The sequence below is a fragment of the Entelurus aequoreus genome, linkage group LG08 (assembly GCF_033978785.1).
Source record: "Entelurus aequoreus isolate RoL-2023_Sb linkage group LG08, RoL_Eaeq_v1.1, whole genome shotgun sequence".
Taxonomy (NCBI): domain Eukaryota; kingdom Metazoa; phylum Chordata; class Actinopteri; order Syngnathiformes; family Syngnathidae; genus Entelurus; species Entelurus aequoreus.
Window position 1 is genome coordinate 73,467,324 of NC_084738.1, and position 144,179 is coordinate 73,611,502.

Consider the following 144,179-nt stretch of genomic DNA (forward strand, 5'->3'; position numbering starts at 1 on the left):
TATATATATATATAAATAATAATATGTATATATAAATAATAGTATGTATGTATGTATGTGTGTATATATATATATATATATATATATATATATATATATATATATATATATATATATATATTTATATATATCAAAATAATGTCAAAAATAATGTGTTAACTCATGTAATTAATCACAAAAAAATTATTGCATTAATCATGGATAAATTTATTCTGACCCCACAAAACATTGTGGCCGTTAGCGAACAAAAATCCATAAAATAGCCTCACCATTTTATAAGACGCAGGGTTCAAAGCGTAGGAAAAAAGTATATATATATATATATATATATATATATATATATATATATATATATATATATATATATATATATATATATATATATATATATATATATATATATAATAATAATATGTATATATATATATTATTAAGACAGCCCTTAATATATATATATATATATATATATATATATATATATATATATATATATATATATATATATATATATATATATATATATATATATATATATATATATATATATATATATATATATATACAGTATATAAAAATGTGTCACTTATGTGTCACTAGCTGAATGCGGCTCAAGGCTAGCTATGGTATTTTGTCTAATTACGAAGTAGCTTTGTCCAGGAAGCTAAATGTGTTATGTTGCGCCCTACAAGGTCTTTATACTCTAAGTACTTTGCACTTTTTACACACCAGCTGTTTGACTGCAATGTTTTTCTTATTTTGTAGTTTTCACGACCAAATTTGGCGGCGTTGCCTATAAAAGTACCAAATTGGCTTTTCAAAGGTTCAAAGGATAGACACTTAGTCCCGCCTCTTATTTCCCAGGAGCCTCGCTGTCGCTGACGGACAAGGAAGGCCTGACGTCGCTCAGCTGGGCCTGCCTCAAAGGCCACATGCCCGTCGTCCGCTGCCTGGTGGAGAGCGGCGCCGCCACCGACCACGCCGACAAGAACGGCCGCACGCCGCTGGACTTGGCCGCGTTCTACGGCGACTCGGACGTGGTCGGTATTACCCTTTTTTTAAGGAAGACGCCACGTTTCACCCCCCGGGTGGCAAACGCTCACACCCCCTCTCCTCCTACAGGTGCAGTTCTTGGTGGACCACGGCGCCATGATCGAGCACGTGGACTACAGCGGCATGCGACCTCTGGACCGGGCGGTGGGCTGCAGGAACACGTCGGTGGTGGTGGCCCTGCTGAAGAAAGGCGCCAAGATAGGTGAGGGATGACGCAACGTGGCGGAGCATGGCGTGCATGAGAAACCACTCATCTGCTCGTCTCAAGCCGCCGTCATTGGCCTTTTTTTGGGGGAACTGCACTTTTGATCACTCACAATCCTTACTAGGGCAAGAACACACCTTTTTTTTATGCATTCTAAAGCATAAATAAACTTTAGCAAAAGTCAGCTAAGCATAGAGCCAATGAGATTCTCTCTATTCCGCCTAAAAAAAATCCAAAAACCTCCATTAATGCTTTATATACATGCTGTAAATATTCATACATTCATTTAAAAAATATCCCAGATTACCCAGAATTCCAGGAATTTCATTTTCATTTTCAAAATGAATCCGCCAGTTTTCAAACATGCACAATTCCCACATTTCTCAACACACTCCACTCACCTTGGACAATCAAACTGCCATTTTCCAAATCTATTAAAATTCCAGAAATTTCCCAAATTCCTGGTTTTCAAATCCCTATTTTCACCTCCTCCTGGAAAGTTGTCACAGTCCACATTTTTCAAACGTTTCCGACCATTGCACCTTTAAAACATTACTCTTAGTTGGTACAACTAATGCTTATATTTTTTCCGTACAAATTTCCGGTTTTCCCGAAGTTCCAGGAATTCCAAAATACCAATTCGGATTCAACATTTTTCAACCATTTCGAAAGATTCCAACACCAACCCGTTCATATCATCCAGGACAATCGTGCTAGTATCAATATTTTTCTAAATTCTCAGTTTGTCTAAAATTCCCAAATTTCCAGGAAATTCCTCTTCAAATGAATGGACATATTCATAGTTCTACAATGCCCAAAATTCTCACATTTTTGCGCCTTTCAACCGCACACACTATTCTTCCGAAATATCGAACGCAAAACAGGTTTCCATTTCCCCAAATTCCCGAAATTTCCAGGAATGTTTCCCCCATTGACACTTAATGGGCATTATACAATCCGCTGCATATCCCACATTTCTTCTCCGATTTGAACCGTTCCACCATCCACACACTCCACTCACCTTGGACAATCCAACTACCATTTTCCAAATCTAAAACAATTCCAGGAATTCCTAGTATTCCTGGTTTTCACCTCTTCCTGGAAAGTTTTCACAGTCCACATTTTTCAACCGTTTCCCACCATTGCACCTTCAAAACATTACTCTTAGTTGGGACAACTAATGCTTCTATTTTTTTTTTTTCATACAAATTTCCCAAAATTCCAGGAATTCCGAAATACCAATTCGAATTCATACTGTTACTACGTCAACATTTTTCAACTGTTTCAAAAAATTCCAACACCAACTCGTTTATATTATCCAGGACAATTGTGCTTGTATCAATATTTTCAAAAATTCCCAGTTTTACAAAAATTCCCACATTTCCAGGAAATTGCCCTTCCAATGAATGGACGTATACATCAATTTTTTTGCGGATTCCAACCTTTCAACCATCCACACACACACTACTCTTCCGAAATATCGACATGTTTCGCTTTTCCCAAATTCCTGGTTTTCCGGAATTTCCAGGAATTTTTTCACCATGCATATCCCATATTTCTTATACGATTTGAACCGTTCCAACATACACACACTCCACTCACCTTGGACCATCAAACTACCATTTTCCAAGTCCAAACAATTCCAGAAATTCCCAAAATTCCTGTTTTTCCAAAGCCATATTTTCAACTTTTCCTGGAAAGTTTTCACAGTTCACCATTTCTTAACTGTTTCCGACCATTCCACCCTCAAAACATTACTCTTAGTTAAGACAACTAATGCTTCTATATTTTTTTTCCGGACAAATTTCTGGTTTTCCCGAAATTCCAGGAATTCCGAAATACCAATTCGAATTCAAACTGTTACCACGTCAACATTTTTTATCCATTTTGAAAATTCCAACACCAACCCGTTCATATCATCTCTGACAATTGTGCTAGTATCAATATTTTCAAAAATTCACAGTTTTTCCAGAAATTCCCAAATTTCCAGGAAATTCCCATTCAAATGAATGGACGTAGTCATAGTTCTAAAATAGCCCAAAATTCTCAAACTTTTGCACCATTTTTTAGCTAGTGAGATGGAAAGTGAAAGTAAGGATGGGTGAAAGGCATCATCAGGGGTGGAGTCAAGATGGAAAGTGAAAGTAAGGATGGGTGAAAGGCATCATCAGGGGTGGAGTCAAGATGGAAAGTGAAAGTAAGAATGGGTGAAAGGCATCATCAGGGGTGGAGTCCAGATGGAAAGTGAAAGTAAGAATGGGTGAAAGGCATCATCCGGGGTGGAGTCCAGATGGAAAGTGAAAGTAAGGATGGGTCAAGATGGAAAGTGAAAGTAAAGATGGGTGAAAGGTGTCATCAGGGGTGGAGTCAAGATGGAAAGTGAAAGTAAGGATGAGTCAAGATGGAAAGTGAAAGTAAAGATGGGTGAAAGGCATCATCAGGGGTGGAGTCCAGACGGAAAGTGAAAGTAAGGATGGGTGAAAGGCATCATCCGGGGTGGAGTCCAGATGGAAAGTGAAAGTAAGGATGGGTCAAGATGGAAAGTGAAAGTAAAGATGGGTGAAAGGCGTCATCAGGGGTGGAGTCAAGATGGAAAGTGAAAGTAAGGATGAGTCAAGATGGAAAGTGAAAGTAAAGATGGGTGAAAGGCATCATCAGGGGTGGAGTCAAGATGGAAAGTGAAAGTAAGGATGGGTCAAGATGGAAAGTGAAAGTAAAGATGGGTGAAAGGCATCATCAGGGGTGGAGTCCAGATGGAAAGTGAAAGTAAGGATGGGTCAAGATGGAAAGTGAAAGTAAGGATGGGTGAAAGGCATCATCAGGGGTGGAGTCCAGATGGAAAGTGAAAGTAAGGATGGGTCAAGATGGAAAGTGAAAGTAAGGATGGGTGAAAGGCATCATCAGGGGTGGAGTCCAGATGGAAAGTGAAAGTAAGAATGGGTGAAAGGCATCATCAGGGGTGGAGTCCAGATGGAAAGTGAAAGTAAGGATGGGTGTGGCGCTCACAGCCAAAGTGAAAGTGAAAGTTGTAAGGTTGATATATTTACACATCCTTCAAGGTCACCTCCCTGCCATCGCTATTTTTGTCACTCGCCCTTTTCCTGCATGTTCTCTCTCTCTCTCTCTCTCTCTCTTGGTTGCCCGCAGACAAGTTGTTGTTATTTTGTCTTTTTCCTTCTTTTTGCCAAAGTTATGTTCGCTTCTCACTGCTGCTTTTGTTCTTTCCTCTCTCACTTCTTCACCTCCATCGCCTCTCTCTCTCTCTCTCCCTCTATCCATTTCAATCTCTCACTATCTCTCCTTTTCTCTCTCTCTCTCTTTGTGTCACTCTATCTCTATCTTTGTCCTTCGCTCTCTCCATCTTTCTTTCTATATCTTTCTCTCTTGGTGTCTCTCTATCTCTACGTCTCTATCTTTATCTCTCTCACTCTCTCACTATCTCTCCTTTTCTCTCTCTCTCTCTCTTTGTGTCACTCTATCTCTATCTCTGTCCTTCGCTCTCTCCATCTTTCTTTCTATATCTTTCTCTCTTGGTGTCTCTCTATCTCTACGTCTCTATCTTTATCTCTATCACTCTCTCACTGTCTACCTCTCTCTCTCTCTCATCTTTTGTCTCTATCTCCCTTTATCGCTCTCTCACTCTCTCTCTCTCTCTCTATTTATATATCTCTCTTTTTGTCTCTCTTACCCTCTCTCTCTCTCTCTCTCTCTCTTTCTCTCACTCTCTCGCTCTGTCTCTCTATCTCTATCTCCCCCTATTTATCTCTCTCTCTCTCTCGCTCTCTCTCTGTCTCTGTCTCTCTTTCTCTCTATTTCTCTCTCTCTTTCTCGCTGTCTCTATCTCGCCCTCTTTATCTCTCTCTCGCTCTCTCTGTCTCTGTCTCTATTTCTCTCTCTCACCCTCTTTATCTATCTCTCTCTCTCTCGCTCTCTCTCTGTCTCTGTCTCTCTTTCTCGCTGTCTCTATCTCGCCCTCTTTATCCCTCTCTCGCTCTCTCTGTCTCTGTCTCTATTTCTCTCTCTCTCACCCTCTTTATCTCTCTCTCTCTCTCTCGCTCTCTCTCTGTCTCTGTCTCTCTTTCTCGCTGTCTCTATCTCGCCCTCTTTATCTCTCTCTCGCTCTCTCTGTCTCTGTCTCTATTTCTCTCTCTCTCACCCTCTTTATCTCTCTCTCTCTCGCTCTCTCTCTGTCTCTCTTTCTCTCTATCTCGCCCTCTTTATCTCTCTCTCTCGCTCTCTCTATCTCTGTCTCTATTTCTCTCTCTCTCACCCTCTTTATCTCTCTCTCTCTCGCTCTCTCTCTGTCTCTGTCTCTCTTTCTCTCTATTTCTCTCTCTTTCTCTCTGTCTTTATCTTGCCCTCTTTATCTCTCTCGCTCTCTCTCTGTCTCTGTCTCTCTTTCTCTCTATTTCTCTCTCTCTTTCTCGCTGTCTCTATCTCGCCCTCTTTCTCTCTGTCTCTGTCTCTATTTCTCTCGCTCTCACTTGCTCTCTCGCTCTATGTCTTTATATTTCTCTCTCTTTCTCTCTATTTCTCTCTATGTCTCTCTCTCTTTATCTCTGTCTCTATCTCTCCTTCTTTATCTATTTTCTCTATTTCTCTCTTTCTTTGTGTCTCTCTCTATCTCTCTCTCTGTTTCTATCTCTGTCTATCTCTCTTTCACCCTTTCTCTTTCTTGATCTCTCTCTCTTTGTGTATGTCTCTCTCTCTCTCTATCTCCATCTCTCTCTCACGCTCTGTCTCTTGCTCTATATCCCTATATTTCTCCATCTCTCTCTCTCTCTCTCTCTCGCTCTCTCCTCCCGCACTCCCACACACTCCACCCCCCGCCCCTCCCCTCACCTTTAACCCCTCCAAACCCCGCCTCTCTCTGCGGTCCCAGGATGTCAGACGCTGCCCAGTCGGCCCCGAGGTAAAGCCAAGGCTGTCGACCTCCCACCCCAGCAGGCATTTTGACAGCTCTATCTCCTCTCTGTGTGTGTGTGTGTTGTCCGTGTGCTCCTCCCAACCCTCTTAGCTCCCAAACACAAACTGACTCGTAGGCGTTAGCCTGGAGGTAGAAGTCCCTGGCAGCAGCATGTCCTCCAGCCGTGCATGGCAGCACCACTTTGCGTCTCTTAGGCAGGGAATGAATGCACACACACACACACACACACACACACACACACACACACACACACACACACACACACACACACACGTTCTTGTATTTGTTACCTTCTTGAGACCTCCGAAAAATGCCTACATCTAGTATTATAATAAAAGTCGTCATTTTACATATATATATATATATATATATGTAATAGTGTATATAATATTCAACGCAAGTCAACATTTTAAAAGAAAAACTGAACATTTGTGCAACATTATGATAAAAGTTGGAATTGTACTCAATAAAAGGCGCAATTTTACAAGAAAAAGCTCAACATTTTGGCAATTTTACGAAAATAGTCGTAATTTCGACAAAAGTCACAATTTTATAAGAAAACTTTTAACATTTTGGCAATATTAGAATAATAATTTGAATTGTATTTGTCACCATTTTACAAGAACAGTCAAACAATTGGCGATATTGCGATAAAAGTCTGAATTTTATACGACAAACGTCACCATTTTGCATTAAAAAGGTAAGCATTTTACGATAGAATATTGCAGTATTACAGAAACAGAAAGAATATGCGAAATTGTTCCCAATTTTATAAGAAAAAAGATGACACATTGTGAGAAAAAGACGGCTTTTAGTGAATTATTTTTATTTTTGAATTTCTTGTTTGTTATTGGTTTTTAATCTTCATTATTTACTTCAAGTTATTACAGTTTGTCTCTATATACATGTTTTTTTAAATTGTTTTATTAGTTTTGGGGGCGCATTTCAATTTCTTACACACACTTGTTATTTCATATGTTGACCCGAGGGGGAGCAAAATACAAGAACACACACACACACACATTCTTGTATTTGTTACCTTCTTGAGAGCTGAGAAAAATGCCTCCCTCTTTAGGACCAGCCTTTCTAGATATATAAAGATGTGTATTTACAACATTAATAATATATACATACTATGCAAATATAAAAAAGCTTCTTGTGAAAAATGAGTTGGAATTTCACATGAAAAAGGTCACAATTTCACAAGAAAAACGTGGAATTTTGGCAGTATTATAATAAAAGTCGTCATTTTACTCGACGCAAGTCAAAATATTACAAGAAAAACTGAACATGTGTGCAATATTATGATAAAAGTTGGAATTTTACTCAATAGCAGTCGCAATTTTATGAGAAAAGCTTCACATTTGGGCAATTTTATGAAACGAGTCGTCATTTTACTCGACAAAAGTCACAATTTTGTAAGGAAACGTAAAAATGTTGGCAATATTACAATAATAATCTGAATTTTACTTGGAAAAAATGATGACAAAAGTCATAGTTTTACTTAAAAAATGTCACTATTTTACAAGAAAACAACCAAAAAATTGGCAGAATTTTATCGGACAAATGTCACCATTTTGCATTAAAAAGTCATAATTTTACATCAAAAAAGTACAAACTTTACGAGAAAATATTGCAATATTTACAGAAACAGAAAAAATATGAGAAATTGCTCCCAATTTTTTATAAAAAAAAACAAAAAGTCGACACATTGTGAGAAAAATAATGCTTTTTTTGTGTGTAATTGGTTTTTAATCTTCATTACTTACTCCAAGTTATTATAGTACCGTATTTCCTTGAATAGCAGCAGGGGCGCTAATTAATTTAAAACCTCTTCTCACTCCTGCGCTTACCAAAAGCATGCGGGATGGGCAAGCATGCGCTAATTATTTTAAAACCTCTTCTCACTCCGGCGCTTACCTTATCATGAAAAGCACATTTAATTAAAAAAAACGTTATTATGATCTTACCTTTACTTATAAATGGTGTCCATGTGCAGCTGCTTCTGATCAAAGGCAGTCTTCCTTATCTTTCTTCAGTTTTAAAAGTCTCTGGAGATCTTCTTTTAATTATTGAAAGTCTAGTTTAGAAAACTGTTTTATTGTAGATATGTAATCCTCCATGGTAAAAGTGCAAGCAAACGATCGCTGCTCATGTTTGCTGCTTGTTGTCTTCTTCTGCAGTACCGGTCTTCTGCAGTACTGGTAGTCGCGAGAAGGATCACTAGCGCCCTCTACCACCAGGAGGCGGAAGTCATTTAATGACTCATATTTGACCCGGCGGAAGTGCCAAGCATGCGCTAATTATTTTGCGAAACGAGTTTGACCCGGCTGTAATTCTAGGCAGGCGAATACTATATTCCCGGCGGCAATTCAAGGAAATACGGTATGTCCCTATATACATGTTTTTTTTTATTTTAATACATTTTTGCCAAAGGGGGCGCATTTCCATGTCTTACACACACTTGTTATTTCACATGTGGACAAGAGGGGGAGCACTTCAAATTTTGACACACACTTGTTATTTCATATGTTGGCCAGAGGGGGAGCACTTTTAAAAGGGGTGCAAATGAGACATTGTCTATTAGATCAGTGGTCCCCAACCACCGGGCCGCGGACCGGATTGGTACCGGGCCGCGCAAGAAATTAAAAAAAATAAAAAATAAAAAAAATAATTAAAATATATATGTATATTTTTTTTATTTATTTATTTATTTTTAAATTAAATCAACATAAAAAACGCAATATATAAATATTGTGTGTGTGTATGTCAATATAGATCAATACAGTGTGCAGGTATACAGTCCGTAAGCACACATGATTGTATTTCTTAATGGAAAAAAAAAAAAAAATATATATATATATATATATATATATTTTTTTTTTAAATTTATTTATTTATTTTTAAATTAAATCAACATAAAAAACGCAATATATACATATTGTGTGTGTGTATGTCAATATAAATCAATACAGTCTGCAGGTATACAGTCCGTAAGCACACATGATTGTATTTCTTAATGGAAAAAAAAAAAGGAAAAAAAAAATATATAATAATAATAAAAATAACCACCCCCTCCCCCCCGGTCCTAGGGACAAATTTTCAAGCGTTGACCGGTCCCCAGCTACAAAAAGGTTGGGGACCACTGTATTAGATGCAATGTTATTGATTTATGTCATCACTTGTTCACACCTCCTCATATGGAAGACACTTTTCCTTCTTCATGTCTCAAGAAGGCTAGAAACACAAGAACACACACACACACACACACACACACACACAGCAGGACGTCCTCCCACCTGCCCTGTGACAAGTGCCGTCATGTGCGGTTTTGTGCTGCATTTTGCTGGCTGGGTCAGAACCGAGTGGGCACTTCCCAGCAGGACCACACCCAAAGTTTCATGTCCAGTAGCCAAACCTTTTTTTCCCTCCACAGTGCCTCGTCGTCGTCCTCTTCATCTGTTGTGATGTTGTCGTGTTGTTGTGGCCCCCGCAGACATTTTCTTTTCAAACATTTTACAGCTCAAAACCGATATTATTATGTATAATATTTAGCGCTGTCAAAAGATTCACTGCATTTGGATTAATCGTGATTAATCACGATTAATCGTGATTAATCGGTTATTGTGTAGTTGAAATGAACTTTTTTTTAAAAAGAGACACGGATGCAGTTTTTTGTCATGGAGGAACATTTTTGACTTTTTTTCCCTGCCCAAAAATGGCTGTTTTTATTTCAAGTCCAGTCAAGGTTGTTTTTTTTTTTTTTTGGAGTGAAATTTGCCATTTTTGCACTACAGAGAAAATTCAAGGTCAAGTGGGGTCAAAATAAATTGAGTGATTAGTCTTTGTTTTTACTTGATTAATGTGATCTTTTTTTTTTTTTTTAGATTAATCACATGAGTTAACTCATGATTTTTGACAGTCCTAATAATATTATATATATTAATATATATAATAATTAAATATATAACATAATATGTATATTTATATACAACATATATAATAATATTAGTACTATATATGTATGTATGTATGTATATATGAATGCATATGTATGTATATATGTTTATATATGTATGTATATATACATATTTAATATATGTATACATACATACATATATTCATACATATATATGTATACACACATACATATATATGCATACATATATGTATGTATGTATACATATATATATGATATATGTACGTATGTATATATACATACATATATGTACTGTATACATACATACATATATATGTTTATATGCATATATATCTATGTATATGAGTATGCATACATACATACATATATATATATATATATATTAGGAATGTCCGATAATGGCTTTTTGCCGATATCCGATATTGTCCAACTCTTTAATTACCGATACCGATATCAACCGATATATGCAGTCGTGGAATTAACACATTATTATGCCTAATTTGGACAACCAGGTATGGTGAAGATAAGGTACTTCTTTTTTTTTTAAATTAGTAAAATAAGATAAATAAATTAAAAACATTTTCTTGAATAAAAAAAGAAAGTAAAACAATATAAAAACAGTTACATAGTCAAAGTCAAGTCAAAGTCAGCTTTATTGTCAAACAACTGTTTGTACAGGACATACAGGTGGACGAAATTACGTTCCTCTCACATCCACGGTGTCTATAAATATAAAGTGTAAAAGAAGAATAAAAAAGACAACAATTTAAACAGTCGCATGAGGGGGGGGAAAAATATACAGGGGAAGAAGATATTACCAGAATATCTATAATATCTATCTATTGTATATACAGTATTGCAACGTAAGTATTCAAGTATTCAGATGGGAGTGCAAAGTGCAATGTAAACAGTGTAAACAGTTAAAACAGTTAGCAGCATTTTGAGTCCGGAGTAAAGTGGCTAAGTGATAGATGGTGTGTGTGTGTGTGTGTGTGTGTGTGTGTGTGTGTGTGTGTGTGTGTGTGTGTGTGTGTGTGTGTGTGTGTGTGTGTGTGTGTGTGTGTGTGTGTGTGTGTGTGTGTGTGGGTGAGTGGGGGGGGGGGGTGTAGTGTCTCAGTTCACAGTTCAGATCAGATTGCAGGGCAGAGTGAGAAGGGGGGGGGGCCGGGAGAGAGTTCAGCTTCCTGACAGCCTGATGGATGAAGCTGTCTCTCAGCCTACAGCTTCGAGCTCGGAGGCTTCTCAGTCGTCTGCCGGATGGCAGCAGTCTGAAGAAGCCGTGTGAGGGGTGTGTGATGTCGCCTGCCACGCGGAGTGCTTTGCGTGACAGGCGTGTGTTGTAAATGTCCTGGAGGGAGGGGAGGGGGGCACCGACGATCTTCTCAGCTGCATAACTGTGTGCTGCAGCGTCCTGCGGCAGGACGCCGTGCAGCCTCCGTACCACACAGTTATGCAGCTGGTCAGGATGCTCTCAATGACGCCCCGGTAGAAGGAGTGCATGATGGAGGCTGAGGCTTTTGCTCTTCGCAGTTTGCGGAGGAAGTAGAGGCGCTGTTGAGCCCTCTTGGCCAGTGATGCAGTGTTGGTTTTCCAGGAGAGGTCATCTGTGATGTGCACACCCAGGTATTTGGTGCTGCTCACTCTCTCCACCACCGCACCGTTGATGGTCAGAGGAGGGTGCTGGGTGTGCGCTCTCCTGAAGTCCACAACAATCTCCCTTGTTTTCTCTACATTGAGAGAGAGATTGTTGTCACCGCACCATGTGGCCAGTTGGCTCACCTCGTCTCTGTAGCCGGTCTCATCGTTATTGTGGATGAGACCTACCACAGTTGTGTCGTCCGCAAACTTGACGAAGAGGTTGGTGCTGTGCTTCGGCGTGCAGTCGTGGGTCAGCAGGGTGAAGAGAAGGGGGCTCAGCACACATCCTTGAGGGGCCCCTGTGTTCATGATGATGGTGCTGGATGTGTACCTGCCGACCCGGACTGCCTGTGGTCTCCCAGTCAGGAAGTCCAGCAGCCAGTTGCACAGCGACGTGTTCAGCCCCAGCCGGTCCAGTTTGTGAATCAGCTGCTGTGGGATGATGGTGTTAAATGCTGAACTGAAGTCTATGAACAGCATCCTGGCGTAGGAGTCTTTAGTGTCCAGGTGGGTGAGAGCTGAGTGGAGGGCTGTTGAGATTGCATCATCGGTCGATCTGTTGGCCCAATATGCAAACTGGTAGGGGTCCAGGGTGGGGGGGAGGATGGACTTGATGTGCTGCAAGACTAGCCGTTCGAAGCACTTTGTGATGATGGGCGTCAGTGCAACGGGACGGTAATCGTTGTAGCTGGATGGGGAAGCCTTCTTGGGAACCGGGATGATGGTGGTGGCTTTGAGGCACGTGGGAACAGCAGCTTGGCTCAGGGAGGTGTTGAAGATGTCCGTGAAGACATCTGTGAGCTCCGCTGCACTAGAAACTAGTAATGAATGAAAATGAGTAAAATTAACTGTTAAAGGTTAGTACTATTAGTGGAGCAGCAGCACGCACAATCATGTGTGCTTACGGACTGTATCCCTTGCAGACTGTATTGATATATATTGATATATAATGTAGGAAGCAGAATATTAATAACAGAAAGAAACAACCCTTTTGTGTGAATGAGTGTAAATGATTTCATAAAAAAAATTAAAAAACGATACCGATAATAAAAAAAACGATACCGATAATTTCCAAAATTACATTTTAACGCATATATCGGCCGATAATATCGGCAGGCCGATATTATCGGACATCTCTAATATATTTATATTTATATTTATATATATATATATATACATATATATATATATATATATATATATATATATATATATATATATATATATATATATATATATATATATATATATATACTGTATATGGTACTAATATTATATATGTTGTATAAAAATATGCTTATTATTTTTATATGCTCTCTTCCTCTTGGAAAATCCGCAAGATGTCCGGTGGCATACATTACGGTCATCTTCGAGTCCTGCTAGGGGTGTCCCGATCCGATATCGATGTCAGATATCCGTCCGCTAGCATCAAAAAGTCAAAGTTGATATCGTCTTGCGCCTAAAATGTCCGATACGTGCGGTCTTTTCTTGATTGGCCATTCCTTCTAATTGAGTCGAGTCATTAACAAAGGGTAAACAAACATGCTAGGCTGTGGGCCGCTCGGCGCTAGCAGCTACACAACAGCTACGCACACGATAGCAAACAAGCTAGACACACGTAATAGTCAGTGAACGATAAAACAGCCCATTTGTCGACATAATCAAGTGTTATTTACACGTACAAAGTCTCCAAAGCATATTAGAAAGTATCCAGTAACACACGTGTCCGCATCGTTCAATCTGACTTCATGAACTATTGTATTACACAGTCTATTCCACGTACGATATTGTATGGGATTAGTATCGGTATCAGAAGTTGTATCGGGACACCCTTATCTACGACATGCATTATTGTTCATGTTGTGTGTTAGTGTGTGTCCTTCCTTTCCTTCCTGGTCTCCATGCTCGCAGTCGTGCGTCATTGTGGTTTTCTCCCCCCTCCCCCCCCCCCCTCCCCCCCCCCCCCCCTCCCCCTGACCCCCGTCCTCCTTTGTGACGCAGGTCCGGCCACATGGGCCATGGCCACCTCCAAGCCCGACATCATGATCATCCTGCTCAGCAAGCTCATCGAGGAGGGCGACGGCTTCTACAAGGTTTGCCCCGCCCACCGGCGAAGTCGCCACGGCAACGCTTAATGTGGCTTTTTTTTTCTGCCTCCCGCCGCCAGCAGAAGGGGAAGGTGAAGGAGGCGGCACAGCGCTATCAGTACGCCCTCAAAAAGTTCCCGCGGGAAGGCTTCAGCGAGGACCTCAAGACTTTCAGGGAGCTCAAAGTTTCCATCTTCCTCAACCTGTCCCGGTGTCGGAGGAAAATGAACGTGAGTCCGCAGAAAACCCGGGAGAAAGCGGTCAAACGTCTGCTGAACGTGGTGTTGTTTTGCGTGCAGGACTTCGGGATGGCTGAGGAGTTCGCCACCAAGGCTCTGGAGCTGAAACCCAAATCCTACGAGGCCTACTACGCCAGGGCCCGGGCCAAGCGTAGCAGCAGGTAGGGTCTCGGTTTTCCCGCGCCGTGACTCGGCCCTCGCTCACGTTGTGATCCCCACCGATTTGCAGGCAGTTCCCCGAAGCCTTGGAGGACCTGAGTGAAGCCATGAGGCAGTGCCCCAACAACCGCGAGATCCAGCGGCTGCTCCAGCGCGTGGAGGAGGAGTGTCTCCTGCTGAGCCAGGGCGAGGAGCACCAGCAGACGGACCTGGTGCTGGAGCCGCCCCCCTCCCCTCCGCCCACGCCTCCCCCGGAAGAGGAGGACTCCCTGTCCCTCTCCATGCCTCTCCCCCCGCCCCCCGAGCCCCGTCTGGAGGACATGGAGCCCGTACAGGACCTCTTTGAGGACGAGGACTACCTGGAGCAGGAGCTGGAGGCCATGTCAATGGGCCTGCCCCCACCTGAGTCCCTCGCCAACCCCTCCCTCCTCCCAATCATTCAGAGCCCCCCGCTGTCCCCCACACTCCCAGATCAGATCTACCTAGCTGGAGGTTCTCCCATGGGCCAACCCTACGAGTACCACCCCACCTCATCCTCCATGTCCTCCCCGACCCGCGGCTCCTACCAGACCACTCCGCCCTCCCTCTCCCCGACGCATCACAACTCCCACTATCGACACAGTCCCCCCAACACCTCCCCGGGGCACCAGCCGTCTTACCGGTTTAGCCCGCCCCCCATGGGCGGCCAGGGGATGGACCGTCAGAGCCCGCCACCCTCCCCTTTGCGTCGGGCTGCCCAGTACAGAGCCAGCCCACCCGTGGAGAGTGTTTGTCTTTACAGGTCCCAGTCTGGCTCGCCGGTGCGCTACCAGACGGAGCAACACCCCGGCCGCCCCAAATCCCCCTTGTCCAAGATGAGCAGCCAGCGGTCCTTCCAGCTCAGTTCGCAGCCCTCCCTGTCGTCCCAGCACCACCAAGCCCAAGGCCTTCGTCTTCAACCCTCCATCGCCCAGATTGTGCGCACAAACCAGCCCAGCAGCTACGGGGGCCAGATGGGCCACTCCATGGGGGGGCGCTACCCGGGCGGCTCGATGGACGTGGACAGCCGACTGGTGTACCAGCCTTCCCTGGACGGGCGCTCCATGTCCCAGGTGCAGGCTGGCCTCAGCTCTGTCGCCCTCTGTCAGCACGGCGGCCGAGGAGGGGTCATGGAGTCGGGCTTGTTGAAGGACGAGCTCCCCCAGCGCCCCTCCTCTGCCTACCGCGCCAGCAGCGGGGCTCCGGCCGGCATGCGTTACAGCCAGACGCCTCAGATAAGTCGCAGCCAGTCCGCCGCCTACTACCCGGTCTCTGAGCACGTCCTGGAGCGCGCCAACGCATTACCCCCCTGTCAACTAGGCTCCCCCGAGGTCCCGCACATGGTGAGACGTCCCGTCAGTGCCAATACCAGCGAAATGAAGCCGCACATAGCCCCGCCCAGGCCCCTCATCCACTCCCAGAGCGTTGGCCTGCGCTTCTCCCCCTCCAGCAACAACATCTCCACGGGGTCCACCTCCAACTTAGCGCCAAGCTTCAGGCCGTCCGAGATCCCCTTGCAGGCTGCCTACGAGCGCCCCTGCGAGGACATCTCCCCCATATCTCCCCCGCAGGGCGGCGGAGGGCTGTATCAGGGCGAGCCGCAGCGTTCTCGTAACACCCCCTTCATGGGCGTCATAGACAAGACGGCGCGGACTCAGCAGTACCTGCATCAGCCCTCTCGGCCCCGGGCGATGACGTCCATGGACTTGGCCATCAGCCCCACCTCGCCCGGCCAGCTGGTGCAGCAGGGCTCCACCTACAGCCCCCCCACCTCTCTGGGCAACATCGCCTACTACAACAAGACCAACAACGCACAGAACGGACACCTTCTAGAGGAGGACTACTACTCCCAGACTCCGCCGCCCTCGCTGGGCAAGCTGGCCAACGGCTCGCGCGGCTCGGGGGACATCCTGGAGCGGGTGAGCCAGGTGCCCACCTACCCCGACGTGAAGGTGGCCAGGACTCTGCCCGTGGCGCAGGCCTACCAGGACAACATGTACCGCCAACTCTCCCGGGACTCCCGCAGCCAAGGGCCCAGCTCCCCCATCAAACCAAAGAGACCGTTTGTGGAATCCAACGTGTGATCGGAACCCCGGGAACTTTTAGGCCGGCGGGAAGATGGACTTTAAACATAAAGGACTACACTTTGACTTCATCTAGTAAAACTTTCCAGGTTCCGACTGACGACCGTGCTCTTCTTCCAAAACAAACGGGGGACTCTTCATCTGGTGTTCTTTCAAAGTGTGCTCTTAACCACGGTTGCTCGTAGGCTCTGCTCGATGTTCTACAATACTCGGTGTTCTATAGTCTCAGCAACTCAGTACTTCCACAAGTATTTATATTTAAGTTATATATTGTACATAGAGATCAAAGGAAGCATAGTTGCCTTCGCGCCGCCCCCCTGCTGCTGCTCGAACGCGGACGCGAGGACCCAGGGACCAACCTGGAGTCGGTGGTTTATGCTCTGCACAAGGCAGGACGTGCATGAATGTACCTTTTAGCGCGTCGGGAGGGGGGTACTGTCATGTCCTGTCCCCGGTTTGTTTCTTTTTTCTCGTCCGATGTGGCGAAAGCGGACGCAGGCGGGCGGGCGGCCATGTCTCATCAGCGGCGACAACAAAGAGGTTGTAATGAAGATGTATAGACTTTCTAGCACAAGTTGTACATTGAATCTACGAGTTATGGATGGATATTAAAAGTACAAGTTTGCTCCTCTAATGAATATCTTGACGGGAGTTCCACCTGGTACCGGAGATGTCCCACTTATCTTTTCCGAGATGAAGGCGCAACGTGTATCATACCTAATTTGGTCTTCTCCTATGAAGCTTTTCGAGAGTGTGTGTGTGTGTGTGTGTTAGCTGTAAATACTCTGATGCATGTTCTATTCTCCTCAAGCAGAAACATGTACAGTATAATCAGGGGTGCCCGTTAGGTCGATCACGGAGGGTGTGTCGGTCCATCCATCCATTTTCTTCCGCTTATCCGAGGTCGGGTCGCGAGGAAGCCCAGAATTCCCTCTCCCCAGCCACTTGGTCCAGCTCCTCCCGGGGGATCCCGAGGCGTTCCCAGGCCAGCCGGGAGACATAGTCTTCCCAATGTGTCCTGGGTCTTCCGGACGTGCCCTAAACACCTCCCTAGGGAGGCGTTCGGGTGGCATCCTGACCAGATGCCCGAACCACCTCATCTGGCTCCTCTCCATGTGGAGGAGCAGCAGTTTTACTCGGAGTTCCCCCCGGATGGGAGAGCTTCTCACCCTATCTCTAAGGGAGAGCCCCGCCACCCGGCAGAGGAAACTCATTTGGGCCGCTTGTACCCGTGATCTTGTCCTTTCGGTCATAACCCAAAGCTCATGACCATAGGTGAGGATGGGAACGTAGATCGACCGGTAAATTGAGAGCTCCTTCTTCACCACAACGGATCGATACAGCGTCCACATTACCGAAGACGCCGCACCGATCCGTCTGTCGATCTCACAATCCACTCTCCCCCCACTCGTGAGCAAGACTCCGAGGTACTTGAACTCCTCCACTTGGGGCAAGATCTCCTCCCCAACCCGGAGATGGCACTCCGCCCTTTCCCGGGCGAGAACCATGGACTCGGACTTGGGGAAGGTGCTGATTCTCATCCCGGTCGCTTCGCACTCGTCTGCGAACCGATCCGGTGTGTCAGTCCGATGCAATGTTATTTACAAAACCCCGTGGAAATCATGCAAAAAAAAATCATACGTGGGCGAAAACAGGGAGGACATTCGACACAAGGACGAAATAATGCGAAAAAGAGACAACCGGAAGGTTTACAAGAAGCCTAAAAACCCTAAAATCAGAAATTGACCGGGACAACGGCAAAATCATCGGCACAGAAAGTAACAAATTCAAACGCTGGATTAAGGAGGCGATTGGACTAAGGAGGCGGCTCCATCGATCGGGATGAGGGAGCATACCTGGGAGTCCCTCCTCCATTAACCATCGAGGGGGGCAGGGGGGGGGGCAACCAGGTAGACTTGACGGGTCTGCCTGGTTGGCCACGCCTATAAGATCAGCTGATAGCAACAGGTCCCGGTGGTCAGGTGACCCTTCTGAAGAAGACCGCAGATGACAGTCCAAACATGTCAGGTAAAAAACAATTCCATCTAAATTACCCCAAATATGGTCTGATGACGAGAACTTTTGAAGAAGTTTATGAACAGGAAGACATAATCAACATTTTTCAGCAATCGCCAGCCAGACATTCCAAAAAAATTAGACCTAAAAATGAGCAATCGTCAATCTTCACTTTGGTCGCTTGATTGACGTCCACGGCACCCGGGGGTCCTGTGAGGTGACCAGATCGTTGTTAAGAAAAAACGACCGACAGGAAGGCGAGAAACACTTATTTCAACAGCTGTCGTGCGGAATTCGGTATCCCTGAAATATTCTGTACATCCCCCCCCCTACCGTGGGAGCGAGCTTTGGGGGCGGAGCTCTGTGCCTTGTTCAGACGGCGGCAGCACTTCTGCGTTATTAGCGATGTCAAGGATTATAAATATGATGCATCCCTTATTAACTTTTTATGTGATTCATAACATGAGTCCAAATGCACTGTTGATGATGCGAAGTATCTACGGGATAAAACTCAATTGAGGAAAATAGAGGGGGGGACACATTTAATGGCAGCACAGAAATATGCAGAAATATGATGTATCCACTACTAACTTTTTTTGTAATTAATCAAATGAGTCCAAATTGACACGTTTTGTTGTTGTTGATGATGCTAAGTATCTACAGAATACAACACATCAATTGAGGAAAATAGAGGGGGGGGACACATTTAATGGCAGCACAGAAATATGCTGAAATATAATATATCCCCTAATAACTTTTTATATGATTAATAACATGAGTCCAAACTCACAAGTTTTGTTGTTGTTGATGATGCTAAGTATCTACAGAATAAAACACATCAATTGAGGAAAATAGATGAGGGGGACACATTTAATGGCAGCACAGAAATATGATGTATCCACTACTAGCTTTTTTTGTAATTAATAACATGAGTCCAAATTGACAAGTTTTGTTGTTGTTGATGATGCTAAGTTTCTACAGAATAAAATGTTAGTACATCGATTGAGGAAAATAGAGGGGGGGGGACACATTTAATGGCAGCACAGAAATATGATGTATCTCCTACTAACTTTTTTGTAATTAATCAAATGAGTCCAAATTGACAAGTTTTGTTGTGGATGATGCTAAGTATCTACAGAATAAAACACATCAATTGAGGAAAATAGACGGGGGGACACATTTAATGGCAGCACAGAAATATGATGTATCCACTACTAACTTTTTTGTAATTAATTAAATGAGTCCAAATTGACAAGTTTTGTTGATGATGATGCTAAGTATCTACAGGATAAAACACATCAATTGAGGAAAATAGAGGAGGGGGACACATTTAATGGCAGCACAGAAATATGATGTATCCACTACTAACTTTTTTGTAATTAATTAAATGAGTCCAAATTGACAAGTTTTGTTGATGATGATGCTAAGTATCTACAGGATAAAACACATCAATTGAGGAAAATAGAGGAGGGGGACACATTTAATGGCAGCACAGAAATATGATGTATCCACTACTAACTTTTTTGTAATTAATTAAATGAGTCCAAATTCACAAGTTTTGTTGTGGATGATGCTAAGTATCTACACAATAAAATGTTAGTACATCAATTGAGGAAAATAGAGGGGGGGACACATTTAATGGCAGCACAGAAATATGCTGAAATATGATGTATCCACTACTAACTTTGTTTGTAATTAATTAAATGAGTCCAAATTGACAAGTTTTGTTGTTGTTGATGCTAAGTATCTACAGAATAAAACACATCAATAGAGGAAAATAGAGGGGGGGACACATTTAATGGCAGCACAGGAATATGATGTATCCCCTACTAACTTTTTTTGTAATTAATCAAATGAGTCCAAATTCACAAATTTTGTTGTTGATGATGCTAAGTATCAACAGAATAAAACACATCAATTGAGGAAAATAGAGGGGGGGACACATTTAATGGCAGCACAGAAATATGCTGAAATATGATGTATCCCTACTAATTTTTTTGTAAGTAATTAAATGAGTCCAAATTCACAAGTTTTGTTGTTGATGATGCTAAGTATCTACAGAATAAAACACATCAATTGAGGAAAATAGAGGAGGGGGACACATTTAATGGCAGCACAGAAATATGATGTATCCACTACTAGCTTTTTTTTGTAATTAATCAAATGAGTCCAAATTCACAAATTTTGTTGTTGATGATGCTAAGTATTGTTGCGTCGACCAGCTCTTCCTCCCAGGGAATCTAAGTTACTGGTCAATCCCAAGTACTTTCGATGACATATATGCTGAGCAAGAAGGACCATCAAGACAGAATTGGAATATTTTCAAGTTTTACTAAAGCTTCAGGAGATCAGCTTAACCAATACATTCAAGTCGGCTGCTGTAGTTGAGCTGACGTTCAAACGGAAAAGCCAACTCCTTGCACACAAAGAAAGCCCCCCGGCTCTCCCCCTCGCAACACTGATAAGGAAAAGAGTGGGTGTTGTATTTCACATTCCAAGGGTTAAGACACTAAACAGGCAAAAAAGAAACTGGTAGAATATACAAAGGAAAAGTACTAGCTGCTCAAACATGGCTATGGATAGAGAAAGGACTCTTAAACATATCTGCATTCTCCACAGAATAAAATATTAGTACATCAGAGGAAAATCGAGGGGGGGGCACATTTAATGGGGGGACACCAACAACATTTATGACGATCAAAGCCTGATCGTAATAATCCTCATTTTGTATCACGGACATCGCCAATAACGCCGAAGTGCCGCCGCTGTCAAAACTCTCAAGACCGACCGCACAGTTCCGGTCTTCACAATAAAAGCGCCGCTCCGTCCTGCCCGCGCTAACCAAAATAAGAGTCTCAGAAAGCTAACAAGCTACGGAGTTTGTATTTCTTGTCAAGTGCATAAAAAAGGAGCATGGAAGCCGGACAAACTGTCACGTGGTATTGGACAGAAAAGTGGAGGTTATCATCACTACTGTTCGATTCCAACAATCACACCAACTTATATTCTTGTCTTCATGAAAGGAAGGAATCTATATGTGTTAATAAACATGATTTTATTTTTCATGAAACACCTTTAACATGTTAAACAACACATCTTTCATAAATAAATACATATAAATTAGAAATAAATATATATACATGTATATATATATATAGATATACATGTATATATATTATATATAAATGTGTTTATATATATATATCCAGTCTGTGGAACGCTCTCCCTGACCACCTGAGGGTACCACAGACTGTGGAAGCTTTTAAAAAAGGCTTAGAAACCCTTTTTTTTTTTTTTTTTTTTTTTTATAAACAACCCTTTTTTTAGATATATGCATACTAGTTTTAGCTGTTTGGCTGTTCTAGTTTAAATTTTTTTTAAATTTTTTATTATCTTTTTATTTTTATTTTTTTGTATTTATTTTTTTAATACACTGTAGCACTTTGAGGTTGTCTACTCAATGTAAAGTGCTTTTTTTTTTTTACAAATAAAATCTATTATTATTATTATTAATATATATATATATATATATATATATATATATATATATATATATATATATATATATATATATATATATATATATATATATATATATATATATATATATATATATATATATATATATATATATATATATTAGGGCTGGAACAACTAATCGATTAAATCGATTAAAATCGATTATAAAAATAGTTGCCGATTAATTTAGTCATCGATTCGTTGGATCTATGCTATGCGCATGCGCAGAGGCTTTAAATTTTTTTTTTTTTTTTTTTTTTTTTTTTTTAAATAAACCTTTATTTATAAACTGCAACATGTACAAACAGCTGAGAAACAATAATCAAAATAAGTATGGTGCCAGTATGCTGTTTTTTTTCAATAAAATACTGGAAAGGATAGAAATGTAGTTTGTCTCTTATCGATTAGTAATCGATTAATCGAAGTAATAATCGACAGATTAATCGATTTATCAAATTAATCGTTAGTTGCAGCCCTAATATATATATATATATATATATATATATATATATATATATATATATATATATATATATATATATACACACACACACACACACACACACGTTTTTATTTTTTTATTATTATCTTTTTATTTTTATTTTTTTTAGTTTATTTTTTTTAATACACTGTAGCACTTTGAGGTTGTCTACTCAATGTAAAGTGCTTTTTTTTTTTACAAATAAAATATATTATTATTATTATTAATATATATATATATATATATTAGGGCTGCAACAACTAATCGATTAAATCGATTAAAATCGATTATAAAAATAGTTTTTTTTTAAAAAATAAACCTTTATTTATAAACTGCAACATGTACAAACAGCTGAGAAACAATAATCAAAATAAGTATGGTGCCAGTATGCTGGGTTTTTTTCCAATAAAATACTGGAAAGGATAGAAATGTAGTTTGTCTCTTTTATCGATTATTAATCGATTAATCGAAGTAATAATAGACAGATTAATCGATTATCAAATTAATCGTTAGCTGCAGCCCTAATATATATATATATATATATATATATATATATATATATATATATGTATATATATATATATATATATATATACACACACACACACACACACGTTAGGCTATATCATCCCTACAAGCCTGAAACAGGCTTGTAGGGATGATGTTGCCTCTGTGTTTTTTCCTGACCTAAAATGTATTCCGCTCTATATATTTATGAGGTAGATCACCTGGACTCGGTCATTAAAAAAGTAGCTGGCCTGCTAAAAAAGTGTGGGCACCCCTGGTGTAAATCATCCAATGATCATTTCCTTCCGGTGTTTTCTTGCTCAGCAGAGTTCTCTTGTCTGTACACGTGAGCTTTCAAATCGCTGTGAGGAGAAAAAAAAAAGAAAAAAATAAATAAAAATGAAATAACTATTAAAAAAAAGACAAAAGTTGAAGAGAATGTGTTTTTATCTCATGCTAACTGATTGTAAGATGTACAGTACAAATGTATCTAGGGGGGGATATTATTTATAAATGGTTACCAACTGAAACTGGACATGTTTGTTTTTTTCTGGGTTTTTTTAAAAAACGTTTCACTTCAAGACATCCATCCATCCATCCATCCATCCATTTTCCTCCGCTTACCCGAGGTCGTGTCGCGGGGGCAGCAGCCTAAGCAGAGAAGCCCAGACATTCCCAAGGCATTTTGAGCAATGAAATATGAATACATTGAAATGTTTTCCCTTCTTCACCACACAGGATGTAGAATTGGAAATGACAGGAAATGGAGTTCAAATGGCAATTGGACAAATAAATGACTGACAGTAACAAGAAGAAGTTGACACGGCACGTTGAGCAAAGGTTTTTGACGGAAGACTCAAAAGACCTAACACTAAAATGTAACCCCCTAAATAAATGCATTAATTAAGCTGAGTAATTAAACAATATATGTATAAAATAAATAATATTAATAAATACTTAAATAATTAATTATTACATTTCTCATTTGAAAACAGCGGCTATTTTTTTGTGCTTGAAGTCAGGAATTTGTAACCTTTTTGAACTAACACTAAAAAGGAACCTACTAAATACATTAATTAATTAAGCTGATTAATACACAATATATGTATAATATAAATAATAATATTAATAAATATTATAGTAAACTTCTAATTTGAATACAGCGGCTATTTTTTTTATGCTTTAAGTCAGGGATTTTTAACCTTTTTGACCTAACACTAAAATGTAACCCCATAAATAAATGCATTAATTTTATACATACAATATATGTATAAAATAAATAATAATTTTAATAATTATTATAATTAATTATTAAACTTCTAATTTGAATACAGTGGCTATTTTTTATGCTTTTAAGTCAGGAATTTTTTACCTTTCTGACCTAACACTAAAATGTAACCTACTAAATACATGAATTAATTAAGCTGATTAATACACAATATATGTATAATATAAATAATAATATTAATAAATATTATAATAAACTTCTCATTTGAATAAAGCGGGTATTTTTTCATGCTTTAAGTCAGGGTTTTTTACCTTTCTGACCTAACACTAAAATTTAACCTACTAAATACATGAATTAATTAAGCTGATTAATACACAATATATGTATAATATAAATAATAATATTAATAAATATTATAATAAACTTCTAATTTGAATACAGCAGCTATTTTTGTATGCGTTAAGTCAGGGATTTTTAACCTTTTTGACATAACACTAAAATGTAACCCCCTAAATAATTGCATTAATTAAGCTGATTAATTAAACAATATATGTATAAAATAAATAATATTAATAAATACTTAAATAATTAATTATTACATTTCTCATTTGAATACAGAGGCTATTTTTTTGTGCTTGAAGTCAGGAATTTGTAACCTTTTTGAACTAACACTAAAATGGAACCTACTAAATACATTAATTAATTAAGCTGATTAATACACAATATATGTATAATATAAATAATAATATTAATAAATATTATAATAAACTTCTAATTTGAATACAGCAGCTATTTTTGTATGCTTTAAGTCAGGGATTTATAACCTTTTTGACCTAACACTAAAATGTAACCCCCTAAATAAATGCATTAATTAAGCTGATTAATTAAACAATATATGTATAAAATAAATAATATTAATAAATACTTAAATAATGAATTATTAAATTTATAATTTGAATACAGCGGCTATTTTTTTTATGCTTTAAGTCAGGAATTTTTACCTTTCTGACCTAACACTAAAATGGAACCTACTAAATACATGAATTAATTAAGCTGATTAATACACAATATATGTATAATATAAATAATAATATAAATAAATATTATAATAAACTTCTAATTTGACTACAGCAGCTATTTTTGTATGCTTTAAATCAGGGATTTTTAACCTTTTTGACATAACACTAAAAATGTAACCCCCTAAATAAATGCATTAATTAAGCTGATTAATTAAACAATATATGTATAAAATAAATAATATTAATAAATACTTAAATAATGAATTATTAAATTTATAATTTGAATACAGCGGCTATTTTTTTTATGCTTTAAGTCAGGAATTTTTACCTTTCTGACCTAACACTAAAATTTAACCTACTAAATACATTAATTAATTAAGCTGATTAATACACAATATATGTATAATATAAATAATAATATTAATAAATATTATAGTAAACTTCTAATTTGAATACAGCGGCTATTTTTTTTATGCTTTAAGTCAGGGATTTTTACCTTTCTGACCTAAAACTAAAATTTAAACCTACTAAATACAATAATTAATTAAGCTGATTAATACACAATATATGTATAATATTAATAAATATTATAATAAACTTCTAATTTGAATACAGCGGCTATTTTTTTATGCTTTAAGTCAGGGATTTTTAACCTTTTTGACCTAACACTTTATAAAATGTAACCCCATAAATAAATGCATTAATTTTATACATACAATATATGTATAAAATAAATAATAATTTTAATAAATATTATAATTAATTATTAAACTTCTAATTTGAATACAGTGGCTATTTTTTTATGCTTTTAAGTCAGGAATTTTGTACCTTTTTGAACTAACACTAAAATGGAACCTACTAAATACATTAATTAATTAAGCTGATTAATACACAATATATGTATAATATAAATAATAATATTAATAAATATTATAATAAACTTCTAATTTGAATACAGCAGCTATTTTTTTATGCTTTAAGTCAGGGATTTTTACCTTTTTGACCTAACACTAAAATTTAACCTACTAAATACATGAATTAATTAAGCTGATTAATACACAATATATGTATAATATAAATAATAATATAAATAAATATTATAATAAACTTCTAATTTGAATACAGCAGCTATTTTTTTATGCTTTAAATCAAGGATTTTTAACCTTTTTGACATAACACTAAAATGTAACCCCCTAAATAAATGCATTAATTAAGCTGATTAATTAAACAATATATGTATAAAATAAATAATATTAATAAATACTTAAATAATGAATTATTAAATTTATAATTTTAATACAGCGGCTATTTTTTTTATGCTTTAAGTCAGGAATTTTTACCTTTCTGACCTAACACTAAAATGGAACCTACTAAATACATTAATTAATTAAGCTGATTAATACACAATATATGTATAATATAAATAATAATATTAATAAATATTATAATAAACTTCTAATTTGAATACAGCGGCTATTTTTTCATGCTTTAAGTCAGGGATTTTTACCTTTTTGACCTAACACTAAAATTGAACCTACTAAATGCATGAATTAATTAAGCTGATTAATACACAATATATGTATAATATAAATAATAATATTAATAAATATTATAATAAACTTCTAATTTGAATACAGCAGCTATTTTTTTATGCTTTAAGTCAGGGATTTTTAACCTTTTTGACCTAACACTAAAATGTAACCCCCTAAATAAATGCATTAATTAAGCTGATTAATTAAACAATATATGTATAAAATAAATAATATTAATAAATACTTAAATAATTAATTATTAAATTTCTAATTTGAATACAGCGGCTATTTTTTTGTGCTTTAAGTCAGGAATTTGTAACCTTTTTGACCTAACACTAAAATGGAACCTACTAAATACATTAATTAATTAAGCTGATTAATACACAATATATGTATAATATAAATAATAATATTAATAAATATTATAATAAACTTCTAATTTGAATACAGCAGCTATTTTTTTATGCTTTAAGTCAGGGATTTTTAACCTTTTTGACCTAACACTAAAATGTAACCCCCTAAATAAATGCATTAATTAAGCTGATTAATTAAACAATATATGTATAAAATAAATAATATTAATAAATACTTAAATAATGAATTATTAAATTTATAATTTGAATACAGCGGCTATTTTTTTTATGCTTTAAGTCAGGAATTTTTACCTTTCTGACCTAACACTAAAATTTAACCTACTAAATACATTAATTAATTAAGCTGATTAATACACAATATATGTATAATATAAATAATAATATTAATAAATATTATAGTAAACTTCTAATTTGAATACAGCGGCTATTTTTGTTATGCTTTGAGTCAGGGATTTTTAACCTTTTTGACCTAACACTAAAATGTAACCCCCTAAATAAATGCATTAATTAAGCTGATTAATTAGCAATATATGTATAAAATAAATAATATTAATAAATACTTAAATAATGAATAATTAAATTTATAATTTGAATACAGCGGCTATTTTTTTTAATGCTTTAAGTCAGGAATTTTTACCTTTCTGACCTAACACTAAAATGGAACCTACTAAATACATTAATTAATTAAGCTGATTAATACACAATATATGTATAATATAAATAAATATTATAATAAACTTCTAATTTGAATACAGCAGCTATTTTTTTATGCTTTTAAGTCAGGAATTTTTTACCTTTTTGACCTAACTAAAATTTAACCTACTAAATACATTAATTAATTAAGCTGATTAATACACAATATATGTATTATATAAATAATAATATTAATAAATATTATAGTAAACTTCTAATTTGAATACAGCAGCTATTTTTTTTATGCTTTAAGTCAGGGATTTTTACCTTTTTGACCTAACACTAAAATGTAACCCCATAAATAAATGCATTAATTTTATACATACAATATATGTATAAAATAAATAATAATTTTCATAAATATTATAATTAATTATTAAACTTCTAATTTGAATACAGTGGCTATTTTTTATGCTTTTAAGTCAGGAATTTTTTACCTTTTTGACCTAACACTAAAATTTAACCTACTAAATACATTAATTAATTAAGCTGATTAATACACAATATATGTATTATATAAATAATAATATTAATAAATATTATAGTAAACTTCTAATTTGAATACAGCGGCTATTTTTTTATGCTTTAAGTCAGGGATTTTTAACCTTTTTGACCTAACACTAAAATGTAACCCCCTAAATAAATGCATTAATTAAGCTCATTAATTAAACAATGTATGTACAAAATAAATAATATTAATAAATATTATAATAATTCATTATTAAACTTCTAATTTGAATACAGCGGCTATTTTTTTATGCTTTAAGTCATGAATTGTTAACCTTTTTGACCTAACTAAAATTTAACCTACTAAATACATTAATGAATTAAGCTGATTAATATACAATATATGTATAATATAAATAATAATATTAATAAATATTATAATATACTTCTAATTTATGGAAGTAGAAGTGTCTCACATCAACTTATGTATATCAATATGATAGTAATACATGTGCACATTATAATAAATATACAAATACAAATGTGATGTACAAATAAATAAATAATTTGTATAAATAAACGCGTACTTGTAAATATTTTTTTGAGATATGAAAATATATAGAAATAACATTTATAAATATAAAAATGGGACATATAAATAAATGAAGAATTTGTAGAAATAAACGTGTAATTGTAAATATATTTTTGAGATTTGAATATAAATATGCTTGATTTTGTAGTTGTATTTGTATTGAATTTGCATATGTGGATCGCTTTTTTGCTTTTGTGTCGATGAGACATTCCTCCCACAAACCAGATGCACAAATAAATGTGACCTACACACTCCGCTGAACAACCAGCAGAGGGCACTGCATTCTACTTCCATACTAATTTGAATACAGCGGCTATTTTTTTACTCTAAAGTCAGGGATTTTTAACCTTTTTGACCTAACACTAAAATTTAACCCATTATATCAATTATTTTATAATTATAAATTATAAAAAATTAAGCTGATTAATTCAACAATATATGTACAATATAAATAATAATTTAATAATTAATAATCAAACTTCTATTTTGAATACGGCGGCTATTTTTTATGCTTTAAGTCCAGGGATTTTTAACCTTTTTGAGACTAAAATTGAATAAATAATTTAGTTAAGCAGATAATTAAATTTTATATATATATATATATATATATATATATATATATATATATATATATATATATATATATATATATATATATATATATATATATATATATATATATATATATATATATATATATATATATATATATATATATATATAAATGTTCAACTAAACTAATAATAAATGGGCTTATTATGTTTTTTAAATAAATGTTGATAAAATAAAATTATGATATTTATTTAAAAAAAATCGTGAATTAAAATATAACTTCACCACTTTATTCATAATTTTTGTGCGAAAGAAACGTTTTCATTACTATGTTTTAAATCGTGAATTGAAATACAGCTTCACCATTTATTCATAATTTTTGTGATAAAGAAACTTTTTTTAAAAAAATAAAAATCGTGAATTGAAATACAGCTTCACCACTTTATTCATAATTTTTGTGCTAAAGAAACTTTTATTATTATTTTTTTTAAATCGTAAATTGAAATACAGCCTTACCACTTTATTCATAATTTTTGTGCTGAAGAAACTTTTATTATTTTATTTTTTTAAATCGTAAATTGAAATACAACTTCACCACTTTATTCATCATTTTTGTGCTAAAAAATACATATACATATATATTTTTAAAAATCGTGAATTGAAATACAGCTTCACCACTTTATTCATAATTTTTGTGCTAAAGAAACTTTCTTTTTTTTTTTTTTTAAATCGGGAATTGAAATCAGCTTCACAACTTCATTCATAATTTTTGTGCTTGTTTGTATGTTCATATGTATGTATGAACACACTTATATACATATGTACATTTATACATATGTACATACATATGTATGTTCATACATACATATGTATGTTCATACATGCATATGTATGTTAATAAATACATATGTATGTTCATACATATGTATTTACATATGTATGTATAAACATACATATGCATGTTCATACATACATATGTATGTTCATACATGTGCATGTTCATACATACATATGTATGTTCATACATACATATGCATGTTCATACATACGTATGTATGTTCATACCTACGTATGTATGTTCATACCTACGTATGTATGTTCCTGCATACGTATGTATGTTCCTACATACGTATATGTTCATACATACATATGTATGTTCATACATACATATGTGTGTATTAACATACATATGTATGTATGTTCATACATACATATGTATGTTCATACATACATATGTATGTTCATACATACATATGTATGTTCATACTTACATACATATGTATGTTCATACATACATATGTATGTTCATACATACATACATACATACGTATGTTCATACATACATACATATGTATGTTCATACACACATATGTATGTTCATACATACATACATATGTATGTTCATACATACATACATATGTTCATACATATATACATATGTATGTTCATACATACATATGTATGTATGTTCATACATACATACATATGTATGTTCATACATACATATGTATGTTCATACATACATATGTATGTTCATACATACATATGTATGTTCATACATACATACATATGTATGTTCATACATACATACATATGTATGTTCATACATACATATGTATGTTCATATATACATATGTATGTATGAACATACATATGTATGTATGAACATACATACATACATATGTATGTTCATACATACATACATATGTATGTTCATACATACATACATATGTATGTTCATACATACATACATACATATGTACGTTCATACATATGTTTGTATGTATGTATGAACATACATATGTATAAACATACATATGTATGAACATACATATGTATGTACATACATATGTATGTTCATACATATGTATGTTTATACATATGTATGTCCATACATACATACATATGTATGTATGTATGTATGTATGTATGTATGTATGTATGTATGTATGAACATACATATGTATGTATGTATGAACATACATATGTATGTATGTATGTTTATACATATGTATGTTCATACATACATACATATGTATGTATGTATGTATGTATGTATGTATGTATGAACATACATATGTATGTATGTATGAACATACATATGTATGTATGTATTAACATACATATGTATGTTCATACATACATATGTATGTTCATACATACATATGTATATATGAACATACATATGTATATATGAACATACATATGTATGTATGAACAACTCTTCCTGGCTGAAATATACACCCCCGCTACCACCAAACCCCGCCCCCACACATCAACCCCCCCCCCCCTCTCCGTGCGTCGGTTGAGGTGGGCGTGGTTTGGTGGTAGCGGGGGTGTATAATGTAGTACTCTGTGTGTGTGCGCTGCCCAACATGCTCCTCTGCTCCTAAAACCTGCAATGGCCCGGGAACCGGTACTTTTCAAACAGAGTATAGTACCGTTTTAGATTCATTAGTACCGCGATACCATACTACCATAGAACGCTAGTACCTGAATAGAATGATGCATTCTGGGAAACAAGGTATGTTTTTCAGCATTTTCCGTAACTTATAGTTGAGTTGTACAAGATGCTTTTATTCTGAAAACATTCTCCGACATTTCAACGACCCTCTGGAGTTCGACTATCTGTTTCAAGTAGAAGCCCCGGCCGGACCCGGCGGACTAGTCTCTCTTCCGGCGCATCACAAGGTGCACCAGACCCGGCACCAGCGTCACAAGGTGCACCAGACCCGGCACCAGCGCCATCACTATCTGAGGAACCAGGGCGAACTTGACGAAGACCAGCGAGTAGAAGAGCGCCGGCGGTCGCACGGGTGTGGGCAGGCGGTGGACCAGGTACAAGCCGGCGGAGGACAGGGCCAGGGACAAGGCCCGCCAGGTCCGGGGCAGAGACCAGCCGCCGGGCTTCCAGTACTCGGCCAGGCCCAGGCCCAGGAGGGTCCCGCAGTCCCGGGTCAGAGACGTGAAGGAGGACATGTCGGGGCGGACCCAGTCGGCACGCTGGCACCACTTGTGAGCCAAACTTAAAGACCTGTGAGGGGGTGGGGGGGAGTTGTCTTGATTGGCAAACACCACCAGAGGGTGCTGTTTCTCCCTCCAAGACACTAAGTAGCACTTCCCTTACCAACTTATGTTGGTGCAGCCGGAAATCTACGTATTTCTAGGATGGCACCAAGTTTCTAAGATGGCGCTAAGTAACGAAATACAATTTTATTAAGGTAAAAAGTATGAAATTAGCGAAAATATTAGCATAAAATATTAGCAGAGTAAAGTTAGCATTTTAATGTTACCATGTAAACAGCGATCATATTTCTAGGATGGCACAAAGTAACGAAATCCATGATTATTAGGTTAAAAAGTATGAAATTAGCTCAAATATTAGCATAAAATATTAGCAGAGTAAAGTTAGCATAATAATAATGTTACCATGTAAACTAGTAAACAGCGATCATATTTCTAGGATGGCACCAAGTTTCTAAGATGGCGCTAAGTAACGAAATCCGTTATTATTAAGGTAAAAAGTGTGAAATTAGCGAAAATATTAGCATAAAATATTAGCAGAGTAATGTTAGCATGTTAATGTTACCATGTAAACAAGTAAACAGCTAGCATGTTTCTAAGATGGCACAAAGTAACAAAATACATGATTATTAGGTTAAAAAGTATGAAATTAGCGAAAATATTAGCATAGAATATTAGCAGAGTAAAGTTAGCATTTTAATGTTACCATGTAAACAGCGATCATATTTCTAGGATGGCAGAAAGTAACGAAATACAATTTTATTAAGGTAAAAAGTATGAAATTAGCGAAAATATTAGCATAAAATATTAGCAGAGTAAAGTTAGCATTTTAATGTTACCATGTAAACAGCGATCATATTTCTAGGATGGCACAAAGTAACGAAATCCATGATTATTAGGTTAAAAAGTATGAAATTAGCTCAAATATTAGCATAAAATATTAGCAGAGTAAAGTTAGCATAATAATAATGTTACCATGTAAACTAGTAAACAGCTAGCATGTTTCCAAGATAGCGCTAAGTAACAAAACCCGTTAATATTAAGTAAAAAAAATACAAAATTAGCGAAAATATTAGCATTAAAATGTTAGCAGAATAATGTTAGCATGTAAACTAGTAAACAGCTAGCATGTTTCCAAGATGGCGCTAAGTAACAAAACCCGTTAATATTAAGTAAAAAAAATACAAAATTAGCGAAAATATTAGCATTAAAATGTTAGCAGAATAATGTTAGCATGTAAACTAGTAAACAGCTAGCATGTTTCCAAGATGGCGCTAAGTAACAAAACCCGTTAATATTAAGTAAAAAAAAATACAAAATTAGCGAAAATATTAGCATTAAAATGTTAGCAGAATAATGTTAGCATGTAAACTAGTAAACAGCTAGCATGTTTCCAAGATGGCGCTAAGTAACAAAACCCGTTAATATTAAGTAAAAAAAATACAAAATTAGCGAAAATATTAGCATTAAAATGTTAGCAGAATAATGTTAGCATGTAAACTAGTAAACAGCTAGCATGTTTCCAAGATGGCGCTAAGTAACGAAACCCGTTAATATTAAGTAAAAAAAATACAAAATTAGCGAAAATATTAGCATTAAAATGTTAGCAGAATAATGTTAGCATGTAAACTAGTAAACAGCTAGCATGTTTCCAAGATGGCGCTAAGTAATGAAACCCGTTGATATTAAGTAAAAAAAATACAAAATTAGCGAAAATATTAGCATTAAAATGTTAGCAGAATAATGTTAGCATGTAAACAAGTCAACAGCGAGCATATTTCTAGGATGGCGCTAAGTAACGAAATCCGTTATTATTAAGGTAAAAGGAATGAAATTAGCGAAAATTTTAGCATAGAATATTAGCAGAGTAAAGTTAGCATTTTAATGTTACCATGTAAACAGCGATCATATTTCTAGGACGGCACAAAGTAACAAAATACATGATTATTAGGTTAAAAAGTATGAAATTAGCGAAAATATTAGCATAAAATATTAGCAGAGTAAAGTTAGCATTTTAATGTTACCATGTAAACCGCGATCATATTTCTAGGATGGCACAAAGTAACAAAATACATGATTATTAGGTGAAAAAGTATGAAAATAGCGAAAATATTAGCATAAAATATTAGCAGAGTAAAGTTAGCATGTTAATGTTGCCATGTAAACAAGTAAACAGCTAGCATGTTTCCAAGATGGCGCTAAGTAACGAAACCCGTTAATATTAAGTAAAAAAAATACAAAATTAGCGAAAATATTAGCATTAAAATGTTAGCAGAATAATGTTAGCATGTAAACTAGTAAACAGCTAGCATGTTTCCAAGATGGCGCTAAGTAACAAAATACATGATTATTAGGTTAAAAAGTATGAAATTTGCTAAAATGTTTGCATAAAATATTAGCAGAATATTGTTAGCATGTTAATGTTAGCATGCTAAAAACAAGGGAAAAAAACCAAAGGATTTAAATGGTAGCAAGTAGTAGTTATGTTATATTTTTGTAACACTTTTGGAAATGCTTCCATTATTATTATATGGCAATATATCATTAAATATTGTCAAACAATATGACAATATATCATTAATAATAATAATAATAATAGATTTTATTTGTAAAAAAGCACTTTACATTGAGCAAACAACCTCAAAGTGCTACAGTGTATTAAAAAAAATACATAAAAAGATAACAAAAATAAATAAAAACTAGAACTAGCATGTATCTTTTAAAAAGAATGTTTTTTAAGCCTTTTTTAAAAGCATCCACAGTCTGTGGCGCCCTCAGGTGGTCAGGGAGAGCATTCCACAGACTGGGATATACATTGTATACATATAAGTATATTTATACTAGCTAATTTCCTACTATTTAACCTAATAATCATGTGTTTCGTTACTTTGTGCCATCATAAAAATATGCCTGCTGTTAACTTGTTTACGTGCTAACATTTATTCTGCTAACATTCTATGCTAAAATTTTCGCTAAGTTCATACTTTTTCCACTTAATAAAATTGGATTTCCTTACTTAGCGCCATCTTAGAAACTTGGTGGCATCCTAAAAATATGCCCGCTGTTCACTTGTTTACATGCTAACATTAACATGCTAACATTATTCTGCTAACATTTTATGCAAACATTTTTGCTAATTTTGTATTTTTTTTAACTTAATATTAACGGGTTTCGTTACTTAGCGCCATCTTAGAAACATGCTAGCTGTTTACTTGTTTACATGGCAACATTAACATGCTAACATTACTCTGCTAATATTTCATGCTAATATTTTCGCTAATTTCATACTTTTTACCTTAATAATAACGGATTTCGTTACTTAGCGGCATCTTAGAAACTCGGTGGCATCCTAGAAATATGCTCGCTGCTTACGAGTTTACGTGGTAACGTTATTATTATGCTAACTTTACTCTGCTAATATTCTATGCTAATATTTGAGCTAATTTCCTACTTTTCAACCTAATAATCATGGATTTCGTTACTTTGTGCCATCCTAGAAATATGATCGCTGTTTACATGGTAACATTAAAATGCTAACTTTACTCTGCTAATATTCTATGCTAATATTTGAGCTAATGTCATACTTTTTAACCTAATAATCATGGATTTCGTTACTTTGTGCCATCCTAGAAATATGATCGCTGTTTACATGGTAACATTAAAATGCTAACTTTACGCTGCTAATATTTTATGCTAATATTTGAGCTAATTTCGTACTTTTTAACCTAATAATCATGGATTTTGTTACTTTCTGCAATTTTTGAAATATGCTTGCTGATTACATGTAACATTAGCATGCTAACAATTGCTAATTTCGTACTTTTTAACCTATTATCCTGGATTTCCTTACTTTGTGCGATCCCAGAAAACATTAACATGCTAACATTACTCAGCTAATATTTGAGCTAATTTCATACTTTTTAACCTATTAAGCCTGCATTTCGTTACTTGGCGCCATCCTAAAAATATGCCCGCTGCTCACTTGTTTACATGCTAACATTAACATGCTAACAATATTCTGCAAATATTTTTGCTAATTTTGTATTTTTTTTAACTTAATATTAACGGGTTTCGTTACTTAGCGCCATCTTAGAAACATGCTAGCTGTTTACTTGTTTACATGGTAACATTAACATGCTAACATTACTCTGCTAATATTTCATGCTAATATTTTCGCTAATTTCATACTTTTTACCTTAATAAAATTGGATTTCCTTACTTAGCGCCATCTTAGAAACTTGGTGGCATCCTAGAAATATGCTCGCTGTTTACTAGTTTACGTGGTAACGTTATTATTATGCTAACTTTACTCTGCTTATATTCCATGCTAATATTTGAGCTAATTTCATACTTTTTAACCTAATAATCATGGATTTCGTTACTTTCTGCCATCCTAGAAATATGATCGCTGTTTACATGGTAACATTAAAATGCTAACTTTACGCTGCTAATATTTTATGCTAATATTTGAGCTAAATTCATACTTTTTTAACCTAATAATCATGGATTTCGTTACTTTCTGCCATCCTAGAATTATGATCGCTGTTTACATGGTAACATTAAAATGCTAACTTTACGCTGCTAATATTCTATGCTAATATTTTCGCTAATTTCACACTTTTTACCTTAATAATCATGGATTTCGTTACTTTCTGCCATCCTAGAAATATGATCGCTGTTTACATGGTAACATTAAAATGCTAACTTTACGCTGCTAATATTTTATGCTAATATTTGAGCTAATTTCATACTTTTTAACCTAATAATCATGGATTTCGTTACTTTCTGCCATCCTACAAATATGATCGCTGTTTACATGGTAACATTAAAATGCTAACTTTACGCCGCTAATATTTATGCTAATATTTGAGCTAATTTCATACTTTTTAACCTAATAATCATGTATTTCGTTACTTTCCGCCATCCTAGAAATATGATCGCTGTTTACATGGTAACATTAAAATGCTAACTTTACGTTGCTAGTATTTTATGCTAATATTTGAGCTAATTTCCTACTTTTTAACCTAATAATCATGGATTTCGTTACTTTCTGCCATCCTGGAAATATAATCGCTGTTTACATGGTAACATTAAAATGCTAACTTTACGCTGCTAATATTTTATGCTAACATTTGAGCTAATTTCATACTTTTTAACCTAATAATCATGTATTTCGTCACTTTCTGCCATCCTAGAAATATGATCGCTGTTTACATGGCAACATTAAAATGCTAACTTTACGCCGCTAATATTTTATGCTAATATTTGAGCTAATTTCCTACTTTTTAACCTAATAATCATGTATTTCGTTACTTTCTGCCATCCTAGAAATATGATCGCTGTTTACATGGCAACATTAAAATGCTAACTTTACGCCGCTAATATTTCATGCTAATATTTGAGCTAATTTCATACTTTTTAACCTAATAATCATGGATTTCGTTACTTTCTGCCATCCTAGAAATATGATCGCTGTTTACATGGTAACATTAAAATGCTACCTTTACGCTGCTAATATGTTATGCTAATATTTGAGCTAATTTCATACTTTTTAACCTAATAATCATGGATTTCGTTACTTTCTGCCATCCTAGAAATATGATCGCTGTTTACATGGTAACATTAAAATGCTAACTTTACGCTGCTAATATTTTATGCTAATATTTGAGCTAATTTCATACTTTTTAACCTAATAATCATGGATTTCGTTACTTTGTGCCATCCTAGAATATGATCGCTGTTTACATGGTAACATTAAAATGCTAACTTTACGCTGCTAATATTTTATGCTAATATTTGAGCTAATTTCATACTTTTTTAACCTAATAATCATGGATTTCGTTACTTTCTGCCATCCTAGAAATATGATCGCTGTTTACATGGTAACATTAAAATGCTAACTTTACGCCGCTAATATTTTATGCTAATATTTTATGCTAATATTTGAGCTAATTTCATACTTTTTTAACCTAATAATCATGTATTTCGTTACTTTCTGCCATCCTAGAAATATGATCGCTGTTTACATGGTAACATTAAAATGCTAACTTTACGCTGCTAATATTTTATGCTAATATTTGAGCTAATTTCCTACTTTTTAACCTAATAATCATGGATTTTGTTACTTTCTGCCATCCTAGAAATATGATCGCTGTTTACATGGTAACATTAAAATGCTAACTTTACGCTGCTAATATTCTATGCTAATATTTTCGCTAATTTCACACTTTTTACCTTAATAATCATGGATTTCGTTACTTTCTGCCATCCTAGAAATATGATCGCTGTTTACATGGTAACATTAAAATGCTAACTTTACGCTGCTAATATTTTATGCTAATATTTGAGCTAATTTCATACTTTTTAACCTAATAATCATGGATTTCGTTACTTTCTGCCATCCTACAAATATGATCGCTGTTTACATGGTAACATTAAAATGCTAACTTTACGCCGCTAATATTTATGCTAATATTTGAGCTAATTTCATACTTTTTAACCTAATAATCATGTATTTCGTTACTTTCCGCCATCCTAGAAATATGATCGCTGTTTACATGGTAACATTAAAATGCTAACTTTACGTTGCTAGTATTTTATGCTAATATTTGAGCTAATTTCCTACTTTTTAACCTAATAATCATGGATTTCGTTACTTTCTGCCATCCTGGAAATATAATCGCTGTTTACATGGTAACATTAAAATGCTAACTTTACGCTGCTAATATTTTATGCTAACATTTGAGCTAATTTCATACTTTTTAACCTAATAATCATGTATTTCGTCACTTTCTGCCATCCTAGAAATATGATCGCTGTTTACATGGCAACATTAAAATGCTAACTTTACGCCGCTAATATTTTATGCTAATATTTGAGCTAATTTCCTACTTTTTAACCTAATAATCATGTATTTCGTTACTTTCTGCCATCCTAGAAATATGATCGCTGTTTACATGGCAACATTAAAATGCTAACTTTACGCCGCTAATATTTCATGCTAATATTTGAGCTAATTTCATACTTTTTAACCTAATAATCATGGATTTCGTTACTTTCTGCCATCCTAGAAATATGATCGCTGTTTACATGGTAACATTAAAATGCTACCTTTACGCTGCTAATATGTTATGCTAATATTTGAGCTAATTTCATACTTTTTAACCTAATAATCATGGATTTCGTTACTTTCTGCCATCCTAGAAATATGATCGCTGTTTACATGGTAACATTAAAATGCTACCTTTACGCTGCTAATATGTTATGCTAATATTTGAGCTAATTTCATACTTTTTAACCTAATAATCATGGATTTCGTTACTTTGTGCCATCCTAGAATATGATCGCTGTTTACATGGTAACATTAAAATGCTAACTTTACGCTGCTAATATTTTATGCTAATATTTGAGCTAATTTCATACTTTTTTAACCTAATAATCATGGATTTCGTTACTTTCTGCCATCCTAGAAATATGATCGCTGTTTACATGGTAACATTAAAATGCTAACTTTACGCCGCTAATATTTTATGCTAATATTTTATGCTAATATTTGAGCTAATTTCATACTTTTTTAACCTAATAATCATGTATTTCGTTACTTTCTGCCATCCTAGAAATATGATCGCTGTTTACATGGTAACATTAAAATGCTAACTTTACGCTGCTAATATTTTATGCTAATATTTGAGCTAATTTCCTACTTTTTAACCTAATAATCATTGATTTTGTTACTTTCTGCCATTCTTGAAATATGCTTGCTGATTACATGCTAACATTAGCATGCTAACAATTGCTAATTTCGTACTTTTTCACCTATTAATCCTGGATTTCGATACTTGGCGCCACTTTATCAGGTTCTCAATGGGATTTAAATTTAGGGGGGGCGCGCCGGCTTCTGGCCACGCTGCTACTCACCAGGAGAGGTCGACCCCCATCTGCTGCAGACCGGCGTACAGCATCAGGGCGCCGCCCATCAAAGCGGCGCTGAGGCTGACGAAGAAAAAGAGGCGTCGGCCTTCTGGCACCCTGCGGTTCAGAAGGCTCCCCACCAAAAGACCTCGGGGGGGCGGGGCAAACATTAGACACCGTTAAGCTTTATTTGAACTTGCTTGAGGAAGTGTTTGACTTCCTTCTAGATCAATAGGGAGTTCTAGATCAATAGGGAGTGGTGCAAAGAGCCCCCGGGGGGTGGGCTTTACCTACGAGGGCCCCAGAGAGCACCTGGTGCGGGAAGTGGGCCAGAAGGAAGACTCTGGAAAGGCAGACGGCGAGCAGGAAGGCGGCATAGAGCAGGTAAGGAGCCCGGGTCAGAGGCCAGCTGCAACACAAAGAGGAGACTAGAGCACTCGGACTGGTTAGCTCCAAGGTGTCAGACAGCGCCACCTGCGGGTACGGCGGGACAGGAAGGAGGCCAGCGAGGACGCCACCACCCACCCCACTGCCGCCGTCGCCATGGCGTGCCCCGAGGGACTTCCTGGAATGAAACCACGTCCACATTTAAGAAAGGAGAGGGCGGAGTGGAGTTGGGGAAACTTCTCACCGGCGCCATTTTCACAGGTGGCCGAGAACTGCTGGACTTGGGGCTGCTCGGCCAGGAAGACTCGGGACTCGCCGATCCACCAATACGGCCTTTCTCCGAACATCACCCTGCAAACGGCCATTGTGGTATCCATGACAACGCTGTCGTGCGTCACAGTGTGCACATGCTGTATGTACAGGAGGAGAGGAGACACCAAAGTGCTCTAAAGGCCCGCCTCCCTTTTTCAGAAAACTATTCAAAAAGAAACATGACAAAGTGCAATAAAAGAGCAAATGGGTAAAATGTAACAAGAACACTCTAATAACACAAAACTAATTATGTGACCAAGTAAGTTACTGTGATTAATCATGATTAATCCAAATTCAAGTGTGATTAATCTGATTTTTTTTTTTTTTTATCTTAAATGTTTTTCTATAACATTCTGGTAATAATTTAGAATTTATTTTAAAAATTTGGGTCTTTTTCTTAGGTTAAATACAAATTATGTAAGCAAGTAATTTACTGTGATTAATCATGATTAATCCAAATTCAAGTGTGATTAATCTGATTTTTTTATTTTTTTAATCTTAAATGTTTTTCTATAACATTCTGGTAATAATTTAGCATTTATTTTAAAAATGTGGGTCTTTTTCTTAGGTTAAATAAAAATCATGTAAGAAAGTAATTTACTGTGATTAATCATGATTAATCCAAATTCAAGTGTGATTAATCTGATTTTTTTTTTTAAATCTTAACAAATGTATTTCTATAACATTCTGGTAATAACTTAGCATTTATTTTAAAAATTGGGGTCTTTTTCTTAGGTTGAATAAAAATTATGCAAGCAAGTAATTTACTGTGATTAATCATGATTAATCCAACTTCAAGTGTGATTAATCAGATTTTTTTTTTTAACTTAAAAATGTGCGTTTGTTTTTAATATTAGGGTCTTTTTTAGGTTAAATAAAATGATGTAAGCAAGTAATTTACTGTGATTAATCATGATTAATCTAAATTCAAGTGTGATTAATCTGATTTTTTTTTAACTTAAAAATGTGCATTTGTTTTTAATATTAGGGTCTTTTTGTAGGTTAAATAGAATTATGTAAGCAAGTAATTTACTGTGATTAATCATGATTAATCCAAATTCAAGTGTGATTAATCTGATTGGTTTTTTTTTAATCTTAACAAATGTTTTTCTATAACATTCTGGTAATAATTTAGAATTTATTTTAAATATTGGGGTCTTATTCTTAGGTTAAATAAAAATAATGTAAGCAAGTAATTTACTGTGATTAATCATGATTAATCCAAATTCAAGTGTGATTAATCAGATTTTTTTTTTAATTTAAAAATGTGCATTTGTTTTCAATATTAGGGTCTTTTTTTAGGTTAAATAAAATTATGTAAGCAAGAAATTTACTGTGATTAATCATGATTAATCCAAATTCAAGTGTGATTAATCAGATTTTTTTTTAAACTTAAAAATGTGCATTTGTTTTTAATATTAGGGTCTTTTTTTAGGTTAAATAAAAATTATGTAAGCAAGTAATTTACTGTGATTAATCATGATTAATCCAACTTCAAGTGTGATTAATCAGTTGTTTTTTTTTAACTTAAAAATGTGCGTTTGTTTTTAATATTAGGGTCTTTTTTTAGGTTAAATAAAATTATGTAAGCAAGTAATTTACTGTGATTAATCATGATTAATCCAACTTCAAGTGTGATTAATCAGTTGTTTTTTTTTAACTTAAAAATGTGCGTTTGTTTTTAATATTAGGGTCTTTTTTTAGGTTAAATAAAATTATGTAAGCAAGTAATTTACTGTGATTAATCATGATTAATCTAAATTCAAGTGTGATTAATCAGGTGTTTTTTTTAAACTTGAAAATGTGCATTTGTTTTTAATATTAGGGTCTTTTTTTAGGTTAAATAAAATTATGTAAGCAAGAAATTTAATGTGATTAATCATGATTAATCCAAATTCAAGTGTGATTAATCTGATTTTTTTTTTATTTCAATCAATCAATCAATCAATCAATGTTTATTTATATAGCCCTAAATCACAAGTGTCTCAAAGGGCTGTACAAGCCACAACGACATCCTCGGTACAGAGCCCACATACGGGCAAGGAAAAACTCACCCCAGTGGGACGTCGGTGAATGACTATGAGAAACCTTGGAGAGGACCGCATATGTGGGTAACCCCCCCCCTCTAGGGGAGACCGAAAGCAACGGATGTCGAGTGGGTCTGACATAACATTGTGAAAGTCCAGTCCACAGTGGATCCAACACATCAGCGGGAGTCCAGTCCACAGCGGGGCCAACAGGAAACCATCCCGAGCGGAGACGGGTCAGCAGCGCAGAGATGTCCCCAACCGATGCACAGGCTAGTGGTCCACCCGGGGTCCCGACTCTGGACAGCCAGCACTTCATCCATGGCCACCGGACCTATGCAACTCCCCCTCGCAAGGGACAGGGGAGAAGAGGAGAGAAGAAAAGAAACGGCAGATCAACTGGTCTAAAAAAGGGGGGGTCTATTTAAAGGCTAGATTATACAAATGAGTTTTAAGATGGGACTTAAATGCTTCTACTGAGGTAGCATCTCTAACTGTTACCGGGAGGGCATTCCAGAGTACTGGAGCCCGAATAGAAAACGCTCTATAGCCCGCAGACTTTTTTTTGGCTCTGGGAATCACTAATAAGCCGGAGTTCTTTGAACGCAGATTTCTTGTCGGGACATATGGTACAATACAATCGGCGAGATAGGCTGGAGCTAAACCGTGTAATATTTTATACGTAAGTAGTAAAACCTTAAAGTCGCATCTTAAGTGCACAGTAATCTTAACAAATGTTTTTCTATAACATTCTGGTAATAATTTAGAATTTATTTTAAATATTGGGGTCTTATTCTTAGGTTAAATAAAAATAATGTAAGCAAGTAATTTACTGTGATTAATCATGATTAATCCAAATTCAAGTGTGATTAATCAGATTTTTTTTTTTAATTTAAAAATGTGCATTTGTTTTTAATATTAGGGTCTTTTTTTAGGTTAAATAAAATTATGTAAGCAAGAAATTTACTGTGATTAATCATGATTAATCCAAATTCAAGTGTGATTAATCAGATTTTTTTTAAACTTAAAAATGTGCATTTGTTTTTAATATTAGGGTCTTTTTTTAGGTTAAATAAAAATTATGTAAGCAAGTAATTTACTGTGATTAATCATGATTAATCCAAATTCAAGTGTGATTAATCAGATTTTTTTTTAACATAAAAATGTGCATTTGTTTTTAATATTAGGGTCTTTTTTTAGGTTAAATAAAATTATGTAAGCAAGTAATTTACTGTGATTAATCATGATTAGTCAAAATTCAAGTGTGATTAATCAGATTTTTTTTTTAATTTAAAAATGTGCATTTGTTTTTAATATTAGGGTCTTTTTTTAGGTTAAATAAAATTATGTAAGCAAGAAATTTACTGTGATTAATCATGATTAATCCAAATTCAAGTGTGATTAATCAGATTTTTTTTTTAACTTAAAAATGTGCATTTGTTTTTAATATTAGGGTCTTTTTTTAGGTTAAATAAAAATTATGTAAGCAAGTAATTTACTGTGATTAATCATGATTAATCCAAATTCAAGTGTGATTAATCATATTTTTTTTAACATAAAAATGTGCATTTGTTTTTAATATTAGGGTCTTTTTTTAGGTTAAATAAAAATATGTAAGCAAGTAATTTACTGTGATTAATCATGATTAATCCAAATTCAAGTGTGATTAATCTGATTATTTTTTTTTTTAATCTTAACAAATGTTTTTCTATAACATTCTGGTAATAACTTTGTATTTATTTTAAATATTGGGGTCTTTTTCTTAGGTTAAATAAAAATTATGTAAGCAAGTAATTTACTGTGATTAATCATGATTAATCTAAATTCAAGTGTGATTAATCAGATTTTTTTTTAACTTAAATATGTGCATTTGTTTTTAATATTAGGGTATTTTTTAGGTTAAATAAAATTATGTAAGCAAGTAATTTACTGTGATTAATCATGATTAATCCAAATTCAAGTGTGATTAATCAGATTTTTTTTTTACTTAAAAATTTGCATTTGTTTTTAATATTAGGGTCTTTTTTTAGGTTAAATAAAATTATGTAAGCAAGTAATTTACTGTGATTAATCATGATTAATCCAAATTCAAGTGTGATTAATCAGATTTTTTTTTTAACTTAAAAATGTGCATTTGTTTTTAATATTAGGGTCTTTTTTTAGGTTAAATAAAATTATGTAAGCAAGTAATTTACTGTGATTAATCATGATTAATCCAAATTCAAGTGTGATTAATCAGATTTTTTTTTATTTAAATCTTAACAAATGTTTTTCTATAACATTCTGGTAATAACTTAGCATTTATTTTAAATATAGGGGTCTTTTTCTTAGGTTAAATAAAAATTATGTAAGCAAGTAATTTACTGTGATTAATCATGATTAATACAAATTCAAGTGTGATTAATCAGATTTTTTTTTTAAACTTAAAAATGTGCATTTGTTTTTAATATTAGGGTCTTTTTTTAGGTTAAATAAAATTATGCAAGCAAGTAATTTACTGTGATTAATCATGATTAATCCAAATTCAAGTGTGATTAATCAGATTTTTTTTAAACTTAAAAATGTGCATTTGTTTTTAACATTCTGGTAATAACTTAGCATTTATTTTAAATATTAGGGTCTTTTTCTTAGGTTAAATAAAAATTATGTAAGCAAGTAATTTACTGTGATTAATCATGATTAATGCAAATTCAAGTGTGATTAATCAGATTATTTTTTTTAACTTAAAAATGTGCATTTGTTTTTAATATTAGGGTCTTTTTTTAGGTTAAATAAAATTATGCAAGCAAGTAATTTACTGTGATTAATCATGATTATTGTTTTTAATATTAGGGTCTTTTTTTTAGGTTAAATAAAATTATGTAAGCAAGTAATTTACTGTGATTAATCATGATTAATCCAAATTCAAGTGTGATTAATCAGATTTTTTTTTTTTTTAAATCTTAACAAATGTTTTTCTATAACATTCTGGTAATAACTTAGCATTTATTTTAAATATTGGGGTCTTTTTCTTAGGTTAAATAAAAATTATGTAAGCAAGTAATTTACTGTGATTAATCATGATTAATGCAAATTCAAGTGTGATTAATCAGATTATTTTTTTTTAACTTAAAAATGTGCATTTGTTTTTAATATTAGGGTCTTTTTTTAGGTTAAATAAAATTATGCAAGCAAGTAATTTACTGTGATTAATCATGATTAATCCAAATTCAAGTGTGATTAATCAGATTTTTTTTTAACTTAAAAATGTGCATTTGTTTTTAACATTCTGGTAATAACTTAGCATTTATTTTAAATATTAGGGTCTTTTTCTTAGGTTAAATAAAAATTATGTAAGCAAGTAACTTACTGTGATTAATCATGATTAATGCAAATTCAAGTGTGATCAATCAGATTTTTTTTTTTAACTTAAAAATGTGCATTTGTTTTTAATATTAGGGTCTTTTTTTAGGTTAAATAAAATTATGCTAGCAAGTAATTTACTGTGATTAATCATGATTAGTCCAAATTCAAGTGTGATTAATCAGGTTTTTTTTTTTTAATCTTAACAAATGTTTTTTTATAACATTCTGGTAATAATTTAGAATTTATTTTAAATATTGGGGTCTTTTTCTTAGGTTAAATAAAAATTATGTAAGCAGGTAATTTACTGTGATTAATCATGATTAATCCAAATTCAAGTCTGATTAATCTGATTATTTTTTTTTTAAATCTTAACAAATGTTTTTCTTAGGGATGTCTGATAATGGCTTTTTGCCGGTATCCGATATGCCGATATTGTCCAACTCTTTAATTACCGATACCGATATCAACCGATACCGATATCAACCGATATATACAGTCGTGGAATTAACACATTATTATGCCTAATTTGGACAACCAGGTATGGTGAAGATAAGGTACTTTTTAAAAAAATCTATCAAATAAAATAAGATAAATAAATTAAAAACATTTTCTTGAATAAAAAAGAAAGTACAACAATATAAAAACAGTTACATAGAAACTAGTAATTAATGAAAATTTGTCAAATTAACTGTTAAAGGTTCGTATTATTAGTGGACCAGCAGCACGCACAATCATGTGTGCTTACGGACTGTATCCCTTGCAGACTGTATTGATATATATTGATATATAATGTAGGAACCAGAATATTGATAACAGAAAGAAATGGGGGGAGGGAGGTTTTTTGGGTTGGTGCACTAATTGTAAGTGTATCTTGTGTTTTTTATGTTGATTTAATAAAAAAAATTAAAAAAATAAAAAAACGATACAGATAATAAAAAAACCGATACTGATAATTTCCGATATTACATTTTAACGCATTTATCGGCCGATAATATCGGCAGGCCGAATATTATCGGACATCCCTAGTGAATATTTTTTGTTATGGAGGGCTCAAATTTGGGCCTCAGTTTACGCGCTTATGTTTTAATTTTGTTGAATTTGTTACTCTGCACTAAAAAAATGTATTACTGAACAATTTATTTTCCGTGAATTCCTGTTAGGAAAAAATTAAATACAATTAAAATAGTTTCGCATGAATAAAAAAGTGGGAACTTTTTTTTTTTTTTTTTTTTTTTTTCATGTTTAAATACATATATCAACTCGGAGTAACAAATACCTGAATGACATGTGCGTGTTGCACATCAAACATTCAAAAACAGGCTCGGGCTGTTTTCTTGTTGTCTTTGGCTCGGGCTGGTACAATACACGAACACACACCCAAACTTTAAAGGCCTACTGAAATTTGAATTTTATTTATTTAAACGGGAATAGCAGATCCATTCTATGTGTCATACTTGATCATTTCGTGATATTGCCATATTTTTGCTGAAAGGATTTAGTAGAGAAAATCGACGATAAAGTTCGCAACTTTTGCTCGCTGATAAAAAAAAAGCCTTGCCTGTAGCGGAAGTAGCGTGACGTCACAGGAGCTAGTATTCCTCACAATTCCCCGTTGTTTACAATGGAGCGAGAGAGATTCGGACCGAGAAAGCGACGATTACCCCATTAATTTGAGCGAGGATGAAAGATTCGTGGATGAGGAACGTTACAGTGAAGGACTAGAGAGGCAGTGATGGACGTATCTTTTTTCGCTCTGACCGTAACTTAGGTACAAGCTGGCTCATTGGATTCCACACTCTCCTTTTTTTATGGTAGATCACAGATTTGTATTTTAAACCACCTCGGATACTATATCCTCTTGAAAATGAGAGTCGAGCACGCGAAATAGACATTTAAAGTGACTTTTATCTCCACGACAATACATCGGCGACACACTTAGCTACTGAGCTAACGTGCTAGCATCGTTCTCAAATGAAGATAGAAACAAAATAAATAAACCCCTGACTGGAAGGATAGACAGAAGACCAACAATACTATTAAACCATGTACATGTAACTACACGGTTAAAAATTCTCAGCCTGGTAAGGCTTAACAATGCTGTTGCTAACGACGCTAAGGCTAATTTAGCAACTTAGCAACGGGAACTCACAGAACTATGTACTCTCTCCTTTTTCTATTGTGGATCACGGATTTGTATTTTAAACCACTTCGGATACTATATCCTCTTGAAAATGAGAGTCGAGCACGCGAAATGGACATTTAAAGTGACTTTTATCTCCACGACAATACATCGGTGACACACTTAGCTACTGAGCTAACGTGCTAGCATCGTTCTCAAATGAAGATATAAACAAAATAAATAAACCCCTGACTGGAAGGATAGACAGAAGATCAACAATACTATTAAACCATGTACATGTAACTACACGGTTAAAAATTCTCAGCCTGGTAAGGCTTAACAATGCTGTTGCTAACGACGCTAAGGCTAATTTAGCAACTTAGCAACGGGAACTCACAGAACTATGTACTCTCTCCTTTTTCTATTGTGGATCACGGATTTGTATTTTAAACCACTTCGGATACTATATCCTCTTGAAAATGAGAGTCGAGCACGCGAAATGGACATTTAAAGTGACTTTTATCTCCACGACAATACATCGGTGACACACTTAGCTACTGAGCTAACGTGCTAGCATCGTTCTCAAATGAAGATATAAACAAAATAAATAAACCCCTGACTGGAAGGATAGACAGAAGATCAACAATACTATTAAACCATGTACATGTAACTACACGGTTAAAAATTCTCAGCCTGGTAAGGCTTAACAATGCTGTTGCTAACGACGCTAAGGCTAATTTAGCAACTTAGCAACCGGACCTCACAGAACTATGTACTCTCTCCTTTTTCTATTGTGAATCACGGATTTGTATTTTAAACCACCTCGGATACTATATCCTCTTGAAAATGAGAGTCGAGCACGCGAAATGGACATTTAAAGTGACTTTTATCTCCAAGACAATACATCGGCGAAGCTCTTTAGCTACTGAGCTAACGTGCTAGCATCGTTCTCAAATGAAGATAGAAACAAAAGAAATAAACCCCTGACTGGAAGGATAGACAGAAGAGCAACAATACTATTAAACCATGTACATGTAACTACACGGTTAAAAATTGTCAGCCTGGCAAGGCTTAACAATGCTGTTGCTAACGACGCTAAGGCTAATTTAGCAACTTAGCAACCGGAACTCGTATTGTAGATCACAGATTTGTATTTTAAACCACCTGGGATACTATATCCTCTTGAAAATGAGAGTCGAGCACGCGAAATGGACATTTAAAGTGATTTTTATCTCCAAGACAATACATCGGTGACACACTTAGCTACTGAGCTAACGTGCTAGCATCGTTCTCAAATGCAGACAGAAACAAAATAAATAAACCCCAGACTGGAAGGATAGACAGAAGAGCAACAATACTATTAAACCATGTACATGTAACTACACGGTTAAAAATTCTCAGCCTGGTAAGGCTTAACTATGCTGTTGCTAACGACGCTAAGGCTAATTTAGCAACTTAGCAACTGGACCTCACAGAACTATGATAAAAACATTAGCGCTCCACCTACGCCAGCCAGCCCTCATCTTCCCATCAACACCCGTGCTCACCTGCGTTCCAGCGATCGACGGCGTGACGAAGGACTTCATCCGTGGGTTTGGCGGCAAGCATCAGCTAGGCGTCTTCTATCAGGGTAAGTAGTCCTTGTTGTGTTGCTGTAAGTATTGTACTTAGCCGCTAAGACACCGATCGATCCCACCTACAACGTTCTTCTTTGCAGCCTCCATTGTTCATTAAACACATTGCAAAAGATTCACCAACACAGATGTCCAGAATACTGTGGAATTTTGAGATGAAAACAGAGCTTTTTTGTATTGGATTCAATGGTGTCCGAATACTTCCGTTTAACTATTGACGTCACGCGCATAAATCATATCCAAAGGATACTTTCAACCGGAAGTGTGGCGGGAAATTTAAAATGTCACTTTATAAGTTAACCCGGCCGTATTGGCATGTGTTGCAATGTTAAGATTTCATCATTGATATATAAACTATCAGACTGCGTGGTCGCTAGTAGTGGCTTTCAGTAGGCCTTTAACACCCGTGACGTTTGATTGATTGATTGAGACTTTTATTAGTAGGTTGCACAGTGAAGTACATATTCCGTACAATTGACCACTAAATGGTAACACCCCAATAAGTTTTTCAACTTGTTTAAGTCGGGGTCCACTTAAATTGATTCATGATACAGATATATACTATCATCATCACACAAGTTAATCATCAGAGTATATACATTGAATTAGTTACATTATTTACAATCCGGGGGGTGGGATGAGGAGGGTTTGGTTGATATCAGCACTTCAGTCATCAACAATTGCATCATCATAGAAATGGACTGACTTGGTAGGGTATGTACAGAAAATAGTGGACATAGAGAGAGAAATCAGAAAGCATAAGAACAAGAATAAGTATCTACATTTGATTATTTACAGTTGATCCGGGGAGGTGGGATGTGGAAGGGGGAGGGTGTTAGTTTAGGGTTGAAGTTGCCTGGAGGTGTTGTTTTAGTGCGGTTTTGAATCTGGCGCCCTAGGCAAGATTTTAGGTGGCGCCCCCCCACATCGGCAGTGAAGTGTATATACTCACAAGAAACCGAATAGCTTTGTCTTTGACCTTTTTTTTTTTTACTTAAAGAAAGCAAATTAACAATCAGAATTGTTAACAAGATTAAAAAAAACTATGGATGAATAAATGAATACAAAAAATAAAAAATGAATATATGAAATACAATATTTTTTACATACATAAAAACACAAAATAAAACGTGTCAACAAGTTGCATAAAATAAATTAAAAATACAAACCAGTATGACTTTTACAACTATATTACAAAAAAAGGGGATCCTACAGAGTTCTCTATTTGTGCTTTTTAATATTGCATTAACTAGAATGACTTACAAATGACTGTACACCAGGGAGTACTGTAATTACCTAACGTTACATTATTATTTTCCATAACAATTTAGCCCCCTCCACAATGTTAACCCGACGTTAAAACGGAACTAGCTATTTATTGATTAGGAATTGCCGAATCATGTAACATTAGCTTAATGCTAAAGGTTACTATCACATTCTGTAACAGACAAATAATTTCATGTAGGCTAACGTTACCTACCTGCTACCTCTGTCTTTTTCTCGTTTCTCCTCTTCTTTTCTCTTTTTTCACCTGACAGTTTTGGCCGTTATGACATCTTGTGTTGATTTTTTGATGTGGTGACGTCCAAAAAGAGTCATGATACGGGAAGGGAGGGGGCGTAATGTTGTAACAAATAATATTTCTATTAAATAGGCTTTACTTTGCATTTTAATTAACGTGGGATTATTTTATGTATTTAGAAATAATAGTACCAACTTTTTTAGTTTTTTCCTCCAACATTTGTGGCACTGGCGTGGCGCCCCCTGATGGACGGCGCCCTTGGCATTTGCCTATACGGCCTATGCCACGGGCCAGCCCTGTTGACATGTACTTCGGTATCAGGGAGGTGTAGCGGATTTTATAGACTAGGCTCAGTGCAAGTTGTTTAACTCTGTCCTCCACCCTGAGCCAGCCCACTTTGGAGAAGTGGGTAGGAGTGAGGTGGGATCTGGGGTGGAGGTCTAGAAGTAACCTGACTAGCTTGTTCTGGGATGTTTGGAGTTTATATTTGAGGGTTTTGGAGGTGCTAGGGTACCAGGAGGTGCATGCGTAATCGAAAAAGGGTTGAACGAGAGTTCCCGCTAGAACCCTCATGGTGCTTTTGTCGACCAGACAGGAGATTCTGTAGAGAAATCTCATTCGTTGGTTGACATTTTTGAGCCTCTAGAATGGAACCTAGGTAGGTGACCTCATCTTTCCTGGTGATAACAATGTCACCCACTTTTATAGTGAAGTCACTGACTTTCTTAAAGGCCTACTGAAAGCCACTACTAGCGACCACGCAGTCTGATAGTTTATATATCAATGATGAAATCTTAACATTGCAACACATGCCAATACGGCCGGGTTAACTTATAAAGTGACATTTTAAATTTCCCGCTAAACTTCCGGTTGACAACGTCTTTGTATGATGACGTATGCGCGTGACGTCAATAGTTAAACGGAAGTATTCGGACACCATTGAATACAATACAAAAAAGCTCTGTTTTCATCTCAGAATTCCACAGTACTCTGGACATCTGTGTTGGTGAATCTTTTGCACTTTGTTTAATGAACAATGGAGACAGCAAAGAAGAAAGTTGTAGGTGGGATCGGTGTATTAGCGGCTGGCTGTAGCAACACAACCAGGAGGACTTTGACTTGGATAGCAGACGCGCTAGCCGACGCTAGCTGACGCTAGCTGACGCTAGCCGCCGACCGCACGGATGATCGGGTGAAGTCCTTCGTCCTTCCGTCGATCGCTGGAACGCAGGTGAGCACGGGTGTTGATGAGCAGATGAGGGCTGGCTGGCGTAGGTGGAGCGCTAATGTTTTTAGCATAGCTCTGTGAGGTCCCGTTGCTAAGTTAGCTTCAATGGCGTCGTTAGCAACAGCATTGTTAAGCTTCGCCAGGCTGGAAAGCATTAACCGTGTAGTTACATGTCCATGGTTTAATAGTATTGTTGATTTTCTATCTATCCTTCCAGTCAGGGGTTTATTTCTTTTGTTTCTATCTGCATTTAAGCACGATGCTATCACGTTAGCTCAGTAGCTAAAGTGCTTCACCGATGTATTGTCGTGGAGATAAAAGTCACTGTGAATGTCCATTTCGCGTTCTCGACTCTCATTTTCAAGAGGATATAGTATCCGAAGTGGTTTAAAATACAAATCCGTGATCCACAATAGACAAAGGAGAGAGTGCGGAATCCAATGAGCCAGCTTGTACCTAAGTTACGGTCAGAGCGAAAAAAGATGTGTCCTGCACTGCACGCTAGTCCTTCACTCTAACGTTCCTCATCCACGAATCTTTCATCCTGGCTCAAATTAATGGGGTAATCGTCGCTTTCTCGGTCCGAATCACTCTCGCTGCTGGTGTAAACAATGGGGAAATGTGAGGAGCCCTTCAGCCTGTGACGTCACGCTACTTCCGGTACAGGCTTTTTTTTTATCAGCGACCAAAAGTTGCTACCTTTATCATCGATGTTCTGTACTAAATCCTTACAGAAAAAATATGGCAATATCGCAAAATGATCAAGTATGACACATAGAACTCGTGGGAGACAGCAAGGCATACTTGCTCACAGCCACACAGCTTACACTGACGGTGGTCGTATATAACAACTTTAACACTGTTACGTTACAAATATGCGCCACACTGTGAACCCACACCAAAAAAGAATGACAAATACATTTCTGGAGAACCTCCGCACCGTAACACAACCTAAACACAACACAACAAATACCCAGAATCCCATGCAGCCCTAACTCTCTAACCTCAACCGACGCACGGAGGGAGAGGGGGGGGGGGTGATGTGTGGGGGGGTTTGGTGCTAGCGGGGGCGTATAATGCAGACTGGGAGAGTTAGGGCTGCATGGGATTTTGGGTATTTGTTGTGTTGTGTTTATGTTGTGTTACAGTGTGGATGTTCTCCAGAAATGTATTTGTCATTTTTTTTTTGGTGTGGGTTCACAGTGTGGCGCATATTTGTAACGTAACAGTGTTAAAGTTGTTATTTACGGCCACCGTCAGTGTAAGCTGTGTGGCTGCTGAGCAAGTAAGCTTTGCTGTCACATTCGAGTGCAAGCAGAAGATGCATCCAACATGTGTCCGAACAGGTAAGCTGTTTAAGCAGACTGTAGAGGGCGCTAAAGGCAGTGCCATCACGCCCAAATTTCGGGTGTCTCCCGGGAAAAGTGGGAGGATTGGCAACTATGATACTGTTGAACGCCATTCATGTAAATCTCGCGGGCCGCACCAACTTAAACTGTCATATTAAAGTGCGGGCGCGTGTCTGAGACCCCTGGTTTAAACATAGCACAAAGCAATAAAAAGCTTTGTATACAGTGTTATTTCATTTTACATTTCAAAAGAGTTTTGAGGCTCCCATTGTTTTCTTTCATTTGTGAAAATCGTCAAAATGGCTCTTTGAGTGCTAAAGGTTGCCGACCCTAGACTCTAGGGTTAAATTAAGAAAGGGTTAAACAAAACAAGCTGTGAAGGTGCGCATGCAGAAACATTGGTGAGGGAGGGGCAGAGACACAGAGCGAGAGAGCTAGTGAGTGGAGACAGACATGAAAACAAGAAATGCCGAAAAGTAAATGCAACTTCACGGATGATTTGCGGAAAAAAGTATTTGTGTTTTGGTCCTGGCCGTGACACATGGGAAGCAGAATGCACTGTGTGCAAAGCAGGAACGTGTATATCTGTGGCAAATAAAGATCTACAAGCCCATATCGACACTACAAAGCACAAAACAGCTGTGCAGGGTGAGAGCTCATTTATGACAACCTTTTTCCAAAACACAACATAGAATGTGAGATATAACAGGATAATGCACACATTTGTCATTTGTTTTCAAAATGGGACCCCATTTTGAAAATTCCTAGCGCCAACACTACTGTCAACATAGGAGAAAAAATGCTTTATTTAAATAAATATATTACTTATGAAGCAAGTTCGAGTATCATTGGCAAATTTCCACCTAGTCCCGGCCTTGGCGTGCTGCCCTGCCCGCCTTGGCACGCATATTTGTGTCCTCTTTTTGGCATTTCAGAATATGGTCAGCCTATATACTTTTGACTTATATTTGACATTTTGAACAAAATATGACGTCATACACAAGGTATGGACTAGTAATGAAAGTATAAAAGTGTTCAAACTCACCATTTGAGCGTCAGGTTGAGCCAGTCCGCCAGGGCGCCGACCCACAGCACCGCCACGCCGGCTCGCCGGCTGAAGAAGTCGGCGAGGGGGAAGAGCAGCAGGAAGGCCGCCTTGGGGTTCCCGGCGTGGGTGGCGAACAACCACAGGCCCTCCAAGCTTCCCGTTTCCCGCTGGAGACTCTCCGCCATCCATATTCCCACCGTGTGGATGCGCTCCATCATCCCTGCGTGCGTGTGCGTGTGCGTGTGTGCGTGTAAAAAGACTCACCCCCGCGCCACGTCCACCAGAGGGCGCTCGTCAAATGGCCGACAACAGCAACGTCACGGCCCCGCCATGATGTAACGTAATGTAACGTGTTCATTACAAAGAACTTTGTGGCGGAAATGTAACGGAATGACGGAGCAGAGCGTTTTTTTTTTGTTTTTTTTAAATCGGAGTTGAGAAATCATCACTGGGGAGGACGTCGACGCGCCAACCCCCTTTCCAGTACGTCATCACGTCATCACGTCGCGCTCCGCACTTGACGTAAGGCACGCACTCCGGCTTTGCTGGCGGAGAAGATGGCGGCTCCTGGACCGGGGGAGTATTTCAGCGTCGGGAGCCATGTCTCCTGCCTCACCTGCTTGGGCCAGCGTCTGCAGGGGGAGGTGGTGGCCTTCGACTACCAGTCCAAGATGTTAACCCTGAGTATCCTTTTGTCCAGCCCTGGCCCAGGAGGGACCGGGCGGCGGACGGCTTCCCGGCTCGGCTTCGGCCCGCTTGCCAGGGCCGAGCCGAGGACGTGCCAAATAGTGCGCCCTCGGTCCTCGACACGGATCACTATCTGGCGACGGCAGGCATCATGGCTGTGCGAGGCTAGCTAGCGAGCTAACGCAGGTGTCCCCTTTTCCCCCTTTTTTTCATCTCGCTTTTACTACTATTTACGTTCATTTTGGTGGCTGCTTCTTTATCACACGATAGGCGGGCACACTTCCCGTGCTTCATTGAGCTAGCTCCGCAGCTAGCTGTGTTAGCATGCCATTGCTAGCCTCCATTGCTTCACTAACATATTCCGCCAACAACGTGGCGCCCTTTTCGCCTCATCACTTTTGTCCTGTTTGCGTCGTCCTTACAACTTGTCAAAAGATGGCGGGGTTTATTGTCGCGCCTGGGTTCAGATTGCCCACCAGGGGCCTTGCGTTAGCCGCTAGCTCCACGTCCTGCAAGCCCCCTGAGGGTGTGTTTGTGTGCAGGGCTGCACGCTACTATTGTGCACACAAATGTGCTCAATGACAGCTGACCGCTGCAAATCCTTTGGACTTGTTGCTTTTTTTTTGCATGAAGGGAGAAAAGTCCCAGTGTGTTATAGCATCTTTATGACACACAAACTACAACCAGCATGCATGCAACAATGTGTGTGTCTGCACCTTTTAAAACATTGGGATGCAACTGATATAGGTCTATAATGTATTTATACTTGAGTCACAGGCTCATATAGGTCTATAATGTATTTATACTTTAGTCACAGGCTCATATAGGTCTATAATGTATTGTATTCTTTAGTCACAGGCTCGTTTAGGTGTATAATGTAGTTATACTATTGTTTCAGGCTCATTTAAATGGGTTGTACTTGCATAGCGCTTTTCTACCTTTTTTAAGGAACTCTAAGCGCTTTGACACTATTCACACATTCACACACTGATGGCGGGAGCTGCCATGCACGGCGCTAACCAGGCCCATCAGGAGCAAGGGTGAAGTGTCTTGCTCAAGGACACAACGGACGTGACTAGGATGGTAGAAGGTGGGGATTGAACCAGTAACCCTCAGATTGCTGGCACGGCCACTCTCCCAACTTCGCCACGCCGTCCATTTAGGTCTGTAATGTATTATATACGTTTGTCACAGGCTCATTTAGGTCTATAATGTATTTTATACTTTAGTCACATGCTCATTTAGGTCTATAATGTATTTATACTTTAGTCACAGGCTCATTTAGGTCTATAATGCCTTAGTGTGTGAATGTGAGTGTGAATGTTGTCTTGGCTATCTGTGTTGGCCCTGCGATGAAGTGGCGACTTGTCCAGGGTGTACCCCGCCTTCCGCCCGATTGTAGCTGAGATAGGCTCCAGCGCCCCCCGCGACCCCGAAGAGAATAAGCGGTAGAAAATGGATGGATGGGTGTATTTATACTTTAGTCACAGGCTCATATAGGTCTATAATGTATTTAAACTTTTGTGTCAGGCTCATATAGGTCTACAATGTTTTATATACGTTTGTCACAGGCTCATTTAAGTCTATAATGTATTTTATACGTTTGTTACATGCTTATTAAGGTCTATAATGTATTATATACTTTAGTCACAGGCTCATTTAGGTCTATAATGTATTATGTTTGTCACAGGCTCATTTAGGTCTACAATGTATTTTATACGTTTGTTACATGCTTATTAAGGTCTATAATGTATTATATACTTTAGTCACAGGATCATTTAGGTCTATAATGTATTTTATACTTTAGTCACAGGCTCATTTAGGTCTATTATGTATTTTATACGTTTGTTACATGCTTATTAAGGTCTATAATGTATTATATACTTTAGTCACAGGCTCATTTAGGTCTATAATGTATTGTATACTTTAGTCACAGGCTCATTTAGGTCTATAATGTATTGTATACTTTAGTCACAGGCTCATTTAGGTCTATAAAGTATTGTATACTTTAGTCACAGGCTCATTTAGGTCTATAATGTATTGTATACTTTAGTCACAGGCTCATTTAGGTCTATAATGTATTGTATACTTTAGTCACAGGCTCATTTAGGTCCATAATGTATTGTATACTTTAGTCACAGGCTCATTTAGGTCTATAATGTATTTTATACTTTAGTCACAGGCTCATTTAGGTCTGTAATGTATTGTATACTTTAGTCACAGGCTCATTTAGGTCTATAATGTATTTTGTCACATGCTTAATTAGCGTAGCAATGATTGTCACACACACACACTAGGTGTGGCGAAATTATTCTCTGCATTTGACCCATCACCCTTTGATCACCCCCCGGGAGGTGAGGGGAGCAGTGAGCAGCAGCGGTGGCCGCTCCCGGGAATCATTTTTGGTGATTTAACCCCCAATTCCAACCTTTGATAGGGGCGGTATGGCGTAGTGGGTAGAACGGCCTTGCCCGAAACCTGAGGGTTGCAGGTTCGCTCCCCGCCTCTTGACATCCAAATCGCTGCCGTTGTGTCCTTGGGCAGGACACTTCACCCTTGGCCCCGGTGCCGCTCACACCGGTGAATGAATGATAGGTGGTGGTCGGAGGGGCAAACTGGCAGCCTCACTTCCGTCAGTCTACCCCAGGGCAGCTGTGGCTACAAATGTAGCTTACCACCACCAGGTGTGAATGAATGATGAGTTCCCACTTCTCTGTGAGCGCTTTGAGTATCTAATAATAGAAAAGCGTGATATAAAATCTAATTTATTATTATTATTATTGATGCTGAATGCCAGGCAGGTAATGGCTCCCATTTTTATAGTCTTTGGTATGACTCGGCCGGGGTTTGAACTCACGACCTACTGATCTCAGGGCGGACACTCTAACCACAAGGCCACTGAGTTAGGTCCATAATGTATTTTATACTTTTGTCACAGGCTCATTTAGGTGTATAATGTATTTTATACGTTTGTCACAGGCTCATTTAGGTCTATAATGTATTATAATGTTTGTCACAGGCTCATTTAGGTCTATAATGTATTATATGTTTGTCACAGGCTCATTTAGGTCTATAATGTATTATATATGTTTGTCACAGGCTCATTTAGGTCTATAATGTATTATATATGTTTGTCACAGGCTCATTTAGGTCTATAATGTATTATATGTTTGTCACAGGCTCATTTAGGTCTATAATGTATTATATATGTTTGTCACAGGCTCATTTAGGTCTATAATGTATTATGTTTGTCACAGGCTCATTTAGGTCTATAATGTATTATGTTTGTCACAGGCTCATTTAGGTCTATAATGTATTTTATATGTTTGTCACAGTATCATTTAGGTCTATCATGTATTTTATACGTTTAATACATGCTTATTAAGGTCTATAATGTATTTTATACGTTTGTCAGACTCATTTAGGTCTATAATGTATGTTATGTTTGTCACAGGCTCATTTAGGTCTATAATGTATTTTATACTTGAGTCACAGGTTCATTTAGGTCTATAATGTATTTTATACGTTTGTTACAGACTCATTTAGGTCTATAATGTATTTTTTATGTTTGTCACAGGATCATTTAGGTCTATTATGTATTTTATACTTGAGTCACAGGCTCATTTAGGTCTATAATGTATTTTATACTTGAGTCACAGGCTCATTTAGGTCTATTATGTATTTTATACGTTTGTTACAGACTCATTTAGGTCTATAATGTATTTTATATGTTTGTCACAGACTCATTTAGGTCTATAATGTATTTTATACTTGAGTCACAGGCTCATTTAGGTCTATAATGTATTTTATACTTGAGTCACAGACTCATTTAGGTCTATAATGTATTTTATATGTTTGTCACAGGATCATTTAGGTCGATAATGCATTTAAAAAAAAAAAATCCCCTTCTGCTGTTCCACCACTTTGTGCCCTGGCTCCTTGACTGCGGCCCCCCAGAATGTGCTTCTTCCAGCGGCAAGCCCAACCTCAACGACGTCATCCTGATCAACCTAGGCTATGTTTCAGAAGTGGACATCATCAATGACCGCACTGAGACTCCGCCCCCTCTAGCATCACTGAATGTTAGCAAGGTAAGAGCCTTTGTTTACAGGACGTGTCTCATGGGGGTCCAAACTTTTTCCACTGAAGAATGAAAACATGCGGGGGCCATTTTGATCATGTTCATTTTTAAAACCAACACAATATATAATTATTGTTCTTTTGAACCTCTCCTCACGTTCGGTCCTGAGGACCAAATTTCATTGTTGAAATGACAAATGCTTTGATATTCACATGTTTATTTCTTTTATTTGCATTAGAACTAGGGCTGGGCGATATGGCCTTTTATTAATATCGCGATATTTTTAGGCCATGTCGCGATACACGATATATATCTGGATATTATGCCTTAGCCTTGAATGAACACTTGATGCATATAATCACAGCAGTATGATGATTCTATGTGTCTACATTAAAACATTCTTCTTCATACTTCATTAATATGTGCTCATTTTAAACTTTCATGCAGAGAGGGAAATCACAACTAAAAGTGTATTTATGAAACAGTTATTAAGCAGTGGCACAAACATTCATGTCATTTCAAAACAGAAAGTGCAAGATTGTCAGAGACATTTTAAAACAAGCTGTAAGTAGGGATGATGTTTGATAAGAAATTATCGAGTTCGAGTCTATTATCGAATCCTCTTATCGAACCGATTCCTTATCGATTCTCTTATCGAGTCCATATAGGTTGTTGTATATGGAAAAAAAACGCACAATATTTGGTTTAACAAAAGCTCACTTTTATTATATAAGAAAACAATTTAATCTAATAAATAAATAAATAAATATTGACTGTTACCCCCCTAAAAAAATAAAATAAAATAAATAAATATCGACTGTTGTTACCCAAAGTATATTAAGTGGGATTTTTCAGAAAAACAAATATATACAGTAACACAAAAACAAGCTGTCTCTGTGATCACTATAGGTGTATAAATAATAATATAGTGTTAAATAAAATCAGTCCCTTGGGCACAAAACTGAAAATAATACAGCTCTCCAAAAAGTGCAATTCTGCGGCTATTTGACATAACTGTTTGTTATGATGCTTTGACATTTTTGCACTTTATTTCTTTATTGAAAGAAAATTCTATGAAGAGAAAAGTTGTTTGCAAATGTGGTTACAATGCTAAAAAATGAAAAGTTAAAGCTAAAAAAAGAAATACACTTTATTGAGTTAACATTATTTCTTTATAGGGGGAAAAATGTTATTAGCTAGAGAATATAACAACTACACTACCCAGCATGCAACGAGAGTTACGAGCATGCGCGGTAGCCCCGAAAAGTGTTGCATGTTGCCACGCTGTGAAAGTAAACGTCAAGAACTCAGCCAACACGCCTCGTCTGCATTATTTATAATTAGACAGACAACACATCTACAGTGTGATTTTGTTTTGTTTACAAGGAAAGAAAAACAAAAGTTAAAAAAGTGAGATATGTTGTATATATATGTATGTGCTGCGGTTGTTTCAAGAACGTTGCGACAGCTGCCGTAAAGGAGGTGCGTTGCTAGCCTGGTTGCTATGTTTCCGGTTGCTGGTAAAAGTGTTCGTCATGTGTTTTACCCTGCTCAAATCTCTCAGTAAAGTTATTCGATGGATGATAGCTTTTGTTTTGAACTTTATTACACCTTGGAGCACTTTTTCCCGTCCATTGTTTTCCTGCTTTCGGTATCTGCGTCTAATGATTGAGCTACGTGACGTCAATTCTTGTGATGTCCCACGGAGCATTTCTGGTCGGGACGGGATTCGAATAAAGAATCAACTCTTTTCCTTTACTATAGTGGTCTCGATAACGGGTACCGGTTCTCAAAAAGGGATTAGAGTCCGAGGACTCGGTTCTTTTCTTATCAAACAACCGGGAAAACCGGTTTCGAGTATCATCCCTAGATGAGACTCAAGTGGCAAAGCACATCATCACACTCTTTACAGACAATAAAATGAGGCCTTCAAAGAAAAGAACACCATCCCTACAGTCAAACATGGTGGAGGTTCACTGATGTTTTTGCTGCTTCTGGCACCGGAGGCCTCGACTGTGTGCGTGGCATCATGTAATCTGAGGACTACCAAAGAATTTTGGGGCATAATGTAGGGCCCGGTGTTAGAAAGCTGGGTCTCCATCATAGGTCATGGACAACCACCCAAAGTATACTTACAATTAGTAAAGCAAATAGAACTAGATGTTTCAATCCCTTGGTAAGTAGGAACAATCCTGACGGTAGCAGTCGGTGTGGAGTGGTGAAAGGGAGGGTAAGTATGTCATTGGGGTCTTCGGGTGGGCACCCTGCTTCATCGACGTTTCGTTGATTGAAGCCCACGACGTCTCCAGAGGGCTCAACGGTGTACCTAGCGTCCCAGGTACACCCCCCTCCATGCCACACCCTCCGTTTCCCACTCCTTGCTGTTAGACTTTGGCCTTTTCACCAACGGCTTACGTCCTTGCATGTTTTCCTTTTTGCGTGTACTGGGTATGGTCTTGGACTGGTGGTTCTGCCTGAAGCTTCCCCCTCATCCTGCAGGGTGCTGATGCTCTGCGGACTGTGGGTTTCTTCCTGCCGCTGAGTTTCATCCGACTGAAAAATGGCTTAAGACAAAGTTGGCCATCAATGAATCCAGATTTAAATCCTATAGAACAGGGGTCACCAACCTTTTTGAATCCAAGAGCTACTTCTTGGGTAGTGATTAATGCGAAGGGCTACCAGTTTGATACACACTTCAATAAATTGCCAGAAATAGCCAATTTGCTCAAGTTACCTTTAACTCCATGTTATTATTAATAATTAATGATATTTATCTTTGTGGAAACACTGATCATCTTAATGATTTCTCACAATAAATATATATAGAAACAGATAAATATCAATATGCAACACTTTATTTTTATATTTTCTCTAAGTGCACATTTTTCAAATTGTACATTTTCAAATGATCACTTCTAAGACAGTCTTGTGAAATCACAATATCCCATTTTAACTAGCTAGCCACTAACATTTTTGAACAAATCGTGAATTACTTTGCACCATGTTTGTACAAATAATAGCTCATGTAAAATACAAAAGTCAACTCTCAAATTTTTAAATAAATCATGTCGCACTTTGAACTGGACACCAAATCTGTTATCTGTTTCTTTGTCAGTTAGTGAAGACCTAGGGCCGTACTTATCAAGCTTCTTAGAATTACTCCTAAGAAGTCTGCTAAGAGTTGACTTAAGAGTAAATAAATTCTTCGCTGAAAGCTGCACTTAAAAGGTAGTTATCAAGCGTCTTACTCACACTTTCAGCGAAGTGTAGGACTGAATCTTAAGTGTCACACTCAGAGCTGAATTACGACATTACTATGTGCCGTAAACGGAATTTTAGGTGACGTCATTCCTGTGTCCATAGAAATTATCAATCACGGAAGGGAATCCCTTGTCTAAGAATAAAGAAATATCTTGGAAATATTTAAGTGGACAATGGGAGTGTATATTTTGACAAACTACAAAATAACACGAAACAAACTAGTCCCCGCCGGCACTCACACTACCGCTCCCTCTCTTCTCTCGCCCACACACTCACTGACGTCACTCACCTCACGGCCACACACATACGCTACTGTCATAACATTTTCTTTCCAATTCATTAATTAGGCAACTAATTTGAAACTGGTGTGGGTGGCTCTATATATACTAGCCCACTGCAGCCACATGCAGAAATCAACAAGGAATCGAAAAGTATTAAATCTGTGACAAAAATAATATCCGCTCTGTCTAAACGATACCGTTTGATCAGCTGCTCGTCATCAAAAAAAACCAAAACATTGTTCCGTTCCCTGAACGTTCGCGCACGTCTCTCTCGCCTCAGTGCCATCCCCTGCTGGCAACTCCTAACCACTTAAGACACCTCTGAAGGTCTCTTAAATATCGTGGAGAGTAGGAGTGATTCTTAGACTTAAGAACGTTGATAAAAAGCTTTTATTCTTAAGTTTGAGAGTAGGACTAAATTTCGCAAATTCTCAGGACTTAAGTGTAAAATGGCACTCTAAGAAGCTTGATAAGTACGGCCCCTGGTCCTTACGGGCTACCTGGTGCCCGCGGGCACCGCGTTGGTGACCCCTGCTATAGAACATCCATGGAGAGATCTAAAAACAGCAGTTGGGAGAAGGCGCCCTTCAAATCTGAGAGACCTGAAGCAGTTAGCAAAAGAAGAGTGGTCCGAAATTCCAGTAGCAAAGGTGTAAGAAACTCATTGATGCTTACATTGATTTCACTTATTTTTGTTTTGTTATGTGTGCTACCAAATATTAAGTTGAGGGTGCCAATCATTTTGTCCTGTCCATTTTCGGAGGTCTGTGTAACATAACATCATATTTGCCTTTTTTTGTGTTGTTCTAATATAAACAAAAGAAATAATAATAATTATTATTATTTATTATTATTATTATTATTAGCCTTTATTTAACCAGGTAAAATCCCATTGAGATCAGAGATCTCTTTTCCAAGGGAGACCTGGCCAAGAGGGCAGCAGCAAGGTTACATTAAAAACAGTAAACAAATACATAAAACATCACATTTACGACATTAAAACTTGCTCACATAACACATGTAAAATAAAACAAAAGAAATAAAAATGTGAATATCTAAGCATTTGTCATTGCAACAATTTTCTGGGGGAAGTGCTGCATTATCTGACATAAATGCAGGGGTGACAATATTTTTGGCCCTGACTGTAACTGTTTAGATCAACTTCAGGTCTGTCTGTCAATAAAAAGTTAAAAAATGTTTTATGCACTTTTTTTGTAGCAAAAACACAAAATATGCATAATGAGAATAAGAAAATAATCATTTTAATTCATAATTTTTTTGCGCAAATCCCACTAAAACTCTTGAGGTTTTAATTCCCATTCATAAAAGTATTAAAAATAAGTCGTACTTTTTATTTCTTTAGATCAACTTCAAATCTATCCCTCGATTATAAGTGTTTATTGTTCATGTTTGTTGGTTTCATGCCCTTTTTGGGAAAGAAAACATTGTTTTTTTTATATGGCGAACACACAAAATATGCAATATTTTCCCAAAAAAATATTTCAAAGTGTAATACTTGATGTGAATTGGAGCCTTAAATAGGTCAATAATTCATAACATTGATTTTAATTGGTTATTTTTTGCGCAAGGACAGTTTTAAATCAATAAATAAAAAACAGTATGAATGGTAGCTTTGTGTTATTAGTCAACATTGCAACATTTTCACCTTTTTTGCTATTATTTCACTTTTGTTTTGTATTTTTTTTATAGTATTTTTACAATGTGCTGCGGGTTGCACTTTGGACGCCTGTTTGATGCAACTTGTCACCAAGCATGAAAAAATACTTGTCTGTGCGTCTCTATCAAACACAGTGTTTCCCACACATTCATTTATTTGTGGCGGCCCACCACGAAAGAATTACGTCCGCCACAAAAAAAAATTTTTTTTTTTTTTTTTTTGTCCTGTCCAGCTTCTCAGGCAAATTATATAGTTGATGTAGATGCCCATATAGGCTGTTCAGATTTACTTTACAAAAGAGAAGTGTAGGATACTTCTCTTGTTGCCTTATTTGTATTTGACCACTACTGTTTTCTGTTTTTGTTACTGACTGTGGCAGGACACCTCTGCCTCTGTTTCACTTTATGTTGCTGGTAAATAATATGGTTGTAGTAGTAGGCTAAAGTTCAATTATTTAGTATGCACTAATTAAAAGGGCAGACCTTTAAGAGACATTTTAGCTTTTATATTTTATAAGATATATTTTTTGTAAGAACCACAATAAATAAATATATTTCAGTGAATAACTTATTGTTCAAATCTGTATATAAATATGTACATCAATCAATCAATGTTTATTTATATAGCCCTAAATCACAAGTGTCTACATGAAGTGTTGTAATTATATTGTAAAATGGATGGATGGACGTTTAAAACAAAACTGTTATTATTAATTAGTAAGTATACATTTTTTGAGGTTGTTTTCTCAATATAAAGTGCTTTTTACAAATAAAATCTATTATTATTATAACAGTTCATATGTGAGTGAAGGCAGGTGGCCAAATACTTTTGGCAATATAGTGTATGTCGTCTTACTCTCTGGCAGACCAGGTGCGGATATTGTGCACTTAAATATTTCAGTGCGCTCTAAATGTGTCGTCTTTCGTAGGCTAACCTATGCTAAGCGCTAACCTGCCTCTGTGATGCTAGCTTAGCTTGTTGAAACTCCCACTAAAGAAAAAGATGCTTGCTGGTTTGTAGCCTCGATTGTGTCATACGTGATGTCTAATGTGTGTGTGTGTGTGTGTGTGTGTGTGTGTATGTGTGTCCGCAGCTTGCCAATCGAGCGAGGACAGAAAAGGAGGACAAGCTGTCCCAAGCCTATGCAATCAGTGCTGGGGTGTCTGTGGAGGGCCAGCAGCTATTCCAGACTATTCACAAAACGTAAGCGCGAGAAAACGTCCCGTCTGCTTACTTTTCTTCCCGGCCTTCACGCTGGCTTTGTGTGCGCAGCATCAAAGACTGCAAATGGCAGGAGAAGAACATCATCGTGATGGATGACGTCGTCATCTCGCCGCCTTACCAGGTGGACAACTGCAAAGGCAAAGAGGGAAGCGCTTTAAGTCATGTACGCAAAATAGTGAGTATACCTTTTTATTTAACATCTGGCTGCAGCATCATTTTATATTGACTTTCCAACGTGTTAGCATATTAGCTAGTGCTAACGACGCTAGCGTCGTTGCATTACGATGGCACGTACTACTATTCATTAAATAGTTATGGGACGGTTTAGTAAGTATGACTTGATTTAGTTATATTGTAAAACTTACAAACGTTGCTCGGAGTGATGAGTGAAGAATCCATACGAGTAGAAACGATACGGAGCGGCACTTGTACTTCCGGTTGAAAGCTTTAAAACTGCAGGAAAAACTGTAGCCATTCAGCCAGCGGCGCCTGCAGTGAGTGAACTCGTACAAAAGATGGCGCCATTGTGAAGTGAATTATGTTTATATAGCGCTTTTCTCTCGTGACTCAAAGCGCTTTACATAGTGAAACCCATTATCTAAGTCAGTGTTTTTCAACCACTGTGCCGTGAGATACAGTCTGGTGTGCCATGGGAGATTATGTCATTTCACTTAATTGGATTAAAAATATTTTTTGCAAACCAGTAATTATAATCCGCAAATAATGTGCCGTTGTTGAGTGTCTGTACTGTCTAGAGCTCGGTAGAGTGACCGTGTAATACTCTTCCATATCAGTAGGTGGCAGCAGGTAGCTAATTGCTTTGTAGAACATGGTTTGTCGTGATCACAATATGCAGGCGATAGTGGGAGGCAGTGTGCAGGTAAAAAGGTGTCTAACGCTTAAACCAAAAATAAACAAAAGGCAAGTGCCGCTAAGAAAAGGCATTGAAGCTTAGGGGTGGCTATGCAAAATGAAACTAAAACTGAACTGGCTGCAAAGTAAACAAAAACAGAATGCTGGACGACAGCAAAGACTTACAGCGCGTGGAGCAGACGGCGTCCACAAAGTGCATGCGTACACGACATGACAATCAACAATGTCCCCACAAAGAAGGATAGCGTCCGCACAGCTCAAATAATTTTGATTGCCAAAACAAAGCAGGTGCGGGGGAATAGCGTTCAAGGAAGACATGAAACTGCTACAGGAAAATACCAAAAAAAGAGAAAAAGCCACCAAAATTGGAGCGCAAGACAAGAACTAAAACACGACACTCAAAAAACTCAATAAGTCACAGCGTGTTGTGACAGTACACCTACTTTGAGACAAGAGTTATAGTGAAGCATGGTTGTTATTAGGGATGTCCGATAATGGCTTTTTGCCGATATGCCGATATTGTCCAACTCTTTAATTACCGATACCGATATCAACCGATACCGATATCAACCGATATATACAGTCGTGGAATTAACACATTATTATGCCTAATTTGGACAACCAGGTATGGTGAAGATAAGGCACTTTTTAAAAAAATGAATCAAATAAAATAAGATAAATAAATTAAAAACATTTTCTTGAATAAAAAAGAAAGTAAAACAATATAAAAACAGTTACATAGAAACTAGTAATTAATGAAAATTTGTCAAATTAACTGTTAAAGGTTAGTATTATTAGTGGACCAGCAGCACGCACAATCATGTGTGCTTACGGACTGTATCCCTTGCAGACTGTATTGATATATATTGATATATAATGTAGGAAGCAGAATATTAATAACAGAAAGAAACAACCCTTTTGTGTGAATGAGTGTAAATGGGGGAGGGAGTTTTTTTGGGTTGGTGCACTAATTGTAAGTGTATCTTGTGTTTTTTATGTGGATTTAATAAAAAAAAAAAAAAAAAAAAACCCAGATACTGATAAAAAAAAACAACCAATACCGATAATTTCCGATATTACATTTTAACGCATTTATCGGACGATAATATCGGCAGACCGATATTATCGGACATCTCTAGTTGTTATGGTTTGAATTCATATCCAACAATTACGAAAACGACTTTTTATTGTCAATATCGGCTACTGAGTTACATTTTTCAATGAATTCTGCTGGTTGTGTGTCTTCGGATTTTTTCAATGAAGAAAATGTGCCTTGGCTCAGAAAAGGTTGAAAAACACTGATCTAAGTTCCATTTTTAAACCAGTGTGGGTGGCACTGGGAGCAAGTGGGTGAAGTGTCCTGCCCAAGGACACAACAGCTGTGACTAGGATGGTAGAAGCGGGGATTGAACCTAGAAACCCTCAGGTTGCTGGCGCGACCGCTCTACCAAGCGAGCTACGCTGCCCCATAGCACAAACAATAACACCATTTCGATGTATTTGCATGTGTTTTATGAAAACTGTTTGCAGTATGGCCGTCAACCAAGAAAAATCCATAAATTAGCCACGCCGTTTTATAAGCCGCGGGGCTCAAAGCGTAGGGAAAAAAGTATTGGTTTATAGTCCGCAATTTACGGTAAATACAAATTGAATATAAGTGACGGATCGGTTAGTTCCAGCTGCAATAACACTCCCCCTTTTTCTCCTTATTGTCAACTACTCAGTGGCCTAGTGGGTAGAGTGTCCGTCCTAAAATCGGTAGGTTGTGAGTTCAAACCCCGGCCGAGTCATACCAAAGACTATATAAATGGGAGCCATTACCTCCCTGCTTGGCACTCAGCATCAAGGGTTGGAATTGGGGGTTAAAACACCAAAAAAATGATTGCCGGGCGTGGCCACCGCTGCTGCTCACTGCTCCCCTCACCTCCCAGGGTGTGATCAAGGGTGATTGGTCGAATGCAGAGGATAATGTCGCCACACCTAGTGTGTGTGTGACAATCATTGGTACCGGTACTTTAACTTTAACATCAGCTCGCGACAAAGGAAGCTAACTAGCTAAATGGTCAAAGGGAGTCGCGCTTGCTCGCGCGCTCAACCACGAAGAAGAGCGTTTTGTATTTGCGGTACATTGTCGGAATAAAATGGCCTCAACATTTGAAAAACGGAGCAAACTGTAACGAGAAAAGACGGAAGACTAGCTGAACAGGCTACACTACACACCCTAAACTAGACCTGTTTAACGGAAACGAGGTGGGCGAATTAATGCAAGTATCGACCGTATCGATACCATGTAGTATAGTGTATCAGGATGAGGACCGTATGGAACTAGGGATGTAACGGTAAACGCTATAATGATAAACCCCGCCAAAAATCCCGACGGTTAGTAACATACACATGTTCTAAGCAGTGTTTCCCATAAACTGCCAAGATACCTGTGGCGGTGGGGGCGTGGCTATGGGCGTGTTCACCATGACATCGAGTAATTTGCATAATTTACTACAATGATATTTTCTCTAAAAAGGCTAAAAAAATGTATACTTACTAATTAATAATAACAGTTTTGTTTTAAACGTCCATCCATCCACCCATTTTACGATATAATTACAACACTTTATGTACATATTTATATACAGATTTGAACAGTAAGTTATACACTGAAATATATTTATTAATTGTGGTTCTTACAAAAAATATATCTTATAAAAATATAAAAGCTAAAATGTCTCTTAAAGCTCTGCCCCTTTAATTAGTGCATACTAAATAATTTCACTTTAGCCTACTACTACAACCATATTATTTACCAGCAACATAAAGTGAAACAGAGGCAGAGGTGTCCTGCCACAGTCAGTAACAAATAAACAGAAAACACAAAGCTTCATCAAACATCTGATCCACTGAACAAAGAGCTCCAAAAATCTTGATCCTACACTTCTCTTTTGTAAAGTAAATGTGAACAGCCGATATGGGCATCTACATCAACTATATGATTTGCCTGAGAAGCTGGACAGGACAAAAAAATAAAATAAAAATAATAATGTTTAAAATAATATTTTTTTTTTGTTGCGGCCTTAATTCTTTCGTGGCGGGCCGCCACAAATAAATGAATGTGTGGGAAACACTGCTAAGGGTACGCAGCATGGAGCGCTACTGCCTACTGGCGCTGACGAGACGCGGGGCCGCCATCTTGGAGTGGTGATCCGCTACACTCAGTGCAGTTCATTTGGCAGGAGCAATGAACTGTCAGCGCATTTCATTCATCGTACCTCACTGAATACCACTGATTTTCACCCGCTTTTTTGTCATACGTGTAGCTATGATAAAGGACACATGTTTTATTATTCATAGTTTGCTTAACAGTAATAAAATATTCTTATACAGTATGCTATAAGTGACCAGATCAAAACTGGGAATATAATCCAAGAGAAGGGGGAAAAAAAGGGTCAGCTATTTTTAAGTTGAAGAAACAATGTGATTAGGTTATATATACATGCTACATAAACAATGTATGAATACATTAGATAGCTATATATCTTATAGACTGTATCTCTGTTGCTGCAGCAGCAGAGAGTTTATTCTGTCTTGACACTTTGTATTGATATTTTGAATTACATTCTTCCCTTAAATGATCATGTTTACAGTGATTGTTTTATGTATGTCGCTTTGGATAAAAGCGTCTGCCAGATACTTCAACATAAACATATATAAACACCTGAAAAACAGCTAAAACCACCAATTTGTTTCACTGGATTCAGAATAAAACCAAATCCTGTCTTACCCAACAATGTTAGTATTTGAATATTGTTACTTGAAGACTTATTCCTGGTTACAATTATACTGTTTAGAAAGTATTGTCTTATACTTTGCCTAAAATGAGAATGCATCATAATCAGGGGCGGACTGGTGAATTTTGTTTTAGGTGGGGCTGAAAGTTTGTAAACCAAACCCCTGTAGGGGGCGTCATCCTCCACCAGAAGATTTGTTTGTGATTTTCACATACAAATGAAGCATTCTGGTGCATTCTGACAAAATAATGAAGACAAAATAGAGCATTTCATAGGTTTCTTTTCACAAAATACAACCAATAGTACGTTAATGTTAAATCTTACGTGTGAAAAGTAATCCCCGATTCTTATTCTCAACAGTCCGCTCATTTGAGCAGGAAAACGCTGAACACCATCTTTGTTTTCTACCTGTCAACTGTCAGCTTAGCATCTTTGTTTTCTACCTGTCAACTGTCAGTTTGGGCTGCTCGCCGGCTCCTCATCACCACTTCAAGATGGCGGCCCAATTTCTCGCGTCACAGCAGCCAATGCTCCATCTACTTATAAGATGTCTATGGTTAGTAATACCGTCTAAATCAGGGGTCACCAACGCGGTGCCCGCGGGCACCAGGTAGCCCGTAATTCTAAAAATAGCTCAAATAGCAGCACTTACCAGTGAGCTGCCTCTATTTTTTAAATTGTATTTATTTACTAGCAAGCTGGTCTCGCTTTGCCCGACATTTTTAATTCTAAGAGAGACAAAACTCAAATAGAATTTGAAAATCCAAGAAAATATTTTAAAGACTTGGTCTTCACTTGTTTAAATAAATTCATTATTTTTTTTACTTTGCTTCTTATAACTTTCAGAAAGACAATTTTAGAGAAAAAATACAACCTTAAAAATGATTTTAGGATTTTTAAACACATATACCTTTTTACCTTTTTAAATTCCTTCCTCTTCTTTCCTGACAATTTAAATCAATGTTCAAGTAAATTTATTTTTTTTATTGTAAAGAATAATAAATAAATTTTAATTTAATTCTTCATTTTAGCTTCTGTTTTTTCGACAAAGAATATTTGTGAAATATTTCTTCAAATTTATTATGATTAAAATTCAAAAAAATTATTCTGGCAAATCCAGAAAATCTGTAGAATCAAATTTGAATCTTATTTCAAAGTCTTTTGAATTTCTTTTAAAATTTTTGTTCTGGAAAATCTAGAAGAAATAATGATTTGTCTTTGTTAGAAATATAGCTTGGTCCAATTTGTTATATATTCTAACAAAGTGTAGATTGGATTTTAACCTATTTAAAACATGTCATCAAAATTCTAAAATGAATCTTAATCAGGAAAAATGACTAATGATGTTCCATAAATTCTTTTTTAAATTTTTTCAAAAAGATTCGAATTAGGTAGTTTTTCTCTTCTTTTTTTCGGTTGAATTTTGAGTTTTAAAGAGTCGAAATTGAAGATAAACTATGTTTCAAATTTAATTGTCATTTTTTTCGTGTTTTCTCCTCTTTTAAACCGTTCAATTAAGTGTAAATATCATTAATTGTTAATAATAACATAGAGTTAAAGGTAAATTGAGCAAATTGGCTATTTCTGGCAATTTATTTAAGTGTGTATCAAACTGGTAGCCCTTCGCATTAATCACTACCCAAGAAGTAGCTCTTGGTTTCAAAAAGGTTGGTGACCCCTGGTCTAAATTTTTGACTGACGAAAAACCGTCATTTATTCATTCGTTTTAGGCAACACTGCTTACTTCATGGAAACAACGTCACAGCAGCGCTGGTGCATGCGCACTAGCGTCGTTTATAATAACATGGCGGAAAACAACTATATGGACTTTGCTACGGAGAGCGCTTAGTTTAACTTCATTTTCCCTCGCTTAATTTCCGTGGAGTCTCGGCGTGTGTTCAGGAGCGCACTGATGTTTTTAGATGGAGACATGTGTGGACAATAATGGAGACGGACTCATTTGTCTCCCACTAAACGTACACAGTGAAGGAGAAAACTATTTGATGTTGCTTTTATTTCCTCAATACAGCGTCCTGCTGTGACTGAGAGGTAAAGGAGCCATGTGTAATAATCTGGCCAGAAATGGTACTGCAATCACGGTCAAAATTTTGTAGTCCCCTCCCCCTCTCCCTGACTGAGGTTGCCAGATACGCAGCCGAATCCAGCTGGATGGACTGGTCTACTCCAAGGAACTTCAAACTTCCGCTGCCTCTTACTCGGAGTTGAGGTGCTGTGACCATATTAGCTGAATAGACAAGTTTTGTCAATAACAAATCTCTGACCAACACATTTCACACAGAAATGTGGCTATTTTCAGGAAGAAGTAAGTCATGCCTGCGTACAATATCACAACAATGATATGGTTATTGTCAGTACTATCAGAAAACAAAGACTACAACCAACGCGAGCAAGGGTTATACTGGTGAAAATAAGTAGAGCATGCTTAGCAGCCTAATGTACGCCCAAAACTAAATAGGAGACATTTTACCAAGGTATGCCTATATATAGGCTGCTGTTTTAAACCTTTCAGAGTGCCATATAACTTGGTACGTGTAGTCCACAATATGCAAAAACCAATGAGGAATTATTTGAACATGTGATTTGGCTGTCTCCATACCTTTCACATTGCCATGATGACTAATGTTGGAACCATTTCCTCAGCATATTGAGAAGGAAATAGGCACTGACACTACCCGTATACACATAGCTTTTAATTGGACTAAATGTACTTTGCCCCGGCAGTTGGATGACTCATCCACATACAGGTTAACTGGCAGATACAAAAACCAAAAGCAGTGAAGTTGTCACGTTGTGTAAAGGGTAAATAAAAAGAGAATACAGTGATTTGCAAATCCTTTTCAACTTGTATTCAATTGAATAGACTGCAAAGACGAGATATTTCATGTTCACACTGAGAAACTTTGCAAATAATCCTGGATTTAGAATTTAATGGCAGTAACACATTGCAAAAAAGTTGTCAGAGGGGCATTTTTACCACTGTATTACATGGCCTTTCCTTTTAACAACACTCAGTAAAGGTTTGGGAAGTGAGGAGACACATTTTTGAAGTGGAATTCTTTCCCATTCTTGCTTGATGTACAGCTTAAGTTGTTCAACAGTCTCCCTTCTCATATTTTAGCCTTCACACATGTTCAATGTCTGGACTACAGGCAGGCCAGTCTAGTACCCGCACTCTTTTACTATGAATGATGGCATTGTCTTGCTGAAATAAGCAGGGGCGTCCATGGTAACGTTGCTTGGATGGCAACATATGTTGCTCCAAAAGCCGTATGTACCTTTCAGCATTAATGGTGCCTTCACAGATGTGTAAGTTACCCATGCCTTGGGCACTAATACACCCCCATACCATCACACATGCTGCCTTTTACACTTTGCACCTAGAACAATCCGGATGGTTCTTTTCCTCTTTGTTCCAGAGGACATGACATCCGTAGTTTCCAAAAACAATTTGAAATGTGGACTCGTCAGACCACAAAACACTTCTACACTTTGCATCAGTCCATCTGAGATGAGCTCAGGCCCAGCAAAGCGTTTCTGGGTGTTGTTGATGAATGGATTTTGCTTTGCATAGTAGAGTTTCAACTTGCACTTACAGATGTAGCGACCAACTGTAGTTACCGACAGTGGTTTTCTGAAGTGTTCCTGAGCCCATGTGGTGATATCCTTTACACACTGATGTGGCAATTTGATGCAGTACTGCCTGAGGGATCCAAGGTGCGTAATATCATGGCTTACGTGCAGTGATTTCTCCAGATTCTCTGAACCTTTTGATGATATCACGGAGCGTAGATGGCGAAATCCCTAAATTCCTTGCAATAGCTGGTTGAGAAATGTTGTTCTTAAACAATTTGCTCAGGCATTTGTTGACAAAGTGGTGACCCTCGACCCCGTCCTTGTTTGTGAACGACTGAGCATTTCACGGAAGCGGCTTTTATACCCAATCATGGCACCCACCTGTTCCCAATTAGCCTGTTCACCTGTGGGATCTTCCAAATAAGTCTCTGATGAGCATTCCTCAACTTTCTCACTCTTTTTTGCCACTTGTGCCAGCTTTTTTGAAACATGTTGCAGGCATCCAATTCCATATGAGCTAATATTTGCAAAAAATAACAACGTTTCTCAGTGTGAACATGAAATATCTTGTCTTTGCAGTCTATTCAATTGAATATAAGTTGAAAAGGATTTGTTGTATTCTCTTTATTTACCATTTACACAACGTGACAACTTCACTGCTTTTGGCTTTTGTATTATATATATGTCCACGTGTCATTGACCGGGCTAGCATGCTAACATTGGTTGCAGGAACATACTAGCTTTGTTAGACAACATCATAGACTGTATTGGACAATATACCAAATGTCACTTTCCAAGTAATAAGAAAAGATAAATGCCTGACTTACCTATCAAGGAGGAAATGAGCAAGTTTGGCGTCAGATGACAGAATATTCTCCGCCTTCAATGGTCTTCTCCATCTTTCAACGGCATCAAATCCTGGTTTTGTTCCTGGCTTTGTCATGAATAAGTAGACCATGGTAACTTTCAGATGGACTAAGGTCTGACGTGTTTAGTAACTTTACCCGTGGCAGTAGCCAGACCAAGATGGCGGCGAGTAACTGGCAACCTGGATGTTACACTCGCAGACTTTCTAATTGGTCAAACGGTGGAGGGCGGGCCATCGAAATCAAAACAACAATATTTCGGGGCTGTAAATATAACTTTGAAATGAGCATGAACTACTGTTATCACTTCTAGAGGTATTAGAAAAGAAGATGATTTATTAATGTAATTTGACATCATTTAATGATGACTTGACATGAAATTATTACATATGGCTCCTTTTAATGAGGTGAAGAAACATGCAGCTGGCGATGTCGACAACTTGTTTATATAGTCTTTACTTTGTTTACTGGGATGTTCACTCCTTTATTTGACTCTATCGTGTTCAAATAACATGAATACTAGCTCATCGAACTGAATGCAGGCTGTGAAGATTGTGTATTCGATGTGAGAGGTGTCGCTCTTTCTTTTTGTTGGCCAAACTGTTGTAGGGAACCTCTTGGGAGGCTTTGTTGGAAAAAAACAAAGCTTGTTTATTAGACTTCATCTTCATTCGCCAAACTCCTTTGTGTTTATTTTTATATCAAAAAGTAAACAGTTGTTTTTTTTACATGTTTTTTTCATGGTGTTATTTTTAAACCATTCATGTGACACATCACGTTGTTGTTGTGTTATTGTGTATAGTTAATTCCTATACGACATATTTCTGCTCAAACTTTTAATGGATCTTTCCCGATACATCATCTACATCAGGGGTCACCAACCTTTTTGAAAGCAAGAGCTACTTCTTGGGTAGTGATTAATGCGAAGGGCTACCAGTTTGATACACACTTAAATAAATTGCCAGAAATAGCCAATTTGCTCAATTTACCTTTAACTCTGTTATTATTAACAATTAATGATATTTACACTTAATTGAACGGTTTAAAAGAGGAGAAAACACAGAAAAAAATGACAATTAAATTTTGAACCATAGTTTATCTTCAATTTCGACTCTTTAAAATTCAAAATTCAACCGAAAAAAAGAAGAGAAAAACTAGCTAATTCGAATCTTTTTGAAAAAAAAAAAATAATAATTTATGGAACATCATTAGTAATTTTTCCTGATTAAGATTAATTTTAGAATTTTGATGGCATGTTTTAAATAGGTTAAAATCCAATATGCACTTTGTTAGAATATATAAAAAATTGGTCCAAGCTATATTTCTAACAAAGACAAATCATTATTTGTTCTAGATTTTCCAGAACAAATTTTTAAAAAGAAATTCAAAAGACTTTGAAATAAGATTTAAATTTGATTCTACAGATTTTCTAGATTTGCCAGAATATTTTTTTTTGAATTTTAATCATAATAAGTTTGAAGAAATATTTCACAAATATTCTTCGTCGAAAAAACAGAAGCCAAAATGAAGAATTAAATTAAAATGTATTTATTATTCTTTACAATAAAAAAAATAAATTGACTTGAACATTGATTTAAATTGTCAGGAAAGAAGAGGAAGGAATTTAAAAGCTAAAAAGGTTTTGTTTTTTTTAAATCCTAAAATCATTATTAAGGTTGTATTTTATCTCTAAAATTGTCTTTCTGAAAGTTATGAGAAGCAAAGTAAAAAAATTAATGAATTTCTTTAAACAAGTGAAGACCAAGTCTTTAAAATATTTTCTTGGATTTTCAAATTCTATTTGAATTTTGTCTCTCTTAGAATTAAAAATGTCGGGCAAAGCGAGACCAGCTTGCTAGTAAATAAATAAAATTTAAAAGATCGAGGCAGCTCACTGGTAAGTGCTGCTATTTGAGCTATTTTTAGAACAGGCCAGCGGGCTACTCATCTGGTCCTTACGGGCTACCTGGTGCCCGTGGGCACCACGTTGGTGACCCCTGATCTACATCTACATATACATAAATAAATAATTTAAAAAACTTGACAAGTTGATATTAAATAATAAAAACATAAAGAATTTGTCTTTGGATAAATGGATGTTTATCTATAGTCTTTTTATTAGACATAAAAATGACTCTTCTTTACCTAACGATCACTAATCATCATTTACATTTTGAAAACAATAATCTTAATGATTACTTTGGCCATAATTGGCAGCCTTGATCTCATACATGAACACTATTTGTATCTATATGGACAACAAGTGCAGTTACGTCTTATGGCCACCAGGTGCCATCTTTCAACATTCTTACATTGGTTTTTATTAGGGATGTCCGATAATGGCTTTTTGCCGATATCCGATATTCCGATATTGTCCAACTCTTTAATTACCGATACCGATATCAACCGATATATGCAGTCGTGGAATTAACACATTACTATGCCTAATTTGGACAACCGTGTATGGTGAAGATAAGGTACTTATTAAAAAAAATAATAAAATAAGATAACTAAATTAAAAACATTTTCTTGAATACAAAAGAAAGTAAAACAATATAAAAACAGTTACATAGAAACTAGTAATTAATGAAAATGAGTAAAATTAACTGTTAAAGGTTAGTACTATTAGTGGAGCAGCAGCACGCACAATCATGTGTGCTTACGGACTGTATCCCTTGCAGACTGTATTGATATATATTGATATATAATGTAGGAACCAGAATATTGATAACAGAAATAAATGGGGGAGGGAGGTTTTTTGGGTTGGTGCACAAATTGTAAGTGTATCTTGTGTTTTTTATGTTGATTTAATTAAAAAAAAAAAAAAAAAAGATACAGATAATATAAAAAACGATACCGATAATTTCCGATATTATATTTTAACGCATTTATCGGCCGATATCGGCAGGCCGATATTATCGGACATCCCTAGTTTTTATTTTTGAATCTCTTATGTCCATAAAGTGCTATCTTGCACAATGTTCACATTTATTTGAGTCATTTATTTTATTACTCTGTTTATTATGCTTTTGTTGCTTTCAAATGCACATTTCATTTTTTACCAGAGGTCCATGAAGGTGTTTTTATCTGCAATTAATTATTAATTAATTAATTAATTATTAATTAATATCTTAGTTAAAATATTTAAGTATAAATTTTTTTTTTCAATTTTGAGCACGTTTAAAAATAGGGCGATAATAATAATAATAACCACGATAAGAAATGACATCCCTGTATGGAACAAAAGAAAATAAATAGTAGGAAATAATGTTGTGTTTTTGTCTGATTGCACTTAAAGATCTGAAAAGTTTTTAAGTATCGTCATTGGTATGAAAAATTCTGGCTTGTAGCTACTTGATATCGGATCGGTACACGAATTTGTATCGCCCAGGGACGTTAGAAAAGGGTTCATCAAGTGAAATAAGTCTTGAGAAGAATGGTAAGTATGACAACCACTCACCTATTTATTATTATTATTATTATTAACTGTCTGCAATGGATGTCTTTAAGTTGAAGTAATTCTTTATTTTGGGTGACACCTAATTAATGAAGTAAAGCTCATGACACAGTCAGTTGAATGATGTGGACACGTTACTTACTGGATACTTTGTATGTGTAAGTATTTTGCAACTCTCGATGATTTGATGCGTGTTGATATTGTCAACGATTATTACGTGCAATTGTGTGCTTAACTGTCGCGTAGCCGCCGGCTCCCAGTAGGCATGTTTACCTTTTTGTGTTTGACGACTAAAGTCCCGCCCCCCTCCACCCCCCCCCCCGCTCAGGTGGAGAAACATTTTCGAGACGTGGAAAGCCAGAAGACGGTGCAGCGTTCACAAGCACAGCAAACACAGAAGGACTCCACTTTATCTTCTTGAGGCCGCTCCATCGGGGGAGGGGCGGGCGGGAAGAGGCCACGCCGGCGCTCCCCCTCCCCCCCCGTCGCCGCCGCCGGGTCGGCGATTCCTCTGCGACTGAGTCTGCGAGGGCGGAGCGCCGAGGTTCCTGGTTCATGAAGAGCAAAAACACCATTTAACGAAAAAGACAAAAAAAGCGAAAGAGAGGAAAGATGAAATCTTAAATTAGACTTTATAAAGAATAATTTAAACATGAAACATGAAGCCACCATAGTTTCCTTAACTAACGTGCCCCGCCCCTCCTCCTCGCTTCCTTCCTTCCTTCCTTCATTCCTTCCTTCCTTCCTCTCCGCCTTCAGTTCCATTTCAAAAAGAGAAAAACTAGCGCAGTCAGAAAGGCTTGTTAGCTTTATTTTCTGTCTTTTTTTGTTTTTTGTTTGTTTCTTTCCCTTTTTTTGTTGCCGTGTCCACGTTCTACTGTCTGTATTTTCTGTATTTTAAACACAAATGTGACTTGAAATGCCACACTTTAAAAAAAAAAAGACATTTTCTAAAATAAAAGTAACAAAAATTCTGACTGTAAACTTCAAGCACTTTTTGAAAGGCCCCCCAAAATGGTAAAGAAAAAAAAAAAATGTCACTTTCAAAACAAATCAAACATTTTATTTGATTTTTTATAAAAAAAATGTTTTCGAAGAAAACCGTTTTTATTTTTTTAACACAAAATATGCTATATTTCCTGAAACCATTTCTAAAAATAGATATATGTAAAGTAGTTGGAGACTTAAGTAGGTCAAAAATTAATAATGTTGCTTTTAATTCATTATTTTTTAAACAATGACTGTTTAAAAAAAAAAAAAAAAGATTTAAAAAGCCCCCCAAAATGGTAAAAATATATTTTTTTCACTTTCAAAACAAACCTATTGATCTTCACTTTTTAATTTTTTTTTAATTAAAAAAAAAAAATCCGAAGTAAACCGTTTTTATTTTTTAAAACCAAAAAAGTTATATTTCCTGAAGTAGTTGGAGACTTAAAGTAGGTCAAAAATTAAATAATGTTGCTTTTAATTCATTATTTTTTGAACAATGACTGTTTAAAAAAAAAAAAAAAAAAAGATTTAAAAAGCACCCAAAATGGTAAAAAAAAAAAAATTCACTTTCAAAACAAACCTTTTGATCTTCACTTTTTTATTTGTTTTTAATTAAAGAAATTCCGAAGTAAAACGTTTTTATTTTTTAAAAACAAAAAAGGTATATTTCCTGAAACCATTTCTCAAAATAGATAGATGTAAAGTAGTTGGAGACTTAAGTAGGTCAAAAATTAAATAATGTTGCTTTTAATTCATTATTTTTTGAACAATGACTGTTTAAAAAAAAGAATTCAAAGGCCCCCCAAAATGGTAAAAATATTTTTTTTCCACTTTCAAAAATCTATTGATCAACTTCACTTTTTTTTTTATTTTTTATAAAAAGTTTTCAAAGAAAACCGTTTTTTATTTTTTAAACACAAAATATGCTATATTTCCTGAAACCATTTCTAAAAATAGATAGATGTAAAGTAGTTGGAGACTTAAGTAGGTCAAAAATTAATAATGTTGCTTTTAATTCAATATTTTTTAAACAATGACTGTTTAAAAAAAAAAAAAGATTTAAAAAGCCCCCCAAAATGGTAAAAATATATTTTTTCACTTTCAAAACAAACCTACTGATCATCTTCACTTTTTTTTTTTTTTTAATTAAAAAAATTCCGAAGTAAACCGTTTTTATATTTTAAAAACAAAAAAGTTATATTTCCTGAAACCATTTCTAAAAATAGATAGATGTAAAGTAGTTGGAGACTTAAGTAGGTCAAAAATTTATAATGTTGCTTTTAATTCATTATTTTTTAAACAATAACTGTTTAAAAAAAAAAAAAAAGATTTAAAAAGCCCCCCAAAATGGTAAAAATATATATATTTTTCACTTTCAAAACAAACCTATTGATCATCTTCACTTTTTTTTTTTTTTTAATTAAAAAAAAAAATTCCAAAGTAAACCGTTTTTATTTTTTAAAAACAAAAAAGTTATATTTCCTGAAACCATTTCTCAAAATGGATGTAAAGTAGTTGGAGACTTAAGTAGGTCAAAAATTAATAATGTTGCTTTTAATTCATTATTTTTTTAAAAATGACTGTTTAAAAAAAAAAAAAAAAGATTTCAAAGACCCCCCAAAATGGTAAAAATATTTTTTTTCCACTTTCAAAAATCTATTGATCAACTTCACTTTTTTTTTTTTTTTTTTTTTTTTAAATGTTTTCGAAGAAAACCGTTTTTATTTTTTTAACACAAAATATGCTATATTTCCTGAAACCATTTTTAAAAATAGATAGATGTAAAGTAGTTGGAGACTTAAGTAGGTAAAAAATTAATAATGTTGCTTTTAATTCATTATTTTTTAAATGACTGTTTAAAAAAAATTTAAAAGGCCCCCCAAAAAAGTAAAAATATTTTTTTTTCACTTTCAAAACAAACCTTTGAACAATGACTGTTTAAAAAAAAAAAAAAAGATTTAAAAAGCCCCCCCAAATGGTAAAAATATATTTTTTTCTCTTTCAAAACAAACCTATTGATCATCTTCACTTTACTTCGGATTTTTTTTTTTAATTAAAAAAAAAAATCTGAAGTAAACCGTTTTTATTTTTTAAAAACAAAAAAGTTATATTTCCCGAAACCATTTCTCAAAATAGATAGATGTAAAGTAGTTGGAGACTTAAGTAGGTCAAAAATTAAATAATGTTGCTTTTAATTAATTATTTTTTGAACAATGACTGTTTAAAAAAAAAATTAAAAAAAAGATTTCAAAAGCCCCCCAAAATGGTAAAAATATTTTTTTTCCACTTTCAAAAATCTATTGATCAACTTCACTTTTTTTTTTTTTTTTTTTATAAAAAGTTTTCAAAGAAAACCGTTTTTTAATTTTTAACACAAAATATGCTATATTTCCTGAAACCATTTCTAAAAATAGATAGATGTAAAGTAGTTGGAGACTTAAGTAGGTCAAAAATTAATAATGTTGCTTTTAATTCATTATTTTTTAAACAATGACTGTTTAAAAAAAAAAAAAGATTTAAAAAGTCCCCCAAAATGGTAAAAATATTTTTTTTTCACTTTCAAAACAAACCTATTGATCATCTTCACTTTTTTTTTTTTTTTAATTAAAAAAAAATTCCGAAGTAAACCGTTTTTATTTTTTAAAAACAAAAAAGTTATATTTCCTGAAACCATTTCTCAAAATAGATATATGTAAAGTAGTTGGAGACTTAAGTAGGTCAAAAATTAAATAATGTTGCTTTTAATTCATTCTTTTTTGAACAATGACTGTTTAAAAAAAAAAAAAAGATTTCAAAGGCCCCCCAAAATGGTAAAAAAAAAGTCACTTTCAAAACAAATCTATTGTCCACTTCACATTTTGTTTGATTTTTTTTATAAAAAAAATGTTTTCGAAGAAAACCGTTTTTATTTTTTAAAAACAAAAAAAGTTATATTTCCTGAAACCATTTCTCAAAATAGATAGATGTAAAGTAGTTGGAGACTTAAGTAGGTCAAAAATTAAATAATGTTGCTTTTAATTAAAACAACAACAACAAAAGAGATTTCAAAGGCCCCCCAAAATGGTAAAAATATTTTTTTTCCACTTTCAAAAATCTATTGATCAACTTCACTTTTTTTAATTTATTTTTTTTATAAAAAGTTTTCAAAGAAAACCGTTTTTTATTTTTTAAACACAAAATATGCTATATTTCCTGAAACCATTTCTCAAAATAGATGTAAAGTAGTTGGAGACTTAAGTAGGTCAAAAATGAATGTTGATTTTAATTCAATATTTTTTTAACAATTCCAGTTAAAAAAATAAATCACACTAAAGGTCTCGGGAACCCAAAAGGCCACCACTCATAAAAGTGTTAATTCATATATCAATATGGACACGCTGCCTGAGAGCCAATCAGCAGCCACGATACTAAACAGTGTTCTGATTGTTGTGGTGTCATCTCATGAAAATACTGCAGTAGTATTGATATTTTTGGTTCATTTAGCTATGCTTAAAAATGCTTAATTTAGGCCAAACACTGTAAAAATGATGGATTTATTACCTCAATCAAGCTTATTTAAATGATAGAAAGTACACAAATATTGAATGAGTTCCTTTTAATGACATGAAACTAACACACGTATAAAAAGCGCAGGATATTTACAGCACGGTTCCAGTAATAAAAAGGTCAGCCGTCGGTGGCCAGGATGAGCACGGCGCCAAAGATGCCCACGTTGTGTCCGATGAGCTTCATCTGGTTCCAGAACTCCACCTTGCGGGTGTGGTGCCAGTAGCTCAGGTTGCCGTCGGTGAGCAGGATGAGGAGCGGCAGGACGGTGGCCAGGACCTGCGCCGCCTGCCGCACGTAGCAGCCCGACAGGAAGGCCAGGGCCAGCGCGCCTAGCGTGACCTCCAGCAGGACCAGGGCCAGCTCGCCCCCCCAGATGTGGTCCAGGTAGGCCAGCCTGTCCTCCTTGCTGTGCTGCAGAGAGTACACCTGGTGGACGCCAAAGGTACTGCGGTCAGCTTACACCCTTGCTATTGTCACACTTTACATCAAGAAAAAAGCCACAAAGCGTCTTTCTCATATACTAAATCACAAATCTGGCCCGCCACATCATTTAATGTGGCCCACTGTCAATTTAATGGCTTGCTACCCGCCATGTCATTAATGTGACCTGTCGCGTCCATTAAGTGGCCTGCCACATTGTTTAATGGGGGCCACAATCTCGTTAAATGGGGCCCGTCATCTCATTTAATTTGGCCCACCATATCGTTTACAAAGCCCCACCATCTTGTTTATGGAGGCCCACAATCTCGTTTAATGTGGCTGACCATCTCGTTTAGTGAGGCCCACCATCTTGTTTAGTGTGGCCCACCATCTCATTTAAGGATCCCCACCATATCGTTTACGGAGGCCCACAATCTCGTTTAATTTGGCCCACCATATCGTTTACGGAGACCCACCATCTCGTTTAATTTGGCCCACCATATCGTTTACAATCGTTTACGGAGGCCCACCGTCTCGTTTAATTTGGCCCACAATATCGTTTACAAAGGCCCACCATCTCATTTAAGGTGGCCCACCATATCGTTTATTTTGGCCCACAATATCGTTTACAAAGGCCCACCATCTCGTTTAATGTAGCTGACCATTTCGTTTAAGGAGACCTACCATCTCGTTTAAGGAGGCCTACCATCTCGTTTAAGGAGGCCCACCATCTCGTTTAAGGAGGCCCACCATCTCGTTTAAGGAGGCCCACCATCTCGTTTAATGTAGCTGACCATTTCGTTTAAGGAGACCTACCATCTCATTTAAGGAGGCCCACCATCTCGTTTAATGTAGCTGACCATTTCGTTTAAGGAGACCTACCATCTCGTTTAAGGAGGCCCACCATCTCGTTTAATGAGGCCCACCATATCGTTTAATGTAGCTGACCATTTTGTTTAAGGAGACCTACCATCTCGTTTAAGGAGGCCCACCATCTCGTTTACGGAGGCCCACCATCTCGTTTAATATTGGCCCACCATATCGTTTATTGTGGCCGACCATCTTGTTTACAGAGGCCCACCATCTCATTTAATTTGGCCCACCATCTCGTTTAACGTGGCCGACCATCTTGTTTACGGAGGCCCACCGTCTCGTTTAATGTGGCCGACCATCTTGTTTACGGAGGCCTACCATCTCGTTTAATTTGGCCCACCATCTCGTTTACGGAGGCCCACAATCTAGTTTAATGTGGCCCACCATCTCGGTTAATTTGGCCCACCATCTCGTTTAATGTGGCTGACCATTTCGTTTAATGAGACCAACCAAGGAGGCCCACCAACTCATTTAGCGTATATGTACGTGTATGTATATATATATATATATATATATATATATATATATATATATATATATATATATATATATATATATATATATATATATATATATATATATAATGAGTATGTATATATACAGTATGTATATGTCTCTATATGAAAGGCATTGAAATGAGGACAATGACAATCATACAATATAGTACATACAGTATAGTACATACAATATAGTACAGTAATGCATTGACTTGTGAAACAGCGCCCTCTGCTGGATTTATAGCTGCAGCACTTTTTTAGCACCCATTCATTTAGCTATCAAACTGCTTCTATGTTGTTAAAAAATATCATTTGACATTTTACAGGAGGGGAAATAAACATGTAGGGGAGACAATCCTGAACGGAGACGAGGCGCAGTTCTACATTTGAAGACCTACAAAGTCAACCCATTCAAGACTTGCGTAAGTGTTCAAGGCGTGCCGAGGTCTCACCATGCAGATGAGGTAGACCCCCAGGAAGATCTGTCCTGTGGACTGCAGGGACCTGCTGCGTGCTTTCTGCCTGTGCACCTCGCCCGCCCCGCTGGCCAGGATCAGGAAGCCTCCGATGATGGCGAGCGCTCTGGAATACATGCGCACCTGCGGGGAGAGGCGGGCGCCATGTTTGCATTGTGGTCCTTTTCACTCTTTACCATTATCGTGGAGTCGTATCACCTTGAGCCACTCGGCGTAGTGCACCTGCCCGCCCGCGTAGGACGCGTACGTGCTGACGGCCAGCTGGATGGCGGCGCACATGGCGAACCACCGCCTCTTCACGCCGAACGACATGAAGCTGGCACACAGCACCGCCGCCCCCATGTCTACGTACAGGTAGGGCACAAGGATGTCTGGCTTCCTGCCAACAACAAGATAGTCATTATTTTGGAGACATTTACTTAGTTGATGTGTGGAGAGATTAGCCCGACTATAAATACAGAGCCACAGTAGTACCGTTTTTCAATGGAAATGATCATAAATCTCTGATTGAGGACCACAATTCCATACACTCAGGACTTGGCTTAAATGCTAACATGAAAACAAGAGACATTGACGTCTTTCTCCATTTTAGAAACGGCCAATTCGAACTTAGGTAAAAACATGAATAAAACAAAGATATTCGACTATGCAAAATGAGCACACAAACTGCGCTCTCTTCAAACACAGGGATTAATATGAAAATAAATACTGGTTCCTTTTGACTGTACATGTACTGTAAATGTATAATGTATTTATATTATTCACGTGTGAATAATGCTGTATAATAGACTATATTATTCACATGTGAATAATGCTGTATAATAGACTGTATTTATATTCACATGTGAATAATGCTGTATAATAGACTGTATTTATATTCACATGTGAATAATGCTGTATAATAGACTGTATTTATATTATTCACATGTGAATAATGCTGTATAGTAGACTATTTATATTATTCACATGTGAATAATGCTGTATAATTCTGTATTTATGTTATTCACATGTGAATAATGCTGTATAATAGACTGTATTTATGTTATTCACATGTAAATAATGCTGTATAATAGACTGCATTTATATTATTCACATGTGAATAATGCTGTATAATAGACTGTATTTATGTTATTCACATGTGAATAATGCTGTATAATAGACTATTTATATTATTCACATGTGAATAATGCTGTATAATAGACTGCATTTATGTTATTCACATGTGAATAATGCTGTATAATAGACTGTATTTGTGTTATTCACATGTGAATAATGCTGTATAATAGACTGTATTTATTTTATTCACATGTGAATAATGCTGTATAATAGACTGTATTGATATTATTCACATGTGAATAATGCTGTATAATAGACTGTATTTATATTATTCACATGTGAATAATACTGTATAATAGACTGTATTTATATTATTCACATGTGAATAATGCTGTATAATAGACTGTATTTGTGTTATTCACATGTGAATAATGCTGTATAATAGACTATATTATTCACATGTGAATAATGCTGTATAATAGACTGTATTTATGTTATTCACATGTGAATAATGCTGTATAATAGACTGTATTTATATTCACATGTGAATAATGCTGTATAATAGACTGTATTTATATTATTCACATGTGAATAATGCTGTATAGTAGACTATTTATATTATTCACATGTGAATAATGCTGTATAATTCTGTATTTATGTTATTCACATGTGAATAATGCTGTATAATAGACTGTATTTATGTTATTCACATGTAAATAATGCTGTATAATAGACTGCATTTATATTATTCACATGTGAATAATGCTGTATAATAGACTGTATTTATGTTATTCACATGTGAATAATGCTGTATAATAGACTATTTATATTATTCACATGTGAATAATGCTGTATAATAGACTGCATTTATGTTATTCACATGTGAATAATGCTGTATAATAGACTGTATTTGTGTTATTCACATGTGAATAATGCTGTATAATAGACTGTATTTATTTTATTCACATGTGAATAATGCTGTATAATAGACTGTATTGATATTATTCACATGTGAATAATGCTGTATAATAGACTGTATTTATATTATTCACATGTGAATAATACTGTATAATAGACTGTATTTATATTATTCACATGTGAATAATGCTGTATAATAGACTGTATTTGTGTTATTCACATGTGAATAATGCTGTATAATAGACTGTATTTATTTTATTCACATGTGAATAATGCTGTATAATAGACTGTATTGATATTATTCACATGTGAATAATGCTGTATAATAGACTGTATTTATATTATTCACACGTGAATAATACTGTATAATAGACTGTATTTATATTATTCACATGTGAATAATGCTGTATAATAGACTGTATTTGTGTTATTCACATGTGAATAATGCTGTATAATAGACTATATTATTCACATGTGAATAATGCTGTATAATAGACTGTATTTATGTTATTCACATGTGAATAATGCTGTATAATAGACTGTATTTATATTATTCACATGTGAATAATGCTGTATAATAGACTGTATTGATATTCACATGTGAATAATGCTGTATAATAGACTGTATTTATATCATTCACATATGAATAATGCTGTATAATAGACTGTATTTATATTATTCACCTGTGAATAATGCTGTATAATAGACTGTATTTATGTTATTCACATGTGAATAATGCTGTATAATAGACTGTATATTATTCACATGTGAATAATGCTGTATAATAGACTGTATTTATGTTATTCACATGTGAATAATGCTGTATAATAGACTGTATTTATGTTATGCACATGTGAATAATGCTGTATAATAGACTGTATTTATTGGCACTTCAGCCTTCCAAACTGCAATTTCTCGTTCTTTAAAAAAAATATATTGTACTGTTTTTTGGGTGTTTAAAAAAATTTATTTAAAGAAAAGTTTTGCGAGCATGAATGGGAGAAAATGTTTTTTGTAGTAATTACAGGGCAACTTGTAGGGTGTGTCAATCACACACCCACCATACAAAACCACAAGTTAAAAACAGCAACATAGTACTCTTTAAATAAATACTTAAATTCAATGTATTTAAATGACGTCATTTAATTACGACATGGACGAGAGGTGTTTGCGCACCAAATTAAGCGGTCCGACGATAGCTCACCGGCTAATTTAGCCAAACAGCTCCTTTTAAAGGCGCTGCTGTTTATGTTTTTGGGTTTTTTTTACCTTTTGGACTCGGCTCGTTCCGCGAACAGCATGAGCATACAGAAGCAGTTCCAAAAGCCGAAACGGGTCAAGATAAACGCTCCGAACTGGCACAGGAACCTCAACATCTGCTTCCCACTCGGGACCGCCATGGCTGTGACACTCTCCGTCGACGGCACGACAGGAAGAACTGCACGTGTCAAAGTAAGAGTCCGCATCCGGTCCAATCGCTATAAACTTGCCTAAGAGAGTCATTCGAAGCTCTTAGTTTGAAGGCTGGTTTGTGTGCTGGCAAAAGGCGGTCATCCCATTGGCTGTCGGCGGGAACTGTTGCCGGAAGTGGTGCCCGGGGCTATGCAGGAAAATGTTGCTATTACGCCAATATTGTGTACCAATATTTACATTTTAAAGACGGAGGATCGTCTTTATTTACATCCAGGTTGCTTAGCAACCTAAAAGTAGTGGTTCTCGTTATAATACATGATTCTGTTCGGACAATAGATAATGAGGGTTAAGAAAACGTTCCAAATAAGTGTACAGAGTGGGCATTATGCATACATTTTATTTACACATTATTATTATTATTATTAAAATAGTTTTATTTATTTTTTTATAAATTTTTTTTTTTTTTTTACATTCTGCAATTTGGCGCCCCCTAAAAGGATGGTGGATTTAAAAAAAGGGCCCCCAAACGAACAGCTCACAACTGCGAATCAGTTTTTTTTTGATCGTTGACTTAAAGAAGCTGTTCAAAACTGTCAAATTGTTAGCGAAGGTCACATCTCCGGTCTAAATCCACAGTGACGTCACCGGACTTAAGCTGCGGCAGAAGAGACTAACCCAGATCCTGTAAACTGGCTTACAAGGTGACGACTCCCGTTCGAAAGGTTACATTTGGGATCAATGTTAGTGGACCTACTGTACATGCTTTGTAGGCATTAAACACTTGTTATGAAGGTGTCTGTTACTACATTATATATATACTTGCAGTGTGTATATTGTACATATTACATATTGTTATGAACAGGCCTGGCCCTAACCAATCTGGCGCCCTAGGCAAGATTTTAGGTGGCGCCCCCCCCCCCCCCCCCCCTCCCAACATCGGCAGTGAAGTGTATATACTCACAAGAAACCGAATAGCTTTGTCTTTGACCTTTTGTTTTTACTTAAAGAAAGCAAATGAACATATTATATGAGAATGTTATGTTATGATTATCTTTAACCGAATCACAGCAGTGCTCAAATTAAAAAAACAGCATTCCCTCTCATGTGATATTGCTTAATTAACATTAATGATGTGCACTTTAACAACTAGGCTTACAACTATACCTAATATATAAAGGGGTGGAAAAGTGACTATTACCTGCAGGGCAAACATTAGCTAACCAGAAGGCAATAACAATGTCAACAAAAAACACCTGCTTAAAAGATCTAATACAAATGTCCCTGAGGAATGTAAGGTGGGAGTACTGTAATTACCTAACGTTACATTATTATTTTCCATAACAATTTAGCCCCCTCCACAATATTAACCCGACGTTAAAACAGAACTAGCTATTTATTGATTAGCAATTGCCGAATCATGTAACATTAGCTTAATGCTAAAAAGCCAGGTTACTATCACATTCTGTAACAGACAAATAATTTCATGTAGGCTAACGTTACCTACCTGCTACCTCTGTCTTTTTCTCGTTTGTCCTCTTCTTTTCTCTTTTTTTCTTCCCTGGGCACCTGACAGTTTTGGCCGTTTTGACATCTTGTGTTGATTTTTTGATGTGGTGACGTTCAAAAAGAGTCATGATACGGGTAGGGAGGGGGCGCACCGTGCGGGGGGAGGGGGCGTAATGTTGTAACATAATATTTCTGTTAAATAGGCTTTTCTTTGCATTTTAATTAACGTGGGCTTATTTTTTGTATTTAGAAATAATAGTACCAACTTTTTTATTTATTCTTTTTTTTTCTCTCTAACATTTGTGGCACTGGCGTGGCGCCCTCTGATGGACGGCGCCCTTAGCATTTGCCTATACGGCCTATGCCACGGGCCAACCCTGGTTATGAAGGTGTCTGTTACTACATTATATATATATACTTGCAGTGTGTATATTGTACATATTACATATTGTTATGAAGGTGTCTGTTACTACATTATATATATATACTTGCAGTGTGTATATTGTACATATTACATATTGTTATGAAGGTGTCTGTTACTACATTTATATATATATACTTGCAGTGTGTATATTGTACATATTACATATTGTTATGAAGGTGTCTGTTACTACATTATATATATACTTGCAGTGTGTATATTGTACATATTACATATTGTTATGAAGGTGTCTGTTACTACATTATACATATATATACTTGCAGTGTGTATATTGTACATATTGTTATGAAGGTGTCTGTTACTACATTATATATATACTTGCAGTGTGTATATTGTACATATTACATATTGTTATGAAGGTGTCTGTTACTACATTATATATATATACTTGCAGTGTGTATATTGTACATATTACATATTGTTATGAAGGTGTCTGTTACTACATTATATATATATACTTGCAGTGTGTATATTGTACATATTACATATTGTTATGAAGGTGTCTGTTACTACATTATATATATACTTGCAGTGTGTATATTGTACATATTACATATTGTTATGAAGGTGTCTGTTACTACATTATATATATACTTGCAGTGTGTATATTGTACATATTACATATTGTTATGAAGGTGTCTGTTACTACATTATACATATATATACTTGCAGTGTGTATATTGTACATATTGTTATGAAGGTGTCTGTTACTACATTATATATATACTTGCAGTGTGTATATTGTACATATTACATATTGTTATGAAGGTGTCTGTTACTACATTATATATATATACTTGCAGTGTGTATATTGTACATATTACATATTGTTATGAAGGTGTCTGTTACTACATTATATATATATACTTGCAGTGTGTATATTGTACATATTACATATTGTTATGAAGGTGTCTGTTACTACATTATATATATACTTGCAGTGTGTATATTGTACATATTACATATTGTTATGAAGGTGTCTGTTACTACATTATATATATACTTGCAGTGTGTATATTGTACATATTACATATTGTTATGAAGGTGTCTGTTACTACATTATACATATATATACTTGCAGTGTGTATATTGTACATATTGTTATGAAGGTGTCTGTTACTACATTATATATATACTTGCAGTGTGTATATTGTACATATTACATATTGTTATGAAGGTGTCTGTTACTACATTATATATATATACTTGCAGTGTGTATATTGTACATATTACATATTGTTATGAAGGTGTCTGTTACTACATTATATATATATACTTGCAGTGTGTATATTGTACATATTACATATTGTTATGAAGGTGTCTGTTACTACATTATATATATACTTGCAGTGTGTATAACAAAAGGCAAAAAAAAGTGCAGTTCCCCTTAAGGATTTTTTGTGTGACTTCTGATCGTTTGTAAGAGCGTTGTTGCGTCGACCAGCTCTTCCTCCCAGGGAATCTAAGTTACTGGTCAATCCCAAGTTCTTTCGATGACATATATGCTGAGTAAGAAGGACCATCAAGACAGAATTGGAATATTTTCAAGTTTTACTAAAGCTATAGAAGGTCAACTTAACCCATACATTCATATCGGCTACTCTAGTTGATCTGGCATTCCAACGGAAAAGCCAACTCCTTGCACACAAAGAAAACCCCCATCTCTCCCCCTCGCAACACCCCGGGTCAAGAACCGAATGACATTGGTGAATGGTGCATGCCGGATAAGTCCTCAGCGTACACCTTCTGCGCCCTCTCCACTTCCTGCTCACTAAATGGCGCCTCCTGATTGTTTAATCCAATCACGGGGATTGGCGACAAGCCGATGAAGAGGAGGTCAGTCGGCGTGAGGAGGAGACAAGTCGGGTCGCTCCATGAGATCTTAAGACTACTCTTCTCTGCTCGTTGAGGACCCCCGCCATTCAGCAGGTAAACGCCGCGCCGTACCGCCGTTTTCTTGACCTCAGTTCCCGGAAGTGGTGGTTTGTCTTCTCTCTGCAGCCAGGATGGCTCGGGACATGTCAGATAAAGAAATCCTGAAGATGGAGCTGGACCAGCTGAAGAAGGAAGTGAGCACACCCAGGACTCCGGTGGGTCTCCTGCTAAGTACTCCACTCAGTTTTTATGGACTAAAAGGGCAAAAAAACACATAAAAATAAGAAAAATGTGTAATTGACAGATGGATCTGAACTTGATGTTTTCATTTGAGTGTTAAAAGTTTTTAAAAAAAGAAAACATATGTATGAATTTTTAATGAGAGGCCCTTTTGGAGCCCCCAAAATCTTAGTGGGATTCTTAAATTTTTTTATAAAAATATTTTTATTTTATTTAATTTTTTTAATTTTTTTTTTAAAGTATGACTTTTTAAAGTGTGGATCCCCCAAAATTTTTGTGGGATTTTTTATTTATTTGTTTAAAAAAAAAAAAAAATTAAACAGGAAAAACAATTCTAAAGTATGATTTTTTAATGTGTGGATCCCCCAAAATCTTAGTGGGATTTTTTTATTTATTTCTTAAAAAAAAAAAAAATAAAATAAAAAAAAGTATGACTTTTTAATGTGTGGATCACCCAACATTTTAGTGGGATTTTAATCTTTTTTTTTTTTTTTTTTTTTTTTTTTAAAGTATGACTTTTTAAAGTGTGGATCCCCCAAAATTTTTGTCGGATTTTTTATTTATTTGTTTAAAAAAAAAAAAAAATTAAACAAGAAAAACAATTCTAAAGTATGACTTTTTAATGTGTGGATCCCCCAAAATCTTAGTGGGATTTTTTTATTTATTTCTTAAAAAAAAAAAAAATTTTTTTTAAAAGTATGACTTTTTAATGTGTGGATCCCCCAACATTTTAGTGGGATTTTAATCTTTTTTTTTTTTTTTTTTTTACTGTCTCAGCTGGAAAAATTACATTGAATTAAAATCAATGTTGTTATGAATTATTGATCCGTACAAGGCTTCAATGATTTAAAAAAATATATAGAAAATACTTCAAAGTGGAATATTTTGGGGGAAAATATTGCATATTTTGTTATAAGTTTTCTTCGACAAAAAGGGCGTACAACAGACAAAAAAAACCCACATAAAAATAATACAAATGTAAAATCGACAGATACAACAGAAATTGATCGAGAGATTTAAGAGTTAAAAGTAGAAAAAATAAAATAAAAATAAAGTATGACGTTTTAAGAACTAAAAAAATATAGAAAATATTTCAAAGTGGAATTTTTTTGGGGGGGGGAAATTATTGCATATTTTATGTGTTTGCCACATGAAAAACTAAGTTTTCTTTGACAAAAAGGGCAAACAACAAAAACCACATAAAAATAATAAAAAATGTATAATCGGCAGATAGATCTGAAGTTGATCTTTAAGTGTTAAAAGTAAAATAAATAAAAAAAATATTTTAAAAAAGTATGACTTTTTAATGAGAGGACCTTTTGGATCCCCAAACAATTTAGTGGGATTTATTTATTTTTACTGTCTCAGCTAAAAAAAATAATAATAATGAATTAAAACCAAAGTTGTTATGAATTATTAATCCGTACAAGGCTTCAATTACTTAAAAAAATATAGAAAATATCTCAGTGGAATATTTTTTTGGGGGGAAAATATTGCATATTTGGTGTGTTTGCCACATGAAAAACTAAGTTTTCTTTGACAAAAAGGGCGTACAACAGACAAAAAAAACACATAAAAATAATAAAAATGTACAATCGACAGATACAGCAGAAATTGATCGAGAGATTTAAGAGTTAAAAGTAAAAAAATAAATAAATGAAAAATGTATGACTTTTTAAAGAGAGAGGCCCTTTTAGATCCCCAAACATTTTGGTGGGATTTATATATATATATATATATATATATATATATATATATATATATATATATATATATATATATATATATATATATATATATATATATATATATATATATATATATATATATATATATATATATATATATATATTTATTTTTACTGTCTGAATTAAACGTTGTTATGAATTATTGATCAATTCAAGGCTCCAATTATCTAAAAAAATATAGAAAATATTTCAAAGTGGAAATTTTTGGGGGAAATGAATGCATCATTTGTGTGTTTGCCACATGAAAAACTAAGTTTTCTTTGACAACAGACAACAAAAACCACATAAAAATAATAAAAAATGTATAATCGGCAAATAAATCTGAAGTTGATCTAGAGATTTAAGTGTTAAAAGTAAAAATAAATAAATAAATAAAATATTTATATAAAAAGTATGACCCTTTTGGATCCCCAAACAATTTAATGGGATGTATTTATTTATTTATTTTTACTGTCTCAGCTCAAAAAATAATATTGAATTAAAACCAAATTTTTATGAATTATTGATCCGTACAAGGCTTCAATTACTTAAAAAAATATAGAAAATATTTCAAAGTGGAAGTTTTTTTAGGGAAATTATTGCATAATTTGTGTTTGCCACATGAAAAACTAAGTTTTCTTTGACAAAAAGGGCGTACAACAGACAAAAAAACCACATAAAAATAATAAAAATGTAAAATTGACAGATACAGCAGAAATTGATTGAGAGATTTAAGAGTTAAAATAAAAAAAGAAAGAAAAGTATGACGTTTTAAAGAGAGGCCCTCTTAGATCCCCAAACATTTTGGTGGGATTTTTTAAAAATGTTTTATTTTTTTACTGTCTCAGCTCAAAAAATAATAATGATTTAAAACCAAAGTTGTTATGAATTATTGATCCGTACAAGTCTTCAATTACTCAAAAAAATATAGAAAATATTTCAAAGTGGAATATTTTGGGGGACATTTTGCCACATGAAAAGCTAAGTTTTCTTTGACCAAAAGGGCATACAACAGACAAAAAACCCACATAAAAACAATAAAAAATGTACAATCGGCAGATAGATGTAAAGTTGATCTAGAGATTTAAGTGATAAAAGTTAAAAAAAATAAAATAAAATAAAAAAAAGTATGACTTTTTAATGAGAGGCCCTTTTGGATCCCCCAAAAATGTTAGTGGGATTTTTTTATTTATTTATTTAAATTTTTTTACTGTCTCAGCTGGAAAAATAATATTGAATTAAAATCAATGTTGTCATGAATTATTGATCCGTACAAGGCTCCAATTACTTCAGAAAATATAGAAAATATTTCAAAGTGGAATATTTTGGGGGAAAATATTGCATACTTTGTTATTATAAGTTTTCTTTGACAAAAAGGGCACACAATAGACAAAAAACACACAAAAACAATAAAAATGTAAAATCGACAAATACAGCAGAAATTGATCGAGAGATTTAAGAGTTCAAAGTTAAAACAATTTTAAAAAAGTATGACGTTTTAAAGAGAGAGTTGGGATTTTTTAAATATTTTTATTTTTTTTACTGTCTCAGCTCAAAAAATAATAATGAATTAAACGTTGTTATGAATTATTGATCAATTCAAGGCTCCAAGTACATAAAAAAATAGAAAATATTTCAAAGTGGAATTTTTGGGTGGAAATTATTGCATATTTTGTGTGTTTGCCACATAAAAAACTAAGTTTTCTTTGACAAAAAGGGCAAACACAAAAAAAACACATAAAAATAATAAAAAAAATGCAAAATCGGCAGATAGATCTGAAGTTGATCTAGAGATTTGAGTGTTAAAAGTAAAAAAAATTACTAAAAAAGTATGACTTTTTAATGAGAGGCCCTTTTGGAACCCCCAAAATTTTAGTGGGATTTTTTTATTTATTTATTAAACATTTTTTACTGTCTCAGCTCGAAAAATAATATTGAATTAAAATCAATGTTGTTATGAATTATTGATCCGTACAAGGCTTCAATTACTTAAAAAATATATAGAAAATATTTCAAAGTGGAATATTTTGGAGGGAAATATTGCATATTTTGTTATAAGTTTTCTTTGACAAAAAGGGCATACAACAGACAAAAAAACCCCACTTAAAAATAATAAAAATGTAAAATCCACAGATACAGCAGAAATTGATCGAGATATTTAAGAGTTAAAAGTAAAACAATAAATAAAATAAAAGTATGACGTTTTAAGAATGTCAAACATTTTGGTGGGATTTTTTTATATATAAATTTTTTTACTGTCTCAGCTCAAAAAATATTAAACGTTGTTATGAATTATTGATCCGTACAAGGCTCCAATTACCTTAAAAAATATAGAAAATATTTCAAAGTGGAATATTTTGGGGGAAATTATTGCATCATTTGTGTGTTTGCCACATGAAAAACTAAGTTTTCTTTGACAAAAAAGGCTAACAAAAAAATCCACATAAAAATAATAACAATTTATAATCGGTGATTGATGATCTAGAGATTTAAGTGTTAAAAGTAAAAAAAAAAAAAAAAAAGGATGACTTTTTATTGAGAGGCCCTTTTGATCCCCAATAAATTTAGTGGGATTTATTTATCTATTTATTTATTTTTACTGTCTCAGCTCAAAAAATAACATTGAATTAAAACCAAAGTTGTTATGAATTATTGATCCGTACAAGGCTCCAATTACTTAAAAAAATATAGAAAATATCTCAAAGTGGAATATTTTTTTGGGGAAAATATTGCATATTTTGTGTGTTTTCCACATGAAAAACGAAGTTTCTTTGACAAAAAGGGCAAACACAAAAAAAACACATAAAAATAATAAAAAAATGCAAAATCGGCAGATAGATCTGAAGTTGATCTAGAGATTTGAGTGTTAAAAGTAAAAAAAATAACTAAAAAAGTATGACTTTTTAATGAGAGGCCCTTTTGGAACCCCCAAAATTTTAGTGGGATTTTTTTATTTATTTATTAAACATTTTTTACTGTCTCAGCTCGAAAAATAATATTGAATTAAAATCAATGTTGTTATGAATTATTGATCCGTACAAGGCTTCAATTACTTAAAAAATATATAGAAAATATTTCAAAGTGGAATATTTTGGAGGGAAATATTGCATATTTTGTTATAAGTTTTCTTTGACAAAAAGGGCATACAACAGACAAAAAAACCCCACTTAAAAATAATAAAAATGTAAAATCCACAGATACAGCAGAAATTGATCGAGATATTTAAGAGTTAAAAGTAAAACAATAAATAAAATAAAAGTATGACGTTTTAAGAATGTCAAACATTTTGGTGGGATTTTTTTATATATAAATTTTTTTACTGTCTCAGCTCAAAAAATATTAAACGTTGTTATGAATTATTGATCCGTACAAGGCTCCAATTACCTTAAAAAATATAGAAAATATTTCAAAGTGGAATATTTTGGGGGAAATTATTGCATCATTTGTGTGTTTGCCACATGAAAAACTAAGTTTTCTTTGACAAAAAAGGCTAACAAAAAAATCCACATAAAAATAATAACAATTTATAATCGGTGATTGATGATCTAGAGATTTAAGTGTTAAAAGTAAAAAAAAAAAAAAAAAAGGATGACTTTTTATTGAGAGGCCCTTTTGATCCCCAATAAATTTAGTGGGATTTATTTATCTATTTATTTATTTTTACTGTCTCAGCTCAAAAAATAACATTGAATTAAAACCAAAGTTGTTATGAATTATTGATCCGTACAAGGCTCCAATTACTTAAAAAAATATAGAAAATATCTCAAAGTGGAATATTTTTTTGGGGAAAATATTGCATATTTTGTGTGTTTTCCACATGAAAAACGAAGTTTCTTTGACAAAAAGGGCAAACACAAAAAAAACACATAAAAATAATAAAAAAATGCAAAATCGGCAGATAGATCTGAAGTTGATCTAGAGATTTGAGTGTTAAAAGTAAAAAAAATAACTAAAAAAGTATGACTTTTTAATGAGAGGCCCTTTTGGAACCCCCAAAATTTTAGTGGGATTTTTTTATTTATTTATTAAACATTTTTTACTGTCTCAGCTCGAAAAATAATATTGAATTAAAATCAATGTTGTTATGAATTATTGATCCGTACAAGGCTTCAATTACTTAAAAAATATATAGAAAATATTTCAAAGTGGAATATTTTGGAGGGAAATATTGCATATTTTGTTATAAGTTTTCTTTGACAAAAAGGGCATACAACAGACAAAAAAACCCCACTTAAAAATAATAAAAATGTAAAATCCACAGATACAGCAGAAATTGATCGAGATATTTAAGAGTTAAAAGTAAAACAATAAATAAAATAAAAGTATGACGTTTTAAGAATGTCAAACATTTTGGTGGGATTTTTTTATATATAAATTTTTTTACTGTCTCAGCTCAAAAAATATTAAACGTTGTTATGAATTATTGATCCGTACAAGGCTCCAATTACCTTAAAAAATATAGAAAATATTTCAAAGTGGAATATTTTGGGGGAAATTATTGCATCATTTGTGTGTTTGCCACATGAAAAACTAAGTTTTCTTTGACAAAAAAGGCTAACAAAAAAATCCACATAAAAATAATAACAATTTATAATCGGTGATTGATGATCTAGAGATTTAAGTGTTAAAAGTAAAAAAAAAAAAAAAAAAAGGATGACTTTTTATTGAGAGGCCCTTTTGATCCCCAATAAATTTAGTGGGATTTATTTATCTATTTATTTATTTTTACTGTCTCAGCTCAAAAAATAACATTGAATTAAAACCAAAGTTGTTATGAATTATTGATCCGTACAAGGCTCCAATTACTTAAAAAAATATAGAAAATATCTCAAAGTGGAATATTTTTTTGGGGAAAATATTGCATATTTTGTGTGTTTTCCACATGAAAAACGAAGTTTCTTTGACAAAAAGGGCAAACACAAAAAAAACACATAAAAATAATAAAAAAATGCAAAATCGGCAGATAGATCTGAAGTTGATCTAGAGATTTGAGTGTTAAAAGTAAAAAAAATAACTAAAAAAGTATGACTTTTTAATGAGAGGCCCTTTTGGAACCCCCAAAATTTTAGTGGGATTTTTTTATTTATTTATTAAACATTTTTTACTGTCTCAGCTCGAAAAATAATATTGAATTAAAATCAATGTTGTTATGAATTATTGATCCGTACAAGGCTTCAATTACTTAAAAAATATATAGAAAATATTTCAAAGTGGAATATTTTGGAGGGAAATATTGCATATTTTGTTATAAGTTTTCTTTGACAAAAAGGGCATACAACAGACAAAAAAACCCCACTTAAAAATAATAAAAATGTAAAATCCACAGATACAGCAGAAATTGATCGAGATATTTAAGAGTTAAAAGTAAAACAATAAATAAAATAAAAGTATGACGTTTTAAGAATGTCAAACATTTTGGTGGGATTTTTTTATATATAAATTTTTTTACTGTCTCAGCTCAAAAAATATTAAACGTTGTTATGAATTATTGATCCGTACAAGGCTCCAATTACCTTAAAAAATATAGAAAATATTTCAAAGTGGAATATTTTGGGGGAAATTATTGCATCATTTGTGTGTTTGCCACATGAAAAACTAAGTTTTCTTTGACAAAAAAGGCTAACAAAAAAATCCACATAAAAATAATAACAATTTATAATCGGTGATTGATGATCTAGAGATTTAAGTGTTAAAAGTAAAAAAAAAAAAAAAAAAAGGATGACTTTTTATTGAGAGGCCCTTTTGATCCCCAATAAATTTAGTGGGATTTATTTATCTATTTATTTATTTTTACTGTCTCAGCTCAAAAAATAACATTGAATTAAAACCAAAGTTGTTATGAATTATTGATCCGTACAAGGCTCCAATTACTTAAAAAAATATAGAAAATATCTCAAAGTGGAATATTTTTTTGGGGAAAATATTGCATATTTTGTGTGTTTTCCACATGAAAAACGAAGTTTCTTTGACAAAAAGGGCAAACACAAAAAAAACACATAAAAATAATAAAAAAATGCAAAATCGGCAGATAGATCTGAAGTTGATCTAGAGATTTGAGTGTTAAAAGTAAAAAAAATAACTAAAAAAGTATGACTTTTTAATGAGAGGCCCTTTTGGAACCCCCAAAATTTTAGTGGGATTTTTTTATTTATTTATTAAACATTTTTTACTGTCTCAGCTCGAAAAATAATATTGAATTAAAATCAATGTTGTTATGAATTATTGATCCGTACAAGGCTTCAATTACTTAAAAAATATATAGAAAATATTTCAAAGTGGAATATTTTGGAGGGAAATATTGCATATTTTGTTATAAGTTTTCTTTGACAAAAAGGGCATACAACAGACAAAAAAACCCCACTTAAAAATAATAAAAATGTAAAATCCACAGATACAGCAGAAATTGATCGAGATATTTAAGAGTTAAAAGTAAAACAATAAATAAAATAAAAGTATGACGTTTTAAGAATGTCAAACATTTTGGTGGGATTTTTTTATATATAAATTTTTTTACTGTCTCAGCTCAAAAAATATTAAACGTTGTTATGAATTATTGATCCGTACAAGGCTCCAATTACCTTAAAAAATATAGAAAATATTTCAAAGTGGAATATTTTGGGGGAAATTATTGCATCATTTGTGTGTTTGCCACATGAAAAACTAAGTTTTCTTTGACAAAAAAGGCTAACAAAAAAATCCACATAAAAATAATAACAATTTATAATCGGTGATTGATGATCTAGAGATTTAAGTGTTAAAAGTAAAAAAAAAAAAAAAAAAGGATGACTTTTTATTGAGAGGCCCTTTTGATCCCCAATAAATTTAGTGGGATTTATTTATCTATTTATTTATTTTTACTGTCTCAGCTCAAAAAATAACATTGAATTAAAACCAAAGTTGTTATGAATTATTGATCCGTACAAGGCTCCAATTACTTAAAAAAATATAGAAAATATCTCAAAGTGGAATATTTTTTTGGGGAAAATATTGCATATTTTGTGTGTTTTCCACATGAAAAACGAAGTTTCTTTGACAAAAAGGGCATACAACAGACAAAAAAACCACACAAAAATAATAAAAATGTAAAATCGACAGAGAGCAGAAATTGATCGAGAGATTTAAGAGTTAAAAGTAAAAAAAAAATAAAAAAAAATGACGTTTTAAGAATGTCAAACATTTTGGTGGGATTTTTTATATATATATTTTTTTTACTGTCTCAGCTCAAAAAATATTAAACGTTGTTATGAATTATTGATCAATTCAAGGCTCCAATTATCTAAAAAAAATATAGAAAATATTTCAAAGTGGAATTTTTTGGGGGAAATTATTGCATATTTGGTGTGTTTGCCACATGAAAAACTAAGTTTTCTTTGACAAAAAGGACAAACAACAAAAACTACATAAAAAATAATAAAAAATGTATAATCTGCAAATAGATCTGAATCTGATCTAGAGATTTAAGTGTTAAAAGTAAAACAATAAATAAAAAAAGTATGACTTTTTAATGAGAGGCCCTTTTGGATCCCCAAACTATTTAGTGGGATTTATTTATTTTTACTGTCTCAGCTCAAAAAATAATAATGAATTAAAACCAAACTTGTTATGAATTATTGATCTGTACGAGTCTTCAATTACTTAAAAAAATATAGAAAATATTTCAAAGTGGAATATTTTGGGGGAAAATATTGCATATTTTGTTATTATAACTTTTCTTTGACAAAAGGGCATACAACAGACCAAAAAAAAACACAAAAATAATAAAAATGTAAAATCGACAGATACAGCAGAAATTGATCGAGAGATTTAAGAGTTCAAAGTTAGAATTAAAAAAAAAAAAAGAAAAAAGTATGACGTTTTAAAGAGAGAGACCCTTTTAGATCCCCAAACATTTTGGTGGGATTTTTTAATTTTTTTCTTTTTTTATTTTTTTTCTTTGACAAAAAGGGCGTACAACAGACAAAAAAAACCAACACAAAAATAATAAAAATGTAAAATTGACCGATACAGCAGAAATTGATCGAGAGATATAAAAAAAATAAAAAATAAAAAAGTATGACGTTTGAAGAATGTCAAACATTTTGGTGGGATTTTTTTATATATATCCGTACAAGGCTTCAATTACTTAAAAAATATAGAAAATATTTCAAAGTGGAATATTTTTGGGGAAAATATTGCATATTTGGTGTGTTTGCCACATGAAAAACTAAGTTTTCTTTGACAAAAAGGGCAAACAACAAAAACTACATAAAAATAAAAAATAAAATAAATAAATAAAAATAAATAATAATAATAATAATTTAAAAAAAAGTTTAAAAAAAATAAAATATATATATATATATATATATATATATATATATATATATATATATATATATATATATATATATATATATATATATATATATATATATAAAGTATGACTTTTTAATGAGAGGCCCTTTTGGATCCACAAACAATTTAGTGGGATTTATTTATTTATGTATTAATTTATTAATTTAATACTTTTTTTTTTTTTTTTTACTGTCTCAGCTCAAAAAAAAAAAAATGAATTAAACGTTGTTATGAATTATTGATCAATTCAAGGCTTCAAGTACCTAAAAAATTATAGAAAATATTTCAAAGTGGAATTTTTGGGGGGGAATTATTGCATAATTTGTGTGTTTGCCACATGAAAAACTAAGTTTTCTTTGACAAAAAGGGCAAACAACAAAAACCACATAAAAATAATAAAACATGTATAATCGGCAGATAGATCTGAAGTTGATTGAGAGATTTAAGTGTTAAAAGTTTAGAAAAAATAAATAAATAAATACATATATATATATATATATATATATAAGTATGACTTTTTAATGAGAGGCCCTTTTGGATCCCCAAACAATTTGAATGGGATTAATTTATTAATTTATTAATTTATTAATTTATTAATTTAATTTTAAATTTTAAATTTGTAAATTTTTACTGTCTCAGCTCAAAAAATAATAATGATTAAAACCAAGGTTGTTATGAATTATTGATCCGTACAAGAATATAGAAATATAGAAAATATCTCAAAGTGGAATATTTTTTTGGGGCAAATATTGCATATTTGTTGTGTTTGCCACATGAACAACTAAGTTTTCTTGACAAAAAGTGCGTAGAACAACAGGTAAAAAGCAGATTAAAAAGTGTGTCTCTCCCTCCAGGTGGGCGCCAACTGCACGGAGACCATTTCCTTCGTGGAGGCGCTGCTCCCCAACGACCCGCTCATCAAGGGGGTCCCCGATGACAAGAACCCCTACAAGGGGGACAAGGGGGGCTGCGTGGTCACATAGCAGTTGGCCACCTACTGTACAATGTCTGCACGTCCGTTTGGAATTAAATAGTGTCAACAAACAAATGTGCCCTGACTTCTTCTTCCTTGACGGTTGACCATGTGACGCACAAAGCAGGTTAAACGCTTACTTTGACGTCTAATAGGATTTCTGTGTTGTCACGGCAACACTTCCTGCTGCTCCTCATCCCATTAGAGAGTTTTCGGGTCAGCCGTTACTGGGCTGCTCTGTTTGGCACCACCGCACATTCTAAAGATACTGTCAACAAAAGAAAACTTTGAAAAGTGGAATAAAGTGAATGATATATATATATATATATATATATATATATATATATATATATATATATATATATATATATATATATATATATATATATATATATATATATATATATATATATATATATATATATATATATATATATATATATACATTTTTACATACATACATACATATAGACATATATACATACATACATACATAAATTCATACATACATACATACATATATGCATGCATAAATTCATACTTACATACTTACATACATACATACATACATACATACATACATACATACATACATATATATATACATAAATTCATATATACATACATATATACATACATACATACATAAATTCATACATACATACATACATACAGTGGGGCAAAAAAGTATTTAGTCACCCATTGATTGTCAATGGGTGACTAAATACTTTTTTGCCCCACTGTATGTATGTATGTATGTATGTATGAATTTATGTATGTATGTATGTATGTATGTATGTATGTATGTATATATGAATTTATGTATATATATATGTATGTATGTATGAATTTATGTATGTATGTATGTATATATGTCTATATGTATGTATGTATGTAAAAATGTATATATATATATATATATATATATATATATATATATATATATATATATATATATATATATATATATATATATATATATATATATATGTATGTATGTATGTATGTATGTATGTATGTATGTAAAATGTTGTGTCTTGATGTCCAAGACAAATTTCTCCTCGAAGACAATAAAGCTAATTATTATTATTATTATTATTATTATTATTATTATTATTATTATTATTATAATTAAAGCTGCCATGCAGGCTATTTTTTTTTCTTTAAAACTGTCATTGCTCAAAAAATAATAATGAATCAAATACAAAGTTGTTATGAATTATTGACTTATTTGAGGCTCCAATTACTTTGAAAATATAGAAAATATCACAAAGTGGAATATTTTATGGGAAAATATTGCATATTTGGTGTGTTTGCCACATGAACAACTAAGTTTTCTTGACAAAAAGTGCAATACAACAAACAAAAAAACATACAAATAATACAAATGTATAATTGACAGATAGATCTGAAGGTTGTTTTTTAACAGTATCTCAGTACATAAAGACAGCAGAGAGCTCTTGTCATTTAAAGGATCTTTGACTCGCGTTTTTTTTCTTTCTTTTTTACTGTAGTTAGAATAAAAACAGCAGAGCGCTCTTGTCATATAGAGGATCTTTGACTATTGGATTTTTTACAACATAGGTGCACAAAAACGGCAGAGCACTTTTGTCATATAAAGGATCTTTGACTAAAGTTGTTGTTTTGAACAGTATCAGTACATAAAGACAGCAGAGAGCTCCTGTCATTTAAAGGATCTTTGACTAGCGTTTTTATTTTATTTTTTTACAGTAGGTAGAAAAAAAAACAGCAGAGCGTTCTTGTCGAATTGAGGATCTTTGACTTGTGTGTTTTTTTGTTTTTTTTTTACAGTAGGTGCTTTTATCACCAACTTTTTTTCTCCACTTCTGGTACAATTTGTCCGAGTGATCCTTCTTCCTGGTAGCAAAGATGGCGACCGCGACCTTTACTACCTGCTGCCTGGAAGTAGTTATCATCCCTGCCGTCCTTCAAGGGCCAAAGGTCGTGTTGAAGGGGAGTGTGACCTTTGACCTGCAGCAGGTTCTTCAAAACAACAGTGGTCTCGTCTTATAGAGGATCTTTGACTTACATTTGCTGTCATAGGTCCTTAGAAACAGCAACATGCTCTTAGGATCTTTGACCAGTGTGTTGGCAGTAGGGAGGGGGAAAAAAACAGCCCAGCACTCCTGTTCTACTGTAAAGGATCTTTGACGAGCAATATTGTTTTGCAGTCAGTGCTCCTGTTTTGAAAAATATCTTTGATCATTGCAGTAGGTGCGTAAAAACAGTAGTCGTCCTGTCATGCAGAGAGGATCTTTGACTAGTATTGACTAGCGCTCTTGTCATATAGAGGATCTTTGACTAGCATTTTTTTTAACAGTATAGGTACATAAAAACTGCAGAGCGCTCTTGTCACATAAAGGATCTTTGACAATTTTTTTAATTTTTATTTTTATTTTTTTAATTTTTTTAAACAATATAGGTACATAAAAACAGCAGAGCGCTCTTGTCACATAAATGATCTTTGACAATTTATTATTATTATTATTATTATTATTATTTTTTAACAATATAGGTACATAAAAACTGCAGAGCGCTCTTGTCACATAAAGGATCTTTGACAATTTTTTTAAATTTTTTAAATTTTTTTAAACAATATAGGTACATGAAAACAGCAGAGCGCTCTTGTCACATAAAGGATCTTTGACTAGTGTTTTTTTAACAGTATAGGTACATAAAAACAGCACAGTGCTCTTGTCACATAAAGGATCTTTGACTAAAGTTTTTTTTTGTAAGTATAGGTACATAAAACCCGCAGAGCACTCTTGTCACATAAATGATCTTTGACTAGTGATTTTTTAACAGTATAGGTACATAAAAACAGCAGAGCGCTCTCGTCACATAAAGGATCTTTGACTAGTGATTTTTTAACAGTGTAGGTACATAAAAACAGCAGACTGCTCTTATTACATAAAGGATCTTTGACTAAAGTTTTTTTTTTGTATGTATAGGTACATAAAACCCGCAGAGCACTCATGTCACATAAAGGATCTTTGACTAGGGATGTTTTTTTTTTAACAATATAGGTACATAAAAAACAGCAGAGCGCTCTTGTCACATAAAGGATCTTTGACTAAAGTTATTTTTTTGTAAGGATAGGTACATAAAACCCGCAGAGCACTCTTGTCACATAAATGATCTTTGACTAGTGTTTTTTTTAACAGTATAGGTACATAAAAACAGCAGAGCGCTCTTGTCACATAAAGGATCTTTGACAATTTTTTTTTTTATTTATTTATTTTTTTTTAACAGTATAGGTACATAAAAACAGCAGAGCGCTCTTGTCACATAAAGGATCTTTGACTAGTGTTTTTTTAACAGTATAGGTACATAAAAACAGCACAGTGCTCTTGTCACATAAAGGATCTTTGACTAAAGTTTTTTTTTGTAAGTATAGGTACATAAAACCCGCAGAGCACTCTTGTCACATAAATGATCTTTGACTAGTGATTTTTTAACAGTATAGGTACATAAAAACAGCAGAGCGCTCTCGTCACATAAAGGATCTTTGACTAGTGATTTTTTAACAGTGTAGGTACATAAAAACAGCAGACTGCTCTTATTACATAAAGGATCTTTGACTAAAGTTTTTTTTTTGTATGTATAGGTACATAAAACCCGCAGAGCACTCATGTCACATAAAGGATCTTTGACTAGGGATGTTTTTTTTTTAACAATATAGGTACATAAAAAACAGCAGAGCGCTCTTGTCACATAAAGGATCTTTGACTAAAGTTATTTTTTTGTAAGGATAGGTACATAAAACCCGCAGAGCACTCTTGTCACATAAATGATCTTTGACTAGTGTTTTTTTTAACAGTATAGGTACATAAAAACAGCAGAGCGCTCTTGTCACATAAAGGATCTTTGACAATTTTTTTTTTTATTTATTTTTTTTTTTTTAACAGTATAGGTACATAAAAACAGCAGAGCGCTCTTGTCACATAAAGGATCTTTGACATTTTTTTTTTTTTTTTTTTTTTTTTTTTTAACAGTATAGGTACATAAAAACAGCAGAGCGCTCTCGTCACATAAAGGATCTTTGACAATTTTTTTTTTTTTTTTTAAACAAAATAGGTACATAAAAACAGCAGAGCGCTCTTGTCACTTAAAGGATCTTTGACTAGTGATTTTTTAACAGTATAGGTACATAAAAACAGCAGACTGCTCTTATTACATAAAGGATCTTTGACTAAAGTTTTTTTTTTGTAAGTATAGGTACATAAAACCCGCAGAGCACTCTTGTCACATAAATGATCTTTGACTAGTGTTTTTTTTAACAGTATAGGTATATCAAAACAGCAGAGCGCTCTTGTCACATAAAGGATCTTTGACTAGTGATTTTTTAACAGTATAGGTACATAAAAACATCAGGGCGCTCTTGTCACATAAATGATCTTTGACTAGTGTTTTTTTTTTAACAATATAGGTACATAAAAACATCAGGGCGCTCTTGTCACATAAATGATCTTTGACTAGTGTTTTTTTTAACAGTATAGGTACATAAAAACAGCAGAGCGCTCTTGTCACATAAAGGATCTTTGACTAGTGATTTTTTTTAACAATATAGGTACATAAAAACATCAGGGCGCTCTTGTCACATAAATGATCTTTGACTAGTGTTTTTTTTAACAGTATAGGTACATAAAAACAGCAGAGCGCTCTTGTCACATAAAGGATCTTTGACTAGTGATTTTTTAACAGTATAGGTACATAAAAACATCAGGGCGCTCTTGTCACATAAAGGATCTTTGACTAGGGATGTTTTTTTTAAAACAATATAGGTACATAAAAACAGCAGAGCGCTCTTGTCACATAAAGGATCTTTGACTAGTGATTTTTTAACAGTATAGGTACATAAAAACAGCAGACTGCTCTTATTACATAAAGGATCTTTGACTAAAGTTTTTTTTTTGTAAGTATAGGTACATAAAACCCGCAGAGCACTCTTGTCACATAAATGATCTTTGACTAGTGTTTTTTTTAACAGTATAGGTACATAAAAACAGCAGAGCGCTCTTGCCACATAAAGGATCTTTGACTAGTGATTTTTTTAACAGTATAGGTACATAAAAACAGCAGAGCGCTCTTGTCACATAAAAGATCTTTGACTAGTGATTTTTTAACAGTATAGGTACATAAAAACAGCAGGGCGCTCTTGTCACATAAATGATCTTTGACTAGTGTTTTTTTTTAACAGTATAGGTACATAAAAACAGCAGAGCGCTCTTGTCACATAAAGGATCTTTGACTAGTGATTTTTTAACAGTATAGGTACATAAAAACAGCAGGGCGCTCTTGTCACATAAAGGATCTTTGACTAGGGATGTTTTTTTTTTAAACAATATAGGTACATAAAAACTGCAGCGCGCTCTTGTCACATAAAGGATCTTTGACTAGTGATTTTTTAACAGTATAGGTACATAAAAACAGCAGACTGCTCTTATTACATAAAGGATCTTTGACTAAAGTTTTTTTTTTGTAAGTATAGGTACATAAAACCCGCAGAGCACTCTTGTCACATAAATGATCTTTGACTAGTGTTTTTTTTAACAGTATAGGTACATAAAAACAGCAGAGCGCTCTTGTCACATAAAGGATCTTTGACTAGTGTTTTTTTTAACAGTATAGGTACATAAAAACAGCAGAGCGCTCTTGTCACATAAAGGATCTTTGACTAGTGATTTTTTAACAGTATAGGTACATAAAAACAGCAGAGCGCTCTTGTCACATAAAGGATCTTTGACAATTTTTTATTATTATTATTATTTTTTTAACAGTATAGGTACATAAAAACAGCAGCGCGTTCTCGTCACATAAAGGATCTTTGACAATTTTTTTTAATTATTTTTAACAATATGGGTACATAAAAACAGCAGAGCGCTCTTGTCACATAAAGGATCTTTGACTAGTGATTTTTTAACAGTATAGGTACATAAAAACAGCAGACTGCTCTTATTACATAAAGGATCTTTGACTAAAGTTTTTTTTCGTAAGTATAGGTACATAAAACCCGCAGAGCACTCTTGTCACATAAATGATCTTTGACTAGTGTTTTTTTTTAACAGTATAGGTACATAAAAACAGCAGAGCGCTCTTGTCACATAAAGGATCTTTGACTAGTGATTTTTTAACAGTATAGGTACATAAAAACAGCAGGGCGCTCTTGTCACATAAAGGATCTTTGACTAGGGATGTTTTTTTTAAAACAATATAGGTACATAAAAACTGCAGCGCGCTCTTGTCACATAAAGGATCTTTGACTAGTGATTTTTTAACAGTATAGGTACATAAAAACAGCAGACTGCTCTTATTACATAAAGGATCTTTGACTAAAGTTTTTTTTTTGTAAGTATAGGTACATAAAACCCGCAGAGCACTCTTGTCACATAAATGATCTTTGACTAGTGTTTTTTTAACAGTATAGGTACATAAAAACAGCAGAGCGCTCTTGTCACATAAAGGATCTTTGACTAGTGTTTTTTTTAACAGTATAGGTACATAAAAACAGCAGAGCGCTCTTGTCACATAAAGGATCTTTGACTAGTGATTTTTTAACAGTATAGGTACATAAAAACAGCAGAGCGCTCTTGTCACATAAAGGATCTTTGACAATTTTTTATTATTATTATTATTTTTTTAACAGTATAGGTACATAAAAACAGCAGCGCGTTCTCGTCACATAAAGGATCTTTGACAATTTTTTTAAATTATTTTTAACAATATGGGTACATAAAAACAGCAGAGCGCTCTTGTCACATAAAGGATCTTTGACTAGTGATTTTTTAACAGTATAGGTACATAAAAACAGCAGACTGCTCTTATTACATAAAGGATCTTTGACTAAAGTTTTTTTTCGTAAGTATAGGTACATAAAACCCGCAGAGCACTCTTGTCACATAAATGATCTTTGACTAGTGTTTTTTTTTAACAGTATAGGTACATAAAAACAGCAGAGCGCTCTTGTCACATAAAGGATCTTTGACTAGTGATTTTTTAACAGTATAGGTACATAAAAACAGCAGGGCGCTCTTGTCACATAAAGGATCTTTGACTAGGGATGTTTTTTTTAAAACAATATAGGTACATAAAAACTGCAGCGCGCTCTTGTCACATAAAGGATCTTTGACTAGTGATTTTTTAACAGTATAGGTACATAAAAACAGCAGACTGCTCTTATTACATAAAGGATCTTTGACTAAAGTTTTTTTTTTGTAAGTATAGGTACATAAAACCCGCAGAGCACTCTTGTCACATAAATGATCTTTGACTAGTGTTTTTTTTAACAGTATAGGTACATAAAAACAGCAGAGCGCTCTTGTCACATAAAGGATCTTTGACTAGTGTTTTTTTTAACAGTATAGGTACATAAAAACAGCAGAGCGCTCTTGTCACATAAAGGATCTTTGACTAGTGATTTTTTAACAGTATAGGTACATAAAAACAGCAGAGCGCTCTTGTCACATAAAGGATCTTTGACAATTTTTTATTATTATTATTATTTTTTTAACAGTATAGGTACATAAAAACAGCAGCGCGTTCTCGTCACATAAAGGATCTTTGACAATTTTTTTAAATTATTTTTAACAATATGGGTACATAAAAACAGCAGAGCGCTCTTGTCACATAAAGGATCTTTGACTAGTGATTTTTTAACAGTATAGGTACATAAAAACAGCAGACTGCTCTTATTACATAAAGGATCTTTGACTAAAGTTTTTTTTCGTAAGTATAGGTACATAAAACCCGCAGAGCACTCTTGTCACATAAATGATCTTTGACTAGTGTTTTTTTTTAACAGTATAGGTACATAAAAACAGCAGAGCGCTCTTGTCACATAAAGGATCTTTGACTAGTGATTTTTTAACAGTATAGGTACATAAAAACATCAGGGCGCTCTTGTCACATAAAGGATCTTTGACTAGGGATGTTTTTTTTAAAACAATATAGGTACATAAAAACAGCAGAGCGCTCTTGTCACATAAAGGATCTTTGACTAGTGATTTTTTAACAGTATAGGTACATAAAAACAGCAGACTGCTCTTATTACATAAAGGATCTTTGACTAAAGTTTTTTTTTTGTAAGTATAGGTACATAAAACCCGCAGAGCACTCTTGTCACATAAATGATCTTTGACTAGTGTTTTTTTTTAACAGTATAGGTACATAAAAACAGCAGAGCGCTCTTGTCACATAAAGGATCTTTGACTAGTGATTTTTTAACAGTATAGGTACATAAAAACAGCAGAGCGCTCTTGTCACATAAAGGATCTTTGACAATTTTTTTTTTTTTTTTTTTAACAGTATAGGTACATAAAAACAGCAGAGCGCTCTCGTCACATAAAGGATCTTTGACAATTTTTTTTTTTTTTTTTTAACAATATAGGTACATAAAAACAGCAGAGCGCTCTTGTCACATAAAGGATCTTTGACTAGTGATTTTTTAACAGTATAGGTACATAAAAACAGCAGACTGCTCTTATTACATAAAGGATCTTTGACTAAAGTTTTTTTTTTGTAAGTATAGGTACATAAAACCCGCAGAGCACTCTTGTCACATAAATGATCTTTGACTAGTGTTTTTTTTTAACAGTATAGGTACATAAAAACAGCAGAGCGCTCTTGTCACAAAAAGGATCTTTGACTAGTGATTTTTTAACAGTATAGGTACATAAAAACAGCAGGGCGCTCTTGTCACATAAAGGATCTTTGACTAGGGATGTTTTTTTTAAAACAATATAGGTACATAAAAACTGCAGCGCGCTCTTGTCACATAAAGGATCTTTGATTAGTGATTTTTTAACAGTATAGGTACATAAAAACAGCAGACTGCTCTTATTACATAAAGGATCTTTGACTAAAGTTTTTTTTTTGTAAGTATAGGTACATAAAACCCGCAGAGCACTCTTGTCACATAAAGGATCTTTGACTAGGGATGTTTTTTTTTTAACAATATAGGTACATAAAAAACAGCAGAGCGCTCTTGTCACATAAATGATCTTTGACTAGTGTTTTTTTTTAACAGTATAGGTACATAAAAACAGCAAAGCGCTCTTGTCACATAAAGGATCTTTGACAATTTTTTTTTTTTTTTTTTTTTTAACAGTATAGGTACATAAAAAACAGCAGAGCGCTCTTGTCACATAAAGGATCTTTGACTAGTGTATTTTTTAACAGTATAGGTACATAAAAACAGCAGGGCGCTCTTGTCACATAAAGGATCTTTGACTAGGGATGTTTTTTTTAAAACAATATAGGTACATAAAAACTGCAGCGCGCTCTTGTCACATAAAGGATCTTTGACTAGTGATTTTTTAACAGTATAGGTACATAAAAACAGCAGACTGCTCTTATTACATAAAGGATCTTTGACTAAAGTTTTTTTTTTGTAAGTATAGGTACATAAAACCCGCAGAGCACTCTTGTCACATAAATGATCTTTGACTAGTGTTTTTTTTAACAGTATAGGTACATAAAAACAGCAGAGCGCTCTTGTCACATAAAGGATCTTTGACTAGTGTTTTTTTTAACAGTATAGGTACATAAAAACAGCAGAGCGCTCTTGTCACATAAAGGATCTTTGACTAGTGATTTTTTAACAGTATAGGTACATAAAAACAGCAGAGCGCTCTTGTCACATAAAGGATCTTTGACAATTTTTTATTATTATTATTATTTTTTTAACAGTATAGGTACATAAAAACAGCAGCGCGTTCTCGTCACATAAAGGATCTTTGACAATTTTTTTAAATTATTTTTAACAATATGGGTACATAAAAACAGCAGAGCGCTCTTGTCACATAAAGGATCTTTGACTAGTGATTTTTTAACAGTATAGGTACATAAAAACAGCAGGGCGCTCTTGTCACATAAAGGATCTTTGACTAGGGATGTTTTTTTTAAAACAATATAGGTACATAAAAACTGCAGCGCGCTCTTGTCACATAAAGGATCTTTGACTAGTGATTTTTTAACAGTATAGGTACATAAAAACAGCAGGGCGCTCTTGTCACATAAAGGATCTTTGACTAGGGATGTTTTTTTTAAAACAATATAGGTACATAAAAACTGCAGCGCGCTCTTGTCACATAAAGGATCTTTGACTAGTGATTTTTTAACAGTATAGGTACATAAAAACAGCAGACTGCTCTTATTACATAAAGGATCTTTGACTAAAGTTTTTTTTTTGTAAGTATAGGTACATAAAACCCGCAGAGCACTCTTGTCACATAAATGATCTTTGACTAGTGTTTTTTTAACAGTATAGGTACATAAAAACAGCAGAGCGCTCTTGTCACATAAAGGATCTTTGACTAGTGTTTTTTTTAACAGTATAGGTACATAAAAACAGCAGAGCGCTCTTGTCACATAAAGGATCTTTGACTAGTGATTTTTTAACAGTATAGGTACATAAAAACAGCAGAGCGCTCTTGTCACATAAAGGATCTTTGACAATTTTTTATTATTATTATTATTTTTTTAACAGTATAGGTACATAAAAACAGCAGCGCGTTCTCGTCACATAAAGGATCTTTGACAATTTTTTTAAATTATTTTTAACAATATGGGTACATAAAAACAGCAGAGCGCTCTTGTCACATAAAGGATCTTTGACTAGTGATTTTTTAACAGTATAGGTACATAAAAACAGCAGACTGCTCTTATTACATAAAGGATCTTTGACTAAAGTTTTTTTTCGTAAGTATAGGTACATAAAACCCGCAGAGCACTCTTGTCACATAAATGATCTTTGACTAGTGTTTTTTTTTAACAGTATAGGTACATAAAAACAGCAGAGCGCTCTTGTCACATAAAGGATCTTTGACTAGTGATTTTTTAACAGTATAGGTACATAAAAACAGCAGGGCGCTCTTGTCACATAAAGGATCTTTGACTAGGGATGTTTTTTTTAAAACAATATAGGTACATAAAAACTGCAGCGCGCTCTTGTCACATAAAGGATCTTTGACTAGTGATTTTTTAACAGTATAGGTACATAAAAACAGCAGACTGCTCTTATTACATAAAGGATCTTTGACTAAAGTTTTTTTTTTGTAAGTATAGGTACATAAAACCCGCAGAGCACTCTTGTCACATAAATGATCTTTGACTAGTGTTTTTTTTAACAGTATAGGTACATAAAAACAGCAGAGCGCTCTTGTCACATAAAGGATCTTTGACTAGTGTTTTTTTTAACAGTATAGGTACATAAAAACAGCAGAGCGCTCTTGTCACATAAAGGATCTTTGACTAGTGATTTTTTAACAGTATAGGTACATAAAAACAGCAGAGCGCTCTTGTCACATAAAGGATCTTTGACAATTTTTTATTATTATTATTATTTTTTTAACAGTATAGGTACATAAAAACAGCAGCGCGTTCTCGTCACATAAAGGATCTTTGACAATTTTTTTAAATTATTTTTAACAATATGGGTACATAAAAACAGCAGAGCGCTCTTGTCACATAAAGGATCTTTGACTAGTGATTTTTTAACAGTATAGGTACATAAAAACAGCAGACTGCTCTTATTACATAAAGGATCTTTGACTAAAGTTTTTTTTCGTAAGTATAGGTACATAAAACCCGCAGAGCACTCTTGTCACATAAATGATCTTTGACTAGTGTTTTTTTTTAACAGTATAGGTACATAAAAACAGCAGAGCGCTCTTGTCACATAAAGGATCTTTGACTAGTGATTTTTTAACAGTATAGGTACATAAAAACATCAGGGCGCTCTTGTCACATAAAGGATCTTTGACTAGGGATGTTTTTTTTAAAACAATATAGGTACATAAAAACAGCAGAGCGCTCTTGTCACATAAAGGATCTTTGACTAGTGATTTTTTAACAGTATAGGTACATAAAAACAGCAGACTGCTCTTATTACATAAAGGATCTTTGACTAAAGTTTTTTTTTTGTAAGTATAGGTACATAAAACCCGCAGAGCACTCTTGTCACATAAATGATCTTTGACTAGTGTTTTTTTTTAACAGTATAGGTACATAAAAACAGCAGAGCGCTCTTGTCACATAAAGGATCTTTGACTAGTGATTTTTTAACAGTATAGGTACATAAAAACAGCAGAGCGCTCTTGTCACATAAAGGATCTTTGACAATTTTTTTTTTTTTTTTTTTAACAGTATAGGTACATAAAAACAGCAGAGCGCTCTCGTCACATAAAGGATCTTTGACAATTTTTTTTTTTTTTTTTTAACAATATAGGTACATAAAAACAGCAGAGCGCTCTTGTCACATAAAGGATCTTTGACTAGTGATTTTTTAACAGTATAGGTACATAAAAACAGCAGACTGCTCTTATTACATAAAGGATCTTTGACTAAAGTTTTTTTTTTGTAAGTATAGGTACATAAAACCCGCAGAGCACTCTTGTCACATAAATGATCTTTGACTAGTGTTTTTTTTTAACAGTATAGGTACATAAAAACAGCAGAGCGCTCTTGTCACAAAAAGGATCTTTGACTAGTGATTTTTTAACAGTATAGGTACATAAAAACAGCAGGGCGCTCTTGTCACATAAAGGATCTTTGACTAGGGATGTTTTTTTTAAAACAATATAGGTACATAAAAACTGCAGCGCGCTCTTGTCACATAAAGGATCTTTGATTAGTGATTTTTTAACAGTATAGGTACATAAAAACAGCAGACTGCTCTTATTACATAAAGGATCTTTGACTAAAGTTTTTTTTTTGTAAGTATAGGTACATAAAACCCGCAGAGCACTCTTGTCACATAAAGGATCTTTGACTAGGGATGTTTTTTTTTAACAATATAGGTACATAAAAAACAGCAGAGCGCTCTTGTCACATAAATGATCTTTGACTAGTGTTTTTTTTTAACAGTATAGGTACATAAAAACAGCAAAGCGCTCTTGTCACATAAAGGATCTTTGACAATTTTTTTTTTTTTTTTTTTTTTTAACAGTATAGGTACATAAAAAACAGCAGAGCGCTCTTGTCACATAAAGGATCTTTGACTAGTGTATTTTTTAACAGTATAGGTACATAAAAACAGCAGAGCGCTGTAAAGGATCTTTGACTAAAGTTTTTTTTTTGTCAGTATAGGTACATAGAAACAGCACAGCGCTCTTGTTATATAAAGGATCTTTGACTATTTTTATTTTTTTTAACAGTATAGGTATATCAAAACAGCAGAGCGCTGTAAAGGATCTTTGACTAGTTTTTTTTTTTTTAACAGTATAGGCATATCAAAACTGCAGCGCGCTCTTGTCACATAAAGGATCTTTGACTAGGTTTTTTTTTTAACAATATACAGTAGGTGCATAAAAAACAGCAGAGCGCTCTTGTCACATAAAGGATCTTTGACTAGTGTTTTTTTAACAGTATAGGTACATAAAAACAGCAGAGCGCAGTAAAGGATCTTTGACTAAAGGTTTTTTTTTTTGTCAGTATAGGTACATAGAAACAGCACAGCGCTCTTGTCACATAAAGGATCTTTGACTATTTTTTTTTTTTTAACAGTATAGGTATATCAAAACTGCAGCCCGCTCTTGTCACATAAAGGATCTTTGACTAGGGATTTTTTTTTAAACAATATACAGTAGGTACATAAAAAACAGCAGAGTGCTCTTGTCACATAAAGGATCTTTGACTAGTGTTTTTTTTTTAACAGTATAGGTACATAAAAACAGCAGAGCGCTGTAAAGGATCTTTGACTAAAGTTGTTTTTTTGTCAGTATAGGTACATAGAAACAGCACAGCACTCTTGTTATATAAAGGATCTTTGACTCTTTTTTTTTTTTAACAGTATAGGTATATCAAAACTGCAGCACGCTCTTGTCACATAAAGGATCTTTGACCAGGGTTTTTTTTTTTAACAATATACAGTAGGTGCATAAAAAACAGCAGAGTGCTCTTGTCACATAAAGGATCTTTGACTAGTGTTTTTTTAACAGTATAGGTACATAAAAACAGCAGAGCGCTGTAAAGGATCTTTGACTAAAGTTTTTTGTTGTTGTCAGTATAGGTACATAGAAACAGCACAGCACTCTTGTTATATAAAGGATCTTTGACTTTTTTTTTTTTTTTAACAGTATAGGTATATCAAAACTGCAGCACGCTCTTGTCACATAAAGGATCTTTGACCAGGGTTTTTTTTTTTAACAATATACAGTAGGTGCATAAAAAACAGCAGAGTGCTCTTGTCACATAAAGGATCTTTGACTAGTGTTTTTTTAACAGTATAGGTACATAAAAACAGCAGAGCGCTGTAAAGGATCTTTGACTAAAGTTTTTTGTTGTTGTCAGTATAGGTACATAGAAACAGCACAGCACTCTTGTTATATAAAGGATCTTTGACTATTTTTTTTTTTTTTAACAGTATAGGTATATAAAAATTGCAGCGCACTCTTGTCACATAAAGGATCTTTGACTAGTGTTTTTTAACAGTATAGGTACATAAAAACAGCAGAGCGCTGTAAAGGATCTTTGACTAAAGTTTTTTTTTTTGTCAGTATAGGTACATGGAAACAGCACAGCGCTCTTGTTATATAAAGGATCTGCCCAATTTCCAGACAAACTCTTTTTGAAGTATTTTACTAACTCTTTTTTAACTATTTTATGGAACTCTTTTTGAACTATTTTACGACCACTTCTTTTGAACAGTTGGGTAACCAAAGGCAGCGCTGTTTACGACCCACTTCCCTTTGGAAGCAGCTGTGGTCAGGTGGGGGGAGAAAGTCAAATAAAGAAGGAGGAGTGCAATCTTTTGGCAGAGCGTGCTGAGACACTGTAAGAGGTAACAGGTCGACGGCGACTCTCCTCAATATATTGAGTCCAAATGGAATTCTGTCTCTGTTTGATTCTTTGCCTCTTGTCCTGTTTAATAGATGTCATCAGTGTTTGAACCTGACACTGTTCCTTCAGGATGATAAATGAAGTGATTAAAAATTATCCGCATTTGGCAACAGCGTGTCCTTATCGTGCAGCGACTGGACTCATGAGTGAAAATATGAAATGGATAAAGTCTACGCTGACTCACGGCTTATCTTAATTGCCTTATCAGATAAGCTCCATCGAGAAGATTTGGATTATCTAGCCGGCCAGTTCCTAAAATCACAAAATGTGTTGCAACGTCTAGCAATCATCAAGCCTTTTTAAACGTTCCTTCCCGGCAAAGTGAGGTGGAACAAAAATGACACAAATATTGTGATATTGATGTGTATTTGTGTGTTGTGTGTGTGAAAGTCCCGACAAAACAAACACACATTTTTATCTTTATTGCTTGTTATGACATGTCGAGTGTTACATGTCAAGCCCCGCCCCCTCGCCGCACCTGCGGCGGTGTAATAAAAAGCGAGTCTGGAGTCGTGACGAGCATTCCTTTTTTCAATTGGATACTTTTTTTTTCACGATGTGGCTCTTGGTTTATCTTAATTGCCTTATCAGATAAGCTAAATCGAGAAGATTTAGCTAATCTAGCCAGCCAGTTCCTAAAACCACACGTGAGCAAAACAAAATGTGCTGCAACTTCTAGCAATCATCAAGCCTTTTTAAACGTTTCTTCCCGGCAAAGTGAGGTGGAACAAAAATGACATAAATATTGTGATATCGATGTGTATTTGTGTGCTGTGCGCGTGAAAGTCCCAACAAAACAAATACATATTTTTATCTTTATTGAAACGTTCCTTCCCGGCAAAGTGAGGTGGAACAAAGTATTGTGATATTGATGTGTATTTGTGTTCTGTGCGTGTGAAAGTCCCAACAAAACAAATACATATTTTTATCTTTATTGAAACGTTCCTTCCCGGCCAAGTGAGGTGGAACAAAAATGACATAAATGTTGTGATATTGATGTGTATTTGTGTGCTGTGCGTGTGAAAGTCCCAACAAAACAAATACATATTTTTATCTTTATTGAAACGTTCCTTCCCGGCAAAGTGAGGTGGAACAAAATATTGTGATATTGATGTATATTTGTGTGCTGTGCGCGTGAAAGTCCCAACAAAACAAATACATATTTTTAAATTTATTGAAACGTTCCTTCCCGGCAAAGTGAGGTGGAACAAAATATTGTGATATTGATGTGTATTTGTGTGCTGTGCGTGTGAAAGTCCCAACAAAACAAATACATATTTTTATCTTTATTGAAACGTTCCTTCCCGGCAAAGTGAGGTGGAACAAAGTATTGTGATATTGATGTGTATTTGTGTTCTGTGCGTGTGAAAGTCCCAACAAAACAAATACATATTTTTATCTTTATTGAAACTTTCCTTCCCGGAAAAGTGAGGTGGAACAAAATATTGTGATATTGATGTGTATTTGTGTTCTGTGCGCGTGAAAGTCCCAACAAAACAAATACATATTTTTATCTTTATTGAAACGTTCCTTCCCGGCAAAGTGAGGTGGAACAAAATATTGTGATATTGATGTGTATTTGTGTTCTGTGCGTGTGAAATTCCCAACAAAACAAATACATATTTTTATCTTTTTTGAAACGTTCCTTCCCGGCAAAGTGAGGTGGAACAAAATATTGTGATATTGATGTGTATTTGTGTTCTGTGCGTGTGAAAGTCCCAACAAAATAGATACATATTTTTATCTATATTGAAACGTTCCTTCCCGGCCAAGTGAGGTGGAACAAAAATGACATAAATATTGTGATATTGATGTGTATTTGTGTGCTGTGCGTGTAAAAGTCCCAACAAAACAAATACATATTTTTATCTTTATTGAAACGTTCCTTCCCGGCAAAGTGAGGTGGAACAAAATATTGTGATATTGATGTGTATTTGTGTTCTGTGCGTGTGAAAGTCCCAACAAAACAAATACATATTTTTATCTTTATTGAAACGTTCCTTCCCGGCAAAGTGAGGTGGAACAAAAATGAAATAAATATTGTGATATTGATGTGTATTTGTGTGCTGTGCGTGTGAAAGTCCCAACAAAACAAATACATATTTGTATCTTTATTGAAACGTTCCTTCCCGGCAAAGTGAGGTGGAACAAAATATTGTGATATTGATGTGTATTTGTGTTCTGTGCGTGTGAAAGTCCCAACAAAACAAATACATATTTTTATCTTTATTGAAACGTTCCTTCCCGGCAAAGTGAGGTGGAACAAAAATGAAATAAATATTGTGATATTGATGTGTATTTGTGTTCTGTGCGTGTGAAAGTCCCAACAAAACAAATACATATTTTTATCTTTATTGAAACGTTCCTTCCCGGCAAAGTGAGGTGGAACAAAATATTGTGATATTGATGTGTATTTGTGTGCTGTGCGTGTGAAAGTCCCAACAAAACAAATACATATTTTTATCTTTATTGAAACGTTCCTTCCCGGCAAAGTGAGGTGGAACAAAAATGAAATAAATATTGTGATATTGATGTGTATTTGTGTTCTGTGCGTGTGAAAGTCCCAACAAAACAAATACATATTTTTATCTTTATTGAAACGTTCCTTCCCGGCAAAGTGAGGTGGAACAAAATATTGTGATATTGATGTGTATTTGTGTGCTGTGCGTGTGAAAGTCCCAACAAAACAAATACATATTTTTATCTTTATTGAAACGTTCCTTCCCGGCAAAGTGAGGTGGAACAAAATATTGTGATAATGATGTGTATTTGTGTTCTGTGCGTGTGAAAGTCCCAACAAAACAAATACATATTTTTATCTTTATTGAAACGTTCCTTCCCGGCAAAGTGAGGTGGAAAAAAATATTGTGATATTGATGTGTATTTATGTTCTGTGCGTGTGAAAGTCCCAACAAAACAAATACATATTTTTATCTTTATTGAAACGTTCCTTCCCGGCAAAGTGAGGTGGAACAAAGACGACACAAATATTGTGATATTGATGTGTATTTGTGTGCTTTGCACGTGAAAGTCCCGACAAAACAAACACACATTTTTATCTTTATTGCTTGTTATGACATGTCGAGTGTTACATGTCAAGCCCCGCCCCCTCGCCGCACCTGCGGCGGTGTAATAAAAAGCGAGTCTGGAGTCGTGACGAGCATTCCTTTTTTCAATTTGATACCTTTTTTTTCACGATGTGGCTCTTGGTTTATCTTAATTGCCTTATCAGATAAGCTAAATCGAGAAGATTTAGATAATCTAGCCAGCCAGTTCCTAAAAATCACACGTGAGCAAAACAAAATGTGTTGCAACTTCTAGCAATCATCAAGCCTTTTTAAACGTTTCTTCCTGGCAAAGTGAGGTGGAACAAAAATGACATAAATATTGTGATATTGATGTGTATTTGTGTGCTGTGCGTGTGAAAGTCCCAACAAAACGAATACATATTTTTATCTTTATTGAAACGTTCCTTCCCGGCAAAGTGAGGTGGAACAAAATATTGTGATATTGATGTGTATTTGTGTGCTGTGCGAGTGAAAGTCCCTACAAAACAAATAGACGGTGAGCTGACATGAGAAAAAGTGCCTAGAAAATGAATTTCGCTCCCACGTCTAAGCACAACTTGTTCAATGCATTTTTGCATAGATAATACCCTTCTGGACTTTGGGTTAAAAGTTCAGAACATGATACCTAGCCAAATTTTGTCACAAGCCAGAAATGTATATAGAGGTAAATCACAAAAAACGAAAATCTTGTGCTGCAGTTTTGGCTTGTAAAATATGTCTTATTCATTTTGGCAACACAAAATCTTTCTCAAATATCATAAATACATATACCTAACATCTGAAACAAATATTGGTGCCTTAGTATACTCATATGTGAATTTAGATCATGAAATGTAGCAAATTTCTTAAAAAACGATTCAACTGAAGTGATTTGCCCCAGCACAATGAAGCACACACTTATTAAATTTAGCTAAAAGCTTATGTATCATACATTAAAAAAATGTCACAACCTTCTATGTAATCAAAGGTACAAAAGAAGTAACACACCGTGGCCAAAAGTGGCTTAAAATCTAGCAAAATATTACCATGCACCCCAAAACTGGAATAAGGCAAAAATGGACAAGATTAAAATAGATGCAGTAAAGGCCCAAATTGGTATAAAATATGATAAATATTTATTAAAGTAGCAAATTGTTTCACAGCATGTGTCATTTATACCCCCCCCCCCCCCCCCCACACACACACACACACACAAACACACACAAAAGACCAAAACAAATTTGAAAAAAAAGGTAATACAGACATTATTTAAGCTTTACCGTTAAAATGGCAGTGTGGCATCTCGATAATCAAACATCTTGATAAAGAAACAAAAGTGGCAAATTTTACATGGTGACATGGTGCGTAATTACTCATCAATATCACTTTCATCTGTGTCATCATCCCATGCACCTCTTTCTTCTGTTTCCTTTGAAACATTTCCACAGTTCTGGCAGTGACATAAATCAGTACAAGACATTTTTGCAGACATACATGAACATCTTTCTGTTTCACATTTGCTTGTCTTGCAACCACAGTGGACTACCTGCAGCACACTATCTGGGGCAGGATTTCTAGTCATCCATCTTACTGTTAACTCCCCATCCTCAATGTACCATCCATTGCCAATGGGTGAAGGGGCACACATCATACCAGTCAGGGAATGTCGCATTACTGCTGCTTGGTAGTTTGCCCTTTTGCAGTGTTGGTGGAGGGCATCACTTGTTGGGGGAATGGACAGTTCTGGCAAAGCTGACGATGCCATACAGAATGCTTTGTATCTTGCATCGTTCACGTCTTTGGCAGATGCCTGTCCATACAGGTGGCACACATATTTGCTCAGTGTTTTGAACGTAGACTGGTCAAGGTTAAAACTGCTGCCCAGATTTGAGAACGCAGTCAGGTATTCGTCTTTCTGACAAGCAAGAGAAAATGTCTTCCTTTTGCCCTTGCCATGAAAGGCACTGGTCGAGTCACAACCTGTGAAGGTATGGATGCCAATGAGTGCAGAACAAACACTGTTGCCAAGAGCTGCTGCCACCTTAGCCACGTCTATGATCCTCGTTCTGTTGCCTACTCCCGTGAAAAAATACAAGCTACACTGTAAAGCTCTTTGAAGACTTACAGCAATCACTGCCACATCAGTGTCAGGGCTTTTGATGACAACAGTTTGATGTTCTTGTGCAGCATGCTGTGCATGTAAAAACACCCTAGTGTCACATTCCTCATGGTCACATGTCAGTTCGTGAACAGCACTGACAGTTTGTGAACCCTCTTTCACAGTAACACAGTGACACAGTTCTCCATGTGCTATGTACAAGCTGAAGTCCCTGCCCAAAATGGTGAGATCAGCATCTCGCCATGCAACAAAGAGGAATTCTGCCAGTGCTGCTTTGTTGGTCCCATTAGATAGAAACTTTTTCCACTGTGTGGGTGCCTTCTGATCCCGTCCATAGATCTGCACCTGTTGTGTACCACCCTCAGCTCTCCGTGACCGCTCTAGGTTTTTAATACTGATTTCTGGATACTGGTCAATGACAAAGTCTATCCTTGTACACTTGTGCTGCAGAGCTATCTTGACCACGTACTGGAGTAAGTTGTCAGCCAACTCTCCAAAGGTAGCTGGTTTGGAATGCATGGCTTGAATGACTGCCATGCCATCGAAGAGAATAGCTCCATCTGACGGAACTTGCTGAACTAAGCAGTCTTTGTCTTTGTTCTCCAATATATTCATCAAGGCAGATTTGTCTGTTTTAGCAAGTGACCCATCAGTACTGGCTAAGGGATATGAAACCGTTCCCAAGGAGTAGGACAGAATTTGCCTCAGGTCTACCTTTCTACTTTGACCAATAATGAGTAGCCTGGAGAAAAGTTTCTTGTCTGCACGCAGAATGACATCTTTGGCTGCTGCAGATTTTGTCTTTGTTTTTGCCTGGTCACTAAAGGTCTTCAGTTTTTGAGCCTTGATGGGGGCAAAAATGTCGACTGATTTTGTTAACAGTCTTTGGTCAATAAAGACTTTGACAGCTTCTTCCCCCCTTTCTGGTGCTGCAAGCAAATCCTTCTTGACCCCTTCAGATGCTACTGTCCCTGAGCTAAGACAAACAATGCCATCTTGGTGTAAGTCAAATGGGTTCAGCATGGAATCAATGGTGGAACTTATTCTGGTCACAGCTTCTTCATCGGCATGAATCCGTGAGCGGTCTAGATCTTTTCGCCTTCGTGTTTCTGGGGATTTTCCAGACATTGACTCACATTGTCTAGCTATGGCAGCTCGTTCATGTTGTGACAATATCCAGCGAGACACTGCAGCCCTATTTAGAGTTATTCCTGTCCAGCCACCCTTTGTCTTTGAATCTCTGTTGCATGTTTGCTCAATAGCCTGGTCACAAGCAATGGAGGCAAATCCATGGGCACTTTGACGTTGAACAGTCCACTGACCTTTCACACTGAGGTCTTTGTGACAAGAAGGGTGTGTTATAGGCAAGTTGACCATTTCCATCCAGTATGTAGGCAAATACCTAGCATAGTTTACACGATCATAAGCAAAAAACCATGCCATCATCAAGCGCACTGTTGACAGGTGAAGCTGCCAGTCTGATTCTCGTGTAGCTCTCACAAACAGAAGGAGTATTTGCACCATGTCAATGTAAGAACTCCAGAAAGCAAACGTTGGGTTTTCGGCAGTTCTCTTTTCCACAAAGAGAGCATACTTTGAACACATTTGGTCAAATTTCTGGTTTGCACACAAAACATCCACTGTTCTGTCTGGGAATGTGTCTTTGATTTCACTGATGACAGCCATGCACTCATCTCTCCCCGCTGGTGTCAAAGAGTCTAAGAATGTGCTGAATCTGGCACGTTGCAGGCTCTCATACATAAGTTTCTGTGCCCTCATGCTGCGGTTGTAATGATGACCACTGATCACACCATTGATGGAACCTGGGGCAACAACTTCAGACTCAATGAGTATGTCTTGCAGTCCTGCATCACCAAACCTTTTTCCTATAATCCCTAGGAAAGACATGCAAGTATGAAACTCACCAAGTCTAATCACAAGGCGTTTTGTCAATTCCTGGTCCTTCCAGCGGATTTGCTGAGCTTTGGCATATATAGCCTGGTCAAAAACTACCACTACATGGTCCAGTGCTAGCTGATCAGCAATTTCAACACTTCGCTTCAAAATCGTGTTAACTGTTGACATCTCCGTCGGTGAAGCCTCAATGACTGGAAGATAATACAGTGCTGACTTTGGCAGAGTGGCCCCACTTTGGAGCAGTGTATGGAAACCTGTCCAGCTTGGCACTGTGCATGCTTCAGCATCTGTGTACTTTACTGAAACATATGCCAGTTCAGTTTTGGCAGCAGATACAGTGTTCAACCTGTATGTTTCTGCATCCAATGGAACACTTCCATGGTGACTCAAGTTCTGTGGCCCGTGTCTTTTAGACTGTTGGTAGTGTTCTACGGGGTAGCTAGGAGGTGGTTTGAATGATTTAACTGCCTTCTGTAGTGGCTGTCTCTCTGTTCTCGACACAGTTTCAGTGACAGAACTTTGGAGCATAATGCCATTTGTGTGGTGAGTAGTTCCATGACCTGACAGTGTCTCCTCCCCAAAATCAATGTTGTCCCACACCAGTATTGTGGGTGCCTTCTGTGCGAATCCCTTGGGTATTTTGTTTCTACCCTCTAAAAGTTGTAGCTGAGCAAGGCTAGTGTCAAGACTGACAACTGTGTCCCGTGAAGCACAATGTCCTAACCTATTCAGCAGTGACAGAACATTTGATGAACCTGTTAAATGGCGAACAGTTAGACCAAGACACAATGACTTGGGTGTCTGCTTTCGACCTTTAGATGCCAGATACACAATGTCTTGACAAAGAGAGATAACCTTTAGATTCACATCATCAGGAACATCAACATAACAGGCTAGTGTTGGCTCTTCTGTTGCACCTATAATCCAGGCAATGAAGTTGTACAGTTCAACAGGCACAACAGATTTAGCTTCAGATACATTTAAATCCTCTGCTGTGGGAGGCCACGGGCATTTCATACCGGGAGAGTCACTTAGAAGGCGCTTCAATATCAGCCCTGCACTGTAAAGTGTCCTTGTGTTCTCCGTGGTATTCTGACCAGCTGTTGTACTAGCCGTGTGTTCACTGTCACTTTCAGCTTGGCTTTCAGCTTGGCTCACCTCAGTTGACTCGGTAGTTGATGGTGATGTGCCTGATGGCAGAGGTACCCTGTCTGCTAACGATAATGTCTCAACAAAAACCATTTCAGAGATGTTGCGCTGGGGAGGGCAGTGGAAAACCAGCTGGGGGAAATCACGGACCAACCTTCTTTTCAGTTTATCCCTCCTGAAACATAAAGTTAAAGGGAAATATGAGCACATTACACACAGACACACAGACACAGACACACACACACACACACACACACACACACACACACACACACACACACACACACACACACACACACACACACACACACACACACACACACACATCAATGATAATCAAATTACTTTAAACATACTCTCATAGCCTTTATGGGGAGAGACTAAATCTATAAATAATAAACTTTTCAGTATGAATATTTTATTATTTTTGTTTCAGTTACCTGTAGCCTGAAGCATCAAGATCTTCGTGCTTCTTAACGGTGTCCACGAACAACTTCCTTAGCTTGTCCATTCTCAGCACCTCTTTGTCAATTATAATCCTTTGACGGATCACTTGGTCACAGAAGAGGTTGTAGCTGTCAGCAAAGGGTTGTCTGAAAACACACACACACACACACACTTAACATGTGCAAAGAGTCATGCTTTCAAAGCTGTATCTTAAGCAAAACTAAATATAAGCTGCATGTTGTTGAATTTTTTTTTACTTTTTAAATGTGAGCAAAATGACAGTACAGTGTAATTACTCACATTTCTTCATCTCTGGTTGCAGTGTGCGTTGCTGTAGACAGTGACAAGAACCTGGTGTACTGTCTGTAACAGGTCCTATGGTACCGGACCTCTATAGCAACACAGTCTTTGTCGTTGATGTGCAGAAGAATGGCAGCATCTTTCTTAATCTCAGCTGCCTTCAGCAACTGGCCTTTAAAAGAAAAATAATTAGAATAAGCTTTATTGGCAAAATCAGAGATTTACAAGTAAAAAAGTGTGTGTGTGTGTGTGTGTCTTGAGTGGGGGGTTGGAGAGGTATTTATGACCCTGTGATTTACGACTCTGTGATGTGAGCTGCTGAACTCCCAGCTAAACATTCCAAGATTCAAGATATCTATTGTCATATGCACAGATAAACAGACAGTCACACTGCACAATGAAAAGCTTATTTTGCTGGTCCCCCTTGCAAATTCACAAAATATAAATATAAATATAAACTTAAGCTAAATAAAGAATCACAGAATATAAAAATTAAACAAGAATAAACTTAAACTATATTGCACACTTACAATAAACTTACTAAAAATGTAAATGCTAAGGATGTTTAATACTAATAAATATAATAAAATAAAATAAGAAACAAAAATAAAGAAATAAGATAAAGTAAATTAAAGTGTGGATCTTACAACAGATCTATAGTGGGCATGAGTAGACAGAAGCAGTATTGCACATTCAGTTCACAGTGAAGATGATAATGGATGATATGACAATGATGATGTATAAAGTGCACTATGCATTCTTCAATTATTGTAGCAGCAGTGGAGGTGACATGAAGTCACAGCAGGGATGTGGGTAGTGGTCACAGTTCAGTCAGTTCAGGGATGAGGGGTGAGGTGTGAAGGTGTGCGGGGGGAGGGGTGGGGGTTGTGATGTGTAAATCAGTCCAGGGGTGTGTGTGTGTGTGTGTGTGTGTGGGGGGGGGAGAGAGAGATTGGGGCTGTGGTGTGAAGGTATATGGGGGGATGGGTGGGGCTTCCTTTTCTAGGCCAGTGGTTCTCAAACTTTTAAATTCCAAGGTCTCCCCTTAACTCTGACAGTGTATAAATGGTCCATTTGGTTATTACAAAGTAACAACACATTCTTTCAATCCTACGCTATGTACTGTAACATTATTACTATAGATTCACACACGTGTGTGTGTGTGTGTGTGTGTGTGTGTGTGTGTGTGTGTGTGTGTGTGTGTGTGTGTGTGTGTGTGTGTGTGTGTGTGTGTGTGTGTGTGTGTCACATACCTGCCGACACGGTTTCTGCTTGTGTGAGTTGATCCCTCTGGCGTTTTCCTCCCACACGAGTGTACTTTTCCACTTTTTGACAAATTATACAGATGGCTGGCAGGACGGGGCCGGCAGAAGCAACGGGCAAACCTGAACGAGATCGAAGTTTCTTTCGGGGAGTTTCAGACGTGCCTGCTGACTGACCTGCGGCTGCAGATGGTTCTCCCACCGCCCGTGCGGTCCTTTTCTCGGCATAAAACAATGCAGATTTATCTGTAAAACGTCGGTAGCATGTTGCGTGAAACCCAGCGTCGTCAGGAATAGCGTCAAAATCTACATCCGAGCAATGTTTATAGATTTCTGCCAGATGCTTGTTCTGGTCTTGCAGACAAAGCCACTGTTTTAAATAGTTTCTGTATGTGTCCCACCGTGTCCGAGTGAAGTGCTGGACGTCCTCATTGTTCACAGATGAAAGATGCATATAGCATCTTTTATTTTCCTCTTTACGCACTTTTTTTCTAACTTTTGAGGTCTTTCGTTCCTCTTCACTCTCGGATGTTGTCGTCGCCATAGCAGGTATGTTGTTAGAATAAAGCTGCTACCTGATTGGTCCATGTGACCAAAACCGCGCCACTCCCCACTAGATATCACTGCGCCTCACTGAAAAATAGTACCGGCTTTCAACACCGATTACACAAAATGGGCTAGGTGTCAATTTCCGAACTTTTGGTATCTTACTTACTACCAGTAAATCTATTTTATGAAGTAAAAATGATGTTGTGCCGTTGGTGTGGGAGCGAAACTGAACGATATGAGCCTTGACCACAGGCACTAAAATACATATTTTTATCTTTATTGAAACGTTCCTTCCCGGCAAAGTGAGGTGGAACAAAATATTGTGATATTGAATGTGTATTTGTGTTCTGTGCGTGTGAAAGTCCCAAAAAAACAAATACATATTTTTATCTTTATTGAAACGTTCCTTCCCGGGAAAGTGAGGTGGAACAAAATATTGTGATATTGATGTGTATTTGTGTTCCGTGCGTGTGAAAGTCCCAACAAAATAGATACATATTTTTATCTTTATTGAAACGTTCCTTCCCGGCCAAGTGAGGTGGAACAAAAATGACATAAATATTGTGATATTGATGTGTATTTGTGTGCTGTGCGTGTGAAAGTCCCAACAAAACAAATACATATTTTTATCTTTATTGAAACGTTCCTTCCCGGCAAAGTGAGGTGGAACAAAATATTGTGATATTGATGTGTATTTGTGTGCTGTGCGCGTGAAAGTCCCAACAAAACAAATACATATTTTTATCTTTATTGAAACGTTCCTTCCCGGCAAAGTGAGGTGGAACAAAATATTGTGTTATTGATGTGTATTTGTGTGCTGTGCGTGTGAAAGTCCCAACAAAACAAATACATATTTTTATCTTTATTGAAACGTTCCTTCCCGGCAAAGTGAGGTGGAACAAAGTATTGTGATATTGATGTGTATTTGTGTTCTGTGCGTGTGAAAGTCCCAACAAAACAAATACATATTTTTATCTTTATTGAAACGTTCCTTCCCGGCAAAGTGAGGTGGAACAAAAATGACATAAATATTGTGATATTGATGTGTATTTGTGTTCTGTGCGTGTGAAAGTCCCAACAAAACAAATACATATTTTTATCTTTATTGAAACGTTCCTTCCCGGCAAAGTGAGGTGGAACAAAATATTGTGCTATTGATGTGTATTTGTGTTCTGTGCATGTGAAAGTCCCAAAAAAACAAGTACATATTTTTATCTTAATTGAAACGTTCCTTCCCGGCAAAGTGAGGTGGAACAAAATATTGTGATATTGATGTGTATTTGTGTGCTGTGCGCGTGGAAGTCCCAACAAAACAAATAGATATTTTTATCTTTATTGAAACGTTCCTTCCCGGCCGTGTGAGGTGGAACAAAAATTACATAAATATTGTGATACTGATGTGTATTTGTGTGCTGTGCGTGTGAAAGTCCCAACAAAACAAATACATACTTTTATCTTTATTGAAACGTTCCTTCCCGGCAAAGTGAGGTGGAACAAAATATTGTGATATTGATGTGTATTTGTGTTCTGTGCGTGTGAAAGTCCCAAAAAAACAAATACATATTTTTATCTTTATTGAAACGTTCCTTCCCGGGAAAGTGAGGTGGAACAAAATATTGTGATATTGATGTGTATTTGTGTTCCGTGCGTGTGAAAGTCCCAACAAAATAGATACATATTTTTATCTTTATTGAAACGTTCCTTCCCGGCCAAGTGAGGTGGAACAAAAATGACATAAATATTGTGATATTGATGTGTATTTGTGTGCTGTGCGTGTGAAAGTCCCAACAAAACAAATACATATTTTTATCTTTATTGAAACGTTCCTTCCCGGCAAAGTGAGGTGGAACAAAATATTGTGATATTGATGTGTATTTGTGTGCTGTGCGCGTGAAAGTCCCAACAAAACAAATACATATTTTTATCTTTATTGAAACGTTCCTTCCCGGCAAAGTGAGGTGGAACAAAATATTGTGATATTGATGTGTATTTGTGTGCTGTGCGTGTGAAAGTCCCAACAAAACAAATACATATTTTTATCTTTATTGAAACGTTCCTTCCCGGCAAAGTGAGGTGGAACAAAGTATTGTGATATTGATGTGTATTTGTGTTCTGTGCGTGTGAAAGTCCCAACAAAACAAATACATATTTTTATCTTTATTGAAACGTTACTTCCCGGCAAAGTGAGGTGGAACAAAAATGACATAAATATTGTGATATTGATGTGTATTTGTGTTCTGTGCGTGTGAAAGTCCCAACAAAACAAATACATATTTTTATCTTTATTGAAACGTTCCTTCCCGGAAAAGTGAGGTGGAACAAAATATTGTGCTATTGATGTGTATTTGTGTTCTGTGCATGTGAAAGTCCCAAAAAAACAAGTACATATTTTTATCTTAATTGAAACGTTCCTTCCCGGCAAAGTGAGGTGGAACAAAATATTGTGATATTGATGTGTATTTGTGTGCTGTGCGCGTGGAAGTCCCAACAAAACAAATAAATATTTTTATCTTTATTGAAACGTTCCTTCCCGGCCGTGTGAGGTGGAACAAAAATTACATAAATATTGTGATACTGATGTGTATTTGTGTGCTGTGCGTGTGAAAGTCCCAACAAAACAAATACATACTTTTATCTTTATTGAAACGTTCCTTCCCGGCAAAGTGAGGTGGAACAAAATATTGTGATATTGATGTGTATTTGTGTTCTGTGCGTGTGAAAGTCCCAACAAAACAAATACATATTTTTATCTTTATTGAAACGTTCCTTCCCGGCAAAGTGAGGTGGAACAAAATATTGTGATATTGATGTGTATTTGTGTGCTGTGCGTGTGAAAGTCCCAACAAAACAAATACATATTTTTATCTTTATTGAAATGTTCCTTCCTGGCAAAGTGAGGTGGAACAAAATATTGTGATATTGATGTGTATTTGTGTGCTGTGCGTGTGAAAGTCCCAACAAAACAAATACATATTTTTTATCTTTATTGAAACGTTCCTTCCCGGCAAAGTGAGGTGGAACAAAATATTGTGATATTGATGTGTATTTGTGTTCAGTGCGTGTGAAAGTCCCAACAAAACAAATACATACTTTTATCTTTATTGAAACGTTCCTTCCCGGCAAAGTGAGGTGGAACAAAATATTGTGATATTGATGTGTATTTGTGTGCTGTGCGTGTGAAAGTCCCAACAAAACAAATACATATTTTTATCTTTATTGAAATGTTCCTTCCTGGCAAAGTGAGGTGGAACAAAATATTGTGATATTGATGTGTATTTGTGTGCTGTGCGTGTGAAAGTCCCAACAAAACAAATACATATTTTTATCTTTATTGAAACGTTCCTTCCCGGCAAAGTGAGGTGGAACAAAATATTGTGATATTGATGTGTATTTGTGTTCAGTGCATGTGAAAGTCCCAACTAAACAAATACATATTTTTATCTTAATTGAAACGTTCCTTCCCGGCAAAGTGAGGTGGAACAAAATATTGTGATATTGATGTGTATTTGTGTGCTGTGCGCGTGGAAGTCCCAACAAAACAAATACATATTTTTATCTTTATTGAAACGTTCCTTCCCGGCCATGTGAGGTGGAACAAAAATTACATAAATATTGTGATACTGATGTGTGTTTGTGTGCTGTGCGTGTGAAAGTCCCAACAAAACAAATACATACTTTTATCTTTATTGAAACGTTCCTTCCCGGCAAAGTGAGGTGGAACAAAATATTGTGATATTGATGTGTATTTGTGTGCTGTGCGTGTGAAAGTCCCAACAAAACAAATACATATTTTTATCTTTATTGAAATGTTCCTTCCTGGCAAAGTGAGGTGGAACAAAATATTGTGATATTGATGTGTATTTGTGTGCTGTGCGTGTGAAAGTCCCAACAAAACAAATACATATTTTTATCTTTATTGAAACGTTCCTTCCCGGCAAAGTGAGGTGGAACAAAATATTGTGCTATTGATGTGTATTTGTGTTCTGTGCATGTGAAAGTCCCAAAAAAACAAGTACATATTTTTATCTTAATTGAAACGTTCCTTCCCGGCAAAGTGAGGTGGAACAAAATATTGTGATATTGATGTGTATTTGTGTGCTGTGCGCGTGGAAGTCCCAACAAAACAAATACATATTTTTATCTTTATTGAAACGTTCCTTCCCGGCCGTGTGAGGTGGAACAAAAATTACATAAATATTGTGATACTGATGTGTATTTGTGTGCTGTGCGTGTGAAAGTCCCAACAAAACAAATACATACTTTTATCTTTATTGAAACGTTCCTTCCCGGCAAAGTGAGGTGGAACAAAATATTGTGATATTGATGTGTATTTGTGTGCTGTGCGTGTGAAAGTCCCAACAAAACAAATACATATTTTTATCTTTATTGAAATGTTCCTTCCTGGCAAAGTGAGGTGGAACAAAATATTGTGATATTGATGTGTATTTGTGTGCTGTGCGTGTGAAAGTCCCAACAAAACAAATACATATTTTTATCTTTATTGAAACGTTCCTTCCCGGCAAAGTGAGGTGGAACAAAATATTGTGATATTGATGTGTATTTGTGTTCTGTGCATGTGAAAGTCCCAACAAAACAAATACATATTTTTATCTTAATTGAAACGTTCCTTCCCGGCAAAGTGAGGTGGAACAAAATATTGTGATATTGATGTGTATTTGTGTGCTGTGCGCGTGGAAGTCCCAACAAAACAAATACATATTTTTATCTTTATTGAAACGTTCCTTCCCGGCAAAGTGAGGTGGAACAAAATATTGTGATATTGAATGTGTATTTGTGTTCTGTGCGTGTGAAAGTCCCAACAAAACAAATACATATTTTTATCTTTATTGAAACGTTCCTTCCCGGCAAAGTGAGGTGGAAGAAAATATTGTGATATTGATGTGTATTTGTGTGCTGTGCGTGTGAAAGTACCAACAAAACAAATACATATTTTTATCTTTATTGAAACGTTCCTTCCCGGCAAAGTGAGGTGGAACAAAATATTGTGATATTGATGTGTATTTGTGTTCTGTGCGTGTGAAAGTCCCAACAAAACAAATACATATTTTTATCTTTATTGAAACGTTCCTTCCCGGCAAAGTGAGGTGGAACAAAATATTGTGATATTGATGTGTATTTGTGTTCTGTGCGTGTGAAAGTCCCAACAAAACAAATACATATTTTTATCTTTATTGAAACGTTCCTTCCCGGCAAAGTGAGGTGGAACAAAAATGACATAAATATTGTGATATTGATGTGTATTTGTGTTCTGTGCGTGTGAAAGTCCCAACAAAATAGATACATATTTTTATCTTTATTGAAACGTTCCTTCCCGGCAAAGTGAGGTGGAACAAAATATTGTGATATTGAATGTGTATTTGTGTGCTGTGCGAGTGAAAGTCCCGACAAAACAAATACATATTTTTATCTTTATTGAAACGTTCCTTCCCGGCAAAGTGAGGTGGAACAAAATATTGTGATATTGATGTGTGTTTGTGTGCTGTGCGTGTGAAAGTCCCAACAAAACAAATACATATTTTTATCTTTATTGAAACGTTCCTTCCCGGCCATGTGAGGTGGAACAAAAATTACATAAATATTGTGATACTGATGTGTATTTGTGTGCTGTGCGTGTGAAAGTCCCAACAAAACAAATACATATTTTTATCTTTATTGAAACGTTCCTTCCCGGCAAAGTGAGGTGGAACAAAATATTGTGATATTGATGTGTATTTGTGTGCTGTGCGTGTGAAAGTCCCAACAAAACAAATACATATTTTTATCTTTATTGAAACGTTCCTTCCCGGCAAAGTGAGGTGGAAGAAAATATTGTGATATTGATGTGTATTTGTGTGCTGTGCGTGTGAAAGTCCCAACAAAACAAATACATATTTTTATCTTTATTGAAACGTTCCTTCCCGGCAAAGTGAGGTGGAACAAAATATTGTGATATTGATGTGTATTTGTGTTCTGTGCATGTGAAAGTCCCAACAAAACAAATACATATTTTTATCTTTATTGAAACGTTCCTTCCCGGCAAAGTGAGGTGGAACAAAATATTGTGATATTGATGTGTATTTGTGTGCTGTGCGTGTGGAAGTCCCAACAAAACAAATACATATTTTTATCTTTATTGAAACGTTCCTTCCCGGCAAAGTGAGGTGGAACAAAATATTGTGATATTGAATGTGTATTTGTGTTCTGTGCGTGTGAAAGTCCCAACAAAACAAATACATATTTTTATCTTTATTGAAACGTTCCTTCCCGGCAAAGTGAGGTGGAAGAAAATATTGTGATATTGATGTGTATTTGTGTGCTGTGCGTGTGAAAGTCCCAACAAAACAAATACATATTTTTATCTTTATTGAAACGTTCCTTCCCGGCAAAATGAGGTCGAACAAAATATTGTGATATTGATGTGTATTTGTGTTCTGTGCGTGTGAAAGTCCCAACAAAACAAATACATATTTTTATCTTTATTGAAACGTTCCTTCCCGGCAAAGTGAGGTGGAACAAAATATTGTGATATTGATGTGTATTTGTGTTCTGTGCATGTGAAAGTCCCAACAAAACAAATACATATTTTTATATTTATTGAAACGTTCCTTCCCGGCAAAGTGAGGTGGAACAAAATATTGTGATATTGATGTGTATTTGTGTTCTGTGCGTGTGAAAGTCCCAACAAAACAAATACATATTTTTATCTTTATTGAAACGTTCCTTCCCGGCAAAGTGAGGTGGAACAAAATATTGTGATATTGATGTGTATTTGTGTTCTGTGCGTGTGAAAGTCCCAACAAAACAAATACATATTTTTATCTTTATTGAAACGTTCCTTCCCGGCAAAGTGAGGTGGAACAAAAATGACATAAATATTGTGATATTGATGTGTATTTGTGTTCTGTGCGTGTGAAAGTCCCAACAAAACAAATACATATTTTTATCTTATTGAAACGTTCCTTCCCGGCAAAGTGAGGTGGAACAAAATATTGTGATATTGAATGTGTATTTGTGTGCTGTGCGAGTGAAAGTCCCGACAAAACAAATACATATTTTTATCTTTATTGAAACGTTCCTTCCCGGCAAAGTGAGGTGGAAGAAAATATTGTGATATTGATGTGTATTTGTGTGCTGTGCATGTGAAAGTCCCAACAAAACAAATACATATTTTTATCTTTATTGAAACGTTCCTTCCCGGCAAAGTGAGGTGGAACAAAATATTGTGATATTGATGTGTATTTGTGTGCTGTGCGTGTGAAAGTCCCAACAAAACAAATACATATTTTTATATTTATTGAAACGTTCCTTCCCGGCAAAGTGAGGTGGAACAAAATATTTTGATATATATGTGTATTTGTGTGCTGTGCGCGTGAAAGTCCCAACAAAACAAATACATATTTTTTATCTTTGTTGAAACGTTCCTTCCCGGCAAAGTGAGGTGGAACAAAATATTGTGATATTGATGTGTATTTGTGTTCTGTGCGTGTGAAAGTCCCAACAAAACAAATACATATTTTTATCTTTATTGAAACGTTCCTTCCCGGCCAAGTGAGGTGGAACAAAAATTACATAAATATTGTGATATTGATGTGTATTTGTGTGCTGTGCGTGTGAAAGTCCCAACAAAACAAATACATATTTTTATCTTTATTGAAACGTTCCTTCCCGGCCAAGTGAGGTGGAAGAAAATATTGTGATATTGATGTGTATTTGTGTGCTGTGCATGTGAAAGTCCCAACAAAACAAATACATATTTTTATCTTTATTGAAACGTTCCTTCCCGGCAAAGTGAGGTGGAACAAAATATTGTGATATTGATGTGTATTTGTGTGCTGTGCGTGTGAAAGTCCCAACAAAACAAATACATATTTTTATATTTATTGAAACGTTCCTTCCCGGCAAAGTGAGGTGGAACAAAATATTTTGATATATATGTGTATTTGTGTGCTGTGCGCGTGAAAGTCCCAACAAAACAAATACATATTTTTTATCTTTGTTGAAACGTTCCTTCCCGGCAAAGTGAGGTGGAACAAAATATTGTGATATTGATGTGTATTTGTGTTCTGTGCGTGTGAAAGTCCCAACAAAACAAATACATATTTTTATCTTTATTGAAACGTTCCTTCCCGGCCAAGTGAGGTGGAACAAAAATTACATAAATATTGTGATATTGATGTGTATTTGTGTGCTGTGCGTGTGAAAGTCCCAACAAAACAAATACATATTTTTATCTTTATTGAAACGTTCCTTCCCGGCCAAGTGAGGTGGAACAAAAATTACATAAATATTGTGATATTGATGTGTATTTGTGTGCTGTGCGTGTGAAAGTCCCAACAAAACAAATACATATTTTTATCTTTATTGAAACGTTCCTTCCCGGCAAAGTGAGGTGGAACAAAATATTGTGATATTGATGTGTATTTGTGTTCTGTGCGTGTGAAAGTCCCAACAAAACAAATACATATTTTTATATTTATTGAAACGTTCCTTCCCGGCAAAGTGAGGTGGAACAAAATATTTTGATATATATGTGTATTTGTGTGCTGTGCGCGTGAAAGTCCCAACAAAACAAATACATATTTTTTATCTTTGTTGAAACGTTCCTTCCCGGCAAAGTGAGGTGGAACAAAATATTGTGATATTGATGTGTATTTGTGTTCTGTGCGTGTGAAAGTCCCAACAAAACAAATACATATTTTTATCTTTATTGAAACGTTCCTTCCCGGCCAAGTGAGGTGGAACAAAAATTACATAAATATTGTGATATTGATGTGTATTTGTGTGCTGTGCGTGTGAAAGTCCCAACAAAACAAATACATATTTTTATCTTTATTGAAACGTTCCTTCCCGGCCAAGTGAGGTGGAACAAAAATTACATAAATATTGTGATATTGATGTGTATTTGTGTGCTGTGCGTGTGAAAGTCCCAACAAAACAAATACATATTTTTATCTTTATTGAAATGTTCCTTCCCGGCAAAGTGAGGTGGAACAAAATATTGTGATATTGATGTGTATTTGTGTGCTGTGCGTGTGAAAGTCCCAACAAAACAAATACATATTTTTATCTTTATTGAAACGTTCCTTCCCGGCAAAGTGAGGTGGAACAAAATATTGTGATATTGATGTGTATTTGTGTGCTGTGCATGTGAAAGTCCCTACAAAGCAAATACATATTTTTATCTTTATTGAAACGTTCCTTCCCGGCAAAGTGAGGTGGAACAAAATATTGTGATATTGATGTGTATTTGTGTTCTGTGCGAGTGAAAGTCCCTACAAAACAAATACATATTTTTATCTTTATTGAAACGTTCCTTCCCGGCCAAGTGAGGTGGAACAAAATATTGTGATATTGATGTGTATTTGTGTTCTGTGCGTGTGAAAGTCCCAACAAAACAGATACATATTTTTATCTTTATTGAAAAGTTCCTTCCCGGCAAAGTGAGGTGGAACAAAATATTGTGATATTGATGTGTATTTGTGTGCTGTGCGTGTGAAAGTCCCAACAAAACAAATACATATTTTTATCTTTATTGAAACGTTCCTTCCCGGCAAAGTGAGGTGGAACAAAATATTGTGATATTGATGTGTATTTGTGTGCTGTGCATGTGAAAGTCCCTACAAAACAAATACATATTTTTATCTTTATTGAAACGTTCCTTCCCGGCAAAGTGAGGTGGAACAAAATATTGTGATATTGATGTGTATTTGTGTGCTGTGCATGTGAAAGTCCCTACAAAGCAAATACATATTTTTATCTTTATTGAAACGTTCCTTCCCGGCAAAGTGAGGTGGAACAAAATATTGTGATATTGAATGTGTATTTGTGTTCTGTGCGTGTGAAAGTCCCAACAAAACAAATACATATTTTTATCTTTATTGAAACGTTCCTTCCCGGCAAAGTGAGGTGGAACAAAATATTGTGATATTGATGTGTATTTGTGTGCTGTGCATGTGAAAGTCCCAACAAAACAAACACACCTTTTTATCTTTATTGCTTGTTATGACATGTCGAGTGTTACATGCCAAGCCCCGCCCCCTCGCCGCACCTGCAGCGGTGTAATAAAAAGGGAGCCTGGAGTCGTGCAGAGCATTCCTTTTTTCAATTTGATCCTTTTTTTCCACGATGTGGCTCTTGGTCGTCTTGGCGTGCTTGGTGATTTGGGCAGGGGGGACCTACTGGTACTTGTTCGGGAAGCCCAGTCCTTTCTCCCTGGACTCGGTCAGGCCTCCTGGACCTCGAGAGTTTGACCAGAAAAAGAGGGACAAAGTCATCAAGCAAGGTATGGCGTGACAAAACTGGAGCCGGATCGATGTGGTTTCCAGTACTTAGCCCTAGGGATGGAACGATTAACGGTGACAATGATAATGGCGGGAAAAACTCCCGACGGTTAGTAAGGGTGGGGAATCTTTGGGCACCGATTCCTGGGGTGATGAGTCACCGATTCTCAATTAGGTACAATAATTATAATGGAACTTTTTCAAAACAGGTTACAGGTTGGAACAGCTCCTTCTGGCCCCACCTAAGAACTTTTACTTTTGGTTGAGTTTGGCGGCACCAGTGGACCAAAGCGGTAGTGTCCTGCCAGATGGAATACCACATTTCTCAAACTGACATGATGTCCGCTGTAATATCGGCACAAATATTAGGTCTCTAATGGCTATGCTGATGTTAAATAGCAGACACTATCAAGAAAGGATCTCGAATTGTGCTACAAACCTGACGTTACTGTATTGGACATTTTCTAATCAAGTAGTCAAACAAAATTGTCTTTCTTTAATGTATTGAATGGCTCGAGCGGGTTCACGAAGGAACAAGTGAATACTGAATACCAGATGGGAGGGGGGAGTAAGCACGGTTTGGGAGGGGGGGAGAGAGCATATGACACAACAACAGTGGAAAGTTTAGACAATGGTGCACTGTTAACTGGAATGGAAATGTCAACACTGAAGATACACGCTCAGGAAGAGGTGCTTCAAGACATGGCTAGCTAGTTAGTGGCTGACATCCATCCGCAGTGTTTTAGCTACTTCTAAATCACTAATCCTGGCCTCCATGGCGACAAATAAAGTAAGTAGCGTTATCACTGGAGGACGAGGAATAGCTAAACATGCTTCACTACACACCGTGGGAGGATACAATAGCTCACCGGCGTCACAATGTAAACAAACGCCATGGGTGGATCTACACCTGACATCGTCTGTAATGATACCAAGTGCAAGAGCGTATCTAGTCGATACTACTATGATTACATTGATATTTTTTAGCACCACAAAATATTTTTTCCTTTTTTAAAAATTCATATTATATTTATAAAGTCAGTAAATACGTCCTGGACACATGCGGACTTTGAATAGGACCAATGTATGATCCTGTAACTACTTGGTATCTATCATAATCTAACATAATAGTGAGAGTCCAGTCCATAGTGGATCTAACATAATAGTGAGAGTCCAGTCCATAGTGGATCTAACATAATAGTGTGAGAGTCCAGTCCATAGTGGATCTAACATAATAGTGTGAGAGTCCAGTCCATAGTGGATCTAACATAATAGTGTGAGAGTCCAGTCCATAGTGGATCTAGCATAATAGTGAGAGTCCAGTCCATAGTGGATCTAACATAATAGTGAGAATCCAGTCCATAGTGGATCTAACATAATCGTGTGAGAGTCCAGTCCATAGTGGATCTAACATAATAGTGTGAGAGTCCAGTCCATAGTGGATCTAACATAATAGTGAGAGTCCAATCCATAGTGGATCTAACATAATAGTGTGAGAGTCCAGTGCATAGTGGATCTAACATAATAGTGTGAGAGTCCAGTCCATAGTGGATCTAACATAATAGTGAGAGTCCAGTCCATAGTGGATCTAACATAATAGTGTGAGAGTCCAGTCCATAGTGGATCTAACATAATAGTGAGAGTCCAGTCCATAGTGGGGCCAGCAGGAGACCATCCCGAGCGGAGACAGGTCAGCAGCGCAGAGATGTCCCCAACCGATGCACAGACGAGTGGTCCACCCTGGGTCCCGACCCTGGACAGCCAGCGCTTCATCCATGGCCACCGAACCTGTGCCCGAAGGAGAGGGGGGCAGAGCAGAAAAGAAACGGCAGATCAACTGGTCTAAAAAGGGGGTCTATTTAAAGGCTAGAGTATACAAATGAGTTTTAAGATGGGACTTAAATGCTTCTACTGAGGTAGCATCTCTAACTGTTACTGCTAGAACATTCCATAGTACTGGAGCCCCAATAGAAAACGCTCTATAGCCCGCGGGCGACCCCCGCACCCCTTTTAAGGGGACGGGCAATATGCGCATTCGTATAGTTAGGAGGAGATGCCTCGTTCAGCGCAAACAATTCGTCTGGTTTGAGCCAAGTTTCGCTGAGACCAGTGAAGTTCAGATTGTTGTCTCTAATGACCTCATTAACTAATAACAATGTGCAGGTTTCAGCGCTGACAAGGTGCCCGAGAACCTGGACGTCATAGTGATCGGCAGCGGAATCGGCGGGCTGGCGGCGGGCGCCACCTTGGCCAAGGCGGGCAAGAAGGTTCTGGTTCTGGAGCAGCACGACCAGGCGGGCGGCTGCTGTCACACCTACGTGGAGAAAGGCTTCGAATTTGACGTTGGTAGGCTAGCGCTCATGCTAATGAGTGGTTGGACCTTTAGCGGCACAGAGGTTTGATGGTCCGTGCGTTCTTAGGCCTCCACTACGTCGGCCAGCTCCATGAGAACAGCCTCCTCCGCATCATCTTTGACCAGCTGTCTGAGGGACAGCTGGAGTTCCAGGAGCTGAACCAACACTTTGACACCATCCAGATCGGCCTGGGGGACGACAAGCGGGAGTACAGCATCTTCTCCGGGAAAACGGAAATGAAGGCTCACCTCTTGAAGCAATTCCCCGACGACACCGAGGCCATCGAGAGCTTCTTCCAGATCATGAAGGTAAAAACCCCCCCGCCCCCCAGGCGAGTTCCTCTTCAAGGAAATGGCGTCCTCACCGGTCTGTCCAACAGGTCTCAGCCAAGAAGACTCACTACCTGGCGACCCTCAAGCTCCTCCCACAGTGGCTGTCCTTGTTCCTGTTGAAGTCAGGAATCGCAGACGCGGCCTCGTCGGTTTTCCGCCTCTCTGGAACGTGTGCCACGGACTTGGCGAACAAGCTGACCGCCAACAAAGACCTCCACGTCATCTTTTCCTACCTATTCTACGGTGAGACCCGGAATCTTCTTAAGTTAAAGTTAAAGTACCAATGATTGTCACACACACACTAGGTGTGGTGAAATTTACCCTCTGCATTTGACCCATCCCCCTGGGAGGTAAAGGGAGCAGTGAGCAGCAGCAGTGGCCACGCCCGGGAATAATTTTTGGTGATTTAACCCCCAATTCCAACCCTTGATGCTGAGTGCCAAGCAGGGAGGTAATGGCTCCCAATTTTATAGTCTTTGGTATGACTCGGCCGGGGTTTGAACTCACAACCTACCCATCCCAGGGCGGACACTCTAACCACTAGGCCACTGAGTAGGAATCTTCTTTAGCTTTCGGACTCTTCCACTGCGGAGAAAAAAAAAAAAAGTAAAATGAGATGGAAAAAGTTAGCAAGCTGAAATTAGCTTGCTAGCAAGCTATTGTTTGCATATTAACCGGTAACAAATGTCACATACCAAGTTATATGACTCTGGTGTAAACGGTTGCAAAACTACCTCAAAAAGTCAGCATGGTAATATTAGCAGGTTAGCAAGCTAAGGTTAGCATGCTAACAGTTAGCTTGTGTCACATACCAAGTTATATGACTCTAAAGTGTAGGGCTGGGGAACTACAGTAAAGAGTGTTAAACTAGCTAAAATAAAGTTAGCATTTTAATGTTAGCATGCTAACAGTTAACAAGTGTCACGTACCAAGTTATATGACTCTGGTGTAAACGGTTGCAAAACTACCTCAAAAAGTCAGCATGGTAATATTAGCAGGTTAGCAAGCTAAGGTTAGCATGCTAACAGTTAGCTTGTGTCACATACCAAGTTATACGCCTCTAAGGTGTATGGCTGGGGAACTAGAGTAAAGAGTGTTAAATTAGCTAAAAAAAACAGTTAGCATTTTAATGTTAGCATGCTAAAGTTTTTTTTTTTTTTAAATTAATGAATATAAAAAAATAATAATAATGAAAATGGATAAGAACAAAGCTACAAAGTTATGTGACTCTAAGGTGTATGGCTGGGGAACTAGAGTAAAGAGTGTTAAATTAGCTCAAA

At 35.5% G+C, this 144,179-nt stretch overlaps 7 protein-coding genes across 12 annotated transcripts in view; 4 read left to right on the forward strand and 3 right to left on the reverse strand.

Moving 5' to 3' along the window:
- The window catches only part of LOC133656290 (protein TANC2-like), a 255,231-nt gene extending 238,250 nt beyond the window's left edge, over positions 1–16,981 (forward strand). For 2 of the 3 annotated variants that reach the window (XM_062057295.1, XM_062057293.1), the window contains 7 exons: positions 862–1,037; positions 1,120–1,252; positions 6,138–6,167; positions 13,762–13,853; positions 13,931–14,077; positions 14,147–14,247; positions 14,316–16,981. In XM_062057295.1, the coding sequence (XP_061913279.1) occupies positions 862–1,037; positions 1,120–1,252; positions 6,138–6,167; positions 13,762–13,853; positions 13,931–14,077; positions 14,147–14,247; positions 14,316–16,347 (2,711 nt within the window). In that variant the 3' untranslated portion in view covers positions 16,348–16,981. The remainder of the gene's footprint in view (positions 1–861; positions 1,038–1,119; positions 1,253–6,137; positions 6,168–13,761; positions 13,854–13,930; positions 14,078–14,146; positions 14,248–14,315) is intronic. The other variant, XM_062057294.1, reaches the window with a different exon arrangement.
- Positions 16,982–31,969: 14,988 nt separating this feature from the next.
- On the reverse strand, positions 31,970–55,446 carry LOC133656291 (glucose-6-phosphatase 3-like). Of its 2 annotated transcripts, XM_062057296.1 has the most exons (6): positions 55,211–55,446; positions 40,874–40,980; positions 40,717–40,807; positions 40,533–40,651; positions 40,249–40,390; positions 31,970–32,341 (listed from the first exon to the last, which is right to left on the reverse strand). In XM_062057296.1, the coding sequence occupies exons 1-6, from the start codon at positions 55,429–55,431 to the stop codon at positions 31,972–31,974; spliced, it is 1,050 nt and encodes a 349-aa protein (XP_061913280.1). In that variant the 5' UTR covers positions 55,432–55,446; the 3' UTR covers positions 31,970–31,971. The 2 variants fall into 2 exon arrangements, with proteins under 2 accessions (XP_061913280.1, XP_061913282.1); XM_062057298.1 differs by lacking the exons at positions 40,717–40,807; positions 40,874–40,980.
- Positions 55,447–55,732: 286 nt separating this feature from the next.
- Positions 55,733–80,025, forward strand: LOC133656292 (protein LSM12 homolog A). The gene is made up of 5 exons (XM_062057299.1): positions 55,733–55,897; positions 59,858–59,991; positions 66,295–66,404; positions 66,474–66,600; positions 79,326–80,025. Exons 1-5 carry the CDS (start codon positions 55,771–55,773, stop codon positions 79,416–79,418), a joined length of 591 nt encoding a protein of 196 aa, XP_061913283.1. The 5' UTR covers positions 55,733–55,770; the 3' UTR covers positions 79,419–80,025.
- Positions 80,026–83,573: 3,548 nt separating this feature from the next.
- On the reverse strand, positions 83,574–89,187 carry LOC133655219 (transmembrane protein 101-like). The gene is made up of 4 exons (XM_062055186.1): positions 89,047–89,187; positions 86,001–86,181; positions 85,779–85,925; positions 83,574–83,962 (listed from the first exon to the last, which is right to left on the reverse strand). Exons 1-4 carry the CDS (start codon positions 89,175–89,177, stop codon positions 83,654–83,656), a joined length of 768 nt encoding a protein of 255 aa, XP_061911170.1. The 5' UTR covers positions 89,178–89,187; the 3' UTR covers positions 83,574–83,653.
- A 3,750-nt stretch (positions 89,188–92,937) lies between these two features.
- On the forward strand, positions 92,938–104,359 carry LOC133655220 (guanine nucleotide-binding protein G(I)/G(S)/G(O) subunit gamma-T2-like). Of its 2 annotated transcripts, XM_062055188.1 has the most exons (3): positions 92,938–93,067; positions 93,140–93,228; positions 104,166–104,359. In XM_062055188.1, exons 2-3 carry the CDS (start codon positions 93,145–93,147, stop codon positions 104,292–104,294), a joined length of 213 nt encoding a protein of 70 aa, XP_061911172.1. In that variant the 5' UTR covers positions 92,938–93,067; positions 93,140–93,144; the 3' UTR covers positions 104,295–104,359. The 2 variants fall into 2 exon arrangements, with proteins under 2 accessions (XP_061911172.1, XP_061911171.1); XM_062055187.1 differs by having other exon boundaries at positions 92,981–93,228.
- Positions 104,360–123,391: 19,032 nt separating this feature from the next.
- Positions 123,392–130,077, reverse strand: LOC133656293 (uncharacterized). Of its 2 annotated transcripts, XM_062057301.1 has the most exons (5): positions 129,562–130,077; positions 129,376–129,507; positions 128,123–128,294; positions 127,816–127,968; positions 123,392–127,550 (listed from the first exon to the last, which is right to left on the reverse strand). In XM_062057301.1, the coding sequence occupies exons 1-5, from the start codon at positions 129,926–129,928 to the stop codon at positions 123,560–123,562; spliced, it is 4,815 nt and encodes a 1,604-aa protein (XP_061913285.1). In that variant the 5' UTR covers positions 129,929–130,077; the 3' UTR covers positions 123,392–123,559. The 2 variants fall into 2 exon arrangements, with proteins under 2 accessions (XP_061913285.1, XP_061913284.1); XM_062057300.1 differs by having other exon boundaries at positions 129,376–130,077.
- Positions 130,078–140,043: 9,966 nt separating this feature from the next.
- LOC133656444 (inactive all-trans-retinol 13,14-reductase-like) overlaps positions 140,044–144,179 on the forward strand; it is a 9,994-nt gene continuing 5,858 nt past the window's right edge. The window contains exons 1-4 of the mRNA XM_062057524.1: positions 140,044–140,215; positions 142,377–142,559; positions 142,634–142,875; positions 142,947–143,142. Of these exons, the coding sequence (XP_061913508.1) occupies positions 140,059–140,215; positions 142,377–142,559; positions 142,634–142,875; positions 142,947–143,142 (778 nt within the window). The 5' untranslated portion in view covers positions 140,044–140,058. The remainder of the gene's footprint in view (positions 140,216–142,376; positions 142,560–142,633; positions 142,876–142,946; positions 143,143–144,179) is intronic.

Excerpts from the sequence above, each read along its gene's own strand:
- LOC133656291 (XM_062057296.1), bottom strand. The coding sequence starts at position 55,431 with ATGATGGAGCGCATCCACACGGTGGGAATATGGATGGCGGAGAGTCTC. Across the intron at positions 40,652-40,716 it reads CTGTCCCGCCGTACCCGCAG|CTGGCCTCTGACCCGGGCTC; the intron begins GTGGCGCTGTCT and ends TTTGTGTTGCAG. Across the intron at positions 32,342-40,248 it reads ATGGGGGTCGACCTCTCCTG|GTCTTTAAGTTTGGCTCACA; the intron begins GTGAGTAGCAGC and ends ACCCCCTCACAG.
- LOC133656292 (XM_062057299.1), top strand. The coding sequence starts at position 55,771 with ATGGCGGCTCCTGGACCGGGGGAGTATTTCAGCGTCGGGAGCCATGTC. Across the intron at positions 55,898-59,857 it reads GTCCAAGATGTTAACCCTGA|AATGTGCTTCTTCCAGCGGC; the intron begins GTATCCTTTTGT and ends GCGGCCCCCCAG. Across the intron at positions 59,992-66,294 it reads CATCACTGAATGTTAGCAAG|CTTGCCAATCGAGCGAGGAC; the intron begins GTAAGAGCCTTT and ends GTGTGTCCGCAG.
- LOC133655219 (XM_062055186.1), bottom strand. The coding sequence starts at position 89,177 with ATGGCGGTCCCGAGTGGGAAGCAGATGTTGAGGTTCCTGTGCCAGTTC. Across the intron at positions 86,182-89,046 it reads GAACGAGCCGAGTCCAAAAG|GAAGCCAGACATCCTTGTGC; the intron begins GTAAAAAAAACC and ends TGTTGTTGGCAG. Across the intron at positions 85,926-86,000 it reads ACTACGCCGAGTGGCTCAAG|GTGCGCATGTATTCCAGAGC; the intron begins GTGATACGACTC and ends CTCTCCCCGCAG.
- LOC133655220 (XM_062055188.1), top strand. The coding sequence starts at position 93,145 with ATGGCTCGGGACATGTCAGATAAAGAAATCCTGAAGATGGAGCTGGAC. Across the intron at positions 93,229-104,165 it reads TGAGCACACCCAGGACTCCG|GTGGGCGCCAACTGCACGGA; the intron begins GTGGGTCTCCTG and ends CTCTCCCTCCAG.
- LOC133656293 (XM_062057300.1), bottom strand. The coding sequence starts at position 129,928 with ATGGCGACGACAACATCCGAGAGTGAAGAGGAACGAAAGACCTCAAAA. Across the intron at positions 128,295-129,375 it reads AGCAGAAACCGTGTCGGCAG|GCCAGTTGCTGAAGGCAGCT; the intron begins GTATGTGACACA and ends TTTCTTTTAAAG. Across the intron at positions 127,969-128,122 it reads GCAACCAGAGATGAAGAAAT|ACAACCCTTTGCTGACAGCT; the intron begins GTGAGTAATTAC and ends GTGTGTTTTCAG.